The 144,179-nt window shown below is 41.3% G+C and overlaps 1 protein-coding gene across 1 annotated transcript; it reads right to left on the bottom strand.

Moving 5' to 3' along the window:
- Positions 1 to 4,660: 4,660 nt before the first annotated feature.
- tmem132e (transmembrane protein 132E) lies at positions 4,661 to 96,408 on the bottom strand. The gene is made up of 9 exons (XM_041052480.1): positions 96,286 to 96,408; positions 94,675 to 95,641; positions 54,500 to 54,640; positions 47,341 to 47,533; positions 40,087 to 40,230; positions 30,767 to 30,972; positions 23,816 to 24,095; positions 12,874 to 13,068; positions 4,661 to 9,229 (listed from the first exon to the last, which is right to left on the bottom strand). Exons 1-9 carry the CDS (start codon positions 96,362 to 96,364, stop codon positions 8,159 to 8,161), a joined length of 3,276 nt encoding a protein of 1,091 aa, XP_040908414.1. The 5' UTR covers positions 96,365 to 96,408; the 3' UTR covers positions 4,661 to 8,158.
- Between the last annotated feature and the right edge of the window lie 47,771 nt (positions 96,409 to 144,179).

A 144,179-nucleotide genomic window follows, 5' to 3' on the forward strand; every position in this document is an offset into this window, starting at 1 on the left:
AGCCATACCAAGAGCCAAACACACTCCCACACACTGTTGTGAACGTTCTCCGTTCATGTGAGGGATCACATGAGAAACGCCCTCAAACTCAGAGGCTCTGGATGGATGTCGGGAAGCGAAGGCTTGAGCTGTCAACACTATTGTTGTCGTGCATACATTAAGCTCCACTGAATAATAGCTGAGCCGTGTCCTCTAAGTTATGATTTCAGGCCTTATTGGACAGGACAAGATGACAATTTCGTCTTTGGGTAAGAAAAGTTGAATTTTTCATCGGGCACTTGTGCTCATAAAACATGTATGATTATTTGGTGTGTTGTACAGTTGCTGTCTGCAGGTCCACACTGTGGTTCCAGCACAAAAAGATAAAAAAACAAAAGCTGCTAATACAAATGCTTGAAAAACATATATATGATTCCTTTAGTGTCTGTCTTATATTATTTTTATTTATTTTTTTTATCTTTGAGGGCATATATCATCACACCGCAGGAAATCTTGAAAGTGTAATTGTCGAGAAAAAAAAGCCTCCCAAAGGTTAGCTTGCCTTCCCCTCAATTTTCTAGACCTTCAACGGCCAAGGTTGAAGACAGGACATGCTTACAAAGGCACACCTTGAGCCTCAATAAAACTTTAAACTGTTGTCTTGCCTACCATGAAGAATAATGGGTTTCTTGTCCTTGGTTGCAAAACCATGTTCCCTTAGAAAACAAAAGAACCATCCAGATAGATTTATTTGGATTCAAAAAAAACCACCAGGACACTGGAAGCTGCTCTCAGCCCGCACAGCCAGTCCCTCTGATAAAAAAAAAAAAAAAAAAAAAGGAAATACACGCCAGAATGATGCGAGCTGAGCAGTGGGAGGACACATTGCTTTGGCAAACGCTGGCCAAACTCTCCACAGCAGCTACTGATTACACAGCATTTCAAGCAGTGAATAATGTTAGTTTGGATAGAAACGCCGCTGGCACAGCATGTTGACCTGGCTAAGAGTTGCCAACATGTGTCAGTGAAGGCAGCTTGTTTTTGATGCTGCCTCCTTTTTGGCAACCCCTCCCCGTGTTTGAGCATCTCTCCAACCAGCCAAATTGATTTTTACCAAAAGTGCAACATCAGTGTGTCAAAGCAGCAGAAAAGATCTAATTGTATTTCACTGAGGATTCATTCCACGCCATCTATATTTGGTTCTAATTGTCAGCCTCTAGCTTGTAGCCTGCTTCCAGCAAGAGGACAGGACTGTCACTTGAGCTGTAAACAGTTTTCACTGTAACTAGTTTACACTGAGGAAATAGCATCTATGAAAACTGTCCACACTGAGGACACTATTCAGAGTATTGGAGACGCTGTCTTTTGAAAAAAAAATATTGATATTGAATTTTTTAAAGAATAGGTGTGGTGATTTTCTGTGAACACAAAAAAAAAAACTGTGCTCAGCTGTTTTAAGAAATTATTTAATCTTTTTTCTTTTTAAAAAAATGAAAAGTATGTTTTCCGTTTTAAAGAATTATGTCTTCAGTTGATTCTTATTGTACTGAATAACTTACAGCTGTGATCTTCACTGCAGTCAGGAAGTTGAAGAAATGTTGAGATGTACTTTTTTGGCGTACGCTATCAACTTTCCCTCAACCCGACTGCCTCCTTCTATTTCAGCAGTGATTACGTCTCCAGAGAAGGTGCTTTAACTTACAAGTGTGTATATATGGAAAGAGAAATGTGAACAGCACAGCAAGAGCAAGATTTTTCGCAGTCACATAAAGAGTTGTAGCCCTTACCTAAAATCCAACATGTCTCAACATTGCATTCTGGTCCACGGAGGCAGCTGTCAGTGTGAGGCTGTTATCTCTGCCTCTCCTATGATGGATTTCTTCCTGTATGATTGCTGAACGCCCATGAAAATGTTAAGTCTAGAAAGAAGCCTCTTTCTTTGATTCGGAGGGACTGACACTGAAACCTGACATTTACTGTTGATGTTTTATATAGTTAAAGATATTTCTGCTGTCAGGCTTCATTGTAGCTGCTCTGGAAATATCTCGACATGAGATCACAGCCTCCATGACTGGCCCGTTATCCACAAGAATAAAATAAAAACATTACAAAACATAAAAATGGGACCAGAAAAGTGAGCCACATCAACAGCAGATGCTTTGAGGGTTCTTTGCCCTTTAGGTTTTGGCAATTCATGCATGAAATTTATTAAATAGCTGCAATTAAATTTCAGTCCAGGCACTGAAGTACTGTATCTGTACGGGTTTTATCAAGCAGTGTGGCTCCTCCTCAGCGATTTGATGTGAACACTGGTTTGAAGGAGCCCCACTGCAGAAGTGACCCTTTATTACAGGTTAGATAAGGCATAAATGGCTGGTATGCTCACCGAGAGCCCACAGATTGATTCACTCGGAGTCACCCTTGCACTCCACATTGAAACAAATTACCACTGAGCTGAATCTATTCAACTGCTGAAATGCCACTGACATGAGGCATCAGAAAAATAATATGTTAAACCAGAGAGGTCCTGTTATTACCAAGGTGGACTTGTACTGTTTATCTGAGCATCAAATGTGTAATTAATCTGCTAAAGCAGATTACCAGTTCAGTATGAAACGACAAAATAGCATGAATGCGTGGCCAAGTACTGTATATTTTTCCTGGGTCATAGCATCTGAAATTAATTTGCCAGTGGCTTTTTCGAGGACTAGGGAGCTGTATCAGTGCAGACACTATTATATATTATAGATAACATTAATACACGTCTAGTTATGAATCCATAAATATTTCAGTTATCTCTTAAAGCCCAAGACTGGTGATGTTATATATTTTTCTTACGGTCAATAAATCCCATGAACAATGCTTAAGCCCATTGGCTGAAGAGATAGATATTTAAAAACAGATCAAAATAATACAGATTCATTATTTAAAAAAAGGCTAAATAAGAGCTGTAAACGTTACTCAAACAGCAATAAATAATGTATGGACAAAAATGTATGGCAGAGAGAAATAAGACATCAGACTCTGACTACAGAGGCAGCACTTATTCATAGAATTAACTGTCTTTTCATAAGATTTGTGTGAAAATATAGAATATGACCAGACTTACATTTGAGAACATGTTTGCAGTGACTGAGGACTGAGTGCAGCATCAAACCAATATTAGTTTTTGGCTGTCTTAGTGGAAAAACTGCTACTGTATGTTTTGTTTTGTTGAAACAGATTTGCACGAATCTCCGTGGAGATATAAACATATATATTGTTGCACTGTGACCTTTACAGATTGTGGAGGGCGAGTAAATATTTGCTACGATCACAGGATACTAGCAGGAACACGTTTTGGCTTGTATTTTTTTTTTTTTAACATTTTGTGATTAAAACAACAATAGATGCAGGAAGCGGCAGCAGTTTAATACAGCACTATACTGCTCTGTGTTGTCTGGCTGGAGGAGGTTTACAGTAGCTGCTGACAGGAGCTACAGTATTGAGCCCCCCCCCTCGGCCCTCAGTCTCAAACATACAGTAAATACAACCTGCAGGCTGTGTTGTATCTTCTGTATGAAAATGTATTTATTTATTTATATTTATTTATTTGTGAGTGACCTTTTGAAGCCATTATGGGAAATTTTATTACATTTACAAAAGACAAAAGTGTTTTTGTAAACTGAACACGAGTGCCAGTGAAAATAAGAGAACGATAAAGAGAAAAATACTTTTCTGTTTTGCTGATAAAACAATTAAAGCTTAAAAATGTTTTTTTATGTGCACAAGTTAGAATGTGAATTGTAGTGTTTCCCAATTTATTTCCAATTTGTCACTGGCTATCAGACATGAGCATCTGTCCCTTTAGTCCCATACTCTCTCCTAACGAGGTGTGTGCCTTACCTGAGTTCAAAAGTCTTTGATCTCAGCTGTCCAGCTGAAGTGAACTAACAGAGTAAACACTCCAGACTTCAAATAGACAGCTCCAAGTATGGATTTTGTGGACAGGAGCTGCTGGATGAGCAGAGATGTAATACAGTAGGCCTGCATACCCGTGTCTCTGCAGGATGTTTATGCTACTGCAGGAATTGCCAGTGAATATGATGGGAGGGCCCTCAGACTCCACACAGCAAGGGGTGAACAGCGGTGAGCCGTGGACTTCAAACACTGGTAGGACTCAAGCTGTTCTGATCAGCCCTGGCAGGGACACATGCATGGGCGAAGGTGTCAGATGTGAGCTACTTGCTGTAAAGTTAAATAAAAATAAAGTAAAATAAAGTACTCTTACGTAATCAACCCCCTCTGTTCTCTTCGCTTCCTTCTCACTGAATTTGCCAGCGATCCACACAGTAAAATAGGTCCGGTGACTGAATATCTGTGAATGATTGTAAGTTAAAACAATATATAAAAGAGACATAAATTTCAATTACCTTCATAGAGTCTGAGAGTTTCGTACCAATCCTCTTGTGAGATATTGAGTGCCCAGTGAGCCCTGCTCCTTCAGGGTCAGAGTGTTGCTTCACATATGAGGCTCCTGAGGCTGAATCACCGATAAACTCTCTGCTCGCATCGAGTAGTCATCACGCTGAAGTAGTTTGAGAGATGTGTGAAAAACACGGAAAACATTCCCATTCAACAGCGGTAAATGAAGTAAAAGTGACAAATCGTTTGTGTATTGCATTTTCTTTAGTACTTTACATATAACGGGAAAATACAAGGGTTTGCTTTCAAGAGAATACAGGAAATTTAACAGTGCTCTGTACATCAACATATTATAGTCAGTGTGGTGGTTTACTTGGCACAGCCAACTGAGTCGTGCACATCGGGCACAGATTTCCAAGAAGGGGGGGGGGGGGGGGGGGGGGGCAGGAAAATACAATTCAAGATCTTCAATTACATGTTGTAAGAAGACTAAGTTGCTATTAGCAGCTTGAAGAAAATACAAAAATGACAAATATATCCACCGTTACCAAAGCAGCGTTACAAAACAGACGAAATTCACAGAGGAATCGCAAGAAGGATGTAGAAATGACCTAAAAATTAAAAAAAAAAGTGTTTGACATGTATCATGTATCATGTAATGTGCAACATATTTACATAACGTGAAAAAAAATTAGTGGGAAAAAATTGGAAATCGTAACAAAATGATGTGTGAAGCTGCTATTAGATACTTAATCTGTTATAGTAATGTCACCATGTCGGGCTGACAGCATTTACACTAAACAAAAAAACAGCCAGCTTTAGTTAGGAATCCTACATTCATCCTGAGACGCCATCATTTAAAGTTTAAACTGAAACACTTCCAGCTGGCTGCCACTCTTCTCAGTTTCATGGCAGATCATGTTGATGCTGTGGCTGAAGGACGGGCTTGGACTGTCAAAAATAATGTCTCATCTTCTTTTTTGGATGTTAACACAGACTGAATATTATTATACAGTAGAATCAGGTCATTATTCATCTCAACCACATGGAACATAGAGAGGGCATGCAGTAAACCAAATCCTTAAAGTCCCAATCCAGGATTTATCAGTATATCAAATGTAGGTCTATATACACGTAGAATATTGAAAGGTATGGTTTACTGATGGACAATAATCTCATGGCAACTTCCAACTGTCAGTGTGTGTGAAAAAGTAAAGCCTGTTTTGCTCCAGTATTTACAAAGTTGCTGTTAGGAAACCATTTCCATCTTTAGATCACATTAAACGACAGTGTTCAGCTGTCACTTTGAGTCAGTCAATGGATGGGGAGCCCAGGAAACAAATAAAAATGTCTCATATTCAATGTGTTTGTCCCATTTGAAGCTGGTACTTGTTTAACAGCACTTCCACAAGGAGAACAATTCTGGATTGGGTCTTTAATAAGGCGGCAGGGGCTGAAAAGCAGGTAGGATGAAAACAAAATGTACATTTTGAGTGAAACTGAGCTTATGCTCATTTCCACCAGAGAGGGAGCAAGTAACATTAGTTTTCTCATAGGATCACCAAAATCAGTCCGTCAGTTAGCATAAATTAAAAATCCAAGCCCTTAGATGCAGTAGAGAATTAAAGGAAAGTGACACGGAAACTACTTTTTATCTCACAGTCGCTTCGTTAGTCCTGAAAAGAACTTGATTATTGTGAGATCAGAGCTGGAATAACACCGACCTTCTAAAGTCATCTCCAGTCGTCTAGTCTGGTACTAAAAAGCGTACGCTACACTAACAGGGCAACTGCAATTAAAAATAATATTAACTCTGCTTTCATCGTGCTCTCAGTTGTCTGGCTGCTTTGCGATGCTTTGGTTGAAATCTCACTTAAGATATTTTTTATGCTCTTTCTAAATCCGTCAGATCTTTCCTTTTTTTTCCCCCCGCTTCAGTACTAAACCTTTAAAAGCTCAACACAGCAATCAACACATAACAACCTGTACCAACAAACACTGGCTGTGCCGTTTTCAATCACTCTCAATTGGCAACGAAAGCCAATCGGCGTCCTGAGATACTCCTACATGTTCTGTCATCCACACCCATGGCAGCTACACAGCTCCTGTGCTTCTAGCAACACCGCTGTTTTCTTTAGCAGTAAGAGCTATTAGTCTCCGGCCCTGTCCGCAAAGTTCAGACAAAGCAAACCAGCACCCCCGCCGGGGTGAGAGCTCACGAGAATTTATAAAACAAAACAGGGACTACGTACATAAGACAACGTGTTTGAAGAACAGCATGACAGCATGGGATGACCATGATTTATATGATGAAGCAAAATCAATAATTTATTCAGTAATCTTCTTAATGGGTGGATGATATTTCCTGCAGAGTTAAGAGGATCTTGTCTTCAGTGAGAATGTTTCCAACTAGAACATTATAAGCTGTTTTTTTAATTTAGTTTTTTTTTCCAAAGGCTGGAGGCCAGCCAGAACTGGAGGAGGGGAAATAAATCATCAAAAGTTTCGATCTCTTACGATTCTGACGCATAGCAAATCCCTGTGTTCAACAATCAGTTGTGATAGCAGTTTGTTAAAAAGCTACAGTCCTGTCAAGACATTACTGAGGGGAACCTTCTACTCACCACAAGACTATAAAATTTTCAAGACATCGAGCGGCTTCGCACTCCTTTAGCTGGGAGTAAGTAACGCGCTGAACGCTCGTGCCGGAGGTGACTCCGCCTCGATACGATATATATACATACACTAGAGAGGAATGTCTGCATGTAGGCCTTACATGGCATGCGTGTAATGCATGATAACATATTTACTTCTGTAATGTGTATGAATGATTATATAATTACAATACAAACATTTACAAATTCGGAAAAAAAAAAAACAGCTGATTGTGCCTCAAGATCCCCTTCATGCAAAGACTTTCAGAGATCCTCATAATACACAAGCTCTTTTCTATTTATACCTCATGCCCGAGATCAGACGTAGTATTTTACATCATTGCTCTTACTACACTGTCTCTAGCCATAGTGAGAAAACACTGTGTCTGTTGACTGATTTAAGAAGTGAACTGTGACCGCTTTGATAAGGCATAAGATTTGTTCAGGACCAGGAGGACTAGTAAGTAGGGCACTGCTTTCGACTACCTATGAAATGTAGAAAAATGTAAGGAATGAACATGAGTACAAATCATGAGTGTGCTGCACCGAGAACAACAACGAAATAAGTTTTGCCATTAAAAGAACGATTCTCCTACTTTGGCAAAAACAAATGATTTTTTTTTTTTTTTTAAACATAACTTTCATGAGAGTCTTTGACAGTTTTCTGTTCATCAAAGGCCTCTTAGTTTGGAGTAGGTACAGTACTGCAGAGTCCAACCGAGCCAGCAAAAACACAGCCAGAACCATACCTCCTCTACACTCCTGTCCATGTCAGGCTTTCTTTACAATCAGATCCTGAAAATAAAGAGAGCTGGAGCCGCTCTCACATCTGGCCATGGCTCAGCTTCCCAGTGACACATATTTCCTATAGCCATAATTTACAGATTTCTCTAGTGACTGAGATCCTCTGGTCAAGTCTTTGGCTTTCTGGCATTCTCTTCTGTGTGAGCGTGTATGAGATTACAGCACTGTGCAAACTAAATGGAACAAACCCTAACCAAAACAACAGTTGGCCTTTTAGTCTGTGAAAAATGATCTTTCACTTAGGTGAAAAAGAGAAAAATAGAAAGGAACGTTTCTTTAGAAAGCTGAGAGCAGTGCTTCACACTGCACCTCTTATCTCAGGCTATTTCTTTTATTCTGCGCATGTAATCATGCAGTTCCTCTGGGTCTTGAAAGCCCATATCCTGGCAAACCCACTGAATGTCCTCTTCATCTGCAATAGGGATGGAGTTGTAGGGCAGCTCCTCTGTGGGAAGGGTGGTAAAGGTGGTAAACTTGACTCTCTTGCGCTTGGAGGTGGGTGAACTGGCCTCTTCGCCGTTCTCCTTCGTGGAGCCGCCAGAGCTGCCGTCACCCCGCCCGTGTACCTGGCTCTGAACGCTAGTCTGGGAACTGCCACTGCTGTGGTGGTCCCCATGACAGCAAGTCTGTACGCCCTCCAAAGGGTTACTGGGACTTTCTACCTGCTGTGGTGACAGATCACACTGAGCCCTCAGTGGCTGGCCGTTTCCCAGGAACACCCAGTGATGGGAATGGTCCATGTTGGCCTGACCCTCAGGCGGGATCCGCTTATGGCGGTATTTAAGCACAAAGACTATGCAGTTGATGAGAAAGACTAAGATGGCCAGGCAGAAGACTCCCAGCAAAGCATACATGCCAATCTCAAGGTCGGTCATGTTGCGGGGTGAATGCACGAAGTCGTCTTCCTCCTCTTCATCACTCTCAGTCGGTCGCTCCTGGTTGCTAATAGTGGGGAAATTAGTGTAATCAATGGGAACACTAGCAGGCTGCTCATTAGATGTCTCATAAATTCTTCCATTGATGTTCGGATCAATGATTGGACGTCGGGTGGCGGGTGCCAGCTCAATCTCGCCCTCTGTGGTTGCCTCTTCCTCAGAGTCTTCCTCCGGGCCAAAGCGGACTTTGACATAAACGGCAGCAGATGCGATGACGCTTTTGCGTTTGGTCTTCTGGCAGGCCTCACAGATAGTCATTTCTACACGCACCATCTCGCCCGACCCTTCCCCTTCTGCCACCACCACGGGCCAGCGTTGCTGAGGCTCCTGGGATATTGACACGATTTTGTCATCCAGCGTGGAGGCATTGAAGTTATAGTCTTTGGGATCAAAGTACGTCAGAGTGGCGCTAGTGTTGTCATTGAAAAGCATCCAGACAGAAAAACTGGCCTCCTATAAGACAAAATGAGGGAAACACAGTTTAGATGGCTAGCCCACAACTACATACACCCCTCCCCGCCCCCCCCGCCCAAAATAAAAGGCAATGAAAATTTGCAATTATAGTGGGATGATTACTTTACTCTTACGGTTAATTGGACAATTTGTGCTAATTAATTGAACACTTAACAATCCTCAAGATGATGAAGGCTTTTTCGACCGGGGTTGAATTGCTCCCTCAGCTTGACAAGGAACAGAAAATCCAGTTCACGTGTTTGTCAGAAAAAGTCATGGAGAACATTATAGGTCCTGAGGACGACAGGTTCAAGCACACTGTGTGTCCACCAGTCATGGTGCTGCACAGGTCGGCCCTTAGAATTGAAATGCTTATTATGGTGTCTAACCTATCAAGATGAAAGGCGAATGCTGGGTTTGAAAGTGTCATATAAAGCGGAGGAGAGGTATGGAAGGTGATATCAGTACAGCTCTTTCTCCGAGGAGAAAATTTACAAACACTGTTGTAGCTTTAAAACGTCTGCACATGTATTTTTCATAATTTCTACAAGTAAACAACACGTTCCATTAATATCAAAGTAAAAAAAAAAAAAACAGTCTAAAGGATGTGGCTCTGCCTTGTGTTTATATCTCTCCAAAGAATATTTCAGTGGTTCAGATCCCATTCTTTCATGGCATTGACCGTGATTTGAATATCTGTTCCCAACTGAGCCTTTGAAGTTCTGGACTTGCGCCAATCCCTAAATCTCCAGAGCGTTAGTGAACATCCGCAGTACCCTGTGCTCAGTGCAAGCCCCGACACACAGACGGCCTGCCTCTGATGTGCACACCAGCAAAACACTTTCAAGCACGGAGGAGGAAGGGGTGGCAGGAATGACTGCGCTGTCCTGAAGGCTACAACACAGCTCCGCTCTGCAGCACAGACAGATAAGGCACATACAGCAGCAGCAGCAGTGGCGGCGTGTGCTTCGAATGATGAGCTCTAGTCTGTCTCTTCTTGTTTGCTGTGTGTGATCTTCTCATTTCGTATTTTCTATCACTCTTCAGTGTCTACGCTCCCCTATCGAGAAACAGGATAAAATGTCTCCATTCCTGCGTGGTAGCTATCTGACAACATTCATCTGCCACAGAGTAAAACCGCAACACTGGCGTCTGTGTAATGTTCACGCACTGCTTGAGCATCAGCAACCAACCATTAGCAGAGCTGACAAAGTGGGAGAATTTTGTGTCCTAAACAGAGACCAACAGGTTTTTTTTTTTTTTGTTTTCTTACGAACGGAAGTCGTCCGCCTTGTCATTTAAGGGCAAACATCCCTTCAATCCGGTTTGGCAGAAGAGCAGTTTATTGCAACAGTATTCCCCCAGTCATCACAGCTTGACAGAATGAAGACAGCCTTTGATATGGATGATTTGAATAATACATTGAATTTGGAATATCTGTTTTTATGAGCTGACTCTGCTTCGAAAAAAAAGGCTGATATAGGAAAAAACGTGTGGGTGTTTCGACGCTGACAAAACAATTGGCACCTGCCTTTCTGCGCTGATCCAATGCAGGAGAGCTATGCATGGAGAGGAGGTGATTCTGTTTCGTCTTGGGTAAATTATTGCTAAAAAGAGAAGCTTTTTTTTTGTTGAAAAGGCAACGGTTGCATCAAAGACCCGATGAGACCCAGGGCGATTTCTGCACTATGTCGATATTATTTTATCCATCTAACCTACTATACCTTTGGCACACAATTTCTACAAATAATTTAATCTGTGTATTTCCATAAACCGATGTGTATTTGGATGAAGTTTCCTATCTTTACTTTCCTCACCCTCTCTGATATTGTGCTTTACGCTACATAAACAGCTTGGATGATAAAATATGCACAGGCACGAAAAAAACACTCCCCTTGAAATATTGTTCTGAAACTTCTGCATCAAATTGAAAAGTAATATTACAATTCAGTTTCAAAAATACCTTATTAAGATGCTCATTTAAGTAGTAACAGTAAGTAAGTTGCAGCAGAAAAGGTTTATGATGAACCTTCAAATAGTGAAACTCTCGGTTCTGAAAGGTTTGAACTTTGTCAAGTGGAAAAGAGAATAATGCAAAGAGACCTTGATTTTCCAACTCTCCCCATCCATAGTTTATGTGTTTCATTCATTTTCAGAGTAATAGAGGACATTTAGAAAGTTTTCTTGTGAAACAGAATCAAATGGCTTGAAATAGCTCCAGTACTCCTCTGAGAGCTCTGCCGGCAGAGGAATTGGCTGCCTTTTATGGCCCGGCCTTGGAGAGCACTTAGGACAATACATTACAATAATTAAATTTCAAGGTGGCCAAGAAGCGGAAAGCAAGAAAAATTGGAATTTAATGCTCGCTTCTCTCTCACTGATGCCTGATGTGGTTGTCGATGCATTTTTAGCAACTTGCAGGCCAATGAAAGGGCAAAGCGGGAACTCAGACACACACATACATGCTCTCCTCCCTAGGTGAAGCAAGGCTGCCAATTAATTCTTTGCAGAGAATTGCAGAGATACTTATTCCTGTATGAACAGACAGGGGTAAAGAATAATCACAGTTTCCTGATTTTCTGATTTTTATTCACCCAGACGTGTTCTCACTTCTCACTTGAGCAATAAAATCCATTTTGGGAAATGCATTTGGACGTTCCGGAAGGGTTTTGCCAGGCTTAGCTAATATGGAGGCTGTAATAAAACAGCACCAATGATACTCATCGGTTCACTGCAGCCGCCTTGATCTCGTGTCCTTGCTAACAATACTGGCTGGGGCTTAAAAGATTGCTCAGAAGTCAGAAGCTCAGAAATAATTTTAGAAGTGAGAAGTGAAAGTGGTGCCTGCTTGTTGATAGAGCCACTGAAGGGATTTGCAAATAAACCTTGTTTTACCACTCTGGAGAGAGAAACCAGGAAACACAGCACTAAGTGTTAATGAGGCATAAGGAGTGTCTTTGCTATGATGCTACAGAATCGCTGCACATACTGTAGTATTTAGATATTGTATACACATATCTAAATACTTAGTCTGTGATCTGATATAAAAATGGTGCAGAATTTATGTATTAGTTAAGTCGCAAATACTGAACTTATCAGTAAAATGTTCACAGACAAACACCTGACGTTGCATTACAACATCCACTTACAGTGACAGCAGCATTATTAAACTTCTTCTGTGGCACTGTTCAGACTCTCACAGCACTTGGTTAAGGTTAGGGAAACATCCTGGTCTGGTTTAATACAGCAGAAGTTCACAGTGAATTTAGACACAACATGTTGATTTACATTTAATCAAAACCGCAATGTTTCCTTCACCTTAATCAAAGTGCTTTTTGTTGCTTTAAAATAACCGCAGACAGCGCTGTGGATGTGAAGCGCGGTCTCAAGTGTAACTGCTGTGGCCTCTGTACATCCACCGCCTGCCCAAACTGCCTCCTGGTGACTCTGCTGCTGTTTATAAAGGCAGAGCTTCATCCATTCAATAAAAAAACGTTTCCTCTGAACACGATACAGACGTTTACATACATTACATTTTCTACTAAACACATTTGCTGGTGCATTTTAGCTGAAAACAAACAAAGAAAACATCAAAAAATTAAAATACTCTGTATAAGATAAGATAATTTCTCGTCCTGTTGTACCTGTTTGGGAGCAGTGAGGGTCTGGAGGCCGGTTGCCTTGGCCACCATGGTGTGGCTGTTGCCGGGGCTGGGCTGCAGTGACAGGGTCAGGCCTGAAATGGCGTGAACCCGCAGCTCTGTGATGGAGACCTTGTCGTCTGTGACCGAGAATGCAGACTCTCCCAGCACTGCGTCCACGGCCAGCGGAGACTCCACCTGCAGAGAAAAAGATGCTCTTTTATTGTTTCACCACATGACAGAGGGACATCGTTTAAGTCCAGAATAGACATCAGCTTTATTGTCTATCTGAAGCTCATAAAGTCCATGACAAGGCAATTTTGGATTAAAGTGCTTTGTGCTGTTGTTTGTTCCAGTGCATCTTGAATCCATGTGTCAGTGCCTCTCTGTCTATCACAGTGAAAAACAAACAACAAAAACCCCACTCCATCAGCAACCAGACAACAAGGTACAATCCAGAGCAGCCACCTCAAGCTTTCAGAGTGACGGTCAGCAGAAAGGGCAGCTGGACAGTGTCTGGACCTGATTCTCAAGTTAATATGAGAAAATGGCCCGAGCGTCGCCGCATGCAACACCAAAACCATTTGAAGCCGGTCTCACCTCGACGAGTAATCCCAAGGTTTGTTGGCAGGCCTCTACACGCTGTACTTAGAGCACTTTTAAAATATCATCATTTCGCTTTAGAATTGCAACCAGAGGTCATGAGGGACTTGAACAAAGCGAAGAGCCATTCAGCCAAAGCAGCAGCCTTGTCCTTAGAGTCAGACGGGGAAATCTTTTCCACCTTCATGTGGAGCATTTTCAAACTGTAGCTGGCATCAAAACGTGTGCAGTGCCAGAGCAGTGAAGGGTCTGGTGAAGCTTCTTCCAGTCATCATCTGGAACCAGCTACATCATTTATACTCAAGTTCTGCGTCCGGACAACATTGTCACAGCCTTAAATTTGCCTGACGTGTATTTTGATGTAATGTGATGTTCAGGTTTTGAAAATTTGTACTAAAACATAAAAATGAAAATTCTTCAGTTAAGGGATGCATAGGAAGAAGCTGACCTTTTTATTGCATGTTTTCTACATTATTCTTTTTTTGTTGTTTTTTTTTTTAATGCTGCCTTTGGCTCAGATCTACACACCACATCATTTGGTGCAGTCATTTGTCATGTGCAGGCTTGAGCCAAAATCATCTGCAGAAACAGATGCATCTGCTTCGGCGTCTGCTTTTATTAACTTGGTCTCAATACGTTATGATTTCTGTTGTGCTCAAACTCATAAACCTCCTCTCGTGAACACACACACACGCACAGGCACATACACAATCTGCACACACACCCACACACACATATATACACACACCCACACACATTGAGATCTCTTTTTCTCACAGTCCCTGTAGCTTCTACTCTGTTTAATAACAGCAGTCGCCAAGACAGACAATGTTTTTTGTATTATTTCCTTTATGTAATAATCTGCATGGAGGGCTGGGGATATACATAACATATCAGATGATGGCATAGATATGGGAACAGAAGAAATTAAATACAATTGGCCTGTGTGTACAACTTTGTCAGTGTGTACAACTCTTTGGAAACAGAAAACGATCAATCAAATATTATAAACTCAGGAGCTTTTGATCAAATCTCACAGTGTTTGTTACTGATGTGGAACTTGCTGAGGTGCTATGATGTTTGTGTTTTGGGCCTTGTCCTATCCTGGGAACTCCATTTGAAACATTTCTACATTTATTTATTTCTGATGGAGAAACACACCCATAGAAATAGCTTCTTTCTGGTGGAGTTCTTGGACCAGAGGACAAAACTCATATCTCTGTTTTCCACTTCAGAATTAATTATCTTCATTTACATTGTCATTTTTTTATTTTTAGTATCTTGCATTTGTTGCAGCTTTACACTAATTAGTGTAGAAATCAAGAAACTTTGTGCTGCACAGCTACAAGAATGGTGCAATGCTCCTTTATAATGTCCTCCTAGCCTACAGAGGTTAATGGTTGGAAACAATTAAGCATTGCCAAAAGCATGCCCAAAGCCAAAAGCAGAAGGGAGAAGGAAATCCTTCAGCTTGTGAAAGAGCGACAAGCACAACACAAGGCTTGGAAAAAGGCAAAGGGACATGAGAGGAAAGGACTGAAAGCCTTATGGAATCACGTCAAGAGCCGCCTAACATCAGTCCGGAGGGCTGAGAAGGAGGAAGGAGGAGAGAGAAGCACGTTGGCATTCAGACATCAGTCCTGGACCCTGGAAACGACTGGTCGATGAGAGCAGACCTCGACAAGCAGCTAAGATTCCCCACTGACATCCCCACCACCACCACACTGAGACCAGACATCGTCCTGTGGTCGGCAACCAAGAAGCGTGTCTTTATAGTCGAGCTGACAGTTCCATGGGAAGAGGGCATCCAGACAGCATGTGAAAGAAAAACATTGTGGTATGCTGAACTAGTGGCAGAATGCCAAGAGAAAGGCTGGAGAGCAACAACCTATCCACGGCTTTGTGAGCCTCTCAGCCGAGAACTTCCTAAGAGACGGTGGATTCAAAAAAAGTCCTGAAAGTTCTCTCCCCGAAGAAGCAGAGAAGGGAAGTTTTTGGCTCTGCCTGCGAAGAAGAGACGAGAGCCGGGGGAACCGAGAAGCCACGTAGTGGAACCACCTGACTCCCCCTGACTGCTTCACCATCCTGAGATGTTCTGGGATTAAAGGGCTGAAACATCAGTGAAGGACGGCTCCCTGCTGCAGGCCCTGGAGCTGGTGCTCAGGCACCGATGGACGAGCAACAGGTAGAAATACCTCGCAGGTATTTCAACATCAACCTGTCACCTAACTAATCATCAGCTGTGTGAATGTGTCTCCCCTGCAGCACCTCGACTGCTCTGTCCTTGATATTTTGCTTTACGCATCTCTGCACAGCACATGGTGTGTACTGTATCGCAGTCTGTTTACTGTATTCACAAGAATAAAATGTCCCAAAGTTACAAAAGTATTGTTGAACATTTTATAAAGGAAAATGAAGAAATCCTCTGGACTGGTAAATGCTTAATGTCTAAAAATAGGGGGAAAAAAAAAAAGGAAAACTTTTATGCAGCTTCAACATTCTGCAGTCAGGTTCCACTAAGATATGCATATTGTTTGGATGTGATGAATGAATATGCCAGAAAGGAGAGTAATGGTTCGCTGGCCAACACACAGACATGTGCACATGCAACCACACACAAACACACACACACACACACACGTGGTGTGCTTACAGAGCCCTAAGGCACAATAGTAGATGAATGCTTAAAAATAAAAAGTACTTTATAAGTTTTCATGAAGACAACTCAGATGCCTGATAAATCAGTCTCACTACAGCAGCTGTTTCTGCTACAACTAAAATATTTGCATTAAGCTTGACTACGATTTTTTTTTAAATTTATTTCAAGACGAGTTTAATGGTGGAGTTAGTTAAACAGAGGTGAAGATCACGTTATTCTATGGATAGTGGCAGAGAGGTGAAGGATGTGTCCTGAGCAAAGTCAGTTTCTGTGTAAAAACATGTCTTCAGGTAAATCCGACTGAGGTCAGGCCGAGTGCACCTCCGCCAGCGAAAAACTGTTTGCTTACAATTGATTTTCTGCTGTTTCGCGTTGCATTAAGCTGTGGCTGATATTTTCGCAGGGCAATTAAAGTGACTTAAAAAGAAAATCTAGCACAATTAAAATCAATATTGGCGACTGTGTACAAATGTCAAAACACGATTCACCACATCGTACATTGATTGTGTAAAATAAAAAAAAAGGGTAATCACAGAAACTAATCTCATTCAGGGTTCTAATCCGAGCTGGAAACATGCAGGCGTTTATTCCTGAGCTGTCATGTATTCAATTTCAGGGCTATTTAAGAAACATCACTTTATCACTACAAATCTGGTGCTGCAGTAAAAGTTTGGGATCAGTGCTTGAACCTTCCCCAGTTTTTTTTTTTTTTAACTTACTTATTTATTTATTTAGTTTGAGTTGGATTATGTGGTCCCTCAAAAATCACATACACCCATTTGCTGCATGTTATATATTTATCTATAGCTTCTTTACTCCAAATCTACCGGAACGCAACCTTTTCAGATCAAACAGAAGTTTCATAACAGAAACATGAAATAATAAAGAAATATGTACTTTAAATCACTAATAAGCTAAGTGCAAATTTTGGGACAAGAGTGGTACCCAGTGATATTTATAGAGAGCTCACGGCTGTTCCCACCTACAGTTGTCAAAATATAAAAAGAGGCTTGAACGTGGAGGAACAAGACTTTGAAAGCAATTATTAAGAGGTGAACATAAGATGATTCGTGATTCATTCCTTCAAATTATGTGCAAGTTCAAAGGATGCGTATCTCCTTATGAGACAGTAGACTGCTCTAAGTTTCCTTACACTCACCTGCCTGAGATCACAGAGTGATCAGTCAGTCTATAAAACCCTGGATGAACAGAATCCTAACAGGGACAAACAATGGTCAGCGTTTCATTTATTCTGCCGGCACTGATGCAGTCTTCTGTTTTTAAAATGATACAGGGGAGGGAGGTGCTGGCAGGAAGGAAATTAAACTTCAAACAAGCTTTTGTCACATTAAAAATGAAAATCCAGAGAAAAGATTTTCTCCCCGACTGTTATCAGTTTGCGATGTTTGTGATGTGTTCCAGGGTGTATCTGCTGATGAAGTGCAGCGATTTAGTTTTCCTCAGATTGCCTCAATTACTTTTACTACAGTTACTGATTTCCCGAGTTTGCCGCAGTGTCTGTGGAAATCCCCCGCAGAATGTTCTGGGATGTGTTGAATCCAGTATGAGTGGGTGGATTTAATGATAGTGATAACATCAGCGTAGTAACTAGATGAAAAAGCAAGAGATCTAGATTCCTTATTCAGCCTACGGGATACTGTGGTTCAATTGTCTTCTAGTCTATTGGTGAAGAAATTATTTGTGATTGTTAAACACGGTATCTTCAGAAGAAGGATCCAATCATTTGATTTTACGGGGTTGACACCAGATGTACTGATGAGAACGTCATTAGTTCTTGAGACATTTGCTCATAATCGAAAGTAGTGTATAAATACACCATTTACCTAATGGAAAAAGCATTAAAGAAATCATCAAATCATCCTGAGGGAAACATTAATTTCAGAACCAATCCAAACCATCCATACAGTTCGACAGTTGCTGAGACATTTCACTCAAACCCACGAATGTGAGCCTCATGGTGGTGCTAAAGGAAAAGCCGGGATTCACCAAAGCAATTAATGCTTGTACAAAATGTCACGGCAAACCAAGAGCTGGACCAACAGACCCACATTTCTACCCCTTGAGCCACGCTGCTAGCACGGCTGAAAATATGTCCAATGTTGCAGTGATTTGTCAGGACAAATGTGGCTGGACAGGAGCAGGATTCACCATGGCAACAACCTGTCACGGATGCTATACTTTTTCAGGCTGTACTTTGGGGATTTCAGGATGTTCATTTACTGTCTTTTATTATTTATTTTATTTTAGTTGGTCATTGTTTTTCCCCCATTTTGAAACACAGGCCCTTCTCACTGCCACCTGTATCTCTGGCCCTAAAAAACTCGCCAGCACTTGTTTACATTTAAGATACAACCCTTTCAATGCGACCACTGCTTCACCGTGATTTTAAGAAACAAAGCTGTTCCACGTGACAGTCGGCGGGCCAGTTTGGTTTTCAGTTTGAATCTTGTGGCAGGTTTTATTTACGGTAAAGTCCTAATTGGGCAGGATCAAAGATGGTGGAAGAAAAGAAAAACTAATCTTGAACCGAGTCTGGTTCTTTTTCTTTTAAAATGCTTCCTCCACTCCTGACGCTGGGCGGTGATTAACATATGAAAAGCCAGCACCTCTTTGCCTGAAAATAAACAGAGCTATTTTGACCAAATTTAAGCGTCTGGGATGAATATTGATTCATAGCTACTCCGAGTAATGAATGATGAATGTGTTCCCTGTCTGTCATCTGCATTTCTCTCTGCCAGCGAGCAGAGGTCAGCTGTAGCTGTGTGGCTCCTTCGAGCGCAGCTCCCAGTTGAATTTGTCATCAGCGCTGCAGGCAGAGGAAGTGAAGCGAAGCACGAAAGTAGTTACACTTTACATGTTCTTCAAAGGGGAGATCCTCCGCCTCTCACCGTGGAACGTACGGCTGCGTGTAGCCGTGCATGTCGTCGTGTCGGCGGCCTTCGCAGCCCCCGTTTCTCTGACATTTAAAGCAAACAGAGGATCGATGATGAGTCCGAGCAGCAGACTGACACTGACCAGCAGAGTTTCCTCTCTAAACACGGCTGAGCGCCCACTCGTGCTGGTGCATATTACCTGCATCACACTACATTATCTTCTCCCTACTACGCTCCGCGCTTCTCTTTCTCTCCTCAAACCTTGGGTTCGATAAATCACACGCTTGCATAGTGCAACAGAATATCAGTGGAAGATTTATTCATGCAAGCTGTAGACTTCATGGGCACCTCAGACTGTTTACTGTAGCAGAGACACACCTGAGGAAAACGAGTCACCTTTCAGGCAACGAGGCGTCCTCACACATCTCCAGATAATCACACGTGAACTCCACTCCAAAGACACCTTGACCTCTCTAAAGAGGTCCTTTCTCTGTGCTGAACAGTTTTTGTATTGAAAACTATGAGCTGCTTTGCCACGGGTGATAATGCGGGGATCTGCCGAGGGCAAATTAAACCTTCAGTTAGACTTCATTATACTTTACTACACTAAAAGAAGCTCTTGCTGGTTAAAAGTTAAGGTTGCACTCAGCAAGATTTTACGTAAAAGTACATGTAAATCACAAAGTTGAGCAGCAGTAAGAGCATGTCGTTACTACTAATTGAGACACTGTGGATTCACACTCACTGTACGCCCAAAAATAAAGTCTGTGCCTGACTGGAGACGGGTGGGAAATCTTACCAAACAGAATGTGACATTAGGTGAACTCAGCACAGTGAAAGTACTTTTTCTCTTCTGAAATTCAAGCTGTTTTTTTTTTCTTGCGGTCCCTTGGGACCGGCAAAGTGAGAAGACACATAGTGTGGTTTTATCTTTGTTTTTAAGAAATGTACACACAGCTTCATCCAGCTGGAAAATCTCTTGGTGTGTAAATAAAAAAAAAAAAAAAGAAAAGATGAAAATAAATAAATAGGAATAAAAAACAGAAAAGTCAAATGAGTTCCCTGTGCTTCCTGTAAAAGAAATATTTTTTCTACATTTTGGAAGTACAGATTAAGGTATACAGTAAATTTACAGCAGTAAGTCATATGTATTCATTTTATATACTATAGTAAACTTCATACACAGGTCAAAACTATAAAAAGATTTGTTTCTGGTTGTTGTCTAACTTTTTGTTGTTTTCTAAAATAGATTAACCAGCACACCTATGCAACATGTAACAGACAGATTCAGTTAGAATCAGTCAGACAGCACCTGTGTACGACGTTAGTAAAAAATACTCCCAACAAAATATAATTCACTCTTCGGGGGAAGAGCTTTAGCAAATTGAACCCTGATGCATTTTTGTGGACTTAAGTGACAGACCAATTTAGTCTGGTTACACTTCGAGTTGTACAAGCTCTCGCCTTCATTTTGTCGAAATGATTGGCATTTTTCATCATGCTTTCCATCAGTGTAATTAACGCTGACGAGCACCGAGATGTATCCTGCCTCTTTATGCTTGTTTGCACAAAATACAAAGTGCCTCCTTTCCGAGAGGATGAACTGATGAAATACAAATGTAATACCTCTTGAAACGTGGTGAAAAATGAAAACATGACCCTCGCTTTCAACTTTTACCGTCCTGTAAACTTTCAGGCAATTACACAGCTTCCCACATTGCAGAGTAAGTGGGTGCAGCAGCCGCAAAATAAACCTCTGCACCCCCCTGCAAGGCAAGGGTTCCCTCGACACTTGCAACAGAGCAGTCTGCCTAGGGCTCCTGATAGTCGCTCTAATAAAACTACTTTCTTGGGGGACATTGTTAACTTAATTGGACAGATTAAACTATAGAGAGCTGGAGAGAGGGGAAATGAATTGTGACAAATGTCCTACGTCATGAGACACTGCTCTCGAATATAAGACCAGCGCCTGAATATTTCAATACATGGAAGATGTTGATTTGTTATCTTCTCACCTATAGAGTTGTATAGATCATATAAGTCTGTGTTAAAAAAATATATATAAAGATTGTTGTTGTTGTTTGTGTATAACACAAAAAGTTATACACAAAACAGATGAATAAATGAAATGACTGAGAAGAACTGAGCACATTTGCTAAACAAACCTCCAGTGACACACTTTCTCCATGAAATCCATTTAAATCAACCAGGGAAATTAACATTTAACCAAGGAAAACACTGTTGAGGTACATGCTATACTCTTTACACAGTATATAGTAAATACTGAACTATAATTTTCCCTGTGAGATTGAAAGAGTCTATACTGTAGATTAGACTTGATTGTGTTTCTATTCAGCTGTATGCCTTTGGAAGACGATGTTATGTTTGCAGATATTAATTAAATAATTTCTGATCCGAGGACTAACAGTGAATTTTGTCCAACTCTGACTTTTCACTCTGAGAAGCAGCTATTGTTCAGTAATCCTCTGGATTAAACACCCAGCTCCCACCAGGTTTGGTCAGTTCTTAGAAAGTCATGACTGTGCCCAGTAATCACAGCGTATAAACACAGGTATCTAAAGCTCAGATATTTTCTCCTTTGTGTCTTCCCATTAAACAGACCTGTCTAATTTAACATTAAAATCCCTAATTCATGCAACAAATCCTTCCAAAAACAAAGAAATCAAATGACTGGGTTTTTGCACCAAGTGGACAAAAGCTGCTCCTTTTCTTTATTCATATTCATGAACTGGTGGACAATTTGAATCAGTCTCCAAAGACTAAAAGACTAATTCAAATCCTCTGACAGACAGAAAATCTCAGTAAGAGGACCATTGTTGAGGAATGTGCTGTTCATTTTCAGAAAATCAGCATAACAATTTCACTGTTCATTGTTAAATATGCTCTGAACTGGATCTTTAAACTTCTTTGTAATTTGAGTTTCGTAAGCCATCAATCACTCACGGCGGATGAAAAGTGAGTCCGCAGAGATCTCATTTCTGTTTCCTTCACAGTGTTTTCAAATGAGACGTTTAGGGATTTTCTAAGTTGCCTCGCACCTTTCATCAGTCATTCACACCTACAGGGACTGAGCTGCAGGTGCAGGAGTTTCTCTTTGGTCTCAGTGACCGCTGATCATCTGAGTTAAATATCATGAGGTGATGTCCTGCAGGGGACTTTGACACATGACTGAGTGAATGAGGACTGACATCCACCTGTAAAGACACATAAACTGCCGGCATGGCTCTATGGATGGATGACGGAGGGATAAAATATAGAATGAAATCATAAAATAATAAATAAACGTAAGGCCCATTCATCTATATGTACATCACTGCAATGCAACTACATTAGTTTAGAATAATCTAACATCTCCAGAACATTTCTATCATGCTGCTCCAGATCGATCCATCTTTTAAAGTCGTTTGAGGGATGAAATCATATCTGAACACCTCACTTATTAATTAATTCATTAATTTAATCATTTATTTATTAATTAACAATTGCAATGAGTCAACGAGGCAAGTTCCGTGTGCTGGTAAATTGATGTATAATTATTCATACCTTCAGCAGATTACAAATGATCCATTGCTCATTTAAAATGATGGATTGGCGACTTATATCTTTCCTCCCTGTTTCTCCATCACCAGACACATCCATCAGGCAACTATTCTTTCTCCTGACAGGCTGAAACTGTGATCCTTCATGGTGATCAAAACTTTCACCAAGCGTTAGTTCCCTCACTCCTCATAAATGACCGGTGAAGCATCGGTAAATCACCGCGCCGGAGTCATAACTTTTGCCGCTTCCTTTATAAGGATTTCTGAACCTGTCTCGGCTGATGCACTTTATATGCACTTTATGTCAGGGAGCGCTTTTACTTGAGAGAAGTGGACATTAATAGCAGCATACACTTATGATGAGACCAGGAGGTTTTTTTTTGCTTTACCATAGATGAAGACAAAAGGTGAAAAAGAAAGAGAAAGAAGATAAACAGTGACATGGATTTTAAAAATACTGTATAAACCTTAAGGGATAAATCATTTATTACAATTCCACTATAATGTCAGATAATATTAGACCATGATTCCTGATGTTGATTATAACATTTTACTGACCAAGTTTATGGCTGAATAATTCAAACGGGGGAACGAACACAAGCAATCAAACCAACAGACGGGTTTTAAAGAAACCACCAGTTAGCCGAACTTATTTGGAAAAGAAAATAGAGATGTGAGGTGAAATTACCACTCAAACTCTCTGCTCCAACCATCCATCACAGCTTATCGACCGTCTTCAGGGTTCAACTTTGATCTACCCTGTTTGCTGCAGCTGAGTATGCACAGAGTTTTCCAGAGTAATGAGGGATGATTGTGGACATTTCAGGTGTGATCTCTTTGGATAATCTGCACAACCAGCCTGACTGCCTGTGTTCTTGGCCTGCTGGACTTTGCTGTGGTTGTGTCACAGTGTTCTTAAATATACGCAGTGTTTTTAGGAGTAAAACGACAAGTTTCCAAAGAGCCTAGTCTCCTTAGTCCCCAACAGCTGCCGTAAAGTCAGAAAGAATAATGAGCTTTTTAAAATCGTCCTTCCTCATCTCTTCTTCCTCATCCCAAACCCAGCCTTCACTTTGAGTGTGGTGGCTGTGAGGTGCATGTTTAAGGAGCACCATACCTGCTTTCATGATTCTCACAGATGCATCATTTATCATCTTCAAGACACTTCATTTTTCACTCCTCATTTACGTGACTTTTCAGCACTGACATGTGAAAGCTGATCCACTCACCTTCAGTACGGTGGATCCCAGCTCCAGGCCCACCAGGACAGTCCTGTCCACCAGCTCGGCTATCCTGGGGTCAGCCACCTTCAGGGAGTCCTGGACCATTTCAGTCACGTCCACCTGCCAGTCGGGCCCCAGCATGGTGATGACCTGGTCGGTTCCCTCTGTGGAGGTGGTGTGGAACTGGGTCAGCACCTTGACCAGGGCTCGCTGGTACTGCAGCGTGCAGCCGCGGCTCACTCGGCGCTCGTCGTCGTCGTCATCTGCATCGCTGTCTCTGGTGGTTCTTGGGTGGAGACAAAGGGGGAAATATAATTGGAGTGGAGACTATAAATGCATTAATCATTCATCTGTCTGGTGTCAAGGAGTTGTAAGAAGGCAACTGGGGTGAAAAACCTGAGAAGCTGAATTTGGTACCCAAGACTTGGCCAAGCGTGTACAGCAGCGGACCCGTAAAAGACTGAGAAGCACTGATAAAAACATTAAGAACTGAAAACCATCGGCAATCATAACTTATCACTTCTTTAAACCTGAGCAGCTGCTGCGAATTTATGCTCAACACAGTGGCCTGACTCTACGTCTCAGTTTGAGCCTTCTGTTCTTAAGGGTCCCTGCTCTTTTCACAATTTGACATCATAACACTGATGAGAAACTTGGCGCCGCTCCACAAAAAAAATCCATCACGTTATCTGTTCTGATGTAGTGGCGATGGAGGAAAATGTCCTCCACGCCAGCAGGGAATGAGATAAGCACCAAAAAGCAGAGTTTTGGACTGGTGCCCTTCTTATTTCACAGGAGCCCTGGGCAGCGGGGTTAAACATGCCAGGTGCATCTCCCGCCGAGTGCAATCTGCTCTACAACAAGATGTATGAGTTGCCCGACTTCCCTCGGCAGGATCGACAGTTTGCCAGTTTCTCCTTAAAAAGCACTCCTCTGCTTAATCTTCGCTTCGACTTAACTATTTGAACAACTTGAGATTCAGGAGAGGCGGCGGGGCTGTCAGCCGCCGGCAAAGTATACATCCCACCCATTGATTCAAGGAATAGGTCTGATTATCAGGCCGAGCACTTCCGTCCTGAGGTCTCATAAATGCTTAGAATACACTCTCTTAACAGCAAAAGCCCGTGTACCTTTCCACCTGTCCCACCTAATGGGTTTGATTATTAATTCATCTGAGCTCGCTACTTCTCCACACCTCATCACTCCCACCAATACTTCAGCACTCTGCTCTGCCTATAACTTTGCACTGGCAGGTTATAGGATGTTGAAGAATAAAAAAAAAAAAAAACGGCCTCCCGTAAGGCTCTCATGGGTCACTGGAGGTACCTGCATGCAGCTGTTCACTCAGGCAACTTTAACATAACCCCGTGAACCTCCTTCGCTCTGATTAAGCTCGGGTCATGGACGTATCACTTCTGTGTCTATGGTTGGATGCACTTGTTACTTTGAAATGAATAAAAAATGTAAAGCACTTTCACAATCACTCTGTGATTTTCCAACAATGTGGCCAAGCCATTAGGATTTCAACTCAATGCAATGAAATTTACTGACTACACGCAGTCAGGAAAACAATAACAATACAATAACAATACAAAGAAGACAGCGTGTAGCTGCCAGAAGAAACTGAACCTGGTTTAACTGTAGTAATTAAGCCATTTGAGGGTCACAATAATCTTGCATTATGGATTCTGTGTCAAATATTAATTCACAAATTGGGGAGTTTTTGCACATCTTAACAAGCACGTTCTTTAATTGTGTTTTTACATTCAGACAGAGGCTTTAGAAAAATCATTTGAAAACTGTTCACACAATTTAGTATGCATCATTCTGGTGGAGACTGGACCATTTGGTGCACTTTCATTCGTAGGAAGAATCAAAAGAAATAAACAGGAAAAAAAAAAGAAAAAAATGATTCTAAAAAAGAAAACTGATCAGAAAATCAGAGCCTCAGGAGCAAATCTGAAAATGTACTCTTGAACTAAACAGTGCTGAAAATATGAGCAACTCCAACGAGCAGCCGTCAGCAGTGGCACTTAACAACAACAAGGTTGGGGTATTTCTGTGTGGGGTTTGTACTTTTTCTCCATCTGTTTGTGTTTTTTTTCTGGGCTCTCTGGTTTCCTCCCACACTCCAAAGACAAGTTTGGGGTATTGGTGTGAGTGTGAGTTGAAATGGCTTCCTTGTATCTACATGTGTGTGAGTCCTATAATAGACTGACAACCTGTCAAACATGTACCCCACCTCTTGCCTGAACTGAGGCAGGATCCTGCCCCTGAGCAACCCTCACCCTGCACAGGGTAAGTGTGTATATAGATATTGGATGGGTGGATAATTTTGAGATTAAAGAATTTTTGTACAGTAGCAGACAAACATTATTTACCTACTGAGTCAATAAAAGTTTCTTGTTATGTGAGTTTATATGTTTAAATTTCAGACGGTGGCTTTACTACCAAACTCATCATTCATTAACAGCTTTGGGGTCAGGGAAACATATCTGAAAAATAGACTTAAACTACATTGTTGGGAGGAGAAGCTTTGTAAAATATGCGAGTATAACCCCTGATGACAACAGGGTCACCTCAGGTTGGACCTCCAGACTTTAAATCTATAACTGAAAGTCTGTGTTACACAGTAGAGGTGTGGAGCTTGGAAAGATGTGGTTGTTTAGCAGCAGGGTGGATCTAACAACAAGATGCTTCTTGGTGAGAAATGTAGGATCCGGTGTTTTTGGAGCTTTATGCATATTAACTATTTATAAGGGAATAGTCGTGATATGTTGGCCTCTGCTGCTCCAATGCTTTTTCTTTTTTAATCTCCTGTGAGTCCACCAACTTTTCCGAAGTGAAAGCTAAATCACTGGAGTGTCCCTTAAAGGTGCAATAACCCTAAAACAGTAAACCTAATCAAGAGCAACTGGCTGATGTTTTCTGTTGGGAACTGAGAAACTAGAACCTAAACCTGATGTCAGTAATGATGCACTTTCCTACCAGTTCCCATTAGATCTCTGGCACTGGATATCATGTGGACTTTTTTTTTCTGTGTGTCGCTGCGTGTTGGAGACTGACAGCATAGCTTCAGGACATGTAGTTGCTATAGTACTTAGAAGGTAAGCGAGTTAACCCCACAGCAGACGCTGAGACTGCACCCTCAGCTACTCATTCAGTTAAAGGTGGAAGAAAAACCCAATGAGACAGTAAGACTTTTTCTGTCTCTGTCAAGGAGTTTCACAACTCTTGGCTTAGGTCAGTGAAAGTTTACCTTCCTGAGTCTGTACCTGAAAATAAGGTTGATATATTTTCTCCCCCAGAAGAATATTGTCTGTTCTTATTAGAGTCTCTGATACAACCGTACAAGCGGAAGCTTCAGTGCACACGAGCTGCCCGCCCGATTACACTTTCTTTCCTTTTTTAGAGCATGTTACGGGATAATGCAGCCAGTGAGCAATTCAGCTGCACTGTAGCAAAGGCCCACTGCAGGCCAAGAGACCCTGCTGCACATGAAGGTTCAGAACGTGTCACTTTGCTGTAGCGAGGGAATGTAGGATGGAAAGACTGCAACAGAAAGGAAAATAAAAGACTTAAGGAGGCGAGGGAGAGAGTGTGGGAGGTTAGAGGTTGTGTAAAGGAGAGTCAGAGCAGTCGTGAGCGGAGGAAAATAAGCAAGAGACAGTGAGTGCTGTGAGGATTGAGGGGAGTTAGAGAAAAGACAGCAATTCAGTCTAATAATCACAAAATAAAGCAGCTTTAGCGGATTCTGATGCAGATAATCATCATGATTCGGTGTTACTGGAGTGTGTTTCAGATGACTGATGAGCTTCATTGCAGAGTTCTTATTTTCAATCCTAGCATGAGGTATTATTTACAGTGCTTTGTGAGGCCTTTGGAAACATCATCTAATTCATTATCACAGCACTTTATAACGACTCTAAACAAATAAGACCAAGGTCGGGACAAATAGAACCTGCTTTCTCATGCCAGCGATATTGTTACTGCTGACGTTTCTCAAAATTAAGATGATTTCTCGTAAATCCACTTGCTGTCTGTCTAATCTCTCCCTCCCTGGCATCTTGGCACAATAGTTTTGCCAGTCATGCAGCTAGTTGCTGGCAATGGTCTTGTTTTGTTAGTGGCACATGTCCAGGTTGCTGTTTTGCAAGTCACAAAGAAGTTTTGAAACTCAAGTTTAAGTCAAGTTTTAACTCCCAAACTTTGGGTTTGATTCTTAAACAAAGCAAAATGTGCGAGGGCGAGAGATGAGGGATGCTGTTCGACACGGGTTCAGTAGGTTCAACAGGTACAGTTACCCATGAAATGAGGTGCAAACTATTTTCAAATCAATCAGTTAAGTACATAAGCAGGGACTGCTTTTGTTAGATAGAGATAGATAGATACTTTATTCATCCCCTAGGGGAAATTCACAATTGTTTGCACTTCTTGAACATATTTCATGTTTAAATAGTACCAGGCCCTCGCCAGTCTACGGCAGGTACAGCTGTGGATCAGGCAACAGGAAAACAAAACTTGCTAGATCGCATGCATCAAACGACGTGTCCAAACTCATCTCCAGAAATATCACTGAAAACACAAAGACTACTCTCGGAAGGCCGTACCAGTCAGTATCAACAGCGTCAACAGTCTGCATGTGGCACCATGTAGAATGACAAGAATGACAAAAAAAAAAAAAGAAAATTACATACTTTCAGGAAATCCAAATAACAGTATGCAAGAAAAGAAATGTTTCACCTGCAGTGAAATTAACTCCTCTGGCCTGGCTGTGTGGGAATCACAGCAACCTAAAGTATCTCACGAGGGGTCTTTGATTACTGTTTCCAAGAAGGCACAGAGGGAGGCATATGCATGGAAAATGGGATGGAAGAATTGTAGAGATATGTAGTTTAGAAAAACAAACTTTAAAACCACACCAATTTGTTTGAAGCAACTGGTCCGACTATTGATATTCAGGGACCAGTTGAACAACAATATAATATGGTAGAGAATTATACCTTATGAGACTGCCGGCAAACCCTGGGGCCTGGTAAACACTGGACAAATGGTAAACACTATTCAAAAAATAACGAGGCCTGAAAATCCCACAAATCTGAAAAGAGCACATATGTGATTCCTCATCTGCAGGGTTCCACCTTGATTGGCTGGGCCTTTCACAAAAAAACAAACGAGTGGCACTAAAGTGGGGATTTAAGACACAGTTTGCATGTCAAAATAATATACCATCTATAGCCCATTATAACCCACTGGGGATCTTTGAAAAATGAGGCTCTGAGAGATGTTTTCCAAGCACTCTGGGTCATTTGATATACCTTCATCCTTCAAACAACTCCTTAAACATGCCATTTGTATTCAGGTTGGGTAGAAATGGATTTGGTCTATGGTGATGTACTCCAGCGGCGACGACAGCAGCCACCCGCGCGAGTGTTAATGCTCCCATTAAACACTTCCTAAATGAAGGGTTGTGGGCCTGTTTGTTACTGTTCTATGCATGACAAGAATGTTGGAATATTTTAATGAGCCTAGGTTCCTTAACCTAAGACTACATTTTTCACTGGGGTCCTGGTGCAAACAACCTTAATCTCCCACTGGTGCCGTTTTTTTTCCCCCACATCTAAAGGTGTTATATATTTAAGGCTTGTAGCCAACACCACATTTGGGTTTTTATTACCTGCTGGATTCCTTCTGTGATATTGACATGACGACCACACAATTGGCCTTGATTCCTTATAATGGCAAGAATATAAACAGAATACAAGAATAAGAGCAGATAACCTTATCACAGTCTAACAGTCACAGTGTTATGGGATACACGGCTGTACTACTGCATATCCAGTTATATGGAAAACACAGCAGCCTCCTGGAAATACACCTACAACAGCTGTTTAGGTCTGACCATCATTTTCAATCCCGAGTAACACTCCAGATCACCCGCTTCTTAGTCCAAAAACATCATTACCTGTCTGAAAGTACAGCCAGTATTAATTCTGAAAAGCTTTCTGTGTACTTACTTACTCAAAGTCAAATTAAGCCAGCGTCTAAGACTTGTTGTATAAAATGGGATCAGATGTGTATGACGCATACATGACAACATCGTAGCTCAATTTGCACTCGAGAGCTTTGCACTCGCGGGGTACATTTTCGCCGTGTGCTTGAGCCGGAGCATCTAATTGGAGCAAAACAAGCAACTACACATAAAATCCTGGAAAACAGACAGGAGGCAGGTTTCTCGTGTTTAAGACTGTGGTGTTCCATGTACTCTCGCACTTTGAATAACGATTCCTCGGGTAATCATGTACAAACAAGACGTCCAAAATACTGTGCATTCTGCTGCAGCAAATGCATACTGGCTTTGTACCTTTTACCACAAGATACAGAAGAAAACAACTTGGAGGTAAGAGCTTTAAGAGTCCTCCTTTAAAAGACACTATTATATGCACTGTATAGTTCTTCAGAGTTTGTTTCCATGACCTCGGGTCGTATTTTCGCAGTTCATACGTCACAATCTCATAGTGTTCATTTGTCCTATTGATTGGTTGAGAAATGTGTTGTTACGTCTACTACCATGCCATCATTTATATCAGTTCTGGGAGCGCTGCAACATTGCTACAATGAGAAATGGCAAAAACACTAGACGTCAGACTATGGGACAGACCATAAACAAGCCAACAGTTTAGCCAGATTATTCAAACCACTTTACTTTGACATAAAATCGAGAGTGAGGATAATAATAATCGCTCATTGCAGTGGAAAACTGTTTCTTGCCCTCTTGATGTCTTTTGGTGATGTTGCCATGTTCCCAAATCTCAGAGTGGTTAACTTAGTGATATTATTCCAGATGGGAATGATTGATGGCTAAAGATATCAAAACAGGACACAGGCTGCATGAAACTGTGATTTCCCTATAACATGAAATCAATCGTAGCTCTGTCCTGTGCACCACAGTCTTACCTTCGGTCGGGGAGAATGGGAACCCTCCAGCCTTTGATGAAGCTGAGATTGTTATCAGAAAGTTCCACCTGCAGGGGAAGTTTGGGCACCCACACCGTCAGCTCCAGCGGCGCGCTCAGGTGCTCGTAGCTGAAGATAACCCTGGCATTCATGGAGCCCCGCGTCTCCTTCCCGTTGACGAACACATAGTCGCAATTCAAGGACACCTAGGACAGATCAGGGTCAGAAGTCAGAGACCATCTATATGGTAATGGTCACGGCAGTGGCAGAGGATCTAGATGATATGTGATGATATACAGCACAGTATGAATGCAGCTGTCACTGCCACAATTCATCACAGAGCATTTCAAGGTTGATAATTTCAGCAAAGCAAATATACAGTGAGGAATAAGATCTTTTGGAATGTTTTGTGAAATCTGAATGTGATGTGAAAGTTCAGGGCACATTAATTATCTGTGCCAACACTTTCATTTTGTCTTAAAGGTTTGGTTCACTGACTGGTTCTAATAAAACAGAACAAAACCCTCCCTGAGGCCTCACAATAGGTGTCCAGTTCTGCAGATTTTGGTTTAATTTTGTTATTTGTTTTTTTAAAATATCTGTCTCTGCAGTTTCCCTCCTTAATTTGATACAATGGCGAAGCATGAAGTTTTGTTTGTGGCATTTAAATCATTGAAAAATTACATTAAAAAAAAACCCAACAGGAACTTCTGTCCACAAACAATGTGTTGGTTACTCTGGATACCCCAGAAAACACTGGAGCAAAGAAAACTCTTCTCAGTGAGGTCTTGTTGATTATCCGCAGTAGCAGGGACACTGTTTCTGGAAAGATGTGTTGCTGTTGAATTTTTTAAACCTAATTTTTCAATGCTGTGAAACTCAATTCACCTGCACTGAAATGTGGCAGAAACCTCAGAGACAGACATACACCAAAATCAATCTATCTGCGCTGACTAGTGTTAGAAAATGACGAGACGCTGTGTGTTTTGTTTGTAATTTGAGTGAAACCGCTTTTTAAAAGAGGCTGTATGTTGATACTTAGCAAACTGTAGACCGCTGCCTCTCAGCTGTGTGCCACTGAGGCAGAAGGTTTTCATTTTGGCCTCATCCGGAGACGTGGAACGAATCAGTAAAAATCATCTACTGCTTCTGTTTGGTCAGAATGAAAACCTGCAGACTCTCCGGCCTTGAAGGCACAGTGCTGTAAACAACGCTTACTGGCTGCAGGCTATTCTCTAATCTAATTTGCATCTTTTATGCAGTCAAATTAGTGCTTCTAAGTAACCCAGCGTTTGTTAAGCATGTACAGTGCAAATCAGACATTCAAACCACGTCCTAACCCCTCCACCTCTCTTGCCCATTCTCAGCATAATGATCTATGAACAATTATACGAGCACATAATATGCCAACAAAAGCTTTTAGGCAGAAAGACACAATTCATTTCATACGAAGGCTGACAGCGCTGTGACATTTCACATGAACTTTAGTTCATGATACCTACATGGCACATTAATAAACATTTCCACACGTCACCTTTTGTGTGACATTCGTGTAATGTGATATCATTTGTGACACAGCGATGAAACAGAGTATGAATTCAATACACAGAAATTTCTAAATTTAAGTCTCAGCAAATGCCATTTTTAACTTAAAACCATCCGTTAGCCTTCCCATCTACTCAAAAATCTCCAGCTCGGTTTTAATTATCATAAATACTTGTCCCCCTCAAACACTAAATTATTAACTGCAATGGATCTGGAGGGCTTTGCTTTTGGGCTCCCGTTGAAGATTTATCTAGTGGTGGGAGGTAGCTGGCATTGTAATCAGAGGATCTAATCTCCTGCAAATGGAGGTCGGGCTGGCCAGTCTTCTCAGGGCTGGGGATTCATCATAACTGGGAGGAGGTCGGTAATATAATTCCCCCCTCCATGCAGACAGGCCAGAGTAAGGAGAGGGGGTGGGTGGTGGAAGGACTTCTTAAGATGACAGTCTTTCCCTCTGGTTCAGTTAATGCAATTTTGCAGGGTCTGACCTTACGGGCTACCACGGTATCCAGTCTTTGTGCGTTATTGTTCTGTCTGCTGATGTGTAGTCTTCCCTGCATGAACCGAGTTACAAAAGAGAGAAAAAGAAGCAACTGAACACAATGACCCCGGCCACCTTGATTAATCACAGCATGGTTTGCCGTACGTAGACTTGAGAACATCTGTCTGACACGCACTCCCTTCTACCTTAAAGACAAACTCACATGTACATGCACACACAGACTGGAAACGTGCTCTAGCTGCAGCCTCAGCTCCTGCGGCTATTGCTGCTGATAAACTTGGCTGGCTAATTGCAAGTCAAAAGCTGTTAGCAACTCTGGGTATCAGTGGCCCTGTGGGGGCCTGGTGAGGAGGGCTTTCACACACTGAGCCGCCACATGCCGTCACACTGCTGCTAATGCGCTGTGGCATCCTCCATGGTGCCAGCAGATTGCCTGGGCGGAGACAGATCATCAGGACAAGTGCAAGTGCCGCCTTCATTTGGTCGTGCACCGGTCACATGATGCAGAGTGAAAGACTGGCTGGGTTAATTAAGGTGAGGACACCTAGGGGCCTTTCACACATTTATTCCATAACATTAACTGAATTAATTTCCCAAACGGTTCTAGTAAAGGCAGCAGCTTCTGTCCTTCAAGCAGGCGTTTCAGCGTGTTCGTGCCATTTTATTATAATGTGAGCCTTCATACAGCACCACAGATTCAGAACAGAACGGTCTTCTGTTCATCCACATTCTGGGCAGAGAGCAGTTGTGGAACTTGAGCCATAATTTTATTACAAATTCACTGCCATCACATCATCGGCTTCTTATTTACACGCGACCTCTCAGAGGAGAATATCAGCAATTCCGTATTTAACTTCTGCAAAACTGGGGGATCTGCAAGAGAAAGATTTAAAAAAAAAAAAATCACATAGCCTACGTAATCTACTGCATCCTACACTTCCCATAATGCAATTCAATATTGTGTTTTGACCAAACAACAACAGTGTTTGCGCCTGCGACAAGAACAGGACCGAAGATGTGGAACACAGTGCATTCATACAGTGCAGAAAATGAGCATCCAGGAGAGTGCGGACAGTCTGTCCCGTCTCAAATTTTGGGCTACACATGGACATCTGCTCAGGGGTCCGCGTGGACCCCGCCGGACTTGGCCAGCTGATGAAATTTATGTCACATGGACCCTCACAGCCATGAGGACATGGAAACCATGAAATGACCCTAGGACCCTCCCTGCCTCATAAAGACCCACATGTTTCCAGCTCCATACCCCAAGTTTGTCACACAGGCTCTGGCTCCCTATGACGAGCTGTTCACCTTTTATGACAAACCACCGATGAGAGGACGAACCTGTATCGATCAGGGTGAACACAAAACGACGACTGACGGCTGGAGACGCAAATACACCGATCAAAACTGACTTTAGTCTCTTGAAGACATGTTCACCGGATTGTGTGGGTGGAAATCAAAAAATGATAGAGATGACAAGAAAAGACATTAAAGAGTAATGCTAAAATTCATAATTCACAACAGTTTCATTAATAAACTAGTGATCTGTCTGAATAAAACAGGCAGTAAATCAACAAGGAATCACTGATATGAGTAGGAACTTGTAATAACAATCTACTGTTCCATTTTGATGCTTTCTCTGACTTTAGTCCAGGGTGATGTACTATAGGTGTATGGGGATTGTGTGTGGATAGCGCAGCTTACATATCTGTTTTTAATTTATAGAGTATGTTGTTAATTTATCTTATATTAAACTGTAGGATGGGTCAACAGAGAAACTGGGTGACATGGAAAATACTGGACTGGAAGTTCAATTGCAACGGATCCATGGTCTTCATAAAAACTGGGCAAAGACAAAAATAAACAAAACTGGATGCCGATGGTTTCAAAATGATTTCCTTTGCAGTTGCAATTATCCCTGAGGCGGTCAGGAATAAACACTCTGACGGGCTGCTTAAAATTAAACTACGCCAGGTGAATGCACAAACACAGCTTCTGTTCCTGTGCTGTATCTGCAGGTGCTGCTTGTGCTGCTATGCTCCTGCGCTCTTATTTCCTTTAATTGTATCAAATAGACTCCGGGAAGACAAGTGATTTTCTCTGCCACCTTTCAATGTCAATGACACACACAACAAAGAATACACTGGTGCAGAAGAAAAATGGAGCCATCCCGATGACGTTCCCAGAAAACACAATTATCCATGACTTTATTCTCATATTTAAATATTCACAAAGTGAGCTGCCACAACATTATGCCAAATTGAGTTTCCATTTAGGGATAATATATGTATCAAATGAACACTGAATGAAAGCTGACATATGGCTAGCATTACTGGGACTCTGTCTTGTAGCTGTTATGAAGCTTTTCTGGCTTCAGGAGCACTGAAACCAATGAGTTCATTTAGCCGTGTTAGCTAAATGAGCCAGCCTCCATTTGCCTGTTGTTGTTTGGATTAATGATGTTGAGTATGAAAATGATCTGTTGTTCTTGAAAGCTGGGACTTTGGAGACTTCTGGAAACAGCTTGGGTGTAATTAAAAAAAATAACTGTTCACTTAAACTATAGAAAAAAACAACAACAACAACAACAAACCACTGCTGGTATCTAGCCGTGCGCTTCTGGTGTTATCTGCAGAGGTTTTGAGATATACAGCAAATCTGCCCCGCCCAGTTCATCCCAAATCAAAACCCATCACTGAAACCACTTCTAAGTTGTAAGGACGTTTAAGTAAACGGCGAAACAAAAGTTGCAGCTGATGTTATTAACTTCCTGTTTCTTGGAGCTGCGCTGAAGGTAAATGTGTCACAGTCGTATGGAAGTGAGACATGGAGGAAGGAGCCTTCAACCCGATACGGTATGTGCAGAATGACCACAGGCATGAGATGTGATGTGCAGACACGAGGCCTTATCTCTGCCTTCAGATGGGTTATATGTGTCCCAGCAGCAGGGGAGAGGATGATCAGTGAGGGAATGGGGGTCAGCATGTGTTGCCTGTGATGGCCAGCATGTCCCCTTTTTTCTATCTTTTCCCACCTTTTAAAATTATTCCTGCACACACATACACGCTAACACACACACATACTGTACAGCTACAAACTGTGCACATAGGTTTGGCTTATCTGCAATAGGCTTGTGATGCACGCTGCAGCTTAGTTATTTCCGAAGAAGAAAGAGCGAGAGAAATATTTTAAAAAATGCCAGTAAAGAAAAATGACAGCCTCTCACCTATTTTTACTCTCGAAGTTGGGAAAAAAAAAAAAAACACACACACACACAACAGCCTGTGGGTTGGCAAATATCCAAATGAGAATCCAGGGCCCAAAATAAAGCTTTATTCAGGGAAGAAGTCTTGAAAATAATTTTAGTTTAAATGCCGTAGGAGTTGCAATCTCAAGTCACGAGGCTAGCAGGAGACGTGAGAAGGTACTGGAAAGTTTTGTGGTGCGTGTATTTTGAACCACTCATTTGTAGTGTTCTGAAAAAAACACAGCCAGCATGCCGCAGCTAAAACAAGCAAGTGATAAGAATAAATTGACATGACTCTTGGCATGAGAGGAACGTGTGTGGTATAAAAAAAGAGAATAAAAAACAACAACAACAACAACAACAGCAGCAGCGTAAGGGAGGATTCCACTTTTGTAAGCCTCAATGTGAATCTTTTATTTTTTGTGTTCTGGGGGACGTTTTATTGAACTGTCATGACTCGTGTATTTCCTGGGCCTGAAGGGCTCATTTTAAATTAGCCTTGAATGTTCAATGGCAAGCGCACTGAAGCAAGCCCACTCAATATCACATGCGCCTTGTCTTTAATGGATAATGAAAAATGATAAATGGCGTGCTGAGGCAAGCCTTCCCAATGCACGACTTGTTCTTTTCCTATTGACAGTACAATACAATACACCACAACTGGAGCCCCTCCCACCTCAAAGAAACACATCTATACAGGAAACTCATTGATCTGAACTCTACCATGAGTTTAATTCACAGCTTGATTTGTTTTCCCTCTGGTGTCCAAGTCTATTCATTTGGGCCAATTTGTATACAAGATAACACGCGCAGCGTGTGGAAAGAAACATTAGGATTGGTTCAGTATATCAGAGGGAAAATATATGTGACATATACAGGTCTTTTAATGGAACAGATACTAGCCAGTCATAACCACTACGATAGAAGCCAGTGTGTGATTCGGCCTGATGGCTTCATGGCCTCAGTCTGTAAAATCTCCAATCAGACCTGTCTGACCTGAGGAGCTGCTAAACCACCGAACAGCATTTCATTAGCCCAGCTTTATATGATAGTTTAAAAAAAAAAAAAAGTCGACACAAACTGGATTCAGATTCTTCAAATACAACAAATGAATGTGGTCGAATTGAAAGATTTCTGTTACTGGGAGAAAATTCGTACGTCTGTCACATCAAAGTTGATCTTACTGCAAGTCACGTCCGACCTCCCTCTCCCTTGAGGCTATCTCCCTCCGAGTGCAGCATATTCACATGCAGCTGTTACTGTATTCAGAGTTTTTCAATAGCTGCACAACCTTTAAATAAGAAGGAGCTAGAGTTGGAGAAATGCAATAAAATTTAAGGAAAAGCGCTGCTATCATTTGCCAGATTCCCTGGTTAACTCCATCTTTATCCAGGGAAGCAAGATAAAACACCCTGTAGGTGTTCTGACAGACAGGGTGCACGGCCTTACAGTTCATCTCAATATCACCCACAGAGACAGAATATCACCAGAGGCAGGCTGCACTAAAGCGTGGATTTACGCACAGGCTGGCCTAGGCTTCAGCCTTGGGGCCCCAATTGTGCAAGGGCCCTGAACTGGCCAGACTGTTTTTAATAATCCAAATGTACTTCAGAGAAAAAAAAAAAACATTTCACACCTACCGCCCCTCAAGAAACATTTAAAAAATTAAGCATCATATGGCCAGTCACTGCTACTGGACAGCATAGCACTGATGCACAAAAATGAAAGAAAGAACAGTGTGACCAAGATCTGTTGCAGAAAATCCCTAAAGTGACTGGATTTGGTTTAAATGGGACCTGAAACTTGTCAAAACAAAGGCGCAGATGTCGCTGCCTCAGAAAGGCAACACAAACACCTGAGAGAGCTGCTTTTCCAAAACCCTGTTTAAAAAGAAACTGGCAAATAGTGAAACTGTGCCAAGAGAAAAGTTGCTTTACTCCCCTTCAAAAGGCACTGTGTGTGTTTTTTTTCCCCCATATAAATAATTTGGGGACAGCGATCTTCAGTCTGCGCTCATAGCAGACTTATAGTGACTGGAAAAAATGCAGCCGGGCGCCTGGCTGAGAAAGCCATAGAAAGGCTATGGTTGCTTATGTTATGCACTGTGCTGATGCTGGGCATATAGATTCAGATCTACGATAAAAATAAAAAATAAAAATAAAAACACTTTGACAGTGAATGGGAATATTGAACTGAGGTTTTAAAGAGGGGCCTTTCAGGGGACACAATGAAATTTTTGGGCAGCCTGATAATGGAAACTTTATGGGTGCGCTAGAAGTTATCAGCGAGTTCGATCCATTCTTGAAAGCGCATATAGAAAAATACGGCAATGCTGGCAAGAGAACATCATTACACCCCTCATCAATAATATATTTATAATCTACTGACCTGATGGGAGAGCTGGTCCTCACACTGATAATCAGTCAGATGAAAGGAGACAGAGGCAGAGGCCAGAGTGTGTTTGGTATATCGTCACCTGCACACAGTGGAGCGGGTGCGTACTGTGTGCTGCACACAGACACTTTTTCATTTTTTTCCAAACCCACATCAAGTCGGCAGATAGCTACAGCAGGTTAACAGCCCAATGACAACCACAGGACAGAAATGTAGGACAGAAAAGTCCGATTTGAGATGGTCAGCACAAGCGCTCGCAACAAAAGCTCTGCCCCAGAATTACGCCAGAAATAGATGGACTTGTCACAGGAATGGATCAGAGGCATCACTCCTACAAATGTATTCAGCATTTGGGTTTTTGAACAGTATTCCATCGAAGATCTTTGTACAGTAGCGGTTCACCTCCAGAACAGATTGCATGCAGAGAATTTATTAAAGAAAATCGAGGACACCTCAGCGAGGTCAGTGGCACAACTTATAAGAGGAAGAAAGTGATAGTCAGTGTTTCCAAAGGTTAAAAAAGCACTCTGGTTATTTATGACCTTCTTTTTCAAAACTGGGGCTACTTAAAAACAGACGGAGATCCACAATGAGCCAACGCAGACTGAATCACCTGTCCCTGCTGTCAACTGAGACTGAGACTCTGCACTAATTCAATTTTACCAGCCTCATTAAGACACTCCTCTGTCAAAAAAAAAAACAAAGAAAAACTTCTAAAGGCAGGAATATGTATTTCTGATAGTGCTGCTGATGCATTATTGCTGTTATTATGTACTGTTGCTGTGTTTATTATTTGAGTATTGAGCTTCGATTTGTGTCTCTGTAAGGATGTTGTGTAATAAAACCTAAAAGCCTGGGGGAACCATGACTGCTTTAATATTCTGGCTGCACCGTCCACAGTGTTGCACATTTGAATATAATGACACACATTACACATTGTCGTCTTCTTCTAATGTCACACCTTCCTTTCCTCCATCGTGTTTAATATGATCAACAGTTTTAAATGGCAACACTTTGCTGTACTGCTCATACAATCTGCCTATAGTGCAATCTATTATGACTGTAATCGACTGGAGAAAATAATAAGTGCGTAATCGCAGTCTCTAATGGGCTCTGCAAGTTGTTGTGATCCCACTTTAATTTGCTTAATCAACAAACCAGACTTGAAATTGTCCGCTTAGCTCGGATTCCCTGTGAGTCTGAGCAGTGATTGTTCCGGATCCGGGGGGGTGTTATATCTGCCTGCAGGCATCACGCTTAAAGTGAGCAACAAGAGGTGGTGGGTTTTTCCACTACAGTACATCAGGCAAGCAGAAAACTGTGGACAAGGTGTCTCCTTGCAGTAGATTCGCTGCCTCAGAAAACAAGCCATGGAGCTCTTTACTGCCACCATATTTATTATATATACAGAGTTTTATGAACATCCATTGATTTTATCTGAGGCATAAGGCAGGAATCAAATCCAGGGTACATATGGAGCATCCCAAAATGAAGTTTTTATGCTTTCCTGATGTTGTTACCGCGGTGCTGAGCTACCCTCCAGTATTCGTGGACGGGTAAAGGGATTACATTTTCTAAATTGACATCTTCCCCCAGATCCAGAGATCGAGGAAATCAGGTTTACTGTACCTTAACAATGTCTTCATTTGAGGACTTGCACTGCACAGAGGCTGAGACATCAGTGACTGCTCCATTCATCTCTATTGAGACCATTTTGACAGGAATGGCCACAGTGCGTCCAGTCAGAATGGCTGTGTTGATAATCTCGGTGTCCTAAAGAGAGAAAAGAAATAGACATCATATCCATGAAACAGTGAGAGGCAGAGAGTGATTTTTTTCTTGATATTTCATCAGTGTTACTGATGTCCACATTTAAAACCATTACCATCAGGGCTCCTGTGTCTCCCAGGTGACACTCTCAGTGGCAGACCAGAACTCATTTTACTCAGGCGTCTTTCATTGCATTTCATCAGGTGACATTTTCATTTCCAGTGCACTTTTCTTCCAGTGAGCAACTGGAAGTAACTGAAACTCGGATGGGAAGGGGGAGAATTCAAAGAAAAAAAAGCGATAATCCCAACCTTAATCATTCTGCCAAACACTTTTTTTAAGGTGGTCCTACTAGGCAAATCACAGCGCCAGGCTTAAATTTCAGGCTACATAAAAGCCACGACATTTACTGTACCAGTGCACAGGCTCTGATGCAACTATCCATTACACAGTTTTAGGTTGAGCCCATGAGTGGAAATCATACGTGGATGTTAGAAGAGATGGGTTTGGCCACAGCAGGAATCTCGTTAAGGGATGGATGCCTCTTATCAAACGTGTTTCACTGAAGTCCACAACAACTCTGAATGTGAACAAGCTGTCGTGTTAATGCGGGTTTTCGGTTCTAATTCCACTCAGGAAACTGTATTATTATTGTAATTTGAATATTTTAGCCATGAGCGCTTTTGGGAGTAAAATATGGTATAAGTATAGTTTTAATTGGGTCAAAAAAGCACAGAGAGCATAGATAAACGCATAGAGAATTTCTCAATTGTTCATATTCATAAATCGGGCTATAATAGCCTGACCGCTGCTCAAAAGCTTTGTGTTTGATAATCCATTTACTCACGGACAACCAATACATGAAGATAATCTTGAATGAGGAAAACTATGCATGACAGAAACACTTGTAGTTTCCCCTCTGATCATGTGTCGGGTACCTACGCTGAAATATTAATCCAATTAAGGTTTAATTCACTGAGCGAATGCCCGTTTCATCGTTGCCCTCATTTTTCTATATAGTTAAAACTTCTCAATATCAAAGGGTTCAAACTGTGGTAAATACAACAAGTTGTAGGCAATGATAAAAATAATCCTTGAATTCTGATAAACTAACCATAAACAAGGCCAACATTGTCATTCTATCTGCATTTTTGTTATGAATGCACTGGAATGCAAACAGCCAATTAAAATACACACCAGGCCTCCAGTTGAAGTTCAGATCAATTCATTATTTTCTTTTTTTATTTATATATATATATATTTTTGCAGATCATGTAAGCTGCAAGGGGGTAACAAGTTTTCTCATTTGTGGTGCACAAGTAGCCCAGGAGAGAGACTATGAGAGAGACCATGTAAATTTTCCTGAAATCAAATACAGTATATTTAAATTTCTGCTCTGCACTCATCTTAAAGTCTTAATAAGGGTGTGGAGCATGAAGCGACTTTCTCCCCGCTCTAGTTTTCATGGGTTTCTACTCAGCTGCAAGATTTAGAATTGTTTATTCATAGAGGGAATATTAGACACACACTCAGCACTGAGTGTTGTCAAAGCATCTACTCTAAGAAAATAACAAAGGCAGTCGGCTCTTAGGCATGACACTGAACTTAAGGTCTAAGAGTTCCATAACACACTCAAACAGGTGAAAAGATGTAAAGAGGATCAAAAAGATACAGTCTGAAATATTTTAATTTTACAGTCAATTTGAGGTCAAACACCTCTTCTGCATGAGAGACCTGGTCGATACCATAAATGCAAAAAAAGAGAAAGAGCGAGCAAAGAAAAAATACATAAACCAACAAAAAACCTACTTGTGAAGCAAAATCTATATCAATAAAATTGGTAATAACAAGAGGCAATTACCAGTAGAGTGATATACCACGGACAAGGTAATGGCTTTTAATTCCACCGGAGTTGCAAACGTCTTTAATTTCATTTTATTCTACAGACTTTTCCAAACAGCTGGAGCAGAGAACAGTGAAGCCCTCTGTCCGATCCGAGCAAAACAACATGCAAAATGAGATAGAGGCTGAAAATTACTCGGTATGATACTGACAAATCCATCAAGCCAAATACCAAGATAATTTATAACAGGAAATAACTTCTGGCTCCCGCAGGTTTTTCCACCTGTTTTTATGCAACTTTGTAAAAAACAACAAAAAAATAAAATACTGAGTAGAAATGGAAATGTACAATAATTTGCATTTTCTTATGCAGATTTTCAGGAAATTAATTTAAAAATTGATTTATATTAGGATGGAAACCTGGCTGGTGTCTTCTTATCTCGAACATCTGTGTTCTACACAAGTCAAGAAAGAGCAGAGACAATAAAATAGCAAAGGTGGACCGTTGTGGACATAGTGTCTCTGTGAGGTACAGTATATATTGCAGTATCATTTCCTTATCAATGAGCTTTTCCGTGTTGGTTCAGTTTCAAATCACTTCTGTAAACAGAACACCAAGTATATAACCTCGGAGAATTCCATTAACTACAGTAAAAAAAAAAAAAAGCAGGAGCTTGACTCCATTAACTTTCACACATTGAGTCCTACTTGAAAACAATGTGAACAAATGCTTTGCCAGACATTCCTATGTTAATCAACCTCTGCTTAGGCTTTAGACGGATCAATAAATAAGGCTGCACAGTTCTGCTTCTTGTCTGAGGAATCGATAATATTCAGCCTTCACTGTGGCAGTAACTGTGCACATTCCAAAGTGACGCTTTAGCATGAGAACGTAAACTCTCTCTGAACCAGTCACAGAAAACGGGGCTGTAATTATTGAGAAAGGTGGCATCTCTTAAACAGATAAAAGACGTTCTGAGAGAATCTCATTAGTGAGTAGGCTAATGTTGAAAATCTATGTGGTGAGGCAGCGAAAATGCATCTGCTGCTTCCAGAAAAAAAAAAAAAAAAGTGATCCGAACTGTCTGAACTGTCGGAGCCAGCGGGTTGAAAAGGTCTCAGAACTGCGGCAGAACTGTTTTTTCTTACTAAAGCTAAGGTGGTTGAGAGGCTTTCTTTTTTTTAGGTTGCTTCTTAATTTATTCATTTATTTAGTTTTTGAATTTCCAAAATATGGCCAATATTTATGGGAAGCAGAGCACAGCAGACCTCTGTGGACTCTGGGGTGTAATCCTAATTGAAAGACATCATCCCTGAGCTCTCCTTGCTGTTTTGGCATCTGGTAAGTATTACACTACACAAGACACTTTACAATTAAATGTGTGCTGCTATGGGAGCACTCATTATGCTTACCTGAACTTAGCTTGTAACAAAAATCAGTCATGACTGCACACAGCTATCATTTCACTTAATTAGTATGTTCTGTATGAAGCAGCAAAGCAAGTTATTAGATATGCTGTTTAATGGTAATACAAAAATGTTTTAATTCCAACTTCACTAAATTGGTTTATTTCAGCCACATTACACTGGAGTATAAACTACAACACTTGACAGTAATTTTAAAAATTGGGTTCTCAATTTTTTTTTCTTTTTAATTTCTTTAACAACAGAGATAATGTCTAAGATACACAATCAACTAAACTGTTGGGTCAGTCTAAGATTCACATCCAGATCTTGTTAATTGGGTATTCGATCACTTTTAATCAGTTCAGAGTTGAGTCTATATAATATAGACTAACATTTTATTTTGAATTTATTTGAAAAAAAAAAACAAAAACAAAAAACAATTCTTTAATTTCCTGAAGCGACACTATTGTCATACTCACCAGATCGCCCGTTTGTATTTGTTTAACATCAGTGTGTATAATCTCAGTTTGAATGTCTTACTCGTTTACATGGTTTATTAGGCCAACAAATGATTTCCTTTTTGACTACACACTGTTTACAGATAACAGAGTAATTTGCTCGTGGTTATTGTCATCCCATTAAATGTAATCCATTACTGTGGGGCCTTGTTGGAATTGCCCACAGCGTCTTGGTTTCACAGGCACTGAGGCGAGGTCACTTAGCATGTGGGACTTTAATGCTCAGCTCAGCTACTAGCGTTTCCACCTGCTTTTGAATAATGTAAACAACACATTTTGCCAGACGTGTCTCTTTACGAATGCACAAAGATATACATGTACGAATATGATGCGTGACTTCAAGCTGTGAGATTTGTGCAACACAAAACATCATTTTTAATTTGCCATCTGGTAGCTGCTGTGGCACAGAGCGGCTAATGGAGCTGGGAATCTGGCGTAACTGCTAACTCCGGCTCTGCATCACCCCGCCTGTTCTTTTTCAGCTCCTTTCCCCAAAGTAATAAGAAGGTCCAGTGAAAGAGTCCTCGAGTGGCTTGGTGTCAAAAAAGCCCTAGGGTGGATTTAGCATTACCATCCTGAAACTGTTCGTCCTCTTCCTTCCTTCTGTCTCCCTCTTTGTTCAGACGTTTCTCAGTGAAACGTTACTGCAGGGGTCCCTGTCCTAGACCTTCATCTCTGTTGCTTTATAACACAAAACGCATCAATGTTTGTATTTTGGATACAGAGCCACCTCCCACCTCTCTATGTCAGCAGTTTCCGAAAGTGCTGAGCTTTTCTACAAGCTGTCAGTGGGTTTTTGCCACCAGCTGCAAAGTGCTGGTTGATTTGCATCTGCCGCTAAACTTAAAATGACAGTTATTCTACATCAAAAGGAGCCGAAGGATGTGCAACTTCAGAGCCAACCTTTTTGTTGCACTGTTAGACTTTTTCTCCTTGAGTATTACATCCTCTGACCTGATTCATTTCTCTTTTAAATGCTTTAGTTCCTTGACCTGGTTGCTTTGGTGAACACGCAGCGGTCGTGTTCCCCGTGCTGATTAAAATACATTCTGATGTTGTACATGAAAAAAAAAAATCGCTTTTAAACCTCAGTGTTGTATTGTGCGTGTTCACCTGCTGTAAGGTCACATCCAGACTGGAAGCTCAACTTTTAGAGCCACCGCAACAGTTATTACCGTTCTTACATTTAACAGTCAACCAAAATCAATAGCTTATCCTGGCCACACTAAAATAACCTTGAGGGTCGTTCAAAACACACTATGAAGGAGAGGATTCGGTTTTTTCCTCACGGATATCGGTAGACCGTTTCTGTTGGAATCTCATTTTGAGGATTAGTCATCAACACCACTATGAAAAAAAATCTATTATATATTCAGAGGGAATTCGTTCATTCTATTTTCAACATTCTATTTCCAACCTGATCTTTACGTAACTTACAATTTGATGCAAATATTAAACTATTATGGTAATTTTTAGTTTTATTTGGGTCAGTGAAGACAGCTTGTGACGGTGTCATTGCACCACAGGGAGCCTCACCGTTTAAAACCGTCTCATTAAGCCACTCAACAAACTGCCATAATGATAAAGTTGCTCCGTTCTGTTGGCTTTGATAAGACCACCTGTTTTCAGTTCATCAGTCATATTTCATGGGTGTTAACTTTTGTTTAACTGTGGTATATCTCCCCGTGCTTTGATATAATTCACAATCCAATTAGTCACCGCACAAGAAATGATGGATTAAACCTCATCTTTCAAGGAGACCACGGTGCCGACCTGCTGGACTCCCTCACATTTGGAAATCAATAAATGTTGTCTGATGATGAAAGTTTTTAGTCTTAGCCTGACTCAAGAATTTCCCTCTTTTTCACCAGATTCCAGCACCCCCCTTCACTGTGCCTTCCAACAACGGGAGTTGATCTGAAATGGTCTCAAATTTCGTTTTGAAGTGAATTGTGACTATTTATATCGTTGAACAACGTCAGTGATGCTTGATAGACTAATTGGAAGTGCTCAGAGATTTCCCGGGCTGAATGGGCTTTGTCTGCAGTGTGTTACAGATATGCTTCAAAACAAATGCAGCCAAGTCCTCTTTTTCCAGTGACAAGGAAGAAAACTGATGTCAAGTCAAGTCAATTTCCTTGAAATGATGCCCTTGAAATTCCCTGTCAACTAAAAACACTGAAGATGATGACAGCACCAGTCCCCCTTTTACTGTTCCGTCTAGTATTAACATGAGTCCTCTGCTTAGAGACGAGCGTGTCGAGTGCAGAGGTTGTAGGCAGCTGAGAAAAAAAGGCAGCAATCGTTTCTGCCATCTTGCTTCAGAATGTAAATTTTACAAGGGGAAATAACACAGGCAGAAATCTAATTCTGCAGTGCAGCTAAACACATCTGGGTACAAGATGCATGATAATCCCAAATGTCAAGGGGACCAGAGATATGAAGTGAACCTTATGTTACAACAGATGTGCGGTACACAAAGTCATAACTGCAGCTCAAGTATATTTAATGGAGCTTTGGGTGCAGAACAGTTGTAATTATGCAAATATATCGCAGACAAACAAGACTCATTCTGATAAAGTATCCAGCTTTTTACCTTGAGATAGATATTGATTTTTTTTTTTTTACATTGTCAGTGCTGCAATGATGACCTTTGTCCCCACACATCTACTTCCACACACTACCTGCATCCAGTCTGCAGTATTATATACCATGCACAGTAAACTTTAATGCGCAGTTATAATGTGGGGTTGGACTTTTTTCACTGGGTTTCAAGTGAGTGAAGCAAGAGCACAAGAGAGGAAGTAAGAAGGCAAGGCATAGCCAGAGGTACTTAGCACCTCTTGCTTGATTAATTTCCCTTTGTTCCCATAATCTGTTTACTGCCCTCACTAATTGCCACCTTTCACGAGGCAAGGAGAGAAGCCCCGATTAAATGAGTAATAGACAGTCAAGTGTTCTGGGATTGGTTGACTTTCTTAACAATCAGGAAATCGCTGCACGGAGAGTAGCTGTTGATTAGATTTATCTGTAATGACAGTACATCTGTCTGTATCATGAAAGTTCAGGTTGCCATAATTAAAGGTATTTAAAGCTACAGTTGTAGTGTAGATAGAAACGTGACTCTCACAGGATCCCTGACATTTCCTGCCTACTTTTAGGTCGACACATGTGGCTGCCAGTGTCCTTGCACTTTGTAGCCACACGATGGGTAATGTAAGATTTCACAATGCTCATATGTTCAGCAAAATATATGCCTTCTAACAGTTTACTGATAATCTATTTTACATTTTGAAAGGCAAAAATATAAAGGGAAAATTTTCCTTTAAAACAAGACTTCACTCACCATGGCCAGAGGGATGATGGCCTGAATGTCCCGCTGCACTACCGTCAGCTCCGTCACCACCTTCTCTGAATCAGGAGGCGGGTTCTGGCCCTTGTAGTCGATGTTCCAGTTGATCCGTCTGGTCACCGAGAGGCTGGTGAAGTTCTCCATCTCAAAATCCAACTGCATCACCTCGACGTTGCCCAGCACATCCCTGCGAGACCATGAAGACAAAAACAAAGACACACACACACAAAAAAAGAGTCAAACTGTCAGTTACAGTAATATACACATGAAAAACACTGCTGAATATAACAAGAAATTCTGGCAATGCATTCATTTCTGGTAATGAAATAGTTTGACTGGATAGTTTTTAATTATTAAACATGCCATTTAGCGAGCTGCCGACACACGGCTGTGTAGTTATTTTTAAAGTTTTCCTTAAGTTACCCTTGAGTTGAAAAAAGAAATAGTGCATTCATTAAGGCTTCCACATGTGAAGCACTGAAGCCAGATGCTTTAGAGCAGAGCTGATACTTGTCATATGGTTCTACATCTACATTTCTGAAGGCATGTTTTTCTGTGAAAAACAAGTGAGTAAGCTGATGAATGTACCTCGAACATAGATTTAAGATTGATTACGGTATTCTGGTTGTATCAATAAATCATGATTCAATAAGCTATCCAAACAACATTTCAGAATAAAAGCCAGAGTATGGAGTATGATCCATGTTATGCATTCAGAGGCAGAGCAGAACACATTCACTGATGAAAAGGCCCCATCATAACATTTCAAGCAGCAGCTCCTTCAGTCTGATTGGTGGATCTCAGATTTCCTGACAGATACAAGGCAGTTAACATGGCTGCGGGATCGTAAAGGTCACAGGATCCTGTTTACGACGCCATGCTTCACCAGTGGAGCACTGACTTAACTTCTAAAACCTTCCCTCACTTTACTCACATAAATCTGAAAAATAAGGAGCCGTGGTTTTGGTTAATATAATTTTATTGTTCGACCATTATGATAAGTGTTTTTGGTCCACACCTTTCTCAATTAAATAAAGTCAAGGTGAAGAAGCTGAAACTCTGCTAAAGCATATTACAACATGATTCATTTTCCCATGCTGCAATTTAATCCTTTAGTGTCATAATCCTTTTAAAAACATTTTTTTTTATTGGTCTGGTCACAAACCCTAAATACAAGTAAGTGTTTCATCTGTAGAACTGAAAGGACTTATAGGGGAACCTGGATCGAGCCCTACGTGAACAAATGATGTATCAGTGCATTATGCTAATGTCTCTTCATCTCACATTGCACATTTGAGAACAAAGTTATGCCCATTTCACCCTGTTTTATAAACCTAAAGGTAAAGACAGATTCAAAGTTCTGCGTCTCCTCTGTACGGTATAAGAATGTCACATTTCCTGCTTTGGAAAATGTTTTTCAGTGAGTGCGATGCAGGTAGCAATCACATTTCCCCCCCAAAAAAGTATTTGGCGAAGCTAATTAGATGCAGACGCAGTGTATTCTGCAGGAGACCAGATTGGATTCTGAAGCTGATACAACAGAGAAACCTTCATGTCAGACATCTCTCCTAATAATTTGCTTGTACATCAGTGAAAAAAGCAGATTTGCCTTTAGAGTTGTTTATTTTCTTGTATGTTTCCACTTATGCATGGAACTCTTACTGAGAGAGACACTAGAAGTGATGAGAAGTGACAGCTTTCTAATGGCATTCCTGCTTACTCTGATGGAGTTATCATATGCCATGGATTAATCACTGATGGTCTCTGAATGAAAACCTGTGCAGGTCTCGTCAATAAACAATCACTGCTCCCTAATCTTCTTGGCCGGCTTTCTTCTTCTGTCTTAAGACCTGAAAGTAGAGCTTGTGCAAGGAGATTGCAGATTTTATTCAACCTCTCACTTTCAAATAGCCGTAATTGCAATGGCTGCAGTTCTGGTTCTGACCAATCAATAACTTTTTGGTAGGTAGCCTGATTGTTTGGATGGCTGCGCACATGAAATATTTGAGCATTCGCTCTCTTTTGCTTCTCTCTTTTGGCGTGAAGAAGACTTTAGCTGGATCTCTGTTTTACTCTCACAAACATGCCGGTGATGCAGAAGCGATAACAGCCTCCCTGTTATGAAAATCCTGCTTGTTGGGCTTGTAATCCTCAGGTTCAACAAGCCTATCACCAAACTGTCTCACTGGTGGCGAAGGGGCAAATTAAATCTCTCTCCACGCGTGACGGGAATCGTCCCGCCTGAACCTCACCTTCCAGTTGAAAGTGAAGTGCTCGCCATCTGTCCTTCACAAAAGCAGAGACCCAGCCCACCATGCAGTCTGAGAGCCCTTTAATGAAACCCGGATCAAACTATCTGCAAGATCCTCCGTCCACAAAAGGTTCCTCTCAGGAACATCGTGATGAGATCTCAGCCTATTTGTCTCGACATCACTCACTGAAAACAAACACCCCCGTGTGCCCGTGACACACTAAAGCTGTCATCAATATGGCCCAGTGGAGTGAGTACATGTACAGCCGCTCGATACAGCGTCGACTGCCACCGCGCCGGAGGGAAGGAAAAATGATGTTCACAATGCACTGATTTGGGTTAGAGAGTATGAAGAGGGAAGAGTAATTCATGAAACTGAAAATGAAAAATGACATTTCTCCTTCACATTTCATGCAATGAGCTACAGTTAGACTTTGACATTATTTTTGAGATCCGAATCAAAAGATCGGGTTTTAGGAAATATTACGTTGCTGGCTGCCGGCACATGACCTTATCAGAACCCTTATTGATTCTCTCGCTTTAGGTTTTTATCTCCTTACATTGCCTGTGTGCATTCTGTGACTGCACAGAATTACAGTGCAACCTTCACATTTCCCTTTAGGTAGGGAAGCTGCTGTAGCTGCTGTGTTACAGTATGTCTTATTACATTTCCTTAGGATATCTCAGTGGTATGAAAGGATGACCTTTTCATCAAAATACTAAATTATGTATGTGTTGGCTAATTAATGTCACTTGAGTCCAGTTCCTAAGGTTTCAGAGGAAGAAAAAAAAAATCACAGTCATTATTCAAGGAAGTGTTTTGGTGAGTTTTGCTCTCTTATCCATTTTCTTCCCTTATTCAAATGAACGGTTAAAATCTTTCATGTCATTAATCTCTTCAGTTTTGATAGAAACTAATACATAAAAGAGAACTGATGTGACTGACAAACAACATTTAACATAAAGGCTTTTTTTTTTTTTTTAAGTAGTGGGTGGTGAAAACTTAAATGAGTGATTTCATACAGCAGAGGAAGGAAGAAGACGTGGCTCAAGAAAGTCCAGCCTTGTTTCCATTAAGTTAATGATGTACTATCTGTATAGCACAAAGTATATATTATAAAAGCTGTAGCTTGGGGCTTTTTCAGAACTCAGGGGACTTTCATTCTTTGATCAGAGGACTGTTTGAACTGATTAACAGGGAGAGTTCATTGGATCAAAGCACTGCAAGGCAGCGCTACGACAGCAGGAGAACAGAGACGGTGAACAGAGGTTTCAGAAGAGTCCATGTTTAAGTTTATAGCTCTGTAACATCTAGAGCACTCGAGTCTGTTTTTTTTTTTTTTTTAAAGCATTCAAAGCAAAAGACAAGGACTTTTAAAAAGAAATAATATAATATTTTAGCACATATATTCTATGAGCTTTTTTCTGCTGGGAGTAAGTTCAACATCAATTCTCTGTATTAGCTCAGCATAAAGCCTCTGGAGGCAGGAGGAAACATGCGGCTTGACTCCATCCAAAGTGAACTGAGTCTTGTCACCACAGTGACATTGTCATGTTTGGGACCATTGTGCCTTTGCAATGACCTATACCAAAAACCTATGCCCACCAACAGTATCTGGATACAACTGGGTAAACTGGTTGTTTGTCAGTAAACAGACTGTGTATGTATTGTAAAATATTTCAAATGGCGTCTCCATTTTTTTGGCCTACAAAACTGGCCCACAAAATAAAGTGTACATTGAAAACGATAAAAGATATTCCCTTGCATGTGGAAATAATTTATGTAAACAGACCCTGGAGAACATTTATTGTGCTAAAAAACATTTTCTTTTTCACAGAGCAGCTTTGAAAACAGAGCATTTGTCAGTCTGTCTCTGTCCTGGTTAAGAGCAAATACTGGCACTTACAAATGTGCTCTGAGTCTTTTTCTTGTTTCATCCCTTGTTTAACGCTGAATTATTCAGAGCACAAAAAAAAAAGAGTCTTATTAAATGATCGAGTCTTTCTGTTGTTCTGACTGCAACAGTGGTAATGCCACAGCATTTTCAAGAACATTATTCATTTGAAACCCATTGACCACGATCAATAATGCATTGGTTCATGTGGTGTTATCAGCAAGCTGCTGTTCGAATGGGACTGTTCCAGATGGAGGTTTACAGAAAAAAAAAAAAAAAAAGTTGAATAATTCCAGCTCTGGCTGAAGTGTGATCTGATGAAGAGAAAATCCAGGATAAGTAAAGAATAATAAAGAGAGGAGTGTGATGAAGAGATCAGCACTACACCCCAACGGAAAACGCCGTCACCTCATTTCCTCAGTCTCAGGTAATTTTGAGTAAACAAAACCAGATGTTCACACAGAATGGGTACTCAGATGAAGTCACCACTAAGATGCAAAATGATGCCGGAGTGTGAGTGTTTGTGGTTTTCAGGGGAGAGGGAAGTGTGTGTGAGTGTGTGTGTGTGTGTGTGAGGAGGGTGCTGCTTAAATCAAGCACAAAAAGACATATGAATGAGAACAATTATTGAACTTAGAAAACATATTAGAATTCGGCTTATTACTGCATTTAATTGGGTGATTAGGGAAAGAATTGTCTTGAGAATTCATGTATTTTTGGGCTCATTACTGTAAAGTATCTGAGTCTCTGCTGCACATAGTTTCTGCCTTAAAAGATATGTGAGAAGAAAATTTCCAGTCATCCCGCTCATCCACTCAAACATCAAACAAGAAAGAAAATAGGATTGTGTGTACTTTCCTAATAAAGCAAATACGAATATAATCAAAAAGAAAGCTACAGGGAATGAAAGTGCTGAAAGTGTGATAACAGAAGCTATTCCCAAAACACACTGGAATCATTGTGAACCATTAAAATACATGTAACATGAGCTGAAGGCCTGTATTTGTCATTTTCCTACTGAAGAACTGATGAAGCAGTAGCAAGTATTTGAATGCTGTCAGACTAATTCAACTAAAGTCTGAAATGTGTATGTGAAATATATCCTGTATCACTGACTTATCTGCATCACAATCTATCAGACATTTTCAACACCTTGACTCGTTCGGGCCTCGGGCTCACGGCCAAACAAATGGAAGAGAATTGGAAAAAAAAAATCAATTTGTTCCATCACTGCTCACAGACACCAAGTCCTCATACTTCAACAACAAAACAGCGTCACTGTTGTCAAAAAAAGAACTCCTCTGACTTTTCCAAAAACAACTTGTACGAGTGTTAAAATGTGGTTAAAATCTGGCTAAAACCACTTTGTGTAGAATTTTTTAAATTTCTGACTTTGGTGCTTCAAGGTGGAAGAATCAGGAGAAAACACTGTTCAGAAATGGATGAACAGTAACATCTGGTCTGTCCTGCTTTTACTAAATATATGTAAATAGTAGCTTTAACTTTAGGCAGCTAATATTATAATATCATTATCAGTAATCAGTATCAGTAATATTAATATTAATATTAGTTTACACAACAACAAATAGCTGGAAATATTTTAGACAGTGACACAAAATAAAGTACATCCCAAATCAAAACTTACTGGGGAGATGTTCTTTTGGAACTTAAATCTTCTCGAAACTTTGCACCACTCGGACACAAATAAAGACTTTGTGCAGACTTCCAAACAGCAACCCAGAGTGCAACCACTGTGAACCAATTTCACAACAATATATTTCCACAAGAAAATCCAAAGAGGCGTGAGGGTTTTTTTTTTTTTTATATAAAAAGATTTCATGCTCATGTTCAATCAATTTGATGGGAGTGAAGCATCAAAACACGAATTCTTCCATGGCTCCACTCTTTATAACTTTGGATGCCTATTGTTTGGCTGTTTGGCTTTAGGTGGTCACAGAATTGACTGGGCTTTTGACAAAATGCGGCATGACACGCTGTTTCTCTGCACATGCTTGACCCCCTACTGGACATTTCCCACATGGTGACAGGGTGGCAAAGATTACATGACATGGGTCACTAAATATAGCAAGAAAGGCTGCCACTAAGGCGCTAAGAAGTAAACAAGAGAGGAATGGTGGACTCCTTTATCAGGTAAGGTCACTCTCTGTCTTCTTCCTCCTTTCTCCTCAACCATAAACGTGTCCATAGGGATGCAAATACTTAGACCAGCAGCTGCTAATGTCTGATACCCAGCCCAACTCCCAGTGCTTCGGTTCTTAATGAATTGAACGCATCACATGTTGTGATTTATGGCTGCTAATTTTTTTTTTTGCTTTCCCTCACTGGATCTAGCTCAGAGGCAGGACAAACTGCACTCGTGTAAGACCCGGTGAACAAAATGTGACTGATGTTCACTGTGTTCAACGAGCAAGAAGCTGTTCAAAGGGTCAGTTCACCGCCCCCTTTGTACTGGGGTGGAGGTAGAACTCTCAGAGGCAGACATCTGAAAATAAAACCGCTTAATTTTGGGTTGTGTTTACAGAGTCGATTGCTGTCCCATCAGACACAACAGGACGGTGTCTGGGTGCTTTTACACTTTTGAGGAACTTTGCACCATTGCTGTGAAAATCTTCTACCTCGTCTGTCCATGTAGACCAAATTAACAGCAGATGTAGTGAGACTAAGTAGATAACATCTCCTTTCATTTTACTTTGTGCTTTAAAGCAGACGGTGCTTTAGTCGCTGCTGTGGGCCAAAGCTGCATTTTATCTTCCGTAGCTCCCGGGGCATTTACAAAGAATGGTGTGTGCTTTTAAAAGCTGCCTTTAATCAGAGTGTGAACTGTGACTGTTATGCTCAGGGAAACCTTTTTAGAGACATTTTGTCCACAGTTATGAAAGACAAATATTGCTGTCTTTGTGTGGCACAAGGGCAAGGACAAGAATCGGCAGGTGCGGAAGTCGGTCCTACAGACGCAGTGTGTTTGCAGTTGGTGCTGTTGACTTACCCCTGTTTGACTGCTTTGTTCTTGTTCACGTCGATGGTGGTAATAGAGTGCTTGGCGCCGGACTGCACCTCCCAGTCCACTTTCCACTGGGCATTCTTCGACTTGGTCTGCAGCAGGTTCACCCCTTTCTTTGCTTTGACCCTGCAGGAAACGGCGAGAGGGGAAAAGAATGGGAAGAGTCAATTTTATTAGAGGCTATGATTTATGTGCGAGGTCAGAGGTGAACGCCCTCTGTGTGCAGCAGACCTCCTCCTTGTATTGCGTCATGGCAAAAGCAATTCCACAGATGAATCAATAACAGAGATGAATGAAGACGACAGTGCAATGATACATGAGTCCAGAAAGCTGGGACTGCCTCAGGTCACAGCGTGCACCCGCGGGGCATTTACACGGTCTTATTAACCACTGACATCTGAGAGTCTCCAAAATCAGTTCGCGTGCTTTGTGAAAACTTTTACACTCACAACTCATGATGCATCTGATCTCATATTAACCACAGATTAAATAATGCTGGATTTTCAAAAGAAGCAATATTATGATATTTTACTGATTCTGGGGTGAAATCCTCCTTCCCTAACCTCCAGCTCCACAGGGACAACAAACTGTGCAGGTAAGGCAGGGAACAGAAGCCATGGGGGTTGTAGGGATTCACGTGTTTTGCTCAAGGACACTTCAGCGGGGAGGATGTTTAAACCTGGGGACTCATACTGCCTGCTGCTTTTTAATATTTCAGGTGTTCACATTAAATTGTCCAGAGCTGAAATTATATTGCTAAAATTACGACTTTAACATTTAATTTTTAACTTTTCTTTTCACTGTTTTTTTTCCACTGACTTAACAAATAATCAATAAATTGTCAAGATGACCAACAGATTTACTGATAATGAAAATGGTCCATCTCCAAAAGCCTCCAACCAAAGGGGAAGAAATAATAACAGTATAAGGCAACATACTTATGTATCTTCCAAAACATCTACATGTAGTTTTACTCACAAACCTAAACACATATATGGTTATGGTAGAGATTGGTTGCTACGTCTGTGCAGCAAAAACCTTTCCCGTCTCTTAAAGAATGTTCAGGATGTGGTTTGTGTTTTTTACCTCTAAAATTTTTATCACCATGAGCTATTTACTGTGGCTACTGCATCCAGATAGAACTGGATTTAGACTTGAACCTGAATCATAATGAGTTAAACTTTGCAGTCGCTCCCAGACAATCAATAATGAAAAGATGTTAAAGGTGACTGTGAAAGTTAGCGGGAGGACTCTCTGGTGAGAAATGGACATTTCTGGTCCGTAATGTGATGGAAATCTTGCGAGCTGCCGGAGGAAGTGTCAGGAGATTACAGATGTCTTAAGCAGAAGCATTTACTGATGCTTGGTGCATCGAGAAGAGAGATGAGCAGTACGAGCTGATGCTGTGTATCGCCACCCAAACCTGAAGCTGTCCCTCCCGGTGACCTGCGTCTAACCTCATAACTACCTCATATGTATTACATGTCTGAATAAGGTTATTATTCATGGGACTACCTCACATTCATACATGTGTGACTGAACATGAGACACAGAGACACTGACTGGTTGTTATGGCTATGACCTCCTCCACCAGAGGCTCTGGCTTGCCAAGCTCTACTACTACAAGTGTAGGGTCTGTGTTTTTAAAGACTACTTTTAAGACTTGAAAGCCGAATACTGACTAAAGACCTAAAGAACTAAAAATTCCCTCGTATGTAACTTCTAAAACTAACAGAGTCAAAATCTTATGTGAGAAAACATCTGAGTCTGTATAAAAATGACACCGAGCGGCCGTAACAAATCATTTGAAATTTTCAATCAGCTGGATAACAATCCAGATTTGACAGCTGTCCTCTGTGACTTTACATAGACATGCTATTTGGGTGTCCACTGGCCGAAGACAAAATAAGCAGAAAGGAAAAATAAAAGCACTTTCGTCCCATTTGTTGTGATTATGGATATCTGACCGCAGAGCCACGCCCGACTCCCGCACTGATGCATGATGGAGGCAGCTGTCTCATCCATACACATGCAGAGCCAATGGAGATTATTGATCTGATGGTCTCACTTTCATGAAATACAAGACAGAGATGAATTATTAACATATTTGGCTTTTGTTTGTCTGCTCTGTGCCTTCAGGATAATTCATTAATACCCAGACTGGAAGGTAGAAGTTCATGTTCCCATAAAATTGTCCTCACAGACACTGAGAAAATATCTGTATGAAAATCTAAGTGCTAATTATTTGGAGAGTATCTGGCATTATTGTGAAGGAGGTTGTCAGTTTGGTTATAAAATATGAGTGCTGCGGATCACTCTGGGGATCTTAATGATTTCGCCGTGTTTACAGGAAGACGCTGTTGTTTTTCTCTTCCCGCCATGAGATCGCTGCACTTCCACTCTGACAAACAGCAGATCTTTCAGGACAAACTCATTGAACGCATTACCTAAATCATATTGTCCTCTCAAGTGTCTCATTTACATTCGGTTGAACGTTCGAGGCCCCTGCAACATCTTCCCCATCGTTCCATTTATTTCTGTGACAGATAAAAAATTCTGAAGTCCCGCTGAGCTGTTTCCATTTGCTACGCTAACCTGCGCTCGATGCATTGACCACTCATCCATGATTTGTGAAAGCAATTGACTTTCAGCTGAAGCTGCCCCCCACCCCACCCTCCCACCTTCAGCCAGAATAGGCGCATAGCTCAAACTGTATCTGGATCTGTATTTTAAAGTTATCACCGCCATTCTCGGTTTGCCGCTGATACTATTTAAGTATTTAACTATTTAAGTTATTTAAGGAAACTAGCTCATCATAAACATTAACTTATCTTTAGCCACAAAAGTCTTTCGCAATTTCAAAGTTTAAATTTTGTTGTTTACCCGGTTCATGGGTTTGCAGTTTCAACAGGTCCTTGATACAGCAAACCAAACGCAGGCCGTTGTTAATACCTTAACAATTGATGGATATAAGCAGAGCTCAGATACTGTAAATACAGTAAGGGCTGCAGCTACCACTGAGGAGACACTGAGACACTGACATCGTGTCCTCAGAATTGTTTATGGGAGTTTTAACAACTTGTGGAAGAGTTTAAAAAAATATTTTCATATGTTGCTGTTTTTTAGAGCAAATATTCTTAGATTTAACTGTTTGAAAGGGATTTTGTATATCTCCAACAGAAGTTAATATTTTTACTGTTAAACAGTTTTTCTCAGGGAATCATGAGCTCCTGAGGGAATCGTGTCTCGTGACCATGTGATACCAACAATAATACTGACTAAACGTTTAACTACTGAAGACAGCTTTTCCTTTAGCGATGCTATTTCTGGTACAAATCCTCCCATCAAAATTGATGTATTTTACACTTCCATTTTGTTTGAAATAACAGAAAGAAAAAAAAAATTCTCACAGGTTGCAGCTTTTAAAACATTGTTTCTTGTTATTGCAGCTCTTATTGTCTTCTTTCGTCAAATCCTCCACATTAGAGAAAACACAGTAATTATCTGATACAGCGCCGTCAAGGGGAGATGAAACAGAAATATGTAACGTTTAAGAAATCATCCTGATCAAGCATGTTTCCTTTGATGTGAGTTGAAAAGGGGAAGCATAATACCCTCAGACTCGGAGTAAATGAGGTGACCCAGTTGCTACTTGGTTATTGGAGCCTGTAACAATACTTATCATAAGAGATGATAATTACACATTATTGTAGGACATAACCACTTCCAGTGCATTTCCTGGTAAGGATGCAACCCCGATGACTAATACTTGTACTTATATTCATTACCTACACTCACCAGCAGCTTATACCAGCCACTACATATTCGTCATCATCTTCTGAGAGAGCCTGCATATTGTACAGAAACCATGTTTTTAATCAGACGGCCCTTTTCACAGACTCTGGTTCATTTTTGCGCCGCAAATGAGAGGGGATGAAGCATTACCCATGGGAGCGCCACATGAATCGGGCTCCCCATTGAACAGCGTTAATGCTGATTAATGAAAGAGCATTTTAAATGGAAAGGCTGTACAGCGGTAACCAGCAATAATACACACTCAAGTTCTCAGAATCTCCGCGAGCCCTGCTGCTGCTGCTGCTGCTGCTGCACAGGGAAACTGGAGCGGCAGTGGGAGCCACTTCAGCTAAGACAGAGCCATTTCTTACTCAGTCTGCACAGATGCCTTGTGCCATGGCAACACATATTAAGACTGTGAGTTGGCTGAGGGACTACTAAACAGAAGCGCTTTTGGTCAACACATTCCAGGCCAGATTTCTGAGCTGCCTGTTAGCTTTCCCTGGGGTTATCAGACTCAGTCTCGTATTCATTGGTAAAATAAGTATCGTTCCACACCACGAAATGACAACAACTTAATGATCAATACCAAAATTACTTCATCAGCTGCAGTGATTTTGTGGCCAACTATCAATACTTAACTTTTCAGCCAGAGTTTAGAAGTAAAACTCACATACTGGTGTAATAAGACCCTTTAAAACACGGCCCATCTGTCCCAGACTGACATTTTTAACTGCCCAGCAAACGAGCGATGGACATAAAACTGGTGTGACGCACATAGTGTATAAATTCACCAAACAAAACAAAACTTAAAATCCTTCTCTTCTTTATTTTGTATGACCTTCGCTTCAATTACAGCTTCCTCGTCCGAGTGGACAGTTTGGATCGCTCTCCGCCGGGCACAGGGACCCATGTCCTCATGACCCATTTATGACACGCCAGAAATCATGTCAACTGCCATGCCACACACTGTAATTTAATCTAACTGCCTGCTGTTAATAAATAAAATATGCAAACCAGGATTAAATCACATCTTAGCCCCCAAGTTCTTAATTTTTCCTTGATGGTCCTCTTAAAGAATATTTATTGAATAGATTTGAAAAGGCCGTCTTCACTGGCAGAGCTGTCGTGAAACTTGAATTTTTCCACAGCATAATGAGACTGATGAGACTGTAAAAATGCATTTTTAGACTGTAATCATTTTAAATATCGCCAGTGAAGTGAAATTTTAATAGTCTGTACTAGATATGCATACTGTATGTGATGAATCTGAATGGCCATTTCACAAGCATGGCACACATCAGACGCTGCACAGACAGAAGAAAAAAAAGTCAGGGTATAACAGCCGGGATGTGTCAATTCAAGGATTAAATATGATAAAAGACATGTTTCTTAAGAGACAGATCTAAAGAGCTAAGGTGTGTGGATGCTGAGAAATAGGACGGGAGCGAATCCTGACACATGGTGATGTATGTCATCGAGAGCTTTAAAGACTTGGTTGACATGTAGGCTTACATGCCAACAACAGTGATGCGCACTCTGTTGCACGCATGCTCGAGCAGTGTGGCATATGCCTTAATGATGGCACATGACTGACTTGTCGGAGTCGAGAAAGATGCTCACTTTTGAGGGCTTTGGAAAATCCGGTTAAGCCTAACTATATAAATGCTGGGTGTTATTTGGAGAAGAGCATATTGACAAAAACACATTTTTGAACTGGGATATTCAGTAATAGTCTGGGACCATGTTATCCGAAGGCTCTAAAAATGGGCAGTGACTGGACACCATAAATTAAAGTTTTGCTTTCCTCATTATTCAAGTCCAGCAGAATTGGTTTAATGGGGCTTATTGATCAACATCAGTGTGTGACTGCTGAGGATGAGCATCACTTAAGCATCACTCCAGATATACTCTAATGTGTTGAAATGTGAAAATATGGATAACTTTAAATTGGCCAGTTAAGAGCCCAAAAAACAGGCCTGGCCAGTTTGGCTCAAATGTTCAGCACAGCACAGTTTGCAGTGAGTATGCAGGTCACTTGCCAGCCGTTTGAGAACACGCTAAATACCAATTCATTATGAGCATACTTCCAGGCCTTTAGCTACGTGGCTAGCTGGAACCACCAATCTTGCGATTAGCGGATGACACTTAAACCTGCTGAGCCACAGACTCCCTAAATTGGACACTAACCTTTTAAGTGTAAGTACGTTTTGTAAGATGCTCGTCTGCAGGGGACTTTAACTTGTTTTTCCTAAAAACGTTAATAACCACATACAAATTTCCCTGGCACTTGTAATGATTTCCTTGCAATAGGCAGCAACTCTTGAGTGACAAACATGGCTTCACCCTCGGATCACAAGCAGCAATCGTATCAATCATCTCAAACACTTTGATATCTATGGTGTTTATCTTCACTAGTAAACAGCTTTGAGGTTTTCTCGACAGCAGCACAGAGGCGTACAGCTGGAAAGCCAGAAGGGAGGCTGAGCCTGCCAGGGACAGACTTTTTAATGGGAGGCTCTGAAAATTATCATATGAGAAGCTGGGGAAATATCACAGAGCAGATTACAAATTTGAAACTGCAGCTGCTGGTTTGCACATGCTGAGCTGATTTATTTCCTGTAGGTGAAAATGAGCAACGCAGTGCAGTGATAAATATGGCTTCTAAGAAGTATTCCATAGTTAGCAACAGCACATTCCCCGTTATTAACACCCAAAATTTCCAGACAAAACGGCCAGACTGGAGTTCCAACCATATCTGCTTGATTTTCAAATAATGTCAGCGCCGCCTTTGTTCCAGCTTACAGTGCTCTGTAATTAATACAAACAATAAAGTCACATTCTACCAGAAGAGATGAGTAAGCTAGATAATTATAGCAGAGATCCAACAAAAAAAAAAACATCTAATGCTGAGGTAAGATATTATCCTGCTAAACACTGCAATTACAAAACTGCTTTGTCATTTTCTTTTTGTCTGGAGACTAATGCTTTCTACCCTCAAAGTTGGAACATTTTTATGACGCCAGTCTCTGCAGGCAGCTCTGTCCTCCATTTTTGAGCGCCTGGTAATTCGTGTATTGTTGTATGCTCGCTCTCTTTGTCCAAAACAAGACAATGGACCATAATTTTGAAGGTGAAGGCTGAGATTATTCTACATATTTCCTACTGGTTCCCACCAAAATATAAAATCTTTAAAAAAGATTCAGCAAAAGTTACTCAAATGAGGAAAAAAGAGCATTTGCTGGGGACTACATTCAGCTGCGGATTAATACACAATTTGGGGCTTGATTGAGTTTTACTTTCAGCAACAGGCTGGTGTACAGTATGTGGCACTGACTACTGTGTATGCCGGTATTGTCTTTTCTTTTTAAAAGCCACAGAACTCTGAGCCCTCTGCTGAAGCCATCACCGAATCACCGCCATTGACCAACAAAGCTATGAAACCCTGCAGATACAGTATAATCATGACAAGGTGGTAAAAATCTTCCTCCTGCCCTGCCCCTTCAAAGAAGCTTGTAATCACTGATGTTATAGTTTGTGGTTTGCTTCAAGTGAAGATCTTCACGAGACCTTAGGGAGCGAAGAAGCAGAAAATTAAGTATATTGTGATGCTACATGCCTGAGCACAGGCATTATTTTTCTCTTTATTCATCACATTCAAAGGCTGCCTCAGCATGTGTGACAGAGATGCATTGTTGGGGGGGGGCACTTTTGTTCTGATGGCTTAACCGCTGGCTGGTTTTCAAACATTTTTCTCTCTCCACCTTTGAACTGCAGAGATACTCCCACAGCACTCACCTTTTATAAAGCTCAAGCCTTCTTACTCTGAGGACCAAGCTGCGAGGACTAGCTGCAGTTCATCTTAATCTAGGATTTAATCTAATTCACATCCTCCCCATCTCTCTCTCTATATATATATAAAAAAAGAATACATCAACAAAAATAAATCATCAGTGTGACAGTTCTCAAATATCAGACATGACTTCAAGCTTTTAAATGTCAGATTTTTTTTTACAATAAGAGAAAGTTATTTTTTGTCATTGTTGCCAATTAAAGCACCATATAATTCACATTTTGTACGAAGCTTATAGAACAGAAAATAGACCAAAAAGGACCAGAATCATCACAAATGTCCCTCCCCGTGGGGTGAATATCACTTACTAATCACAACCCCGCTCTCCATTCACCAACTCCATCTAGGGCTTTGCCAGCTCACCAACAAACAACGCAGGTTTTGATGAGACTTGATTTTTACACGACCACACCTCAATTTTCTTCTCCTCGTTTCTGAGCTTCACCAAATATTTCATCGGGGCCCGACTACAATTCTCCTGTGAAATTATCAAATGAAACGACCAAGACCTTCCTCTCTGTCTGCCAGCCCTGGACAGATTGGACTCCGGTATTTGGCATTCACTAGTGGCATGTTATGCTGCCGAGTGGGGCGTCGTAAACAAACATTTGATCGCGGATGATGGTGACAACAGCCCACAGAACACTTGTAGTGCCGCCATTGGGGAGCGAAACCCTGATGGATGGAGTCAGGCTTCACGGTTGTCCCTTTAGCGATGCACAGATGAAGGCAGAAAAGTAAATAAACAACTAAAATGTCAGCGCTTGAACGTCTCAGAGGCATTAGCTGCACTCCCTTTTGCATTACAGCAGAAACAGGCCTCTCCCCAACAGCTAAATTTGGCCAGCAAAGCCTTTTTCACCACTCATGTGCAGGCAGAAGCTCCATTAGCTCGTCTGAGGGGGCACTTTACAGAAAACTTTGCCACTTGTGCTACAGCAGACAACAAATTCCATTTCATGAAGATATGTATAATTCAAAATAAGTGCAGATTTTTATTTGTCCTCAGCCAGTTGTGGATGTGGTGGTGCTTTTATGTGTCCAGTGACATGCAGTTCATTTACACACTCCACTGTGCATGGTGTTTCAGCTTCGGCGTGTTATGTTTATAGGGGTTAGTTTAAAAGCAGAAAAAGTTTGTTGCTGGTTTTCAGAGCATCACTGACCCGTTCAGTTGACCTCAAAACAAATACTAAATCATTTCTCAACTGGCATCAAAACAGAGCATAATGTAAACAGAGACCTGTAAACAAAATGATCATCCATCATGTAACTGCCCTCAGTTACTTGGTCAGGACGTTTTACTTGCCTGAAGAACAGGTACAATGGCTGCACATGCGAAAAAAAACAGCCTCTACAGTATATATACATGGCAACTGCAGGAGTAGTTCATGTTTGGTAGCAGTGCAAAGACAAAATCGACAGTGTTATATGACATATGACTATTATTTGATGTTATATGATTCAGTCATGCACAAACAAACAAATGTGGCACTGTTGTGTTTGACTTACACACCTAAATGAGCCTGCCCCTCCGTTCCCAGCATCACTACTCTCAATAGTGGAGAAAAGCCAGAGCTGGCCACCATCTGATTTCCTGATCAGCCAATCGGAAAGCACGGAAAGATCTCTGAGTTTCCTGTTACCTGGCCTGCCAGTGAAACACAGAACAAAAACACTTCTCTGTTGTGTGAGCATGTATGGCTGTGGGGGGTGGGGGGGGCTTGTCAAAACTTGTGGGGTCCGTTTTGGTCCACATAAAAAAAAAGTCTCTTTGGGATGAAGAGAAGACTCCAAAGTACGGTATAGAAACCAAAGATGATCAATTGAAAACAGAAAAATAAAGATGTCATAGTGATTCGTACAGTCCTATGACAGTTGACAGTGTCTCAGAAATGCAGAGATGCAGCTGTAATGGGAGCTAAGCACAAATGACAGACAAAACTTAAAGAGCCTGATGTCTACCACTGAAAAAGGTGCTTTTTTCCTCTGTAAAGCTCCACAATTCCATCTTTACTGTGTGTCTGATGACAATTTTAGCACATCATGGGTTCCTAAGACACCATAACATCTCCGCTGACTCCAACATGAGCACACGGCTCAGTAATTCTTGTCCTCAGCAAAAAAAAAAATCTCATGCAATGCGCTCATCATTATTGCCCTGAGACAAGAGAGGTGTCAATGTCAATATGGGGGCTGCACAACATTGTCAGTCATGAAGGCTGGAGCAGCCACTGCCACAGATGTTCACTTGGCAGAGTGATGCACGATGCTGCAGAAAAAAAACCTAATGCTCATTATGAGAGTCAGACAAAAGAATGCCCCTCTAACAGTAAACAGAGCAGAGCCAGGCCATGCGAGAGGGTTCGGCCAACGGGGACATTATCAGCAGACTCAGTAATTCAGTCATTTCTGACTGAAAAAAAAAAAAAAAAAAAAAAAAGGCTACGATGTGCAGAACACTACGGCCCAGAAGTCAGGATTCGGTCTAATCTGACAAGTCACTGGAGGAGAAAAAAAGAGTGGAAAGCAGGAAAATTATTTAGTTGCTTTGATGGGAGGCTTTTCTGGAGCTGCATGGATAGATACTTATAACTGCTGATCTAATAAGGCTCCATTTAGACATATGCACTGTTTTGTATTTATGCAATGAAAGAAACAGAGAAGCCAAAAGGCAGAAAAATGCAATGTTTTGAAAGTGAAAAAGGCTAAACACACATTGGCGGCAATGGAGAAGATGTAGCTCTCTGTAGCTAGTCTAGTGATGTCTGTTGCTATGGAAAAGATCTAGACAATATAATTACAGTGTACAGGAGTGGGTTTTAAGAGGTTCAGCTTTTTTCCTCTTAAGTTTAGGTATCTTAGAAGTTTAAATCTCAGCCGTGTTCCTACTTGCTTTGACTGGATTCTGGATTCTTACTGCAAAACTCAATTACAGGCCTTAAAACAGAGGCTGTTTGTTGTTGCAGGAGATGAAAAGGGTGTTGTGGGTCTTGTGGTGGGTTTTCCCTGAAAAGGATTGAGGAGTTTACAAAGTCTCCCTCTGGCAATTCCGAGTTTCTGTGTGCAATCTGTGCATATGGACTGCAGGTAGTGTGGACAATCATTTGCAGCATTTGTCACTGCTAACCTCTAATTTGGGAGAAGATGTGTATTTTGGCACACTCTATAGACGAATGCAAACGGGGAAAGACTGGGAGAGAGGAGGCAAAACAACTTGTCGCAACCTGTGTGACTGTCAATCATATTCAGATTCAGTCATACTGCCAAATGCAAAAGCTGCCGTGGCAATCCAGAGGCTCTCTTTATCCAGCAGTAATTATGTAATGCACAGTCAAGTCTAGTCAGAAGCAAAGTGCTGTTCAACCCAGAACAATGACGAAAACAAACAACCAGAGTGTTTAATCATTGCCAAAGCAGATGTGAACATGTGAAGCTTTAATGATTCGGGGATTTTTGCTTCACTGTTCAAGTAACATTTACTTTTATACATGTGGACACACGGTTTGTCGTATGATGGAGCAGGAAAGATGAGATTGCAAGGCCCGATATCACAGAATGACTGTACTGCTTCCCCCGTCGCCGTTCCATCCAGCTGATAGTCGCCAAATTGTTGCTTCAAGCTCTGTGTGTGATAACACTGATGTTCATGTTGTGACTGAATGTGACCTTGGCAGACACATTGTCTATAGTGCTCAGGCTGTCGGGAAGTAAAACACATTAGACTTAAACCGTGTTTAATTTAACCCCGGAGGAATGTGTCTGAAGTGAGAATGCAGTTGGCCCAAACACAGGAGAAAAGCCTTGAGACTGCACATTTAATTAAGCTGACTGACCAGCTTCGATTGATGTCCCCCTGTGTTTTTAAATACCCTGAAAAGTAGAAGACCTTTGGTATTTGCTTCCAGCTACTTCAAAATGGTGGCTAGAAAAACAGTACAGGGGCTGTTTCGACCTATTGTTTTCAGTACTGGTGAATGTGTGAAATTGTTTTTTGATAAACTGATTCTTTGTATGGTTTATATAATCTAATTTAAAAAAAATTTCTGATCAATTTTTCTGATCAAGAGTCCAAAACCCAAAGATATTCTATACACAAATATACAAAGCAGAGAGAAGCAGAGGAATCCTACGGATCCACTGAAAACTGTGTACATTTCGCTCATAAACGCCTTTTACATTTAATCAACTGCCAAAACTGTTAGCGAATAACTTTCTGCGGTCTGATTCATCAGTTAACCTCAAGTTTGTAACACAGGTTTTCAAAGACTCAAGCTCAAGCAAAAATAACACTGACGAAATCATGAGGGTTGCTTTGTCAGACTTTGGAAAGCCTCCTCCGGAGCCAGAGAAGACATAATACAAGTGTTTTCACAGTGTGAACAGCACTCCCCATGAAGCGTGAACTGATGTTCACCGTGTAAATGTGGTAGACTGCCCTTTAAACACAGTGCTTTGCACTGTGGGGCAGTGGATAAAGTCCGAGCAGATCTTCGGATTTACTTGCATCACTGGAGCAGTTATATTTAAAATATAAAGCTATAAACAGACACGCTGAGGGCTAATGAACTGATCAACAGGCACCAACTTACTGCAGTTGACATCAGTGGATTGCGAGGCTTCACTCACACAGCTTGTCTGAACCTCTCCACATTCCCGGGATTTACATCTTCTAATGTATAGATCAAAGTAAAGACAATAACATTTAGTTTCTGCTGTCAAGGCAAAAAAAAAAAAAAAAAAGTTCCACTTGCTACACTACAAATAAATCTGCTCTGGTCCTTCAGTGTTCCAATAACAAGGCGGTGCCAGAAGTGAACACATGCTGAACACAAATCCTGACACATAAGCTACGGAATGGTATCCCATTTTTTTTCCCCTTTTGTGTGTCTCCCCCACACATGCACAGGATGCACATGCAACAACATGGAGGAGACAGCACTGGCTGGGAAGGCGTCCTCTTGGAGGACAATTATTCTAAGTAGTCTTCCCATCAGCCAGAGCCGTGAGCAGAAGACCCTCGGGTGAGCCAGAACCTTTCTGTGGAGGCAATCGGGGAAATAGCCACTGTCCAATTTATTTGATAAGGCGAGTGGAGCTCAGACCTGCCAACAGATGCAGAGGGGAAGAAAATTGGGGCCGTGCCGCAACCAAGTTGCTGACATTTTCAGAGTTCAAATCACTATGCATACATAGTGATTATAATAATATTTCTGCCAGGGTTCAGGGTAGATATTCAAAGTTCAGGGTGCAATGGACAACTGTTAGCTTTCAGTATAAGCTAACAGTTAACATACTGCAATGACTAGGACATCAAGCAAAATGTATGGGTTACTACTACTCGCTGGAGCATGAGATAGCAGTGATTACAATACAGTGAAAGTGGGCAACTGAGCATCCCTTCAAGGTACCGACAACAGGAGATTAAATTCAAAGATCTTTTCGAGCAGGGTGGGGTGGGGTGGGGGGGGGGGCGGTGGTGTCAGCGCTCCTGATGTTCTCAACTTTTCCCCTGAGGAACTTCTATTTCACATTGGACAGCTCTGAGTAAAACTAGCTCTCTCTGGAGATTCTCACCCACACACAGAAGCCAGTGTAAAAGAAATGCCATCTCTCTGTGGGGACACACAGACGCACGCAGGCACACGCACGCACACACAGACACACAGACACACACACACACACACACACACAGTAACAGAAATGGTGCCTTCACAAAAAATAAATAAATAAAAAATCACAAAGGCATGGCCTACAGCATCCTGTCATATAAAGCTTTGAAATGATCGTACCATACATGGGTTTAACCTGTGCTAAGTGTGTGTTAAAGGTTCGCCACATTAGCTTTGAGAAATACTTTAAAATACTCATAATTATTCTAAAACTAATGAGACAGCAGTGCTGAAATTATTAATATATATATATATATTTTTTTTTTTTAATCAAAAGAAATTTTTCAGGATTCAGTTATTGGATTCTAAGAAATTTTTAACAACAATACAAGCAAGTACAAGTTCAGCTTCTATTATAGCTCTAGAATAAACTGAATTATGGCACAGTCTCAGAAGAGAAACATATCCAGTCATCCTGGGAAAAGCCAAAGAGAAAATCAGCCCATGTCAGGAGGAATGTGGTCAAGAATCCTCAGGGTTAAAACATCAGTTAAGAGATAAAGGTTACAGACTCGATTATTATCATTTGTTTAGTGTACACTGATTGTGCCAGGAATCAGTGTAAGGGAATACACTTATTAGCCTTTAAATAGCCACACTATCTCTTGAAAATGAAATGAGGCATTCCAGGGACCGATCCTGATGAGTAATAAACTGGTTCATATAAGGATTCTTCCATTTGCCTTTTTGACGCTGCATGATTAAACCGTGAAAAGAATACACATTAAAAGTTTACAGTCCCTCACACTAATGGCTCATAATTAAGGACATCCAGCACCATGAGTTAACTACCTGTAACTCAGGCCAACTCAGGCCATTCAGAATGTAAAGTGGCTCTTGAACTGAAGGCGTTCTCAATGAGTATAATATCTCACATCTAAGGTGTCCTCAGCTGTTCTGGACTGAAAAGGTCAGGCATTATCAGAATTGTCTGTCTGTTCCCGAACACTGTTAGAAACAGTCCATGCCACCTCTGTAGTACAGGTTGATAGCGTGTAAAGTAAAGATGAGCACCCGAGACGCAGAAGCTGATGACACAAATAAACCAAGAAACCAAAGGTACGTGATGAGACTGCTGGAGCTGAGGAGGTGCTGTAAACCAACTGTGGACTGGGCCTTTCAAGTTACCTCACACTTTATGGCACCGATCCAAGCGCTGCATCTCAAAGAAAGGTAACTCTGTTGGATGATCAGTGTTCCAGACAGGTCATGTTGCAGACAGGATAAAAGGCAGACAGAGCACCGAGAACCATGTCAGATCCTCATTGGACCCGCAGCTCAACCTACACCCAAAGGAAACCGTCCATCTCGTATTCACACAGCTTTCTTGTGCTTCTCCTACATTGCTCATCGATTTTCAAAACATCTTTGGTAATCTGAGGCAAACAGAACTCCTCTGGCAGAGCGCTGGCAGCAGCTCTCTGAATGATGTCAATTATCCTGCAACACATGACAGCAACACACCTGAGAACAGCTCTGCGCTATCTGACATACCCTTACCTTGCAAATCTAGCTCTTTCAAATGCAAATCTGCCTTTATTTCCCCGAGGCACAGGAATTCCTCCGTGAACACCTACTGTATCTCAAATTGGTTGAGAGAAAGGGAGAGAGACGCCCCCCCCGAGAAAGAAGCATGAATATACAGTCTAAAGTGGCCAATAATCTACCCAAGATGGAGAAACGCTCCACCCGAGCGCTGCTGAGACTGAGGGGAATGCTCACGGAGATGAGTGACACCTTCTAAACGTCTCTCCACATCAGATTTAAAGTGAAAACGGGAGACACCTTGAAGTGTTATTTCAAAGTAAGATGACATTACAACAAATTCACATGCCCAAATAGCTGTCGTTATCTGCCAGAAAGTATATACGCTGGCCTGTCTCCAGGAAGACCGGAAGTCTGTGGAAGTACTTTCCTGGCAGAGGAAACATCTTCGTCTGTTTATCTCTTTTAAAGCCTTGTAAATTTCTTCCATAGCATCTCACAGACTACATGGACTGCAGAAACGTCTTCCACTATCTCAGAAGCGAAGTTCTGTGTCCCCTATGTCCTTCACCACAGCTTCACTAAATATTTATCCAATCCCAAGAACAGACCTTATGTTATCCCTTACTGAATGAACAAGGAACTTAGTATTGTCATGGGACCAAGATGTCATTCAGTTTGTCCAGTGCTCTAAATACATCTCTAATCCTGAATATAACTCCTTCCATTTTTTTTTTAATCAAAAGGTGATGTTTTGTGAGACTTTTTTTTTCTACATCCGTAGTCAAAACCAGAGCTCCAGAAAAGTTCGTGAACCGTAAATATAATCCGTGGCTTTGCAATATGTAGTCAGCCATGTGAAAAGATTCCAGGGCATATTTGTTATTCAAGATCACAACAAAATGGTACCTGACCTTGTCAGAAAATCTGCAGGTTTTTGCTGCCTTTCTCATGGTCAAAGCAACCAGTCACTGCCCCCCCCCACAAAATGCACTCCCGATCAGGCAGCTTAATCAGGAATGCCATTTGCCCGGTTGAAATGCATGTCTAAAAGAACACAAAGATTTAAAAGACTGATTGAGGCAAATGCAAGGTGAGGAGCGGAATGGATGAAAGCTACCCTGCGGCATTTTAGAGAGATGATTCAGAATACCAGAAAAAAAAATCAAAAGACAGAAAAATGAACCAAACAACCGACGATACCGCAGAACAGCGTTTCATCCCCATACTGCCCTCTTGACATGCAGTTCCAGTACATCATTAGTAAACAGGCAGCACATCCTCTTTACAGACTGGTGTCTGAACTCTCTTTGCTCTGTTTCATCAAGTAATGTGCAAATTTTAAATGTGGTCAGGGCTCACCTGCCTTTACTCAGGCTTCACTTGTCCTCTGTGGAAAGTATCCATGTGACCCTTGCTTTCTTGCAACACAAGTTAGAAATGGCTGCCAAACTATTTTCTAAATATTCTGCGGCACCTCTGGAGGGCAGTGGTAGGTAGATGAGAAGATAAACATACAGATATATTATAGGACTGGAAAAGACGGAGGTGATTAACTTTTCAAATTGTCCTGCACATACAACAGCAGCACCCAACTATACAACCAACCTGGAACTGAATACCTGTTTGCTATAAGCCCATGACAAGCAATGTGATCGCTCTAATTGTAGCTCATACGGCACCCACAGCCAACAAGACATAGCTGTTAGACTTTGAGGACATTTTCCTGAGTGCATTCGAAAAAATATCCTTTGAAAAATCACATTTTAAACCACTATGTCAATTTATATTTAAAAGTAAACAAAGAGGTATATCAAGATGTTATTTTCCCGTCATTCATGTGCGCAGGAACTCGGCCAGGCGCAGTCAGAGAAGGACTGTAATTCTCATGCATTATCGACGCCCACAGCAGGAAGTGACACTAGAAATGTTTTTTTTTTCAGTCACCACGCTCGGTTTAATCCTTCATTTTTTTTCATACAAGCGCAGTCATACAAAAAGAGGCATCGTAACCTAATATTGTCCTTTACCATTTTTACCATTAAAAATACAACCATGATTCAGCTCAGGACACTTTAATTTGGCAGAAAAAAAAAAATCTCATCAACCCCTCCTGTTGTGCCAGCCACCAACTCTGTTTACTCTAAGGCCAATGACTCAGTAAAATGAGCTGATATTCAAAGTGTGTTGTATTTAAATGCACCCAAACTGTTTTCTAATCAGCTGAATGAAAATTACCTTCCTTAATTACTTAGCCTGAAAGGACATAATGATACAGACTTCTACAAATTGGATCATAAAGTTGGATGAGCACAATCTGCACTTGCTGCATATCCAAAGTAAATATATAAATACTCCAGTCATAACTAAGTACCTGGAGAAACAGGGACTCTGTTAGACCACCTCTTCTGCAGCTCCTGGGAAATTAGAGTCTCGGACTGTTGAAAGGTTACCAGCAATCCATAACTTCTAACTTCTAAAGTCAATTAAGGACAAAACAGTTCCCACATTATAGTATACAGCTGGCTTTGGATGACTCCTTGTGGGGCATCTTATTAAAATGCAAACACTGTGATTGTGTGCAGCTATCTCTATAGAAGGGGCCACACTCTCCCTCTCCCATTCGCTGTATCATCGTGAATCATGGATAATCATCAAACTATCTAGATGCTTTTTAGTCCTTTTACAGTAAAATTAAGTTTGAGCTCATGCCTTTGCAGAATCAGTTGCTCAGTACAAACAGTCCTGCACTGTCAGACACTAGTTCACTTCAGCATCTTCCTAATGTAACCGCACACAGCTCAGTTGAAGTAGGTCCAACCTTCCTACGCTTTATGTTATCTTGGATCCACTATTCTGGAATTTATTAACAGCAATGCATTATTGAATGCCCTAAATTTAAGAGCACCTGGTAATACATTAAAAAGCTGCTGTAAGAACATGAACTATATTTATCTCAAAGGAAACATCTGTGACCAAGAGGCTCTGTATACATGGAAAATAAATACATAAATAGTGAAAGTACAGAAAAAAGAGAAAGACATCTAAATATCTTTGTTACTGTTGCAATATGTTGAAAAAAGACCAGCATTCCTTAAAACGAAATCTCCTTCCTACTTTCCGTACACCGAATTGCTTCCTTTCACAGATACATCACTTTCCCTCTTTGCCTTCATTACTCAGTTTTTACTGAAGCGTCTAAATGCTGGAAGTGGTTTCTCCATTGGCCTCTTGCTCTTTCCACCTTCTGGCGTTGTAAAAAAACGGATAAATCTGGCTCAGTTTGCAGTGAAAGAGCAGAACGGTTTTCCCTATTTCCACAAATCATTCTCTCTTTCTGTCTCTGACTAAAAAGCAATCCGGCCGACTTCCCACCGAACCTGACCTGGTGGCACAGAAGCATGGAATTCAGAGTGGAGGATGGCAATCTGCAAGGGAATGGTCATGTGCGTTTGCAATAATTACACAAATGCCTCAACCTAGATGTTACTATTGATTTATTGATTTTAAAATCCTTTATGCGGTATAAGTACCAGCATTTCTTCCTAAAGCAATCTGCGCCTCAAATTTCTTCCATATGGATGCCGCTCTGAGAAGTCTGCTCAATCTCACTATCTCATATAGCTATCTTAACTGTGTGAAATAATCCTGTAGCTGCTGTTGACAGTTGAGGGGGCTGCTTCCCTGTGGCAGTTAGTGCGGATGGAAATGGTATTATTCTGTGCAGTTTATATAACTTATCCATCCATCTTTGTGTGCACTCTCGTTTCTCTGCCCTTTCACCAAAGAGCAGAAACAATGACGCCAGATTAATTTCAAGACGATATAAATGTCAGGTTGAGCACTTTTGAAAATCAATGAAATATCAGCCAATCCCCTCTGCATACTGAATATTGCAAAGTACGAAGAACAGCAAAGGAACGATCACAAGAAAACCACTGACGAACAAATACTTTCGTTGGTTTCAGTCGTGTTTTTCATCATCACCATTCATCTGAATGAATCGAACAACTGACACGGTATCTACACGCACAAATAAAGAGGAGGAAAGAGTTTGGCGGAAAAAAAATATTTAGTTTTGCATTAATAACTTTAAAAATAAAACATTGTGATTCAGGGATATGAAGGCTCCATCTGTAAATTCCATCCCATGAAAGCTTTTCAGTCAAAACCATGTTCACTCTTTCTCTGCATTTACCTTCACTGTCTCACTTCAGCACACATTCAATTCCAACATGAAACAGTGTTTAATTAAACCTTCACTATATACAGCTGAAGGCTTCTCCATATAATCAGCACGTGGTTCGAACAGTTAGTAGAGCACAGCAGGCATTAAAACACAGCCTTTGAATTAGCTGTGGTTTGAAATGGCACTGCTATTTGTCCACAGCTTAAACTGGAAGACTCCTACGACATGAATGTTTCATACAAACCCCACGAAACGTGAGGCCATCTTTCTAAAAGAGACAAAACACAGCAAGAGATGCAGTGCCTCCTTAAATGTGCTTTAGGCTATTTTCAGCTGCATAACATGGAAGCCACTTGTAGATGAGGGAGATATGTAGTAAAATAATTCATCCAGTCTTTGTAGAATAAAGTGTAAACCACCTAATTATTAAACAGTTCACACAAACAAAGTTTCAGGACATCAAAATCTAACTGAGAAAGATTTACAACAACTATATTACTTCCCTTTGTGGCATTTGAAAATAGCAAGTTTGGCCCAAAACCAGTATTTTGTAGCAGATTGTGTGTCTGACCGGAGTGACTGATAAGAAAATGAAAAAGAACAGCAACGTGACAACTTACAGATGGACTGAGAATAGTGGGGGTGGCTTTGGAGAGGACACTGACCTGAGCAGAAATGGTGGTCCTGCCAACACAACGACAACACAACAGAAACTGGAATCGATTTCTACAGTGTTCTTAGTTTAAAAGCACAGGACAGAGCAGAGAATTTAATGTGAGAAAAAAAAAAAACTTTTACCGTCAAGATGACCTTCGCTGTCGTTAATCCAAGTCTATCTTTTTGATCATTATTAGTAATTTTTCAACGTGGCTTGACAACACACGTCGAATGGCCTCCTAATAAAGCCCACTAAAGTGAACCGAACAGAAAAGGCAGGAAGTGAAGTGACTCAACTCGCGTCACACTGAGTATGTAATCATTACAGCCCTACTGCTTTCACCTCTTCACGCCTGGCTCTAATACTCACCGACCTGTCCTCATGTCAACCCCACCTTAATGTACTTCCCCAGGCTCCATTTAAATCACTCCGCTCCAGTTCCCTCCATCCTCCAGCCTCTTCCCTCCGCGGTTTATCTTCTTCTTGTTCGCCCGCTCTCCCTTTTTCTGTCTCCTCACCCGACCACTCTAATTGCCTTGCTTTGCCAAATGAGCCAACCAATTGTGCCTCCAGTTAAAAGCTGATGAGGAGTCTGCCCTATCCGGCCCTCCAACTCGTTGGCTTGGGAAGCTACATAAAGAGGGGAGAGATGAATGAAGCTTGCTGCTGAATGCAGATGCCATCTCCTCTGCGCTGACAACCATAGCCTGTGACATGCAGCATGCAATCAAATTTCAGCGTCCCGCGAGAGTCAGGTTTCTGGCACTCACATCTCTGCTTTTCCAAACCTCGTGTCAGCGTCGTTTTCATGGATCAGCTGATGTGTATACTGGGTTACTGATACCCAGGGGAAAAGAAACTCTTTCTCTATGTGCTTTGTACACAAGTCAGAGATTTACAATAACTGTATCTGTCAGTATTGAAAACTTTGCAGAAGGGTAAACAGTAAAGAAGGGAAGGAAAAGCGAAGGACAAGAAAAAGTGAAGTGATAAACAACCCCGCTTCCTTATCACTTTTCAGGGTCAAAAGTTATTCCACAAAGACACATGTTTCTGAGCTAAATCAGGGATCATCGTACAACTGACAATCACCATCAGGAAAGCATTAATTCATCAAGTCACTACAGTGGTGAGTGCTTTGCGACTAATCACTCCCTCTCTCTTTGGGTCTTTAAAAAAAAGTTAGTTTAGTATTTCACTTCCATAAAGTTTGGGGACAGATTAATAGTAAAATCTGAAACAGCAGACGCCAAAATATTCTGACTTTCAGTTCCTAAAAAGGATCAAGAAAACAAATATTATTGTAGGTTCAAGCAGCAGTTTGCAGAGGCCAAACTGATACACACACACCCACACACACACACACACACACACACACACACACACACACACACCCACACACACACACACACACACACACACACACACACACACACACACACACACACACACACACACACACACACCCACGCTGCAGCTGCAGCTGTAGCTGTGTTGTTTACCCACTTCACCCTGCAGAGGTGTCCTCCTTTATGGAGTCATGCTGGTGACAGCCCTAAAGCTCCTGTGTAGCTGCTGCGCAGGTGGCTACTGAGCACAGATTTTTAAGATGAGACTCATAAAAAAAAAAAAAAAAAAAAAGCACTGGATACCTCAAGAGCACGTTTGACCAACTTACTCAGAGAGAACGCTTCAACAAATATTTTCCACTTGCCTCTGAGTTCAGATCAGTCATAGACAAACACTGGCTTATTGTTGATACTTATCCAACTCTCAAGTGAAGGTTTAACCATCCTCCTACATTGATCTTCAAATGCTGCACTAATATAAGAGATGTTTTGTGGAGATCTGTCTTATACTGTAGCCTGTGCGTACACCCACTCCAAACATATTGCTGCCTCTGTAGCCAGTGTGAATTTACACAAAAAAAAAAAACTGCTGGTATGAGTCGAAGTGTTAATACATGGTTTGTTTTCCTGCAGCACCATGTATGTTATCCATCTCATCCAAAGACCCTGCGGTCTGTGTTAGGTGGTAAAAACGTGCATACAGCACCGGAGCAATAACAGAACGAGAGAGTACGCACAACACCAGCAGCCGCCCACTTTAAACCGGATGAGCTCAGTGTCAATGTGCTCGCACTGAAATGGTTGGGAAACCACCTGGGGGAGGCGAGGACAACAGGAAGCTTTTACAGGAGAAAACCTATTGGACGCGCCGGCTCCAGTCATGGTTAAAAGAAGAGTAGCTATCCTGTATCTGTGCTAGAGACACACAGCTGAAATTGATATTGATCTTTCCTTCTGACTCTGGGTAAGACAACGAGCTGCTTGCGTTTCAAAAATAGTTGAGCTGTTCCTTTAAAACTAAGAAAGACAAAACAGCTTTTACTTGCTTTTCCAGTAACGTTGTGTCTTCGTTTTACATTATAGTTGCATCAGTAACATGTGCATGTAAATGTGTGTACGTCAGGGCGACGCGGTGCTGAAACCACAATGCAAACTCTGCATTCATAATGGTGGTGCAATTATAGCTGGACACAGGTTGCACGCTATATTCTTGTTTGTACTGTGCTGTAGAATATATCAATACCGCCGTGGGTAATGCGTGCATCCTCAAGCTGTGTGTGAGTGTGTGTGCGGCTGTATGTATGAGGCTTATAAAGTAAATTATACAAAGTAAAGTGTTTCTACAACCCCATGCTTGGCTTTCACAGCAGGACAACAGGGCCAACGCGGACTTACTCATTATTCATGTCCCCACCGTTTCTTCACTAACAAAATTAATGTGAATGTGTGAGTGTTGCTGCTGCAGGATGTGATTCGTCAGTTCCGCTCTGCTGTCAAAATAACTGTTGTGAGTTTTTTCCCCATGTGAGAGAGGAGAGGAGGCGATTATGGGATAGTTTAGAGGAGAGGAAGAGAGAGATCAGGGGAAAATGCTTGATAGAGGTGAGGAACAGTGGAAAACAGATGTTGTAAAGGTGAGACAGGTGAGGAGTGATGAGCGGCACGATGATATATCAAAAAAAACCTTTTTGGTTTCGGAGAGTCTTTTCTATTGGAAGAGTGTAAGCAGTTTGTGCTGATAGATGAGTGTGTAGTCTGAGAGTGATAGAGGACCATGTTTTCCAGAGAAATATTTTCCAGAACTTTTTTTTTTTCTAATTCTGTGCTGACTTTAGGCTAAGTACAGAAGTTTTAAGTACTGACACACACACACTCATGGTCGCAGCAGATAAACTCAAACACAAAATAAAAGTCAGGCAGTTGAGCGAAAGAAGAGTGTTGACTTACATGCATTGTTTTATTCATAAGGGATGGTGAAACGGGACCTTTTGATATTTTGCAGCTGATGATGTTGTTCTGTTCCAGCTGTTCACATCATTCAGGGGTGAATTTGAGCACCTCATTTGCAGATTCAAGGCCAAATCCAGAGGGCTCATAATCAGGTACAGTAGCTGGATAAAATATCCAGGGGACTCAGATATCTGGATTTTAATCTTTCTTTATAATTTCTCATCTGTAGTCATAGCAAATTTGGTGAGCTCTGGAATTCTAAACGAAGAAGAATCCCAGAGGCGGCAAACTAAGTTGCGTTTGCTTGAGCGGAGGCAAAGTGGATGTAATTGTAACTGACCCTGATGATGGGAGCGATTGCTGGTCATTAAACCGTAAAATACCAGCCAGGGTGGGAGATAATAAATCTCAGACAGGAACGTGAAACTCAGCAGAATCAACCAAGGCCAGGACTGTAACGGCTGGGGGGACGGGGGGTGAAGGACCGGGCCTGAATTTCAATTGTGTCTGTCCCCAAACATCCAGCTGACGCTCATGTACACACTCTAACACGCTTGCATAAGAACACATGGGCACGCGTGCAGGGATGTAGAGTGGATCTATTCCTTGTTCGATTATGTGTGCATAAAGCATGTCGACATTAGCAGGGACAGGGACAGTAACAGCGAGCCTCCTCACCCCTTCAGAACATGAAAACCTGAGAGCAGTGAACTGGAAGAACATCACAGCACCATCACCCATCATTGGAGTCACGGCCAGGACAATCTGAGGTCCACGTTCCATCGAGCACTCACCTCCAGCTTGTGAGGCTTTGCAGCTGGTGGCTCAATATTTACTTCTCGCAGTACAAACCTGAATTTTTTGGTATTCAGCGGCAGCGTGCAAAAATAGAGCATCATATTCTTTTGTGTACCCAGACCTCTATCAAAGTCGAGTTCACATTTCCTTTTCCTCTCACTCCTACAAAGCGCAGCTGAGGTGAAGGAAGCTAAAGATAAAACTGGATGCCTAGTTTCCTGGCAGGGAGCCACACTCCACATATGGCACCAATACGAGTGCACTCATTGTTCACCTGGACACTTATGTCTGAGGTGCTCTGTGCCGTGAATGATAGTACAGTAATGCAACACACGGCTACCAGCATTTTAACGCATGAAAGGGCTGTGACGGTATGCTGCTCTCCTGACTACATGAAAAGGTTATGTAGCGCTGTGGTTTACTGAAAAGGTAAGGCTATTTTTAGCTGAGACTTCAGTAGTGATAAAATGACAAAATGACATTTTGTGCTCTACCGTTGTCTGCAGCAGTGCACCAGTGTTAAAGAACTGTTGTTGAATGCTTAATTAAATAGATGATACGTTTGGGAACGTGCTCTGCTGTGCAAAACTTTACATTTGCTGCCTAAATAAAGAGTTGTAGACCTGCTTAAAATATATCAACAGGAAATCGATATACCACAAAACAACACAGGGGTCAGTGTAATGCAATGCTTCAGCTCCATATATGATCCAGTGTAGAGTTTTAAACTCACACGTGGCCCCTGCAGCAGCAGCAGTCAGCTACACGGCTCTGCAGAGCGAGGGATAGGTACTGTTTGAAAGAGCTCAATACCAGTGTCAATACAATACCTAAGTTAAAAAAAAGATTTTAACAAAGGGGAGTCCAAACACATGCAGTCGTACTTCACCTGCATAAAACACAATCTGAAATTGACAAAAGGGTCGTTTAAATGAGTAAATATCTGATTAAAGAATGAGTAAAGACGTCAGCGCTACAGACAGTTTTAGATTTTGGTTAGTATCCAAAGCAAAGCAATGATAGACAGTGTTTACGCGCAGCGGTTTGTGACTAATGACTTGCTTCTAAACACGAGTGTGTACATTAGTCCATGAAATCAGATGCGCTTAAAAGAAGTCAGTGATAGTTAGCTGATACTACAGCAGGCAAACTAACAAGCTGATTTTAACTGGACACAAAGTCAATGTGATGGATCAATTCAAAGTGAAATAATAAAACGTTTGGTAAACCTACACTTTCTTAATGAGCAGAGAAGTGATGCTGCTGCTGCTGTGTTTCATCTGTCCGACTGCGTGTCCCACTTTGGCTGACGAGTGTGTTTCCACATAAAAATGTTGCCCGGTGTAAAAATGATCGGCGGCAGACACACTGGGCCCAGGTGTTTGAGCTCTGTAAACACAAACTATTCCCCTCGCCTTCCTCCACACCAGATTATGCCGGGCCCCCGAGGGACGGAGCACACAACAGCCACGACACCAAGAGGTGGGGAGAGAGGGTGTTAGGGACCTGTTGTCACTTCCAATTGGCTCGCTCTCCCACACCGAGCTCTCCGACGTGGACTAAGATAGCAGAGCGAAGCGCCTGCTTGGTTGGGGACAGATAGGGAGGGACATTGAAAGTGAGAGACAGAAAAAAAAAAAGGGTGTTTGAGGGCCAAGCTGCCTCTGCATCGTCCCTGCTGCCACTTTGGTCTGCTGGTTTCATTAGGCTTCAATTAACTGCAGCAAATGATAAGGGGTGCATTGATGCTGCTTAACAAGTTAATGCACATGCTGTGTACTTAAGAGTGCTTCAGTCAGAGTAACAGATGATGCAGCCTTTGCACTTTGTCTTTAGACAGACGAAGCGCTGAGTCGTTCCTCAGGCTATTTCACATCAGAGGACACTTTGGTGGCACGGATCATGTTTCTAAATACTCAGTTGTGACAGCAGATGAGCACCAAAATGGCATTTCGTGCACAAAGGGGCTCTGTGATGATCTGGGCAGTGGGAGCTGAACTACTACATGAGCCATTCACTGTGGCTGTGAAAGAGCACATGAGCTGGAGCCAAACAATTCTCCATCACTCGCTATGAATTCAATTTCAATGCCTCTGTCTATCTCAGGTTTCAGCGGGAGAGAATAATTAACCCCCCTTCTGGTGACATGTAGCAATTTCCTTAAGTAAATGAAGTGCTAATATTGTGAACAAACGCTTTCAGACACCTTGCTGAGTTAGGCTTGTTGCCTGGTAACAGTGTTTTATAAAAGAATGGTAAATCCTGATTTGATTTGAAGGCAATGTGTTTTCTGGATTTACAATCCCACATCTAACAACAGAAACGCAAAGTGTCCCGCTCTTTGTGTGATCATATGATAAATTATCTGTATGGAATTACTGTGGTATTTTACACATTCACACTGGAAAACATTAGAAACAGTACGGTTTCTAAATATAGGCTGTATGTTTAAGCAGATAAATATTGTAAGCAAATGAAATGAAATTAAATCTATTTCCAGGCACGGAAAATAACTCTAAAACATTAGGATGACTCAGGCTGAGAGGCGTTAACACTGCGCATAACATAACATAACACACAACACAACACAACATACAGCAGAGAGTTACAGCTGTTGAAATATTAACGCTGACGGCCTGTGCTTGATATAATATGGGGTTTCACTTTCACTTGGAGCTTTTACAGCTGTGAACAAGATGTTTTTGGTTGATACACTTTATTTTGATTTTCTTTCTTTCCTGTATTCCAACAGGCCGCCGCCGTGCATTTACTTCTTTCCAGTCTACAGCTACTGTATGGTAAAACATATAGCATAGTAAAAAATTGCTGATCTGATTCCACCCGCTGTGTGCTGTAATACTCTTTTTTTTTTTTTTTGACTCTATCATGCTGTCGCACTTACACAGCAAACCTCGCTAAAAATACCTTTACTGAAGCAGGAGTATCAGTCGCCCTTTCACCACATGGATGATTTTCATGTCAAAAGGATTTTGCACTGCAATAAATACGACTTTGTCTGATTTCCAAACCTGGATGTCAAAGGATTAAAGGGTTGATGCAAATAGGGTTAAGCTATCAGCCTTCCAAGGCAGTGGCAGCTACTGTATGAGTGAATGACAAATCACATGTCAAGATGGACGTGTGAGGGGGCTGGAGCGGAGTCGATGGAGGTGGCAGGGGATCGTGACAGAGGGGTGTTTCCCCAGAGGGATTTATATATCATATATATCATAGTTACTGTCATTACAAAGATTTTCCATCAATAACGAAATGTTGAAAATCAATATATGTGTCCAGAGTCAGAGTACAGGTGCTGTTAACATACAGTGGGGTCCAGAAGAGACAACTTTCCCATTTCACTATCTCTTTGTTTTTAAGTGTGTTTGCAGTCAGTTTAACCATTAGATCGGTTTTATTCACCAGTAAGAGTTAACTGGCAACATAAACTGCTGTGTATCAGCTCAAACAATTACTCAGAACAGCATTTACAGCATTCACTCATGAGAACCATACCTGAGGTGTCCACATATATTATTTTAACACTATTCTGATGCCAGACAGCCTACCAGAGACTGGTATTTTCCATGGCCATGGTATAATAATCATCTTAAAATACAGATACTCAGAAGACACTTGGGACATTAGACCCTATTAGCAAAGGATACACATAAATGGTCAAACATCTCACCCACTCTGGCTTAATTTATACGGTGCATTCATGATAACAAGCAGAGTGCGTATTCAAGTGGTTCACTGAGTATGCCCTTATTTGTTTTAAAACATCCAGGGGGAAAAAAAATGTATGTCACTGACTAAATTGCCTTATATATGCAATAACCTTTCAAGTTCCTTGGGTGGGTGTGAAATTCATTTCAAATAGCCTCCACCCTGTGGGCTGTAATGCTCAGTGATTATTGTTGTCCTTAACTGTTTCTTTGTGTGTGGGTAGAGAGCTAATGGAGGAAATCTTGATGGAGAGGTAATTAACTGGAGTCAATACAAATACTAAGTAGCTGAAACTTCATATAGCAACTTTATTCCACACCACTCGTGGCTAATGAAGGACAGAAAATTAAGGTCTATGTAAGTAATGTACTGTATGTGATCTGTAGGGCGACAGGCCACCATAAAAAGAAACCGCGATGCTCATGCAAGACCCAGTGGAATGAACGGATTTATTCAGAGAAGCGATTTAGTTTGAATTCGTCGTATTCACTGATTTACCTGTCCTTAGAACTCGAAGCTCCGCATGTTTATGAAGGAAACTTTCCACACAACCGAAGCAGAACATGCAGCCGTATGCGGTAATTTCAGTGGTGGTGATTATGACTTTAGCCATATTATCTTAAACAGGGTTTCAGCCTGAGACTGTGGGAAAAGACGAACCAGGGAGTCAATGTGCAAAATAATCTTCTGACCACCGATCTGACCTTGTTCTTTGCCCGCTGGCCTCTGTTGTTGCTCTGTTTTTAAGCATCTAGCAGTGAATCAGTTAAGTGAACTATGAAAACAAGATTGTGAATTTCCCGTTAAGAACCACAAAAAATTAGAGAAGAGGCAGCCTTCAAGTCTGATCCTGAAATAACAACACTTCTCAGTCTCTTGTGGTCCCTTTGCTGCACGATGCTTTCTAGTGCCACAACATGAAGAATTGCTTTCTTAAACAAAACACTTCCCGCAGAGGAATAAACAAACCTCACCACCAAGGAGAATTATACGTCTCGCATATGTTACCAATCCACTTCCTACAGACTTCCTCACAAAGGAAAGTTTCATATGTGCCCATTTCAGTTGGGCTGTTCCATTCATGCTACCAAATCTACCAAATGATTGCACCAAATGATGCACTGCCCACTTTATTTAAGACGTAAAAGAAAGAAAAAATAAACGCGAGGGTTCATGACTCAGTGCAGAGCTGTGAGGCTGGAGTGCTAAACAGCCATTAAAGAGCATGGGAGGGCATAGCAAATGGCCATAACAAATCTGTCCTAGTTTGCTGGGAGGCATCAGTATTTGAGATGTGTGCTCAGAACGATTCTAATTTAAATCAGCCCAACGTAACAACCTTCCAGCAGTGGGAACCTCCACTCTGGGTCCCACTACTCCCCTGAGAAGAATAAAGAAATTAGATGAAAGAAAAAAAGGTTTCACACGTGGAATGAAGAGCTGGGGGGGAGGGGGGGGACACAGTCACTCCTCCTGCATGCAGCCTTAGAAAGCTATAAAACTGCTCTTGCAAATAATTCTGACCACATATAAATGCAATTTTCAGTTGTTAGACATCACCCCAACATTGTTAAAGAGATAAAGTAGCAACAGCCAGGAGCCAAAAGCACCACACGGTGTGACTCCCTCTGGGCTCCCTTCAACACTCTCTGCTGCAGTATACAGTTTTCTTGTCTGACTTAACAGTTCACTGTCAAAAAAAAAGCAACTAAAAACAAGCAGTAAATCTTTGGAAAAATGCATATTGTGAAATTTTCATTACCGTTTATGACCCTATAATCCAACTTTCAAACTGCAGAGGTCATGAATATTTAGAGACCAAAAAAAAAACCTTGATTTGCAGAATTACTTGGTGTTTGCTTCTACTGATATATTCTGGTGGAAGTTACAAGTAAAACTTTTAACATAGTTTGAATTGTGCAAATTTAATTGGGGTTTCCAGGTTGTCAAGTGAACGACGTGATAAAAGGGTCAATGCCCAGCAGATCAATGCATCATTTGAAATCTAAAGTAATGAGCACACGGGGGGGAACAGCTAATTTTGGAGCTAATGGTACCACTCCACAACCTTCACTATGAAACTGTCTGTGCAGGTCTGTCCACTTGTAACTATGAGAGTGAAAAAACAACAGCTATGTATGTGCATGCCAATGTGTGCACATGACCATCAGATAAGATATATGGTAATATCAGTGCAGCACTACAGCCCACAGCTCCTGCAGCGAAGGTTAGTTCATCCTCATTGCAGCAGGTTAGCTCCGCGGGGAAATGTTGTAGATGTGATGGGTGAAGTCCAGCAGCGTGCCGGCCAGCCGAAGGTTGCCGTGTCACCGTCAGATTCGAGATAATTACTGTAGAACTTCATTTAAAATTCTCCTTAAAAAGACCCAGTGTGGGTCCAAGTGTCTACGTGCCAACTGGACTTTGAGGTTTCTGGGCCGAAACACAACTTGACGCCAAATTCCACCGGGCAAAAAGTTGTGTTGCTGCTTCAGTTCTAAGAAATGGAAGCAAAAAACAAGCTACTGTCCTTCAGCAAGATGGGAAATTATAATTTAATTTCAGGCAGCATGACCACTTGTGTGATTGTATGCCAAAACACTTTAACAATACATTATATAGGCAAGCAAGGAGCAGCATACATTGGGCTAAAAGCTCTCTGCCACTGGAGTGCATCAGTGCAGATGCTAGAATGGATACTGCTCTGTTTCAAAATGGAAACGTGGTAAGAGTAAAAACGTGATGAGGCACGTCGTGCAGACTGAGCCACCCGAAGGAAGAAAATCAGCTCATGCATTCACAATTATTAGATAAGCTGTCCTGGATGGCTGCCATGTTTTATGAATATGCATTAACCCAATCATGTCTTTATCTGAGTTTCTTCCATTGACATTAGCTACTTTTCCATGTGCTCTCAATGCATTATCTCGCCCATTATTCATTTACCATTACTCTCATTATGCTGTGTAAAAGGCAGAGAAATGCTGCCAAGGTGCATTTATATCAGTACGGAACAGCACTGCTCTGTCCTCAATGGGCCATCATGAATACACCCTTATGACTGACGTCTGTTTCCCTCCTCCCTCTAAACTGTGTTGTGACTTCCAACTGTCCAGTGTTTACAGTGAGTACAAGGCAGTGACAACGAATGGCACCGCAAATGGTCAATGTTAACATCTTAACAGCCTAAAACGTACAAAAAACACCCAGGGAACTTTTGTTCTTTCTAGATCAATAGAAAGCAAAACCTTTTTTTCTGAAAGGTGCTGAACCTTCGTTCTCCTTGTCAAAGAACCCACAATTACTATATGTCCCAAGACTTCAATCCAACCGTATACGACCTAAAGAGTCCTGCTCTGAGGACAGCAGTAAACGGTGCATCTCTTGATCTTTGTGAAAAGGATTTGATGTTCAGCTTTGCAAATAACAACTGCAAAGAACACTCACTCAAGGCAGAGAGTGCATCATTAAAATCAAAATCAGTTGTGGTGGAAAGATGCAACTTCTTCACACCACTGCCTCCTTTGAAACTGCAGCCTACTGGGCAGTACAATCCTTCACGCTGGGTAGAGCCGTGTCTATTACTACGGATTGGCTCGGCAAATCTCTTGGCAGGCATCATAAAAAAAAAAAAAGAAAGAAAGAAAGAAAGAAAGGGCGAGGGAGGAAAAGATAGTAATAAAACCTGACCAATTTCTGTCTGTGACAACATGAAAGAGGGAGGGACAGGTAAATGGAGGCTGCCTGCAGTGGAAAATATGGCTTATCTTAGTTCTGTCCCCTAAACCGCCCCCCCCCCCCCCCCCCAAAGGTTTTGAGGATAACCACATGAGGTTATGTGTGTTGGAGGAGGGAGGAGGACAGAAATGTGATGCTGACAGAGAAATGTGATAACCTCTTGGGGCAGATGCCTATCAACCTACACATATTCCCCTCGTCTGAATTTTCCACATTATTGTATCTCCCTCAGTGAATGTCATCCAATCACGAGCTGAAATCTGCTTTTCGATGAAAAGCAACACAGCGAACACACTCTGTCACTCATTTATATCCTGAATAAAGTTATGCAACACCCATTTTAGCCGTGTAAAAAAAGCAACACTTCATTCCTATAACTGATTACAGCACAGTCAGAAGAAGCGTCTGCAGCCAAACAGTTCTTGATGAATTAATCAGTCTCTCACAGATGTGTGAGGTAATTTGGTCCACTCTTCACGCAGACCCGCGGTTAATCAGGGACATTTGTATTAAGTGCTCATTTTGCTGTTTTAAAAAGTTAATCATTTGACTCATCTGCCCACAGAGAGTTGCTCCAGATGCGTTTTCTGGTGAACTTGACACGAGCATTCATATTGCGGTATCTGCCCTGCTACTCTGCCATGAATCCTATTTTTCATTTGCTGTTTCTAATAATGGCGTCACGACCACAGAACGAAGCCAAGTAAACAAAAATCTGCTGATACTGGAATGTTTTTCTAAATTTTCCTCTGACTTTCTGGTTGAGTTGCTCTGGAGGGGGGGGCGTTGGCACGAGTGACAACCCGGAGAAGATTCAGCGCTGCCCCAAATGTATTTATATCAGCTGTTTCTTCAGATCATATCACAGCAATGCACACATTTTATTTAACTGTTAGTAAACAACATTTTGATCCCAGCTGAATCTTAATCTGCTTAGAATGTCAGTTTAAATGAACCCTCTGATCAGATAAAGACTTTAATTTGTCAAAATGTCAAACAAATTATTTAGATGTGGTGCGATAGACCTTTAGAACAAATATCCTCTCTGAGGTTATCAGGATTAATGTACATTAGACACATTAATAGCAGACACAATGTATATTAGTTTTTCATCTCATTTGTACTGACCCAGCCTTGGAAACATAACTATGCAGCCGTGACCATTAGTAAGTAACAGCATACCATATGTTCTTATGGTGCATTACAGCTAAGATGCTCTCATAGGAGCATGACTTTCCCTTTATTGTCATCTACTGTCTGTCACTATCATCAGGACTTTTTAATAATATACAAACAAGTCTCACAGACAAAAATGTTAAATGCGACATAAGCTAAACTACAGGCATAAATACAGTCTGCTGTGAAACTGCAGTAAAGACCAGCAAATAAAACACATCTCCATTCCTAGAGAGACATCACAGTATTTCACAACTCGAGCTGCAACACAACCAAACACATTTTTCTGGGAGCCTGAGACTGAACATAAACCTGTCCAGACGAAAAACAAAGAAATGTGTTCGGAAAGAGAACAAACGCGTTTGGCGATCGAAAGATTTAAAACCAGTTTCATTCGGAGCACAAGAAATTCATTTACAAAGATAAAACATTTTTTAACGTGAGCCTGTGCATTCAAATGAAAAACACACATTTTATACCTGAGGACTGCTTGTTTGATTACCTTGCAGACCAAGGAAATGAACAGCTCTGAGCTTTTGTCAATTTGTCTCTCAGGCTGCCTCTATAAACTGACACTCTGCAGGAGGAACAGGCAATATTCAGATCTGCACCAGAAGAAGTGGAAAAGAACAGAAAATCCTCTGGTCTGGCTGTGTTTGTCCATTTGAGACAAACATACTTTTGAATATGAGCCTGTCAACAAGCTACTACTTCACTAATAAAAAAAACCTTATCAGGAAACAAAATGTTAAAGAAGTTGATGGTGAAATGAGTTTGAAGTGAAGATTTGTGCGCCACAACAATCACTGACACGAACACACAGCAGCTCTGAGATTACAGCTTTCATTAGACCAATGTAGTCTAATGGACAAAATAATGATATCCATTTCTGCAGAGTTTTTATCGCTAATCTCTTGACTAGCTCTGATGAAAGTGTTTAAAACTGATGCAAAAGAACTGAGCACAGAGCCTGAATGACCAGCACTCAGTAGTATTTTACATTATATTAGTTAAAATGGATTAATGAAAGCAATTTAGACTACAAACATGCCTGCATGCTGAGACTTAGCAGTGGGAAAAGATGATAGGAATAAAATTGTGCAGTTTCCCTGGTTTTAAAATCACATGATCCATGATGCAAAAAAAAAAAAAAAAACAGAGCATCATGCTGTCAGAGAGAGTTTAAACATTCTAGATGTTGTTATTACACATTATTGTAGTATTCAGCTTTGGTTTCTTTGGTCTGGAATCTTTACGAGCATTAAAATGCTTCGGCGGCTTTGAACAATGCTTGTCTTCACAACATGTTTGTTTAATGAGCCTACTCGTTCAGGTGTAGGTGTAGCAGGGTTGGAGAGGTTAATAAATAAGAGCTTAAGTATAAGCCACTGGTCACGATAAGGGTGTATACGTTTGTGTCCCCTGGTGTGAATGTGATCCATCTGTTGATTAAACTCTCCTGACTCTCCTGGCGTACCACGTTAATAAAAGTGAATAAAACTGACAGTCTGTACTGATATTGCAGAAAAAAAAGGATGAATATGTGGATATAGTGTGTGTAAATGCCTAATGAGTTTAGAGCTGAATGCTTGACTCAGATGAACTCTGTGAGTCTGGGCTGAACTAGAATTTCTAACGTAATTGGTTGTGCTCGGGTCACTGTTTGTGTCAAAACCCACCAAACACTGTGCGACACGCTGCGCATACCAAAAAAGCCCTCAAGAGATATGGGTCTAAAATAAGAATCTCTCAAGCATATACGTAAACTAGAATAACCTAAACAAAGTTACGCAGCTTGCCTATTCAAGGTTGGAAAAGGGCTGAATTAATTTAGCAGTAGCCAAGCACTGGAATAAACCTGCATAAATATCTGCACCTCGCCCGGTGTAGAGAGCTGACACATGCAACTTTCGTTAAGCATTAAAAAAACTAACTTGAGCTCAAAACAGCCAATTTCATTAAAATCTTGGCACATACGGCTCACATCCTCTTTTAGTGGTGTGCCAAAGGCCTTTAAGAGGAGATCCGCACACATTAAAGTTCACAAAGGTAAATACTCCCCTCACCCCCCGCTGTTTGACTTCAAATAACTTGATCACCGTTGAGAAAGAAAGGAAGGAATTAAGGAAGCAGTAGAGGAAGCAATAGTGGTATTGCAGTCCAGTATGGCCCAATAGAGAGGATCCATTTTATTTTGTCATTGTGAAAGTGGAAGCACTTTGAGGCAAGCCAGACTCTGCTGACCTCTTCCTCTTTTATCAGAGATGAGTGCGGATAAACAGCGTTTCTCCGTGTCACCCGATGTGTCCTGACAAGACGGCCCGTGGCAGAGGCATCACTTCCCAAGTCATATGATCTGAACGTACGCGCGCGCCACGCGAGAGGTGCTGACATTTCCCATCAAAGCATCAGGAGTAGAAGAGCGGACGCTGACAGTGACAATGAGACGTGGTACACGGAGCGGAGAGAGAGAGAGAGCGCAGAGCTGGCAGGAAGCAGAGGCTGAGGTCAGGAAGTTGCTGCGTTCCCTGCGAGGCGCAAGCAACCATCTCGCTGCCGGGGATGAAGCCACTACTGCTGAATGTGGGTCACTCTCCCTGGCTTCCACCGCGCTTTCTCTCCTCCAGCCTTTATTTGGAGCCAGAGCATTTGAATACTGCATGTCATACCCAGGGCTCTGGAGCACTGCACTGTTTCCAAGAGCCTTGTACCGTGCACACAGCTGAGCATAATATGAATACGGTTCATGTATGTGTTTCCGAAACAAGGCTGCGTTTACTTGATGTCAGTGAGTCACCAACATCTAAATTGGCAGCTCATCGTTGACATGCGTGCAGTGACCTCGCTGCTGTTTCGAGTCTTATTCAGGTTAAGCTACTTACGCGAGCCTTTGATATTCTGCAACTAAGTCTCCATATGAATAAACCAGTGAACACGGTTTTTCTGGCTGTCTACCAGCTCCGGCTCTTTGGCAAATCAAGGTGAATTCTAGAGAAAATAATGATCATTTCATTAGCAACAGCAACAGCTAAGGCTTGCCTCTGGGCTTGTGCTGATATAAAGATTCACCTATAACGTGAGCACGAGTGCTCACAGATGGCAAACTGATCCAAATACTAGATACAGAGGTAAAAGCCCACGTTGTGCCACATGGTATGATAACACACGTGCTTTACCCAGTAAATTTTTAATGGTCTGTCACATTGTAAAGCAGCAGGCACTGCAGTTTTAGCTCATTAAAATGACCTATTGCGTCATTTGAGCCATTACAGTCACTATCAACCTGCACTGTATGTGTGTAGGCTCCTCAGAAAGCCTCACGTTGGACTTCCTGTGACCAGTTACCCTTGTGGATTTTATCCGGCTGACCCAGCTGGGCTTCCAGCCAATCAGAAATCTTCTGACAGTGCACGGGCAGGCACTGACTAATCACACAGTGTAAAGTACATCTGGAGACAGATTTTAATTAATACATCCAGACAACTGAGGCCCAGTGATGAGAAATTACTGTGTAGACATCACAAGCACGGTAGGATAACTTACTGGCCAAAGCTTTGCATTTAGTGGAGAATTTGTTTAGTTTGAGCTGAAACAGATCGGAGTGACGACGGAACATGAAACGTATGTTTTGGATATGTAGTGATTTCTCTTTGTAGCAGCTCCAGTGTTTCTATCTGAGACCATAGTATGGAATTGTAGAGGTACTGACGCCTTCTAACCAATTCAACACTCTTCACCAAGTGCTGGTAAAATGATCTGGTTCTTTAGCTACTAAATGCTCCAGCGTGTTCACTAGCTAGACACTAATTTTGTCTGTCAACTGTTTGGTACTGAGATCACTTCTCGTTCAATTAGTGTGCTGTGTTGGACACTGAATTCTCTGCTGAAATTGTAATTCTTCTCTATCTGTTTCAAACAAACCAAAAATGCGCCCTGTAAAATACCACTTCCTATGCAACACAGTATTTTTTTCCCCTCTTTTCTGAAAATCAAGCACGGGATAATGAGTAGAACTGGGGACTGATGGAGTCACAGTTGTGGTTGTATATCAATCTGTGATGCTGAGCAGAAAATACTGCAGATGATTAAAAAAAAAAAAAGATTTTTAAATGACATTTAAAGTGCAAAGGAAACTCATCCAGAAAACCAATATCAGCGTGCACCAGGACGAGCAAAGAATGCCAGATAAGATTAAACACAGCTGTGCATATTATTATTATTGTATGGCCGTGGTAACTAAATTCGACACACCACTACTCCCCATCCTACTGCATGACATACAGTCACACGGGCACGCAGTGCACATTTCTGATAGTGCCACTCTGGCCGTGGGAAAGCCAGGGCAGATTCCACAAGTGGCCGGGCTCTGGCCTCTATCTTTCTGGCACGCCATCATCAGCAATAACAAGTCAAAGATCTTCAAAGCTGGATGAGTGAGAGGATGAAAACTGGAGGGAACGATAGAGGCAAAGGGAGAGCCAGAGGAGAAAGAGGAGGCCTTCTGATTCATCTTTAAAGACGCTTCTTATTGCATCTTTAATCGCCTTCCTCAATGTGCAGGGACGAGTCGACAGTCGGCTTCCAGAACTATTGAATTCACACCCTACTGAGTCAAGTCACTCAGGAGGCCCAGGCTGGGCTTTCTTCTCCCTGCCCCGTCTCTTTTTTAACCCTTCTGTTTTATCGCTCCTCATTTCCATCCCTGTGAGGGGTTCAGAGAGGAAGGCTGCCTAAGAATGGCAGTGTTGCATGGATGCTAACATGGTTGGCTAAATGTTTCAAGAGGCAGGGGACATGACAAAGACTTCCCCCTGTTCTACAAAGCCTCGCTGGAACTTTGCCACACCACATTTTGACACTCTTTTCTCTGATTTAACAAAACTATTTTGTGGTCTAGATTTTAGATGAAAGTGGAGAACACGGTCATATAGGACGTAACGTTATGACTGACATTAGAGCATACATTCTACTGGGGCGGGAGGGGGGGGTCTTAAAGAGTGCTCTGACAGTGTGAAGACAAATGCTTGGGATTCCTGAGGGTTGGGACTTTGATAAGGAACAGTTAGCGCTCTGGGCCGGCAACAGGAAGGAGAACTGAGAGAATATCTTTAAATACAGACAAACAGCAACTCCAAAGCATTAAATCATATATTCATTTCAGATTAAAGCTATCCTAAGGATCTGGCTGATTACAACAAAACACGCCACCACTGGGCTGAACACACACTTTCTATTTTGGACCAAATGTAGGGTTAAAAAATGACATCAGCTAATCAGAAATGGGCCGATCTGGTGTTAACACAGCGCAGGTTCCGTCACAGTGTGATCAAATGTCACGACAATCACCTGAGGAACTTATTCAGTTATATGTTTTTGAACATTTTGGTTTAAAAGTGTAAAAAGGTGCCACCATGTTTGATCTGTTTGTGTCTAAACCTGTCAAAGAGTTTACAGTAAACAGGAGGGATCACTGCGAATGAAACCATTTCTTCAGGGACAAATCGGGCCAATTTTCAGTTGGAGCTTAATGAGTTACTGAGGCTTAATTAATACTCTACAAACCTCAGCATTAAAGTCTGTTAGAGATTCTGTTAAGATTACAACAATCATATTTACAGTGCGTTTCATCATCATTCCTGAGTTCGCTGATAATGGGTTTCTCTTGTTTCCATTCTTCCTTCTGCCTTCACGCCTACGAGCAGAGAAAAGCTTACTTTCCTCAAGCTTGCAAATAATCATTTATTCTCTAACCCTGAATATTGTGTTGACAACCAAGGAGAGGAAAGAAGTGCAGAGAGCTGAGCTGAGTCTCGGCTCCACTTCCACAGACAGAGGGTCAAACTCAGAAATTTAACAGTGGCAAATATTATTTACCGCAACAGCCATAATGGTGCTTCTGAGACACAGTTCTAATGTCAGAGAACACAAAACGGAGTATTAATGCTCTGAAACAATAGAGAAAAGTGTAAAGCTGAAATTAAGAAGTGGCAAAGATGGATGAGGTAGGGAGGGTTGTGAGGAAACATAGAAAAATGACACCTAACACAACGCAAACCAGAGCCAAGTGATGTGAAAGGGGTCAGCCGTAGAGATGAACCTCGCACACATGGCAGCAAATCAAAGCTCCTGTACTCAGCTCCACCTGGTTCAGTATCAACAAGGCTGAAGGACTTAAACCTGACTAAAACCCTTTGGAAGGTTCTGATCGCTCCTCGATGGACAGTATGTACCCAGATATAGTTTTATTATCTTAGCGTGACGGGCTTTTGCTATTTATATGCTAATAACATGAAAACATTGAGAATGCATTGGCATCATGGGAACAAATTACATGTATTCAGATTCAATCGTTCCTTCTATCCCAGCTCTATAGGAGTCAGTTTAAAACAGTAAGTGCTCATTAAATGCTACTTCATAGTTAATAACTGTTAATGTAAGATATCATAACAGAAATAAGTATCATGAAAAAAAGATTTAAATTGATTTCAGTGACATGATGCACAATATGTGATGGAAATATCACTACACGTGGAGTTTTTGTAAACATTTATATGTTTTTAGATAATGAGCACCAGCTATTATTGGTTTGGGATGGAAACATGCAGTATGTTGCATAGACACTGGCAACATGTGTAGAAAAAGATGCTAAAAAATAATCAGTTGTAATATTGTTTCCCACATTGTGGATTCAGTTTGTTCTCTGCTGCAGTAAAAGTGCAAGAGCATGAAATACCATAGTGTGCTGCAGCAGAGCATTTCAATATGTGATCCACAGCCATTACCCCGTCAAACACAGGCCTCGTGCTTTACAACGCAAACCGCTCTGAGCAACAGTTCACTGGAAATTATTCATAAAATCCTGTCCGGAGAGAAAAAAATAAATCTCTCAATGTTATGCCACCACTTCAAAAGGTGAACCGCACAGCGCTGCTACACTTTAACCCTGTCTTCTCCTCCTCTGCTACCTGACTTTAATTACTGGTGGCACACCATTTGGCTCAGTGAAGGAGAAATGAATGAGAAGGATGAAATATGTGATTACATGCTCATTTGGCTCTCTAGACCTAAAATGAACATAAATGGCGTTGGAACTCATGTGCTTGAAAGCCCAAAATATAGATTATTGCATGAATTGGAATTACATAACATTGGCCACAATTACATGCACACCATGATCGTACGCTATCATAAAATGCTACAGTTAATTCTGATGTTATGTAAAAAGCCTTTATCTAATTATGCTGCTTTGGAAGAGGCTTATTTTTAAGACTGTAATGAAGACAAGCAGTGCTGTGATAATTGTCCCATTAATGGTGGGCTATTTGGACATGTAAATCCTATATTTCTTACATGTCTGTCCACTGAGGACAGGATGCAGCATTCACGCTGCATAGCTTTGTTTACATTAAGTCTTACTAGCTTAAGCTTAAACCTTGGACAAATTACAGATGATTATGTGTGAGCATAATTATAAAGACAGATATAAGACTGTAGTTTATGACAGGATGGCAAATGACTAATGTTGGCTGAGGTCTACCAGGAGGCAGGCAAATTATCTCTTCATCAATAATTCTTGTAGACATAAAAAAGAAAAATTCACAGAACGAGCTTCTGCTGTGCATGTAAACAGTTTGATCATATTTTTTTTCCCAGGGTAAATGTGTGACTATAAACACATTAAATGTGACATACCGGAGGGAAACAGCATGAATCTGGCAGCGACACACACACACAGAGTATATCTTCAGTATGCATTTTAAAGGAGACTTACTTGAGGCTGAACTGTTCGACAGTGGAGTTGGGCATCAAGTAGAGGAAGATTTTGAGGGTCTCTCCGGGCTTCAGGGGCTTCTCAGGCAGCCTGAGGAACATGTTTTTGTCTAACTGCTTGTCCACCAGCAGCTGCTCTTGACTGGCCTGGTACAGGCTGATGCTCCCGATGCGCAGCAGGGGGTGCTGTGACAGAGGTTCTCCCCTGGAAACACCACCACCCCTATGCCCTGAACCCTCACTGCACTCCCCCTCCAGATTAGGCTCATGGAGTGTGTAGTAGAGCTCAGCCTGGAGGGTCTCACTGGTGAGCCCGTCCAAGAGCCCATCACCGGAGCCTTTCCTCCGGCCCAGTGGGGCCACGTTGGTGTTAAACCAGGACGGAGGTAGATCCAGCTGGGCCAAGCACTGCGCCAGGTTGCCTTTCATGCGGCAGGAGGTTTTGATTTCACGGACATCCCGGAAGGCATGCAGACGGACGCAGGGCAGCTTGTCCTGAGCCTTGAAGTCATCCCAGTCGCGGCCAGCGATGTAGAAAAACACCTGGACTGTGGGGTTGTTTGAGAAGACCCGGGCCTGGACAATGAAGGCCCGCACCTTCCAGTTGACTGTCAGCTGGCCGGGGATATCCAGTGGACTAGTTGGCTGGAGCAACTCCTTGGACAGAGCCTGGTCTCGGGCAAAAGGCCCAAAGCTTATGTTGATGGCAGGGAGGTCTTTTGTCTGGAAAACAACAAAACTCTCAGATCGCTGCAGTGGGTGTCCGGTGCTGGGGCTACTGCTGCCCTTACTGCTGCCGCCAACGGTTTGTCCTGTGATCTGAGCCTCTCGCAGAAAGAAAGCCAGTTGTGCATTGGACATTTTAAAGTTGGCGGGAAGGTACACATTGGGTGGTGAAGGACTGGCTGTCATTGCTGAGGAACTGAGGAGGGCATCTGAGCTGGTTGGGAAGATTTTACCTGCAAGAGCTGTGAAGAGAGAAAGGAGAAGAGAAAAGTTTTTTTTTGTTTTTTTTTTAAAATACAATTTCTTCTTTGACTTTTATCACTGATTTCAACTGTAACTGAAAGAAAATAAGTTACAGCTTGTGGGAAACAAAAAGAAATGCAAAGAGGAGGGGGTCAATGAAAACAAACAATGAACGAGGTATAAGCAGGAAGTCACAGAGGTCTGCTCTACCCAGTCAGCCGTAGAGGGGAGAGGGGAAAAGGTCAACACACACTAATCAGATGATAACTGGCCAATACATGTCAAGCATCCAGAGCAGAGGCTATCCAGTGAAACATGCTGTTCACATTAACAAGGTACACGGTCAGTGATCTTGCTCCGGGAGGCAACAAGACATTCAATCAGAGCTTTTCAACCAACTTGAACTGAAACACACAAGACTCCTCAAAAAAACTGACAGAGACAAACTCACAAAGTGGAATAAGGGTAACTTTAAGTCGCAGAATAAAATAAGGAGCTTGTCTTTGTATTTTTTGAACAGTGTATGCAACATACTACACTTGTTGAGGAAAACAAGTCACCATAGCTCAACACCTACAGCTACTACAGTGAAATCAAAGCAGGGCAGAATCATCAGAGAACAAACAGAATAAATGTGACATACTTATCAAAATTACCCAGAGCTGAGCACAAAAACATAGTTGCCTGTCCCCATGGTCCAAATCATATATTAAAACTCCCATATTCCAAATGGTTTTGTCATTGAAATTTCATCCTTTAAATGTGAAAAAAAAAAAAAAAAAATCAAGAGGATCTTTTTTGAATTCCCCCAAAGCAAAGCCTCTTCAATAGGTTGTGTTACTCAGCAGGCGCTTCACAGAAGTTTGTCTTCTTTCTGGGTTTCTCTGTAGAAAATCTTTGTCATGTGTTGCAAAAGAAGAATAAATGAGGGTGAAAAAAAGAAAACAACAATATGCTCCGGCAGTTCTTCACTTGGTCATGTTCTTGCTGCTGGCTACAAAGGTTCCACCGGGTTTCTTGAACTTGTGCTTGTCTAATTCCCTGTGGTTTAGGTCCTGGTTTGAGAGTGGTTCAGCCCCACGCAGCGGCTCTTTCAATCCCAGACTGTGCATGGCTCCAGGACAGACTCTGATAGACAGGCAGAGCCTCCTCCCGGTTGGTGGGCTGTACGGGAACTACAGACAAAGCCTTTGACGCCGCCCCATCTTGCCACACCTAGTCTCTAGTCTATAATCACCATTTTAGCTCCCGGTCAGAGCAAAGACACACAACCCTCAGAGGACTCGACTTACACCACACACACCAACACACATATGGAGGTGAAAGAAATAACACTCTCCAGCTCGATTCATCCTCTCCCTCTGGACGTGTTCAGGCAGACTCTTATGTGTGTGCGCATGCAAGTGTGAGTATAAGAGCTGAGTGTGTGTGTCTGTCTGTGTGTGAGGTGGGGCGGGGGATGGATGTATTGCTTGAATGCCTACGGGCAGAGAGAGTACGAGTAAGAGTAAGTGAGAGGGAGAAGGGGAGAGGGAGGGATTAGGTAAAGATTATTGATGAATTAGCCTAGCTCTTTTTCCCTTCTCCTCCTCCTCCTCCTTCTTTCCCACCTCTTCCTCCTCCTCCTCCTCCTCTTTCTCCCCCCCTTTCGTCTGCTTTAGCCTCATGAGAAATCCATGAGAATGAGGGGATACCGGCTGGAGGGGGAGGGGTATCTGGACTGCCTCCCTGCTTCACTCACATGTGCCTGGAATTTCCATAATAAAAGAGAGAGGGATCCATGGATGTGTGTGTGTGAGTGTGTGTGTGTGTGGGCCCCATAAACTGAATGGCAAACAGTAGTGGCAACAAAAGATGAAGCCACAGCCGGAGAAACATCCCGCACTTACAAATGAGCAGTCGTAGCCATAGAGAAGACCTGAGGAACTATAATGATGAGAGAAGCTACTTAGAGGCTGTCTGGTCTTTATCGACCAAAAGCTCTACCTCACAGGAATGTGTGCATGTTGTTGTGTGTGTGTGTGTGTGTGTGTGTGTGTGTGTGTGTGTGTGTGTGTGTGTGTGTGTGTGTGTGTGTGTGTGTGTGTGTGTGTGTGTGTGTGTGTGTGTGTGTGTTTGGAAACAAGAGCTACTCTTGCCTTGATCAAAATTACAAGCGACAATTACGTGCTGCAGTCCATAAACTTCCCTGAGGGCTTCTCTGCCACACAATGCCATATGCTTCATTCGCCTGGGTTCAAACGCTGAGCCACCGTTCGAATCTCCCACCATTACCCAATATTTTACCTGTCACATGACACTGTGAGACTCGACCACCAATTCTAGCCTCAAGAAAGAAGCCTCGAGAATGTGCCTCACATATTAGGATATACACCCAGTACGCCTGCCAATGTTAATATCAAAGAGGCGTGTTTTTATCCCCCTCCACTGTTTAAAGCTCTATATGATTTTATTGCCGTGCTTAAAAAGTAAGTAGATATTGGAAGAGAATTACCCGCCGCTTTGCTCTATCTATCTCGCTGTGTCTTGAGGCAGCAGTAGCCTAGAGTTCTGTTGAAACCTTTAATCCCCAGACCTGCAGGGACTTTTAAAAGTGAATGTGTGATGTTCTCTCCCCCGTCCCCAAAACTACTCTCCATGTGGCCTTGAGCAAGGCACTTAAAGGAATGTGTCTCCATGTGTTCCACAAGCACCTGCTGCTGGCCAAACAGCCCAAAACAAAATGGTTTCCAGCTTGCTACTGTTTTTTAATGGTCATTTAGTTTTCAAAGCAGTTTGCTTCTGCCTTGGCACTGTTGACTGTGTCTCTCTGCTGCATCTGTTCACTTCAGCACAGGGAGGCTATGGGGACACATCAGGAAACTTAAGGTAAAATGGTGACTCCAAACAACACAATATTCCAGTTTGTATCATCAGTGATGTGCGATATAATCTAGCTGTGGGATCAACTCAAACGGAGTGTAGCAGAAACAGGATTCACATTTTGGTAATGTGAACCAATGACCCTAAGAAGGTGGCAAAATACAGAAAAATTAAACAAGTACTTAATGAAAGAAGATAAAAGTCTTCTTAGAGATGTCGGTCATAGAGATGTGTCTGTGACTTTTTTTTATTTAGAACAGTTTCAAATGTTTAAAGAGAGTAAATATTGCTCTCAACAAATTCTGGCATTATACTTTGGACCACCAACTCTCAAGAGAAAAATACTGATTTCCCCACCTTCTACCATGACTGATGTGCATGATCCTGTAGTTCAGAAATGGACTGTCCTTTGCTTGTAACAATAATAATGATAATAACTACATTTTGTCTAAGAAGTATGATTCGTCACGTATTGTGTTATTGTAGATTTGATTACTTCCACTGTGTCACTGGTTACATCAAGCAGTCTATCAGAAACGTGTCCTGAGAGTAAATCATTTCATTGCATGTTGCATAAAATGAGAACATTTGCATAAACACAAAGTACTCCCTCATCCCGTGGTGTAACAGATCAGCGGCTGATAGTAGACCGAGGATGTTGCTGGAAGAAAGAACGTTGCTCAAGTGTATTAAGTATATTGTGCCAAAAGCAAAATGGCTCGCTGCCTCTGGCAAACCGCTACGGACTGTGAAGCCACAATGACACCGACACTTTCATGTCAGGCCTGAAGGTCACCTGACTACTACCCAGGAGTCTCTTAATCCCTTTTAAATGCAATGAAACTGTAACATGGCAATACATGCATTGAATGCCATCAAACAAAACAAATCCTTGCCCCTTTGCCCTCAACCCCCGGGGCCTCACGGTGTCATGTGAGAAGGTGATTATAGCCTACGATGCATCAGGGTGCTCTTGTCTCCTTTCACACTAACAGCATCAGTGGGTAGGTGGGTTTGAAGGGGAGCATGGACACAGATGGGCTTCCAGTGTGAAACCCTATCGCCTTCCTCTTCCACTTGATGTCCTATTAGACCTCAGGCCAAATAGAATTGAATTCTCTTCCTGTTGTGCTCCCATTACGTGAAACATCTGCTCTATGTGTATACGTGTGTGTGGTGGGGGAATGAGTGGGGGAATAGTCTAAGGGCACTTTCTATTCATTATATTACTTTATCTGATGTCAATTAATGAAAGTATCGGGCCACTTTGAGGCCGAGGCGGTGCAGTTCCACGTCTACTGTTATGCAAATAACAGCCCCGCAAAGACAGACACTTTAGATAAGTGAAGAGCTAATGATTCCAACCACAATACCGCTGATTCATCCCAGCGGAGAATTTGATCATCAATCCATATACTGGAGTTTTAGAAGTAGATTAACCTTGAAATACATCAGAAACAAGCCTGTCAACACTCTCATAAAAAGTAGGACATTAAAACTCTGAACTCAAACTATAATCACTGGGTCTGAACACAGCTTTGGGTCCTTCTACTGGCAGGGCAAAAGTCTTTGGAGCAAAATATGTGGAAAAAGAGCCTGGCGATCAAATATTCCTGGGATAATGTGAGCTATAGTGGTGCGACAGACACACTTTCCACACAAATAATCCACTTAAACACAACCATCTTCTTCGTTTCAACCAGATATGCCGCATATTCCAGGCATTCAAATTTAGAAGGATCTGGAAGTATCTGTTGTGCTCCTCAAAATCTCACAAGCATTCAGCAGACTAAAGCTAAAAAGCCTTGTTAAGACACTTAACCGTACGTATCGCTACCCATACAAAAGCTGTCAAATATAAATGCTGGCTGCCAAGTCAAGGGGAAATATATAGAGAGGATGTTATGAGGAGGGCAGACATTTGATCTTGAGAAAGAGAAGTGCATAAACGTCTCTTCAAGTAAAAGGTCAGGAAAAATTGCTGAGAGGGTTTAGAGAGAGAGACGGAGCATCTTTGCAGCATTACTAATGTTCCAGCGCCAAGGGTTTCCCTATCGATCTTTATCCTACCCTTCATTCCCTCCCTTCTCTTACTCAGCTTTGAGGATACTGCTATTACATTTGAAATGGTGAAATAATACCTCAGTTCTATTCACTCAACATAATACATAGCGAAGCTCTGCAGTCTATAATACTGTTTGAGAACACACTTAGCAAACACTGTTATTTCACTTTTCTGTTGTCAACTTTTAACTTTGGAATTCGACTTTTGCTGAGACGTGTGTGCAAGCAAAGACCCAGAATCCAAAATGGTTTGCATTATCATTCAATTAGCTATGAATGCAACACAAAGTGCAGATGAAAAGATATGTTAGCCCGAGGATGAAGGATGTATTAGCACATGAAACACTGGTGGAGTTAGTCCTATTTTTGCCCCTCTCTGAGGAATGTCTATTTCCATCCCAGTCAAACCTGGATTACCTTCACCACTGAACCGCAGCTGAATTATCTCAAACATGGTCACTGTGTGCGCCTTTACATTTCATCCTACACGGGGTAATTACATTCAAGTTTCAGTCTCACTGGGGAAGGTTTGCCCAGTCCATGTGTTTGCATGATATCAAATCACTTTGGTGATTTAGAGTAAAGTGGAGTAAATCAGTCGTTCTACAGGCTAGTTTCTATACATTCTACTACATTATGTGTCCCCTGAGGCGCACAGACACGTTCAACACACTTCAGTCAGATTTAACCCATCTAAGACGTGAATGAGCATGTCAGTAATCACATCATGTGAAAATGACATCTCAATGAAGCAGAGGCACAGACACGAAGGATAGCTGAGTCTGAGGTCCACGGCTGCCTTTAAACGACGCAACAGACTCTGCAGGTTGGTGAACTTTTCAACAGCTGCTAAATAACTGTTCCAATTCATGAGAGGATTAATATCCTGTCCTCCTTTAAAGAAACAGTGGGATTAGTCAGTTAATTATTCAGCCTCTGTGCTGAAAAGTGATGGTTATCAGAAAATTTTCAGTAAGAAAGTACGGATATTTTTGATAACTCATTTTGAACTTGTGGGCTCACACATAAATGTGTCCAGTCAAATGTGATTTGGGGCAACAAGCTTTTTTTTTCAGTTCAGTTTGTATAACGTTTGTATAAATTTACATACACATATCAATTGAAACTGTGTTTACTTTCTTCACTGACACAGACGAAAATGAGACGACTGCATCAATCAAAGCTCAGCTTTGAGAAGAGGAGAGATACGAGATAAGATGAGGAGACAGAGAAAGAGAGACGGTGATGGAGATGAGAGAGGAAGAGCAGGGACTGCCCACTGAGCCCAGGACAGGATGAGCATTACGTCCCTTTGCTGCTCAGCACAAACTAAAACTGACTGATCACATTCAAACAATGTAGGCCTAATCACCCCAGAGGTATATGTTTTTTGGTAATTACAGCAGAGCCAACAGTACTGGCTCAATTTAACAACAACACAAACAAGGTATAATTATAGTATCATATGAATATATTACTGCATAAAGACATTTTGCATCCATTTATATACTGTTTGAGCCACATTTCTATAATTTAAATACACAAAGATGAAAGAAGAAGGTGTATATGAGGTGTACTAAATTATTTTTATACACTTTGGCAGGAGAGACAAGAGAGGAGTCACAGAGAAAAGGACAGGCAGTGAATACAGAGGAAGAGAGAGAACAACGAGCAGGGGACAGAGAGAAACGAACAGAAAAATGGAATGTTGAAGACAGAGAGACAAGAGGACACGAGAGAGGGAGCAGGTTATGGAAAGCAGAGAGACACAGAAAAGAAGCTGAGAGAAAGCACAAGAGACAGAACGGGAAAAGACCCAGAGAGACCGTTTGACAGATAATCCCTGCTACTGGCCACAAACCGTTTTAAAGCTAATGTTTTCCTATTTTCTCCCTACAAACATCTTCAAATGCACATATGTAGATCAGGGAAATCGTGTCAGGATGTCAGTTGGCAAAAATGTACAGTTTACTGTTCCAACAGCATAATTACGCGCTAATTAATTAATTTCAATTTATTCTCTTTGTACTGATCTAACAACGCAACTGAGGGAGGTGTGGGCGTAGGCCAATCCTCCACAATCCTGTAAGTCAAACTGTGAATCTGTCACTGAGCATTTCAGGGATTTATCAACATTGTTTGAAAAAACTGAATGTTTTTTTTCTTTTGTTTTTTTTTTAATGTGTGACGCAGAGTGTTGCAGAGGACAAGTGCAGGGCCCATGACCCAATCTATCTATCTATCCTTGAAACAACCTGTATTTGATCTTATGGAAATTGTGTATTAATATTCTATCCCTATCGACTCCTATCAGATATTGCTTGACCTTTCCAACTTACTGGCTTTTAATCTTTTGCTTTCTAATGGCTGCTGTTCACACAGGTGACCTTATGTATGTATATGTACAGTCTGTTGATATAATGTGATGTATGCATTTCTACCAATAATCCCAGGATGTCACAGGAAACCCGGCTTTGGAAAATACTCATGAAATTAACAGCAATTTAGAAGAGACCTATGACTGACCACTGTTATTAATCCATGTATATTTCAACCCTTTCTAATTTTTGCATTTTAATTGTTTGATTGTTTAAATTAATTGTCTATGTGTATTTTTGTTTGCAAACTTGTTCCTTGAGGGATTTTACACTGAACTGGACAAAAAGAAGTGAAGGGCGAATTATCTGAAACTGGAGTCTAACTTCCCTCGGATGAAACGCTCTCTGTGTGGGGTTTAGTTTGAAATTCGCTCTCAATTTTCAATCAATCCCTTCCTGTGGACAAGAAATGTCTGGAACAAGGATGTAATTTGGTGAATCTACAGGGTCCCAGTTAATGGAGATGGAGTGTTTTCTCTGTTAAAGTCTCACTTTGTAATTTTAGCCTGATAAGAGTGGAGTATTTCCACATTAAATTCATAGCACAGCTTTAATGAGGCATAATTTGCAGATTAAAAAGGAAGAATATATAACTGGTGTGACACCATCAGTGGGAAATAGAACATTTCATCATTGATCCTTTATATGCACCCATAAAATCATCCATAATTTATATTATCAGTCGCCTGGTCCAGTGGAGGCTGTTTGGAGGCAACAGCTCAGCCAAGATATAATGCCGTGATCCTCTGATTAAAGACCTGCTGTGAATCAGTCACTTAGTTATGTCACTCTTCCTCATGAGCTGACTAGACACCAGATACCAACACTACTGTCCGACATTAAATACTTGCCAACCAGTTAATCAAACAGTGAGCTTTGAAAGGGAGTACTGCACGGTACAAGACGATACATCTGAAGAGGTAAAAAACATCCCCACCCACACGTTTTCTTTCTTTCTTTCTTTTTCTTCCTGCGTCCTTGTTTTGATCATGAGAGCTAACATGTATGGAGCAAGGCTAAAGCCATTGTCAGCTGATGACGTGCATACAAGCACTGTTAGGTTTAAAAACTAATAATACAAGGCACTTTGGTATAAATAAATGCCAATTTCCTCCCTCTCAATCTACGCTCCAGCTTCTCGTAAAACTTTTTTACAATCCTTTTTGCATGAGCACATCACTTTCAGATTTAAATCTTGTTATACTGTTCATACTGCCATTTTAAGACCAAACAAATGCTGTTGCAGGTTTTAGCTCCTTAACCACAAACCATGTGTACCTCAGCTTACCATTTTCAAACACATGCTTTACAGTTTAGAATTTGCGGATGTAAACTTCCTTCTGTTCCAGGAGCCGTTGGTTTCCATTCATTTCATTTTCATTTTATGACAATCTCTTAGCAGATTCCTGAGGTTGCATAATCCATCACAGTGAGCATCATATTTGTCATTGTCAAATTATGGTTGTGTGTTAAGTTGTGTATTGAGAGCAGAGTGGAGAAATCCGGACTGTGACCTCATCTCAGTAATTTAATTTTCATAAAAATTAATGCAGAATTTACTACGGTTGATTAGCTGTTTGAACACTGATTTTCACATTGTACAAAAATGAGCAGAGGAATACGCTGAGAAAAATGCTTTCAGATTTCTAATGCGAATCCTTTTGTTTTTAGTATCAGGTTACAATCACGGTGTAGTTTAAAGCCTTGTTTCATGATTTGCTTGTTTTCTTGTTTTGCTTTTCTGTGATTTCAGTTTCTCTTCATCGCTGGTGGTAGTCTCCGCTGAAAGCCTGCTTATCTTGACACTTGCACCATTTTCTGAATACATCTGGAGGCTGAACGGGTCAACAGAGAAGCTTTTAAATTCAGATTTATCTGCCACGAGATTCACCAGCAACCTCAACAGGCATCAGGAAGCTGAACCTCTGTGTGTAAAGCTGAGAGGAACATAAGAGGCCAGGAGAGAGGGGGGTTGTCCTGTAACTATAATCACACACTCCAGCTGACCTATGAAGTTGCACATGTTTAGTATGTGTAGTTGGTGTGGACTCAGCTCGCCGTGGCTTTCAACATGGCCCCTGCCTTATGTTTCTCTGCAGCCAAATGGAGCCTTGTAGGCGCAGCCACTGCTTGCATTTGTAGGGTATTGATGAAAGGATGCAAATGCCTCGTGGCAGCATGATCTGTGCCTCAATACGATCTGAGGCTGACGCAATCTATAGGGCTCTAGACAACAGGGTTTCCCATAGGGGATACTCTGTGTGAGGTAAACTGAGCCTCGTAGTATTATACAGCAGCTGTTACAAAATGATTTCCTATACAGAAGGATTGCATAAAGGGATTTACTGTATGAACTAATGAATTAATCTGTTCTCATTAGCTTTTCAGATTTGATTTCTATCATTTGGCTGTTTTATTAATCCGATTTTTTTTTGTAAATGAGTAAATGAATCTGTATAGGGTTTTTGTAGACTGTGTATTGCCTTCAAGTTCTCCCCTTTACATGTATGTTATCTGTATAATTAAACCATTATAGTAAATTAATTTGTTTTACTGTTTTGTTCCTTGTTTCAAATTCTTATTTTTATCCTTGAATTCCACTTTATTCCACTGCTAAAGCCCTTTACGTTTGCTGATGCAACGATCTAATTTCCCCATGGCGATCAATAAAGCTTCATCTTATCTTTTTTATGGAGCATTATAGACATTTTAATCTAACATGATGACATCTCCTTAAATGAACAGGCCACACTTCTGGAATAAGTCACACATTCATGGACCAAAAAAAAAAAAGAGGAAACGACTGTAACTGATCTGAATGAAAGAAAATATATGTTACAGCCATAAAAATGAGAATGTCTTGCATTACACTCAATTTACCTCCATTTTATACCATCATTTTGACAGATCTGCCAATGGCTTTGCCCCACGGAGTACAAGGACAACGCTGATGCATGCAATTCACCGAGACAAGATAGCTCTAACATTATTTGGCACATCATTCACAGACTGAAGCTAACTTAATGCGGACAGATCCCTATTCAAAAAGTCTCAGGTCTGTGACTCTAATTTCACTGTACTCCCTGGCAACGCCTGCTTTCTTGACTTTTATTGTAATCACAGTGAGTCTAATTAATGTTACATTATGCTGATTTGTAGGTTATACATTGGCAGTCTCTCATTGTATTTGACCAGATTCAGCAGCACAGCTCTAATTACAGCCCTCTGGGGATAATACAGCTCTGATGAACACAGTAACAGGATACAACACTGGACAAAGCTACTTTTTTATTACCATATATGTTTTCAGCCTTCTGGTGTTCGCCATTAATGTGTCTTGGCAAGATTAAATGCAAGGTCCATTACTGAAAAAAAAGAGTGTGGGCAAGAAAATATAAAAAGTGAACTCGGATATTTTAACCCTAGAGAGACTGACGCAGAACAAAACCAACTACAGGCTCATTGTTAAATGATAAAGTTGGTAATATTCTGTGTGTTTTTGTTGCTTTTTGTTCAAGACAAAAACCTAAAGTGCCCACTGGCCCCTACTCAAGACGTAAATCTTTAAGTCATAAATATATACCGCCATGTTTGGCTGGACCGCAACAGCAGGACCAGCCCTGTAAATGTCAGTGAACGTCTGTTGAGCTTAAAGCCTTTGTCGTTATATATTTACAGACTTTACCTTTAGTCAGTTTTCTCTCTCTTTCCTCTACCTTTTTCTACGGACATAAAACCCAAGCTGAAGTAAGACAGAATTTCCCTTTAACATTTTTAAAAGACACGTCTAACATCTACAGCAAGTCTCACAATGCAGAAAGCACCTTGTTTGTGATTATCACATTCTCCCACAACGTGGCAACAGTATCAGTGATCAGCTGGAATTGTTTTCCCGGCTGTTAAACTGATTTGCTATGAAGGCCGACTCAGTGGCCCCTCCTCCGTCACACACAGCCACCTACAAACAGGTTGTTCTCCAAACACAAAAGACTCTTTCAAGGCTGTTTAATCATAAGTATAAATAAGTCCATGAGATGACTGCTCTACGTGTGGCCTCCATTCTTTCAAATTGTTCCTCAGGAAAGGCTTTGTTTAATTTCTTTGTTACTCACACCATGCTGATAAAGCTGCTAATCTTGTTTCTTAGCCGATTCAGATGAGCTGCAAATTAAGACAATTTAGTTTTCATAACTATGTAATGAAAAGTAAAACAAGAAACTTCATCACGAGCTGAACAAACAGGCCCGCTGGATCATGGAGGTTCCACTTGGAGCTTTCACAAATTCACACCTTTACGGAGTAATTATGTTGTTAGTGTTTTTCATGTTTTTATTTTGGGATTCACAGCTGAGAAGTACCCCTGCAAACGATGAGCTCACACAGCTGTTAATGCACTTAATTTTCAATATAAATGAACTATAATTTATGGGTGATCAGCTAAACCTTCCAAAGCTTTTGTCTATGAATATTATCTCGTGATTTTTTTTTTTTTTTCCCCCCAGTGCTGAAATGAAAATGAGACCTTATTTTGGCTCCTGGGGAAAAGCTGCAATGAGGAAATACGATTGGTTTGTAGACATATGTGTTATTTGCCGAGGGGCCGTAGGCAGCGCAGGGGCGAATATTTCCTCTCTGCTTTTGATTTCCCTGCCTCTGATCATTAAATTTCATTGCCGGGGGGGGGGGGGGGTTACTCTTCATCCCCTCACTGGTATGCATTTCATTTAGCCATGGTATTAACATTTTTGTAACCTTTGTTTGTTCAAGAAAGCTATTAGTGAACCGGAATACTTTCAGCTACATCCCGCTGTAAACCCGAAAGCCACCCAGTGTGACCACAATCATCTTTTTCTTGTTGACCACTGAGCAGTCGGTGGGGGGATTGGCTTTCTGCTCGAGGCACCCTGACAGTGGTTACTTTGAGAAGACGAGTGAGAGTCATTCACCCTTCCACACACACGGGACTTGACACGAGAGCTTCCAGCTTTGCTTTACCTTTACCTGGTGAGTCTTTTTTTTATTGCCTACGCCGTGCAGTGTTTCTTTTGAAGCAGACTTGTAAAGGTATGTAGATTGATCCAACAATCAATTTACCAATGGCTTTAGGCTGAAAGCATTAATGGACCTTTTGCTTTTGGTAAAATGCTTTGAATAAATATATTACATCGTATTTTAAGATCAAGATTAGAGAAAGGTTTAAAATTAAAGTCAGAAGTGACTTGAAGCACAGGACACAATATATTTATTTATTTATTTATTTATCCAAAACCATTATCTTTCCCTAAGCTTAGTTAAAGTGTTTTGCTGCATATACCGGAGATTGAACCCCAGTTTCCCATGATGGGGGTAATGGTTGATATTACTAGCAGACAAATATTGTAAATTTATTCAGTTTTGCCCTTTAATTCAAACAAGTGTCACCACTACAGTACAGGTGACATAACTGAAGGGTTTTCTTTGGGCTCTCACTGTGCACAAACCCCTCCAGTGTTCGCTTAAAATCTCTTTTTCAGGTACTCGCTCACTTGAATGACAGCGTTTACACTATACATGCTAGGCGCGACCACAGCCTTGTCTCCCTTGCCAACCATTTTCGATTCACTGATGCAGCTACTTTTTGTTCTCTGAAATCTCTTTTTATTTTCCTTCCAAGGAAGGAAAAAAAAAAAAAAGAAAAGCACCTTTGGACAGTAAATGTGGGGAGACAGGGGCATTTCAATAGCCAATGAGATATTAAACCAGAAATATCCCAAAGATCAGTGGTCGCAATTTCTCGTTGACCAACAATTCCAACTATTATACAAATACACGGTATTAGAGACAATTCAATAGCACCACTCATAACACTCGACTAAAATATTCTGGCATGACATCCTACATCCTTGATGTTCATGGCAAGAGGCCAAGGCTAAATCACCATTCCCACTTTCCCCTCACGTTACCCCGCGTGACATTTTGGTTTCACAGCTTATCCACTGCTTGTGACGCTATTCAAATAAAACACAGCAACAGCAGCCTTTGGTCTATTGTGATGGAGGCCTATTGTACAGCAGCCCTTCATAGTGCCGTGGCCACCTCACAGCCGGAGCGGTGCCTTCTGTGTGGAATGCCTCTGCGCTCTTGGGAGGGAGAGGGAGATATCTTTGTTTCAGATTTCCTTCATATCGCTGTCACACAAACACACAGCTTTTAGTTGTTTTGTTCCCATGGTGACGGGTTACACAACTCACTGCCAAATCACCATAACAACAAGCTAAAAAATGGGTGTCGGGAGAAGCACTTGCTCGTGGACAAGTAGGGGCTTAGAGAGCAAGATCTTGATTCCTGAATAGTAGCACTGTTTTTTGTTTTTTTTTAATCCAGTGGCAGATTAAAGAGACAGAAACTGTTTTAACTCAAATGTTTAGTCATTGAGTGGAGGAACCAGAAGCAGCAGAGACCAAGAAAACTCTGTCATGTTTCCAACCTCAATAAAACACTGAGAAACAGTGGGAAAGTGCAGCATCGCTTAAAGAATCCTTAACAAGTGGTAATGAGAAAGAATCAAGAATGAGAGGACATGAAACTGTTCTCACAACTCCACTATACAATATACATGGTTTTAATGAGTGAATTCTGACGTGACACCAGAAGGCCAGTCTTCATTCAGCATGTTTTCCATCACTAGCACACCGTATCTGTATCTGTGCCGGATCGCTGCTGTGAAATGTTGAGTGGCAGCTTGTGAGAGTGACCAGATTTGATGAAAATGTTACGCTCTGCTTTTTGGGACTTAAATCCCCTGCATGGCCCAACTCTCTAAACATCCACATTACTCTGGAAACTGCTGCAAGTGTCGAATTTCTTCCACTGAACTTGCCCATTAAGCTGTCAGACAACTTGGCATTACTGGCCATCATAATGTCCAAACCATAGAATCACTCCCTGGGGATATTTTTTTTTTCCTACAAGATATTTCTCCATAATACCGTATAAACCAGTATCTCTCTATTACAATATTGTCAACCTTTCTACAAATTGACACTTTAACATAACAACCCACTGGTATAGCTCTGCGTGATTAATTCCTATCAAGGTATTACTTCTCAGAGAACTGCCCACGTGGTGATGATTGACTCTGGGAGTTTCTGCTTTTCACAGGATGACTGTATGGAGCTACAGTACAAACAGCAGGTGAAACAAAAGACCAGTTTGTTTGTTTGTTTGTTTAACCTGCAACCACTTCACAAACTTTTTGTTACCATGACAATTAAGATTCTCTAACCTTAAGGAAGTTCTTATTTTAACGCAAACCACCACCTTTTCCTAAACCTCACACAGTAGTTTTTGTGCCTAAACGTAACCAAACTGTGACCGTTCCTCAACCTTAACCGCACGTTTATTATTATATAATAACAATGACAAAAGTCCGGTACACTGGTGCACTCCTACGGTTTGTATCTGAGGGTAGTGACCTATATGGAGGACTTGCTGCATTATTATTATTATTTTTTTACAACACTTTGACTTCATCTAAATAGAGCTGCATGCTGCAATTTCTCATTTCTTTTTAAAGGCTTGAAGGGGCATTCAGTGAAGACAGAACTGATTTATTATGTGCATAATGTCACACACACTCCAAATCTGTAAACAGTTTTGAGTTCATCTGTTGTGACATTGTAAATAAGCCCAACAAATGTGTAATCTGGAGGCCATTTATTCCTTGTAGCATTAAATATACCTCAGTAAAAATGATGAAAACAAAAAGCTCCACAGTGGAAATACCAGTTTGGGAGTTTTAGGCTGGTATCAAAAAACAGCAGTTTTCATATACTGTATTCTACAATTTGCCCTTTACAAGAGTATACTGTGAAATGGACCATAAATATTGTTGTTTACAGAATAAAGGTATAATAGATTAATTTATACTCTGCAGTTCAGAAAACCGAAAACTGCAGACAAGTAGCTTTTGCACAGTTAGACACAAGTCTAACAGGAAATACTTTTTCAGGAGTTGTATGTGTAGATGCAGGTTTCCTAAACTGACACTGAAACTCTGTGCCCTAACACTAATCTAATATTTACAATTTTATGAGTTCTGATGCAAAACCAAGGCAATAATATAATGGATAACTGAAAATATGGCCAGGAAGGAAAGCCAGCTTCAGAACAGGTGGAATTTAAAAAATTAAATCTATGTAGCAGTGGTGCCTCCACAATAATTTATATTGCTTAGAAGTGGTTTATTTCTCCTCTCCTTAGATTAAAAATGGAAAATAACTTGCCGGTGGCCCAACTGGGGTTAGATAATACACTTTAAAATATGCATCCTTCATTTGTTTCTCTGATCCTCAGTCCCTTTACACTTTTGAAGAATGCAGCACTGTGGGCTGGTGGCTGGCAACCAGTCTAAAACTGGGAATTTCTGCAACGTCTGAAATTCATCCATCACTCAGTGACATCCAAACTGTCAGCAGGACTAATACCTTCACCAACAGAACATTAAATATACATAATGGACTGTTTCCCTTGCATTGCATCTTTAAAAGAACCAGGCGCTCCCATTTTTGTGCACAACTCCAAAAATAATGAAGCCAAAATAAAAAGGCTGTCCAAGGTTACAAGAAGTCGGAATGAGTATACAACACTGAACCAAAGTCACAGAGGCAAGTAACTTGTTTTTGTTTCACTGTTTGTTTGTTTGTTTTTGGCATAAAAAGGGAATGTAAGGCCTTTTGTGTGGAGAACACTTTGAAGCCATAGCCACAAGTCTGAGCCAATTCTGTCTCAATGGCTGTTTCAGTGATATGTGGATCCTAAAATGCTTTGCATAGATAAAATCAGGAGACTAATCGCTTTCAAACAATGAATAATTTGTCAAGGTTGTGTGAAGATTGAATCCGGTACAGAGCTAAACACATCAGAAGTAGTCCTGCCAAGGCCAAAGTGTCCCACGGGTTTAAATGAATCTAATCTTTATCTGACCACATATCCTCTGCAACTACATCTGTTGTATTTCTTACTCCTTTGAAAGTCGAAATTAAAATCTTTGGCTTCCTTTATGCTGCATTATTCTTTTTAGGAATACATGTCCATCACACGCATCCTGCTGTGTACATGGCCAAAATGTGCACCTCTGACTTGCACGCTGATGTCTTTATTTGTAAAGGCTGACATAATAGAACGAATAAAACTGGGAAGAATGGGGGGAAAAAAGACATTTAAATACTGAATATGACCTTAATTCTGTGTTGTGCAGATGTTTCAGAGATAGCATAACTAAATACATTTACATCTCATTAACACAATTCTCTAATAATGAAATGAAAAACAAAGCATACAGTAGGTATGAATTTACATCTCGTCAGTGATGGAAACAGGGTGGTATGAGAGGATGGAGGCAACTGACACAAAAGAATCGCACAATGTGATTCGGAGTTTATTGTTCCCTTGCTTCAAATGGGGCGTGTAAAAGGAAACAATTCAAAGTCACCCACTAGGAAAGATTTCCTGATCTTTCTTTAGTGATTTGGCAGATAAAGAGAAACAAGTGCCGAGATTAAATATTCACGAAACGCCGACATGTGGCGGCATATGTTTTATTGATTGAGAGCAAAGAACAATAGAGTCTCAGCTTTTTGACTTTAAAAGCACTCGAAAAGTGAATGGAAAATTTCTTACGCACTGAAGAACCACAACCAATACAGCGAAAGTGACGGAGTCCTCCCTCCAGAGCCATTTTTCTGCTACGCTACAAAGGCTAAGGTTAACACTCTGTTTGAGAGGCTAATGGAATGCACTGGAGCTCTCCACTTAGAAGCATGTATGGGGTAGCGCGCACTGTCTGGGGAGATATTATGGCTTTGGGTTTGAAAAATGAATAGGAGGGTAAGGAGGTTGTTTGTTTAGGGATCAAACAGCTGAAACAAAGGAACAGTCGGACGACAAAGAGCTTTGCCGACGTGGACGCCGGTTAAGTGGATGTCATGAATGTCAGATTGAGCATTGTTCTCTAATGGAGCTTGCGAGGGAAGAAACCCACGCTTTTGTTTTCAGACCATTAAACGGGGCAGAGGCCTACCTGACTGGCTTCACAGGAGACTGTAAAGATACTAATGGCAACTTTGCAGAAGCAAAATCCACGAGGGGAAATCGCAGCATGGAGACTGAAGGAGTCGGAGCGGCTTGTTTTCTGTGGTGCTAAGACTAGGCCTCTAATCCAAGCACTGTGATAACTTCATCAAAAATATTTTCACAGGACTGGGTATCACAGACAGTACTGACCAACACAGACAGAAAGAGAGATGAGTTCGCACTGAACACTCAGCCTGATTCTCAGTCCTATTTACTCTCAAATTCCCGGAAGCCAAACGGAAAACAAGCTTGATTTAGGTACAAAAACAAAATTACATAACAGTCTGAACCTCAGTATGTGACAGCAGATCAAGATATCTCAGACCAAGTCGACAGAGCTCTGCCAAACAGCAATGCATCACCGTACTAGTTGGACTAATAAAAAAAAAAACAAAAAGTCAAGTCTGCAGTTCACAGAAATGTGTTCAGGTTGCCAGTGTACGCTTTCTACTCCAGATATGGAGCCTTTCCTCTGTGCTGCAGTCGAAGGCGTTGAATAAACAGTGCTTGCAATTTTGTCAAAAGGATTACTCAGCCTGCAGAGTGCTCTATCACTACTCCCTCTCTGTCATGGTGATAAAACATGGGAACCGGAGATTAGTGGTGGCACCGTTACTTTCCTTGGCCATCTGAGAGAGGTGGTGAAGGGACGGGAGAGGAACAGAATGGCCAGACGCAGTAAACACATCAAAGACTTGTTAAAGTGAGAACCGAGAGGGTCAGAGCGCGTCGCAGGGCTGCAGCCCCCTTCTTTCATTTCACAGTAACCTAAGACCTCTGTCCATTTTACAGCTTGCACTGAAATGCCAAAATGCAAATGTAGACAATAGAGATGCAGGAACGCGAGTCCCATATGAACTGGTGGCAGTGACAGTCTGCCTGTAAATATCTCAACAGCTGTAAGATGAAGTGCAGGTGGAGTTTGTACATTTACTCACAGTCTCCAGAGAATAAATCAAAGTGACTTTTGTGATCCCCTGACAAGTCAAGATGATTACTTGTCCAACACTTCACTTCCTTCAAAACTAACAAACAAATTCCTGTCAGCCTCAAGTCTGTGTTGAGGCTGAAGCTAAATCCTTGGAGAAAAGAAGTCTCTGCACACTTAGGGCTTAAGTATTTAATATTCTAAGTATATATTATGAATGTATATATTTTTTTGTTTGGTCTACCTGCACCTAAGTATTGTGTCGTTAGTGTTGTGATCCATGCTCACATATTAAAATACTGAAGATGAAACCAAGTCTGACGCAGCCCAAACTGGCTGTAGAGGATAAACCTTTTGATTTAGGCAACGGCATGACCACTCCTCTGACACCACCCTCAGGTTGAGCTTTACAGTTTTGTCCCACCAGTGCTGAAATAGCAAAGTTGTCTCTGCATCTTCTCAGACAAATGGAGCCTCACAGCCTTGCGGGGAAGTTAATGTGGCTTGCATCTTTTCAGGATGAAAGACAGAAACTTTGTTTCTTGCAGCAATGAACCAAGATAATTTGTGATGATCTCAAGTTATATCTGCCAGTTCACTGTATCAGCTGGTGTTTGATTGGTTTAGTTTAGTTTAGAAGTTTGTCAACAGATTACAGTGTATGTTGTCAACTAACAGTTAAGTGAGGGTGCTGTATGATCAGTCCGTGTACTGTATAAACATGGTCATGATAATTGATCTCTCATATATGTTGTTGATATATCTTGATAAACTATCACATCCATATTTAATTCATCGTGTTTTTAAACATTCAATTGATTGTATTTCTGCTGTCAGTTCATATAACATACAGTGTCATCGCACTGAAGGAAATAATAGATTTCACCTCAACATAATTTTCTCTCACAGATCAATTATCCCCATCCCAGCTACACACACACACACACACACACACACTCTATCTGAGACTGCACCGCGGGGCGTGTGAGTAATGCTCAGCACAAGGTCAGGGTGCTGTTGCCTTAGCACTTTGCAAACAATAATTCAGCCCCTGTTATGCAAAAAAATGCTTTGCTAGCTTAATCTACTCGGTCATGGAAAGATTAGCCTCTGCTGTTTCCCCCTGCCCATGATAATGAAAACCGTAACACCAGGCAAGAAAGTGGCACTGAATACAAGATGAGAAAGCACTGTTAGACTGACTGGCCCAAATTTGTCCCCCTTATGAATCAATCTTGTGCCCAGTAAATAACATCTATTTGTGCACTGTTATCTTTTGTTGCAGTTAATTACAGTCCATTTTCCCGTTTTCATTATGGCAGTTTTACGTCACTTCGTCCACATACACACATCTTCATTTTCTTGCAACAGTGAAACAGCCACCAGGAAACTCACAGTAAGCACCTTTACACCAACGCTAATATGACTATGATGGTTTTCATACAGTCAGGATATAACTTTTACATGAAACACGCAGAAACCTAATGCTTCTTCTCTCTCTTTACCTGATACCTGAACAGAATCCAGGTATGTGATTCTCTGAGCGGATGCAGGTAAACATCCAGAATTTTACGACCAACTGAGTTAAGATGAGCCCACTGTGGTTTTTGGTCAGACTCCGTGGGATTCGGCTTCTTATCTTATCAACAGTGATGGAAGATACGGGTGACAAAACAGTTTCATCTCAACAGTATGATGTAAGAGACAGACTTTCATTTCTTTGTCATCATATTTCCTTTTTTTTTTTTAATTAGTAAATAACTAAAGTTTAGGACGCACCTCCAAACAGGGCAGATGGTAATCAGATACCTGGATTCGGTGCGCTCCTAGAGCTTATCCAGGTTTAGTAATGTCAAAAAAAAAAAAATTACGTATTGATAGTGCAAAATGAAGAGCAGTAATAGACATGGATTCTGCCAGTGCTATTGATTTTCTTTTTCTTCCCTCTGCTTGGGATAATCACTGAGTTTAAGAGCTAGAGTTCCCATAATGCTTTGGATGATGCAAGCAGGAAGGATGCTTTGTCCTGTTTTATTAGCTACAAGCGGTTCCTTGCATAGATGTACAGAAAACACTCACTGGATTACTTTTAGTAATGTTAAGTTATAAAAAGCCTCTTTTCTCTATGATTTTCCAAACACACTGATGAGCACTAATACACATTCCTGGAAAGTCCCACTGATTTTAATAAAACTGCAAATAATGATTATTTTCGTTATTTATTAATTTCACATTGACAACCTGGAACCACCAAATGTTTGGTCTTTTTTTCTTGAAAAATTATTAATTTAATGATTGATCAATTAACAAAATACTTGCAGATTAGTGTTGATTGACTAACTGGTTAATTGTGTGCGATCATGTCTGAGTCCTGAGGACAAATCTGACTGGTAGCAAGAAGTAAACTTTGGCTACAGACGGATTCATGAGGCCCAGTAATGTTCTGATCCCACTGGGTCTCCATGATGGTGCCGTCTGTGGCTGCTGTGTGATCCGTTACATAACTATAGTCTCCATCGCCATTAACTCAAGAGGCAATGTACATAAGCTTCTACTGCTTCATCCATTGTCGTGCTAATTGCTGTTTTCCTGGTACTCACATTTATACCTCAGCTAAATCATAAATGTACCTCTTTCCATAAAGCTATCTGCAACTGACACGGCAATTACAGTTCTTCACCTTCCACGGTTAAACAGCTGCTGGACTGTGTCGAGAGAAAAAAACGCTCAATTTGTCCCTGTCTTTATCTCCATATTGATCCTTCTGTGGGACAGAAAACTAGTCTCAGCTGTGACAAGCCGAGAAAGGCAGTATAAAGGCATCAGCTGTCTGACATTAACACTACCATAAGGAAACAGTATTGATGGTGCTCCAGGTGGGACAGGTACAGACGGTACAGCTGGAAGTGTCTGCTCCAGTCTGTCCTCACGTCAGCGTGACAGAGGCCCTCACTGCTCCAGCCTCTACACCGAGCAGATGGGAACAAAAGAGGTAGCTGTTTGTTGGAATTACAGAGGAGCTCTCATTGATAATCTCCCAGGATGAAAAAGTTGGAGGCAGGGCTGAAGGAGGACGGGAGCATCAATAATTTATGAAAACAGCATCAAATGGGCACAGAAGTGAATTCATTTTTTTTTTTTTTTTTTTTTTTGGAGCATCTGTGAGCATTTGCAGGCGGTGCTCGACTGCGACTTTAGATCTGAAACCGTCACCAGAATTCTAAATTTAATCAGTGGAAGAAGTCTGTAATCATGCTACAGTTGCGTTCTCATAGATAATTACCATGAGGTATGTCAGGATCAGTCGACATTATGCTGCTGGTTCAGCAAATGCAAATGACGGCTACTCTGATCACTTGTACAAAGAAGTCTGTTGCTCATTTATGGAGCACAAGCAGTAATATCAGTTTTGATAACAGTCTTACCCCTAAATTGAGTCTAGTGGGTCTTGCATGCAACACAGCAGATGCTAATCGCTTTGCGATTACAGTAAAATGGCTTGTACCATTCGCTTTTCAGGCAGACGGTGCTGAGAGAGTGTCACACGGCACTGAACCAAGTCAATACTAAACACAAAACCTATTTTTGTCAGACTGGGTGCAAACACAAGTACACATTTAACTCGTAAGCCCTTGTAGGTACGACCGACTAATTTTTATGGCTGCAGCTACAAGCATAATGCTGATGCAGGCACAGCACAGTATGGAAAAGTGTCTGGAACAGGATGAACACAAATTAGAAGGAGGAATATGTTATTTGCAGGTGGACTTGGGGCGAGCCTTAATATGGCCAATCACATCAGCTCCTCTCGTCCCCTTTGAAGGCAGCAGACAGTTGCCAAACAGACCAAGAGAGACCAAAGGCAGCTTCTCTGAAAGAAGAACTAGTTGTCATGAATCATGTCCTAAGTTGGACGAGTGCGTCCTCATCGGAAAAATGACAGAATTTTTGGCTGCATTCACATTAATTAACCTACACGACTGTATGTTGCCATTTTACTGACAAGTCACCCGCTGTTGCTGTGGAAATAAGGACTGAATTGTCGGTAACCAAGCAGAAGCACAGGAGGCTATATCTCTGCTGAACACCTTTGGACGGAGGTCAGAGTATATGACTGTGCCTGCTTCAGCAGTGAAGACTGCAGTTTGCGTCCTGTCTCCTACCAGCAGCCAGCTTCAGTTTCCCATGACCGCTCCCTAACCTTAACTAAGTACTTTTAATTGCCTAAAATCGAACCCAGCCTGTACAATGGAGGTGGCAGAGTCATACGGGCCATTCAGGAAGGCACTGACTAATAACCAATGCTACCATTCAGGTATGAAGACTTGCTTCTTTAAATGGAACAATGTGCAGTTATTTTAGGAGACAATGATCATTTTGTTTGACAAACAAAAAACTTCACTTAAGGTCTAATTCCAGTCTTTTTGAATCTTGCCTTTGATGAGGACGACAATGAGATGTAGACGAAAGCTCTGAAAGAAACTCCAGTAATAAGTCGACCTTGAATTAAGATTCCTTTTGTCAAACTATCATATTTTGACATTTGCAGCGATTGACTATCTAAGCTGTTAGAGGACAAATGCTGCGGTGGTCGTGCAGCTTAGGAAAATATATCCAAATAGATAAAACAGAAGAAAACTAAAAAAAAAACATCCTCACTAATTTGACAACAAATGCCAGAAATACAGGAAACGCAAGCAAACCCAGAAACACTGCAGCACAGACTACAATGGAAATGTTTGTCCATTATTTTTATCTTTGATTTTTGTTCATTTAAATTATTGAATTATCAATAATAATCCTTTTCAACAGAAAGACTATATTGTTTTGATTATCCAGAGGAAAAGCAAGCAAACAAACAAAATAAGTTTGAAGATTGGCATTAAGAAAATAAGTTACTAACTCTTTAATGAACTGCATAACAAATCCTATCCTCCAAAATAGATGCTAATGGCACTGCAGCACCTGTTCCATGTCAGTGATACTGCAACAACACCGTGCTGCCCACCTGGACACAGGTGGGTCTGTTTGATGCTTTATAACTGAATAAATAGCTGAATAAGTGCCCACATTAAAAACAAAAGATCCAACGGTAGAAAAACTGTCAAAGTACAAGGACATTTTTCCAACTCGTTGAGACACACAACTCAAACTTTTCAGCTCATGTGTTACATCAACCTGCTCCCGCTGCTTGGAGCCAGCTCTGGCCCCTCAAACTAAAGTGTAGCTCATTTGGTTTGGCCATGTAATGTTGAGTTCCTCTGTGAACAGAAAAAGTCATTTTTTGAGACTCCAATATTTTCAGAACCACCAACTGCCTCCTCCATCTAGGCCAGTGCTGTTCTGTGAAGCAGAGGAGGACATCCAAGGACCAGATCAAAACCTCTCTGCAAAGATCTGCCACTCCATCTGTCAGAGCAGAAGACGTGGTCACAGATTATTCTGGCTGGCAGCATGTCTGTCAAGACGCAGTCTAACAGCTGAGGAAAGGCAGAGAAGCAGGAGGAGGAAGTGAACTCTGGCTACTCTCGCACCAACAAAGAAGTTGTGTAATGAATTTAAAAACTGTTATGGACTTTTTCCTACCGGTGGTGTGTGCCTGCTTTAACAGAATCCAAATTTTAATCAGCTACAAGTTTTACAAACCTTTTAAAATCATTATTCAGTTTTTCTAAATGTGCTTGTTTGTAAATATGCCTCTTTCTTATAGATTTAATTAGAGAAATCAAAATTAGCTTTCACCTAAGCTGTTTTCACACATGAACTGCAGCCCTGAACGTTTCTACACATCACCCGGAGAAGCTGTGTACTGGACATTAAATGGACTTTACTCTGCCAGCTCCCTCTTACAAAATCTGTGTAATGTCCGACTGAGCCGATGTGTGAATGAAGCAGGTCACTGTCAGGAGAATTCACAGCGAGCGAATGGATGTGTTGATGATGTTTCTATCCTGCCTCCTGCACGCTCTGCCCAGGCACCACCTCACACCTAAACCGAACCGAGTTTTTCCAGTAGGTGAGAAAGTGTCTAACATGGACAATCGGCAGTTGTATGCTGCAAGTGTGAAAGGGCAACTCCGGACAATGTCGCCACCTGAATCTCTGGACATTGTCCAGTGTTCATATGAGAAAACGGCTCTAGATTCACCTCACCAGTGAGTTTTATTAACTGCCCACCTTGCGGTCTACTTTCAGTGCATCCCCATCAACAAAATCCTTTAAGACAACTCAAAACTCAGTGTTTGGAAGGAGAGGAAATTAACACCAGATAAGAGCGACTGCAATCAGTTAGAGACTGGTGAGTGTGGAGGAGGACGATGGTTCATAGATGCTTCATATCAATATTAAAAAAAGTTTAAAAAGGCTTGAGAATATGAGCATCTGTGGGGGTATAAGAGTGCAACATAAATTTGATACCACATGCACATTTAAGCCTTGTAAAGAGATACAGATACAGTATGTGTGACTTGTTGATTCATTCAGTGTGAAAACGTTGTGGTCCAGATGTGTAGTGTTAGCAGAAAGGTACACCACAGCAGCAATGAGACAGATTTTTATCTAAAATGTATTTGAAAACATGTCAAGGTGTATCCTGTTCTATCTGACGCACGTATTGTGTGTGCATATATTATCACATATTCACACCAATGCTGTCTTTTTTGGGAAATGACACAGATGCAGCCAATGGCAGCCCACTGCTCGCGCCGATCATTCGCGTGCCCGTGTCTCATTAAAATTACTGACAGATGCATATATCCATCCATCACTCTCCACCTCCCTCGCCTGTAGGCCGTGTGTTTGTTACTATGCCAACACGCTGAGACTCCTGTTAATGAATTGTAGGAGAGTTGCCTCTTCTTGCTGATTTTTACACGTTTCCAAACAGTTTGTTGGTGTGAGTGCTGCCGTAAGGGCTGACGATGAAGGACACGCTCGCGGGTACGCCTGCCCAGTGTAACTGTACTTACACAAAAGACTACTGTCATTAGACTTCATTCTAAATTTACTCATATACTGAGGTTTAGGGAAGGTATGAATGTAAAATGTGGAATTAGTGTTAATACTTGTAGAACCATCAGTGATTCGAGTATTACTGACTCTAATCTTTATTCTCATTACAGCCATTTTAACGCTGTCACTGTAGAATTACAAATGATTAAGGTGTTAATATTAATGTCCACATTAATCAGAGCCAGAATCAAGTTTCATTTAAACTGAAGGAATGTGGTCTTCATGCAGAACAATACCAGTCACAATGGTGTTAGTATTCGGCTGCTGGTGCATCATGAAAGACACATGAAAGATTTTCATAAGGAGTTTGGTGCTACTCCGTCTGTGAAAACCGTTGTACAACGTCTGCCGCTGCTCTGGAGTTTGAGAAAATAACCCTGATGATGAGTTTCAAAGTTCACTCTAGACCCTGGAAATTGTAGATCGACAAAATAATCTTGACACCACATTGTGAGGTGTCATCAAGGTCCATTATGTGAACTATCATCAATGGCAACTGAGCTATCTCCATGACAACTAAGGAACATCCATCGGCTCATTAAGATGATGCGACCTGATTAAACGTCTCAGCCTTGGATTAGTTTGTCAAACCCTGATAATGTTGTAAGACGACAAATATTTAACAGAAAACATGTTAGGAAAGTGAGGTAATGGACATTTACCAATCAGAGAATACTTTACAAAGTGCTGTTGTTCAGTTGCACTCAATACTCAGCTGATATAGTGGGTGCTCAGCTGTTTTGGTAAAAAAAAAAAAAAAAAAAAATTTTTAAAAAGGGACGTGTCTAAACTTTGCAACCAATGCACACTTTATTCCAGCTGAACTACCTGCTAATTTTCAACTTGACATTAGCTTACTTGTCCAACATGTATTATTATTTTTCAAGGGCTGTTAGTGCCTCTTATGCTTCATGCTCTTCAAAACAAATATGATGCCAGCGAGAGAGACAAGAGATGATATCCTTTTGGGAAGAGCAGCAGGGGCTCATGGGATATATTATCCTATTTTTGGAAAAAAAAAACGTATTGCAGCACGTAATTTTCCACACTCTACTGCAGCTGATATATCGCACTTACAAGTTTGTGTCTCTAAGTAATTGGGTTCATTGAAAAAACTGTAAGCGTTTGATGTTGACATGATGCAAGTCAAGTTTATAGGAGTTAGTAAAAGGAAGTAACAGATGGTGAAAACTGAAAAAAAAAAAATTAATTGCTCCACATATATCATTGCTATTTCCTTCATAATGTTTTTTTAAATACTCTGTAGAGAGCAAAGAGCTCCACTTTTGTGCAAATTAGATGTATTTTTCTTTTAAGTTGATTGCGAAAGAGGAGGTTTTCTACTCTGAAAGGCTCGTACAACACTTTTTCTGTCTATCAGGCGCAACTAGGAAACAAATCTACTGCCAAGAGCAACATATAAACTAATTACTTTATATGATCTGTATCTATACACAGTAAACAACAGTAATGTCATGTGTATATATAGGTCCTGATGACAGTGCAAGAACTACATTATCCACAGTCACAGTGAAGAATGCCCTGTTGGATATTAATGCTAAAATATGAAAATTGAGTGTACTGCCCTCTGGACAACCAACATGCACCTAAAAAATTGAAACATGACTGTGTTTGGCTTTCACACTTAAAAGGCTTTGCATACATATGCAACTCTCTTTGTAAGTACCTCGCGGCATTCCACCGCTTCAATTTGGGATTCTGGAGAGCTCAGCTGGAGAAAGATAACACTTAGGAGGGGCTCTGAAAAAACACTCCTCTATTAATAAAGATCTTACATGATTCCTTAGTTTTACCTCATTGATCAAATTAGGCAGCAGGAATCCCCCCAAAATTATGAGCAATAGAAAAAGGCAAAACAGACTTAAGAGGACGACAGCTATGTGAATTTTTTTTTTATAAAAAAAGGACTTTTTTGAATTATTTTCCAACAGTTTATATACAGCTTTGAATTGGCAGTAAAATACTTGAGTCTCAAATGGGGCCAAAACTATTTTCTTTCCACTACAGTGCTCTTACTAAAAAACTATAACACCTGATGGCAATCTCCGATATAACCAGCCATAACATGTTATGGCTTGTGAATATGATCATAGCAGTGATTCGGATGATAAAGCAGCGCCATAGCACCACAATAGTCATGTCAAACAAAGATCTTACTCCCTTTATGCAACACTCACCAACGCAGGGAAGGTTCATAATCATAAAATGCACCGCTGCCAGGGTGTACCATGTCTAAACTTAAAAAATTCAAAAGTGATGAGTCCAAGCTCTTAAATATAAAAAAAAAAGTGCACAAACTCTGACCTAAAGAGGCTTGTAAATGTTAGTGCTTGGTAAATTAGTTCATCATAAGGGTCTGGCAATCCATGTGCAGCCTGTTTACATGCTCGAATGCACCGCATTGCCGAAAGCAGCGAAGAAGCCAATGCTCTGCTCCCACAGACATGGTGGACTCAGATGTGTTACTGTGTGTTGCCAAGGGCAACGACAACCTGGGAAAAGCTGTCAGAGAAGTGCCAAAAAAATCACTGGCAGCCACCAAACATATGTATCTGTGCTGTGCACTGATGAGGAGGACAACAAGGCAGATCATGGCTGATGGGGTCCTCTCCATGGAAATGTCTGCATATACAATGGAAGATGAACTGACTGTTCACTCAGACAAGCTGTATAAAGGAACTCCCATTTCCCAGCAGCCACAACACTGTATGACAGCTTGAACCCACTTTTGACATTCAAACATTTTACATCTACTTGTGTGTGTAACAGGACAAACTCAAAACTCTTCATATTTAACTCTATAATATGCACTGACTTTCTATCTTGCAAATTAACCAGGGTAAATATCAGGCTGGTTTCATGTGAATGAAAGCAATGAATAATAAAGTATCTGTAGCTGTCAAGATATTTCATTCACCAGAGTCGTTAGGATTCAGCATCTGGGCACCGTGAATATCGGATGGCTGGACACGCAAAGAGTCTGACCACCAAACACTGCTGCATCCTGCAACAGCAAAGACTTCAACAGGTAACTCTACCTTATTCCCATCAAAGGCGCCGCTCTGTGCACGTGTATAAGCTCGGCTGGGAGGAAAAGTGCTATCTTTCACCCCGACACACATTTCACTTCAACTCCAAGGCAAAAAATACCAAGTAAATCCTGTAAAGTGTCTTTTGTGCTAATGCATAAAGACCGCTGATCTCTTCTGTGCACTTGTAGGAAAAAAAAAAAATGTTGTTGCAGGTGCTGAGGTTTCAGCAGAAAACCAAGCTCTCATCTGAGCTGACAGCTGAACACCTGACAGACTGTCTGGAGGAGGAGGAGGAGAGGAAATCTTTCAGGGAACAATGAGAGGCACGAGACACTCAGTGGGTCTACCCACAACATCTTACAACAACTCTGGTCATGTCACACCAGTCTGTTTCTAACGAGTTTGGAACAGGGCAATGGCAAAGGCAACCTTTGCCTTTTCTTCTTTTTTTTTTTGTGAAGGTTTTCACTAGAGAGTCATGATGGAACTACCACCCTGCCTCTCCTCATGCTATAAATATAATGAACAGAGAAAAACATACGCTGGTATTTCACTATTGTTATCCCATAAATAAGATAAAATGAACATTGTGTCCTATTTGTTATTTCATTCTTGGGAGTAATAAAAATAAGGGAGATACTGTCTAATGGTGCTTAACTCGCCATAGCTCACCTTAATAAAGTCACATTTGTCACACACTTGCCATCAGTCAACTCTACAATGATTGCTTGTTACTTTCTGTGACAAACAATTGACAGAACAGAAGTTTATTACAACTGGGGCGTTATTTTTGTAGTTCTGGCCATCGTGTCTATGGCTTATGAAAGCTTTGTACTCCATGTAGCTGCTGAGCTCTGGGAACAAAGCAACAACAAAGTTCAACAGGGCAAGAACCCCAATCAGGCAGCATCAACGGGACAGTACAGATCATCTAAGCTACTTTATTTTGAGGTAAAACTGAGAGCGAACACGCCTACAGAGCACCTCGGATCATCAGGCTGGCTGATGAGGCCTGATAAGGAAGCATCAGGAGGATCAGGCTGCTCCCAAGGTGTTGCACGGCTCCCTTGAGCTTTTGCCTCTCCACACCCTCACTGCAGCTCAGTGTGATGGCTTATTGACTGAAAAAAGAAGCCCAGCTCTGGACAGCTGCTCTGGCAGCCATGGACCATTAGGCCACTCTCTCCTGCTTCACCTGGAATGGGATGGTGCTTTCATTGAGGCGAAGGTCAGAGAAAAGTACACGTCAGACGTCATGCTGGAGGAGTTTTATTGTTTCCACCAAAGTCATCGCAGAGTAAATATGTGTGAAGCCTGAGCCCCAAAAATACACAGGAATACATGTGAAGGCCTGAACGCCATGGATCAGGGTGGCATGTGGACAGACAGGAAATAATTGGAAAAATAAAAGCGAAATTTCTGATTAAAATACTGTGGAAAAGTTGCATCTGCTTCACAGTTTTCCTTATTAGCACAAAACCTTTGTTTTTCATCATGACTATTTTTGCCTATTTACTTTCTGGTTGTCATTTTTTATGCATTTTGTTTTGGGGAGCCCATTTTTGTGTATTTGTTTCTTTGATCCAGTTCTGACTGTCATCTTGGTTGTTTTTTTTTTTTTTTGTTTATTCATTTCATTTGAGATTTGAATCTTTAATAAGCTTCTCGTTTTTTTTCTCCTACACAATCCATATTTCTCTGTCTTGCTTGCTTTTAATCATCTTTTTCTGTATATATAAATAAATGCATATTATACAGTCACTCAACAACAAGTAAAACATTTCCCAGTTTTAAAGTGTTTGATCTTCCATTAGTTACAGACATAAATCCCACCCAGAATCCTACTAGTCCTGCCAGTTCATTTTGCATTTTTAAGGGGGAAAAAAAACAGCTTCCTCTAAAACTCTCTTTGAAAACTCTTTGCATTTTTGATAGAAATGTGTACTTTGGATGTTGGATTTCTTAGATGTGGGAGTTACCCGCCCTGGTCTGGTCTTGGGTAATATGTTGTTTCCTGACTCTCCCTTTGTGCCGGCTGCCAAACTGCACTGTAGCATCTTTTAAGGCAGCAAAGTATTTGGAGAACAGCCAATCTGACACTGGCATCACTGTTTCAACAGAGAAAAAGATGTTAAAGAAGCCCCAAGGGCACATTAAGCATTTAAGGGGACTTTTTATGCTTTTCCTTATTTTCTGTTACATATATACATAATGTTAAAGTGTTGGATGTTCACATTAAACGGGGTCAAAGTTTCAAACAATGGTGTAAACATAAGTAAAAGTAGTCCCATTTCCTACACATACAGCAATTAACAAAGGAAATGCTTATATTTGGACTGGGCATAATATCTATAATCTTTGTTGCTGCGGCATAACAGGACTTGTTTAGTTTCATTCCAGACAAAATCCATCAAGAGTAGGAGCAGGTTGTGTGTAATTCTATATTTACACACCTGTGTGTGTGCAGGTTTGTCTGATTAGTCGCTACCTGCAGGGATCGCCTAACAGGTTTTGAGAGCACCAGAGCTCTCCTGGTTCTTGAACGTGACAGCAAATTAAAATAGTTGCTAAACTAATTTTTCCTTCTTAGGCTCAGTGTTCCACACTTAGAGTAGTACTGAATTTCTAATCTGAGATGGACTAATTCGATTAATCTGGGTTATCAGCGATATGATTTTGTTGACATACAGTAATCAGTTCTTGTACTCGGTGAATCCTCTGTGGGCACACGTACACATTGACTGGGAGGATCAGGACGTGACAGTAACATAGTTTGAGATACTTAATCTGACTTCACATCCTCCACTATGGGCTCTCTTTTTTTTTTTAAGGTTTTAGGGTGGGATTTCTTTACTTTACTAGACAGGTTTACAGTAGGGACAGAAGAGAGACTGTGTTTTTGATGTGTAACAACAAAAGCATCAGGATATCCTGAGTAGGCTTCAGAGGCCTTTACTGTCATCTCTCAGACTGTTGAATGTTCATTCACCTTTTTCCAGCTTAAGTATATTAACAGTGCCAAACATCCACTCTTGCTCATTCAGTGCATCTTTCTTTACTTTGGCTACAACACTGCGAACAGCTCTACCTGTATGCAGAATGTGTGCAATGATTTATCAGATGCTGAACGCTGAAGCACAGAGTTTGTGCCTGTGCCTGCTCATCCCAAAGCAACTCGTCAGGCTTTATTAACGAGACTGAACTCCCCTAAAATAACAACACTATGGTTCCTCTCTGCAAGCAGGTTCTTACCAACCATAGTTACGTTTTATTGTTGGGCCACCTCTTCGCCATGTGTTCGTTGTTGTAACCATGACTACGAAAGTACTCTAACCTTTATGAAGTAGTTATTGTAACACGCATCTGGATCTTTTCCTAAACCTTACCAAACTGACAATAAGCTACATCACGTGTTCATTATTGTTACCATGACGATGAAGGTCTGGTATGCCTGCTACCGTAGATGATTGCGGTTTGCTGCCTATTTTGTTCTTGTACAGAATATTTCTTGATGAAGCCCAAGTAAAAAAAAATAACCCTAATTAAATTAATATCAACATATTATATTACAATATATATTCATCAATAATATATATTATACAAATATATATTATATTATATTACAATATAATATATCGACTGGATTTTATTTGTATTCTCTCGATTGCAGCTGTTCTCCAAACAAACTTATTATTTGCAACACACAAAATTCCTCTTAGAAGAAAAAACATAAAAGACATAAAAAATAATTGGTCTTCTGGGAATCTCATGACAAGAGTCTACATGAGGCCACAGACGCCGTCCAGAGAGAGATTGCTGTGAGATGCTTGGTTGAGACTGGCCGTATTATTGTGTTAGTTCATTAGATAGTAAGCCATTTTTAAGCTCCGGGTCCCTGTTCTTTCATTTTGCAAGATAGAGGGGGTGTGGTCAGATTACCATGCTCAGGGGGCCACAGGGAAAAAAAAAACACACCCTGCTCAGCTTCTCCCCTACTTTGTGCAGCGTGTGCAGTGTTATTCTGCTGGAGTGTCACATGGCCCCAGGTTTGTCGTGAATTAATATGATTAAACATCATTAACTTAGGAATGCCCGTCAAGATATCAGGTGACATAATGAGGATCCTACAGCTAGATTTTGATATAGGGCCCATCTTCAAGACATGGGTCTTGATATTATGTAATAGAGTAGAACCCACCTTAAGACCGTTATCAAATCGGTAATGTGCTTTAGTGCTGCATATTCCCAAGCAAAGTGCGGGTTAATTGAATTACCATAAACTAATTGTCACACAGTGAACCTGGGCTTTTGGGGGTACAAGAGGCCATGGTACAGTTTCCTGCTTTACACAGTCGGTAATCCAGCTTTGGTGCCGCGTCAGTATGATAACACATGTAACTTACACTTTACATTTCAGGCTTGCCAAATCTCTTTGAGAGAATCTTTTGATAAATACGTTAATCAAAAATGAGCAGACGGATTAATGAATACGTTCTCTGATGCGATCACAGCGGACATTGTTTTCCTGCAACGCTTCACATTTTCAGAATCTAGACTGGATGTACCCTTTTTTTTTTTTTTTTTTTAATCTGACGTTCCCCCTCAACCCTGTCAGATGAGCTCTAGTGCCCCTTTATTGCCACCACCCGTTCCTCACAGAAGTTTGTGCACAGGTGTTACAGTGGACTCAGGTTGGTGGGAGGTCTGTCCTGTGCATTCAGTCTGTTGTAGCTGGTAGTTATTTGAGCACTGAGATGCCAATTTGAAATCCTACTTGTCAGATTACTGATGTCGACCAAATCCGCACATTTGTTATCTACATACATAAAACCTATTATATATACAGTGCTCCCCTTCAGCAATTTAACAATGTAAAAAAAAAAAGGGGGGGGGGGGGGGGGGGGGAAGCCTCATTTTGAATTGTGCACGCAACATTAGACTTGTTTTAATATTGTTCGTGGCACCATCTGGAATACTGATGAAGCAGCATTCTCTATATAGGTCATCTTAAAAGTCACACTAACATACAGTATACTTTTGTCAGCAAAACCATACAGCATCTACATGTTAGCCCTGAAAACATGTTTTAAAATAGAACTGATGAGGCTAAGCTTTGTATGAATCCCATGGATTCAACTCCTGCCACGCAGGATGTGTCTAAAAAGTCATGACTGACTCCGAATCGGGACAAATGTTTTGTCTCTCTGATTCAGGATCAGGATATGTTTACTTTTGTATGTCATGCACCAAAGGTACAACATAACTACCCTGTGGGACATTACCAATGGTTAGTTAGTAAAACTATTGTTTTTTTGATTGTGAAGTCCAACCGGGCCTGTGGGAAGCCATTTTTATCACATTCTTTGTATTAAAAAGTGGGATAACCTTTTCGTTTTACATTTTTCATTTCTTTGCATGCATTTCTTTATACTGACTGCAATATACGTTCATTCTTTTCCTGCTTGGATCAATATTTACTTTCAGATCATTGCACCAGAAAAGTGGCATCGAACTGTGATGAACATGGAGCGAATGTCTCCTCATACCTGCAGACTTTCGTTTGCTGATTCAATCTTGCAGATGAATCAAGGGGAAATAGACGTATGGGCTTCTATAATGTCCACAGTATGTCCCTCAAGATGTACCATGTCCCTCCAGCTGCAGCTGAAATGTTGAAATGAAACCTCCTTGATTAGAAAACCATTTGTAATGTCGGCTGTTCTCAGCTTGACTTTGGGACGCCTGTTGCGATGCTGAATTTAACTCAGTGAACTATGTCAGGCGATAATGCCTCCCATGTTAGCTACCTGCTACTGTTCCACTCATGAACATAAGTGGGGAAAAATGTACTGACTGCTGTCAAACTGTGCTAAAAAAACACAGAAAAGAAAGAAGAAAGAAAAACACTTGGCCTTTACAAACTAACTGGAGGGTTGACGGAGCTGCAGTGAACGAGAGTGCTGCTGCCTTTGAGGACCCTAATACAAAGGAGCTTGAAAGAAGGTGATTTGACTATTTTTCAATGCAGACAACTTCACCTTGCATGCGCGCCCCCCCCCCCCCCCCCCTTCCCAAAATGAGACTTGGTATTACATGTTACATCACTGACACTGAGAATATTTTCATATAAATTAGATTTCCTCCCCAGTTCGTGATGTTACAGGACTAAAAGTCACAAGCCGTGGTAGCAGCTCCGCAGGGATGGACTGACAGACAAACCAACAATTCAAATCCGTGTCATCACCATACGTAACCCCTGCGGCCCGGACTGCACTCTGTCAGAACTCATGAGAAGCGGATTCACTGAAGCATTTTCTTTGTCATAAATCATTAATGCAACTTTACATTAAATCATTACACTTCTTTGTCCCTCAAGACTGATTCAGTTTGGTTGTCAGATTTGGCAAAGGACTGAAACACCCATCTCAACCCATCACAGAGATACAGTAAAAAAAAAAAAAGCAACAGGAAATGGTATCTGTGAGTTTCATGCTTGCCCTAGTGGGTATATTTTACCACGTCTACACCACGCAGCTGCAGCATGACAGTGATAGACAGTACTGAGAGCATCAGCTCTGAAAGCAACAACCAACAGTCAGGAATCCAGGCGCTCTTTTTATTGAGGGCTGAAGGTTTAGCTGAGCGGTCTTATTCTCTGCCATCACACTTCATTCACAATCATATGCTATCACTCTTAAGTAATACTCTGTGACATTTTCAGACTCTGTAAAAATAAGGCTCGTAAACAGATTTCTTAGGAGCTGTGGCCCAGGAAAACGTGTCAATATATTTGACTCTAAATGCCAGCAGGTTCTAATTGCTCCAAAATCTCCCTAACTCCTTTTCTCCACGTGTGACGTTATTGATCGTGTCTGGAAATGCTGTCTGTCACTGGATCCCATTAACCCCTGTGCACACATTGCCTTCTTGGCCTTTGGTTAATATGCTCGATGAAAACTTGGGATAATTTCACAGGAAATTTTCGTTCGCGTCATTAGTGGTTATTTGTAAAAAGAGAAAACAGCCAAGAGAATAGAGGCGATCCATTTATCAGGCAACCACAGCATCATAGTGTCAGACTTGTACAGTACATTGGTTATAGAAAACCTACTGATAATATTAATATTAAGAAGTGAGGAAAAAAAAATGACACCTGAGATGTGGATATTATATCCAGCTCTGCTGACACTCGTGCACGGTTATAAGCCCACAGACACACTGGCTATTTGTCTTCAGTCTACTGCAGGTGGGAGACATTTAGGGCTGCTGATGGAGGACTGACAAAATGTTTGCTTCTCATTCTTGTCAATTCAGTATGTCCAAGTATGATCAATGAGCTCTGAAACAACCACAGCGTTAACTCCAGCCTTCTTTCATCCTCGAGAAAACTTCCTTCCCTTTATTAGTGAAACCATAAGTAATTCCGACATGACTGAATTTTCACGACTTTCAAATTTGAGTTTGTGATGTTCTACCGTTATTTAGAAAAGGCCAAGATAATGATGAATAGCATTATGGGTCCTATGTTACCTGAGGTACGTTGACAGACATGACTAGGTTAACCTGCTAGGGGGCCTGGGGGCAAAAATGAGCTGCTGTTCCCTCCTAACCTCCACTCTCATTGCATTTTTTTATCTGATGGCATTCTACCTGGCCTCTGGTTAAATGTGTGCTTAATGTAGCACAGTCATGTAGAAATATGCAGCATGTAAGCACAAAAACAAAACAACAAAAGTCTTTAAGTTTAGTCACAGGGCTCCTCTTCAGGACCTCAAGATCAGGCAATAAAGCAGGACCCACTTTGAGGCCCATTATCAGGGCAGCTGATGTTGTGCTTTAGTGGTGCATATTTCAAAAACAAATTTTCAATTAAATTAGCGAGAACAGTTGACACACAGAAAACCTGGAGCTTTTCAGAGCCCTGGAGCTTAGAACTGTACTGAAGATAATACGCTGTAAATATAAAACGTATTCAAATTCCAATGGAAATGAAGTTAATTTACCATTTAATTAACCATCCAATGCTGCTTTGTTCTGTGCCTCATGTGAGGTAATAGGTAACACTATAATCAGTGCCGGGTGCCGAAATGAGGCCTAATAAACTCATCTATTATGTGAAATATCTCTATTTCACATGCAACTTGAACATCTCAGTGGTGTCTATTCAAACAAAGTTTGCGTCTCACAAACTAAAAAACGATCATACATTAACACTTCTGCTGTGTGGCAGAAGCAGACAGCCCGATAAGGCACTGTCAATAATAATAAGCAAAATAGAGGTATATTTGTATGACTAAGCATGTTACAGGGTCTCCAGATGTAAGCTGAGTACAGGATTTTCCATGACTCAATGGCAAGAAAATTTAAAGATCAAACAGTTTAATAAACCTAGTTATGTTTTTTTTTTTTTCAAACTAAATAATTGTGTCTCGACTGCACCTGTAAAGCCTTGTTGCCGCCCCATGGACACCACTGAAAAGAACTGGACATTTTGACATGTCACAGCAGGAAAAACAGGTGTAATTACTAACATTACATTTTGGTGAGCCAGTTCCAAAGCCACAGAATTGTACGTGCTGACTCACCGGCATGTCTTCGCCGGGACTTTAAAAGGCACAGGGCCTTTATTAAGGTTATTAGTTAAACCTGTGCTTTTCCTGCTATCTGGCAAGTCAAAGGGTCTACCATTATACTGTTGAAGCATCTATTGTGTATGTGCAAGCATATGTCTCATGGATATGTTTAGAGCAATCACCTGTGGACTCTAAAGCAAAAAACAAACCAGAAAAAAGAAGAAGCAAAACAACCCGCCTGCCTCCTCACTGCAGTCCTTCTCTCTCCTTGTGCCTCTTCCTCCACTTTCATCCTCCCCTCGCTGTCAGGATGAGTGTCAGGCTCTTTGCTTTCCCAGATGTTAGCTGGCAGGAAGAGGCTGCATGTCTGTCATCAGTCAGGACAAGTGACAGCCACGTCGGTGGCGTGTCACAGCTGCCGATCCTCAGGTCACTGAAGGTGTTGCCGTCAAGACTCCACACCCAGAAGACCGCCACAGTCCCGTGGACTGAATGGACACTCAAGGACCTTTTACTGAAAACAAGGACCTAACCGGAAACTATTTTTAGCCGTATTTATGATTTTTTTTTTTGGGTAATTTCGCAGAGTTGTAGCCAGACTTAATATGATTGTCCACACATTATCTGCTCAGTTTGTCTCAGTAAGTTAAAGCCACAGAATTTAAAACTCTTCTAAGGCTCACACATATGCAAAACAGATTATGTGCAATCCTCAAAAGCCATGCTATGACAACAGGATAGGATGAGGCCATTGTATATAGGCCGTGTATACAGAAACGCTACTCAGACATGATAAGCGTCTTTTTCTAGCTTTCAAACTACGTACCTATGTACAAATTCATGTGGACAAGGACTTAGGGATGCTGCACACCCACACACTGACGTCAGCGCAGACTGAATAAATATACCATACAGTAAGCCACCAAATGTTACAGTACGATCCAGCAGGGCTTTGATGAAACCATTATTCCAAACAGGGTTATATCATCAGTCAGAAAATGTTGTGACCCATTTTGACTGCAAATGAATCATGAACCATCTTTAAGAGTCTTATGAAAAGAGATTTCAGTGTCTGGTACCTTTCAAACTGTTCCCGACTCATTTCAGCTGACCTAGCCGGCTGAAATAAACCACAGTATAGATTCCTCTTCCTTGGACTGGACTGATTTTCTGATTTAATGCAGTATGGGCAGAGAACACATCAGGGGAGGGTCACTGTATAAACCATGCCTTCATGACCTCTGATTTCTTTTCTTCTTTCTACATGACTAAAATAAAAACGAAACCATATGGAGACAACCTGTCAAACAAAAGAGAATAAGTGGGTTGGTCAGAAGGAAACCTGTGTAGTATTCACTATTAATAAGGCCTCAAGATTTTGCTCAGGTTGAGACTTTATTACTCACACAGAGAAGTCTGTCTGAATTTGCACCTGGACCGAATACGCCCGATTGCTTCTTCCTGTCGACTGCAGTTGCACCAAGTCTGGAAACACCAACCAGCACTGGGCAATGACCAGATATGCAGCAGGCCATTCCAGAAATGCTCAGATGGACATGGGTCACAGAGTCTCCCAAGCCTCAAGCAATATCTTACTGTGAGCTACGTTACTTGGCTATAAATGACATATGTTTTCAGTCCAGTGGTGCTTGTTGTGTAGGCCCTTGTTCTCTGTGGAGAAGAACAAACATGTCCAAACGTATGTCTGTCTCTAAAGACAATGAAAGGTGCTATAAATGGATCTGAGGTCAGAAGTCAGATGCAGCTGAACAACAGCGTCAGCTCTGACCTTCTTTAACTCCTCACTTCTGTCTCAGTATTTCTTTCCTAGAATAACAGGCAGAAAATGCCAAAAAAAAAAAAAGTATAAAAACATTTGGTTGACAGTATGTGTGGTAGTTGTATAACATGTATTCTGTGTCATGCTAACACACCTGACCCACCCCCCTTGGGATTACATTAACATACATCAGTTTTACATTACACCTACAAAAAAAAAACTTTAATGTTGAATTTACTGTAACTGTAAACTGCCTGAGGCGGGAAAAGCCAAACAGAGACTGTGTGAGCGTGCACAATGACCAGGAGTCAACCAAAAGCCAACATGGATGAACAGAAAACAGAATTTTGATTTCTGTGCTTTCTTGAAATTTCACAATGGTTTTCATTGGTGCTCAAGGGTTGGCGGCTCACGAAGCTTCCTAATCACACAAAAGACCATAGAACTGTAGACCATAGAGGAAGAAAAAAAAAAATCTGAAACTAGCCCTGAAATGTTTTCCCAAGACAGCAGGAAAAGGCAAATGAGAGATCTGAAAGCTCAGCCAGCGGTGTCAACACTAAAACTGTCCATACTAATTACTTCCCAGAGGGAGTTTCCACTTTATTCCCTCTCTGTTGTCAGTACAGTCACAGTTTCAACTGCAGGAGAGCCTTCTCACTTCCACTCCCAGGGAATGCTCAGAATCCCATTTCCATTTTGATTTGTAGTCAAAGTATAATACGCCCTTGTCTTCTATTCAAATGCAAAACATTACACTATTCAAAGAGTGTGTCCTGTATGTACAGAGCCGCTACACAATTCCAGTCCATAGACACTAATCAGGAGCTGTGTAACTGCGGGGGTATGTTGACACCCTGCTTAAAACAATCCACATAAATTGATGTGTTTATTTATTGAATGTGCTCAGGGTTATCATAACTCATCGTTGTCATGCCCACACCCCTATCATACTTTATCTTCACTCCCACTATTTCCCTTTTTTTTTGACCCCACCTTCTATCCTGTCCTCTCTTTTACATCTCTTTTTTTTCCTTCTCTGTTCATTCCAGCCTTCATCAGTCATGCACTCGTTGTTGTTCCCTCCGTCTTTCCTCTCTCTCCTCACACTCCTGCCTCCCTCTCTTCACCTCCCTTCCTTTCTATTCAGATCACTCTCCCTCATTTCAGCACCCCTCCTCCCTCTGGATCTCTTCATGTCTTCTCTTCCTCCCTCTATCCTTTCCTCCCTGTCCTTCCACCCTTCCATCCCTCCCCACTCCAAAGCAATGGACCAAGGACGTGACGGGCTGATAGCGGTGTGATGTGCATTTGCTGGGCTTCATGCCACCCAACCCTCTCCTGTCAGACTTGTAATAAATGACCTCTGCTTCTACTGATACATGGCTAATACCTCCAAAAAGTCAAATACATCACATTAACTATCAAGGCACAGTACGAGGGTACAGCCGTGGTGTGTATGTCGGTGTGTGTGGTGAGACTACCGATGTTAGGTACTGGCTGCTGTCTCAGCAGAGTGGCATCTGGGTAATGAAGTCCTGATGATCATTCTGCAGTGAAAGTGGCCCACATCATGTGGCTCTGCTTAATATAGATCCATACGGCCATAACTCGACACAGCTCTTCCAACGAACGACTCGCTCATGATCGCTGCTCATTTGCCTACAGGCTTGTTAAAACTGTTACTGTCACTTTCAGGGAAAAGAAGCATCTGCTACATGTGTGTATGCAACGCAGAGAGGACCCACAGAGGCTCTTTAACCCACTTGCGCCCTGGCATCAAACCAACCACCTCGGTGATCACACTGCGTTTGCATAGTGTGTAAAAGCAGCCGGCAAGCACTGAGAGTCTGACCAGACAAGACATGGGACATTATTAGTCTTATTAACAACAAAGCAGAATTCACCTGTGAATGAAAACAACGATAAACTCCCAGATTGAACCAGGAAATCAGTGGTGATCAATGTGATTTCTGCCAGACTAATAAAGATAGCTCACTGCCAGTCTGGCAATCGTACATCACATTTAGCCACCACGGTTTTCTGCTACAATATCAGCACATGGCATCTGCAGCACAGCTAACTTTAGAGAAATTTTGTGATCAGGGCAAATAAACTAAAGTTATAAACCAATTGAACCTCTTGGTTGAATTTAGGGAAAGGCCTGGCAGGTTAGACCCACACTTAAGGACCCATCCACCGCCCAACCTCCACACCCTTACCTCACGCCACGCTCACACAGCACTTCCTCTAAATGTTGCACTAAATGTTGGCACTGAACGTGACGCAGAATTGTCGACCGTGGTGGTGGTAACCCAGCATCTGTTCCACAGCAGACATGTTGCTGTGGTGGCTGCTGTGAGCTGAAAGATATAAGTCTGTTGAACCTTTGACTAAATCCATGATCACAGCTGTCACTCCGCTGCGTTGTAACCACACCCTGCTGAGTGTGGAAAGAGCAACTACTCACCAATGAAGCACAAGAAAGATTATTTGCTTCGGTGAAGTCATATTTTAACATGACACAGTTTTTTAAAAATGGTATTTGATTTGCAAACCAAAGCAAAGGTACACAGACTACGAGAATAGCTGGCTCAGCTATGCTAATAATGGAAAATAAAGTGAACAGTGACAGATTAACATTGCCACATTCAGACTGTGCACCTGCAAAGTAATGTATTCAGTGGGGTACATTACAATAAGCAGAATAATTAATTTCTGCAGCACCGATCAGATGTGCAGTTTGTCAGATTTGTCAGATCAGAGCTGGTTTTCAACCAAGCAGCAAATGAGACAAGGCTGAAAAGGTCCTTTGTTTCTGAGAATGTAATAAACAGTGCTGATATGTTTTGCCAGCACGGACTGATTTGCTGTGTCCATAATCACATGCACGGTGTCCATCAGCCCTCGTATGGGTCCACCTGCTCTGCCGTCCTCCCACATCCTCTCCTGTTTGTCAGCCCTGTGGATCTAATTCATGTGCTTCCCCATGAAGCAGCTCACTTGTTTTCATGCTGATGATGTATACAGTATATCATATAGGGTCTGGAGCATAATTTTACTTGTCCCAGCTTTCAGAAGGGTTCTCTTCTGTTTTGCTTGGCCTGTCTCAGTGTATATCAGTGTGTGAGACTATTCTGGGTGTCCGGCTGGTTATTGTTTGACTTTTTTTTTTTCCTCCACACTCAATTTCACTTGTTTTGCCATTTCTGACAGAGTAAATCAATGCGACAGGAGCGCTCTCTCTCGCCTAGGTGGAAGATTTTGCACTGCCAGTGTAGAATTTTTTCTTCTCCTCCCAAACAAAGGAGAAGCGGTTGCCAACAGCAGCAAACCGACCACATGAAACGCTGACAATCGATGACTCAAGGAGACAGAGGATGACAAGCGGGAGATTTCTTTGGCTGAACACAAGCACAGGATAATGCAGGTAAATGGTACGTGCCGCAGTTACATACCATTAAAGCACATGCTTGCACACACGTTTGACTGTTAGATATGATGCCGTAGCAACAGCTGACAGTATGAAAATTGCAAATAAACCCCGAAGCAGATGTGATTCGAAACTGTGAACATTAACATGAGACATTTAATTTATTTACTCCTCCTGCCACAGTGCCGAGGATTACGCCAGCATGTCTTAACACATCCGGCACTAAGCCTGATGTGCACTGGGAGTAGACATCGCAGGAAAACAAAGCTGCTACCCAGCCACCGGGTCAGAAGTCTTTCCTGTGCTGTGAACATGCAGACAGAGCAACAGGAGGAGGCTGTGCCCCCCTATGGAGGCCTCACTCATCCTATTTGTGCTTCCTCTGCCTCTCTGCGCTCGAAACACATCAGCAAAGTATATGTGTTTCCCTGAGCCAGATGAGACGGCGGTCCATCTGGCGACCTTAAGCAAAGAGGTGACTTGGGGGCAACTGCATAGCATGGAATTACTGCTCCCTACCTTATATTCTCCTCCTGCTCTGATGTTCACTCTCTAACTTCCTCCCTGGTCCTCTCAGGATTGTGGTAAATGCTCTGCCAGTCAGCCTCAGAAAACTATTTCCAAGTATTTTGTTGAAGGGGTTTTACCACTGTGACGAAGCAGAGAGGGAAAACATCTGCACAACGGCTGACTTATTCTTCAAATGTCCCATTTGATACTGAACATCCAAATCAGATTTAATAATACTGAGGTAGAACGCACAGAAAAGAAAAAGACACAAACAAAAGTATTTAGCCTTATAAAATGTCCTCAAGCTACCCACACTTCTGGATGAAACCATGGTTGCCTCCAGAACTTTACCAGTCCAAATCCAGCATTTTAGCATTAACGCATCAATGATACGGTCAGAAAACTGTTAGACATTAAAATCAGGGGGCATTTCCCAGCACTGTTCCCTCTAAGCTGCCGCTTATCTCGTGCTTGCTTCTTGTAAATTAGCACTGACCACATTTACAAGTTAATAACATCTTGTCAGTCTTCTGCAACAGCTCGACTTTGTCCCCAGAAAATAAGTGGACATAATTGGGTACGCTAGTTTTGATGGCTGTGAGATGCATCAAATTGTCATTAGTCTGAGGTTTAGCAAATTGACAGTTTAAAGTATTTTACCACGAAGACCTCTGTTTTCATTTTAAAACAGGGTAGTAGGATTCCAAACATGTAACCCACGGGCCGAGAAGACAGGCGACCCTTTAAAAGTACTGATTGTTGAATGAAGTGCCGTGGGGCATCAGTTATGAATGTCGTCTAGACTACCATTACTCACAATTCAATCAAACTGCACTTGATGATTCTCCAACCTCACTCCAATCAATCAGTTTTCCATAAGCGAATTATGCTCCAGTAGGCCCTGAAGATCCTACAAATCACGCCGCTGTCATTAGAAGATACATGGGTTGAGGTTCACACGTGTCCAGACATATAGACGTGTGTGCACATGCTGAAAGTTCATAACGGGAAGCAACAGAGAGCAGCCACTCGAGCTGAGTACTTATCCCAATGAAAATATGTAATCTCCTTAATTTATCACAGAACTGTTACATCTGAAAAAAGCTGAAAAGCTAACACCTGCTTATTTTTAAATTAGATTAATAAAGCAGAAAGATGCTTCCTCCAAACTCCAGACTTCTCTGATCAGTCAGTGAAAAACTAGAGTTAAAGTTAAAACAGTTTGAACTTAACTGAAGTGCTGTGAGGGTTGGCGTCATCACTCTGCACAGAAAAAAAACAATGGCTCAAATCAGTTGAAACTGATTGTGCTTTCTGCCTGCTCCTGTTGGAACAGGAGTGTCAGACAGAAGGTGGTGGTTGTGGACACATGCAGCTTTAGTTCTTAATCAAAATAATGCTGCTTCTTATAGAACAACAACACTTTACCAGTTTTCAAACTCATTTCAGTGTCTGTGTCAAGCACACACAATACCTTCTAATGTTCTCACTGTAGCCAGCTGTGGCAGCTTAGTTTGCCTCCACCATCTGTTGACACACTTTGACGTCAATGCTTTTCTTGTTTTCAGTGATAGGAACCACAGCCACTGATCCACCATCCACCAGAACCCCTGTTACAGTCTGCACTAAAACCCTGTCAGACTACACGTCTACAAAAAGGAGATGCAAAAGTTATTCCAGTGTGTGGTGTCCTAATCTGTTTGTCTGGACGAGTATTAGTAAATACTGAGAGGTCTGGCAGACACTCACTGACTTTATATTGTAATAAAATGGACAACCAATTGCTGAAAATAGGGAAGTCATGCAGTCATTCACCATCTGCTAGCCTTTTTGCTGTACTGCTTAATTCATCTTTTTTTTTTTTTTTTTTTTGAACAGCAAGCATCATTATCTAACAAGAAATATAATTTTATACACTGGCTAGGAAGAACTTGCATAACACCTCTGGATGATGAATACGTCTTATACTGGGATTAAACAAACTATCAGATACGGCATATGCTTCCACTGATGCCTGCTTTCTATGTATATAGCATAAACAGACCAGTATAATGGCAGCTTAACTAATAATTCATATTTTTGATTTGATTTTTTTTCAAATATTTGTTATTCTTGTGTCTGTTATGCAAACATTTCCTATGGTGACATCTGCAAATTGAACTTACTTGGGAACAACAAGAGCATTCCCTAAATATTGTACACTTAATTTATTTCTTGAATTTATATTTAAATGTACAGAATATATGAACTGCATGAATAATTCATAGAGTCTCTGTGTCATTTACTGCTGCATTACAAACATGGGCTCAGGTGCCAGGCGCCATCTCCAATATTAGCCAATGCACTAGCTGACATTCATGTGGGCCACTGCTAAACCAAGGGCACGAGGCTTTAAATCACTGTCGGAGCCTGACACGGACCTGCACTCATAACTTCTGACTCGACTCTCTTGGTGAGGAACACCAACAGATGATCCAGGCTTAAGTTAGACAAATAACTTCCCTTCGCTCTCTCGTGCCCCTCAATCTGCTCCGGGCTGCTTTTGTCAATATCCGGTTCTTCTGTTCCTGCTTCTCAGCCCCTCCCTCCACCCTGCTCTGCTCTTATCTCTCTTTGTCCTTCTCTATTGCCCTCTTCAGTTGAGTGCTGTTGGTTGAATTGAGGAGTGTCACTGTGAATGATGTGATATCGACAAACTATCAGTCTCAGTAGAGTACGTAATGTCCGCCAACGCCGGTGATCAAAATCTAGTTCTTTTTGATTGTGTCATTTGGTGAAAGAGGGGATCATGCTCCCATTTCACTAGAGTGGTCTAGCCCCTGGCACTGCTTTCTGAAAATCCCTTTGACGGTATATTATCAAAAAAGAAAAAGCAGGGCCGTTCAAAGCGATCTAGACAATAAGCTGACCAACCCACCAAAATGACCACTGCTGTCTATCAGCTGCAATCCTTCCAGCCCATATCAGGCCGACACACACAGCCACTGAAGCACTAACATGTCAGCATAATGAAATTAGACAGCGTAGTTAGTGACGCTGCATTGTCCTTGTTCATTTGTGGCACCATTCCCACCCCACACAGCCTGTTCACCCCTTCCAGAGCTGAGCGACCAGGATATTGCTAATCGCTCACAATAGGAGGATTAGCAGGCGAGGACAATGGGGGTCTAAATGTCAGAGCCCAGCACCTGTCTAAAGCCCCCTCTGTCGGACAACAGTCAATGGGCAGGAGGCGGCTGGCAAACTGGAAAACGTTGCTTGTTGATAACTGACAGGGGACAGGGAGGAGCTAGAAGGCCTCCGGAGAGTACTACCATCAGCCCACCTCCACAAAGTCCAGTTTCTGAAGTTTATCTTTTCATGTTTTCTTCACTGCTCATTTGTACTTGTAAAAGTTTATAAGCTATTAGTAGAAATTAGTTAATAGTTAACTAATCATGAACAAAGCACTTACTTCATTTGTAAAAGATTATTAAATCATTTATTACTTAAGTTACATTTATAAGCTATTAGTAGATATTGAACTAATAATGAACCATTTATATACATTTGTAAATGATTATAAAACCATTTATAACTAAAGTTGTACAACATTTATATATGATTTAGACATTATTAAAAATACTGGGTCTACATTGTTTGTACATGATTTATTCATCATCAACTAATTTTCAATATGATCAATCTTATTAGTAAATTATTGGTGAAACAGTGCAGATGTGTTAAAAAACCCACTGTACCACCATTTGGTTATTCATGTTTAACAGATGATTTGTTAGGTATTCATAAAAAAATCTATAAATGATTTGCAGATGTTATGATGTCCCTTAATCTAAAGTAAAGAGTATTTATTATTTACACGTCTGTTAATGTGCCACCATTTCTTTATTCATGTTTAACAGATGATTTGTTAGGTATTAAAAAAAAAAAAAAAAATCTTAATCAAATCAGTCCACACAATCTCTCTGTAGCTACAGCTTCCTTTTATGCCAACATTTAATCTTCCTTTGTAGTATAATTTTCTTTTGCAGCCATTTAATCAGTTTGTGGTGTTTTTTGAAAGTTTTTTCGCTTCTATCAGCTCTCTCAACAGCTGGGTTTCAGTCACGTGACCATGATGACGCACGTAGGCGGAGCGATTTCACATGGAGGGGCAGGAAGTAAGTTACATGTCAAAGCCAATGGAGAAAATATTAGCAGAGAGTCCGTATTGTACGGGTTTAGATCCCGTGTCGAGACGGAGATACACACAATTAATCAAACAATATGTTGGACGTGACCCGTGCCTCATGAAGATGAGCGAGTTTTCAACGGACGTTAAAGATTTGCCGACAATCGCGGCTGTTGAGATCACCAATTATCTCCTACTTCAGACCTCTTATTATACGAAACAGCAAATGAAAGCCTACAAAAGCCTGGAGGCATATAACTTTTTTGTGGGCGGATGGGTCCACAACCTTGTTACCAAACGGCTCCAAGACGATTATCGTTTGGTCTTCGCCAAGGTGAGTGTTTATTCTGGGTATGTATAGCTAGCAGCTAGCAATAGCGGCTAGAATGTCAACAAACACATCTTACAGCGATACACGGGGGGTTTGTATTTCAGTTACATAGAAATACCAATGTATGACATGACAGCGAAATAGCATTTGGACTACTGAGTCAACGTCCCCTAAAAAGCCAGGGCAGCCTAAAAAGCCCCAATGAAGTCCATATTAGACTACCGGCAACTTAATAATTATTACTATGTAAACGAGCATGAAGCGACAACCTAATGATATAAACACAGCCACAAAAACCAAGTTAGCTAGCTAACATACCTTTGACAAAGTGATCACTGCAGACACGGGCATTAGCAGACTGCTCCTCCCGATCGCAGACGTAGATTTAGTTACCGGCAACTTAATAATTATTACTATGTAAACGAGCATAAAGCGACAACCTAATGATATAAACAGCCACAAAAACCAAGTTAGCTAGCTAACATACCTTTGACAAAGTGATCACTGCAGACACGGCCATTAGCAGACTGCTCCTCCCGATCGCAGACGTAGATTTAGTTACCGGCAACTTAATAATTATTACTATGTAAACGAGCATAAAGCGACAATCTAATAATATAAACACAGCCACAAAAACCAAGTTAGCTAGGTAACTTACCTTTGACGAAGTGATCACTGCAGACACGGGCATTAGCAGACTGCTCCTCCCGATCGCAGAAGTAGGTTTAAGAGTCACCTGCCCTCCATTTGAATTTGGCGCCCTCGCGCCGCTGTGTCCTGACGTCACATGAAACCCACCAATAGGCGGGTTTCATGTGAAACCCACCCACCAATAGGTGGGTTCCACATGACGTCACGACACAGCGGCGCGAGGGCGCCAAATTCAGATGGAAGGCAGGAAGTGTTTCAGCCGTTAGCTGACTGACACACTGAGAGTCATTGGGACTTTCTAGGCTGCCCTAGCGTTTTAGGGGACGTTGACTCAGTAGTCCAAATGCTATTTCGCTGTCATCTCATACATTGGTATTTCTATGTAATTGAAATATAAACCCCTTTGTATCCCTGTAAGATGTGTTTGTTGACATTCTAGCCGCTATTGCTAGCTATACATACCCAGTATAGGAATAAACACTCACCCTGGCGAAGACCAAACGATAATCGTCTTGGGGCCGTTCGGTAACCAGGCTGTGGACCCACCCACTCACAAAAAAAGTTATATGCCTCCAGGCTTTTGTAGGCTTTCATTTGCTGTTATGTATGATAAGAGGTCTGAAGTATGAGATAATTGGTTTTGTCAGCAGCCACGATTGTCGGAAAATCTTTAACGTCC

Source organism: Toxotes jaculatrix, chromosome 12 (assembly GCF_017976425.1).
Source record: "Toxotes jaculatrix isolate fToxJac2 chromosome 12, fToxJac2.pri, whole genome shotgun sequence".
NCBI lineage: Eukaryota > Metazoa > Chordata > Actinopteri > Toxotidae > Toxotes > Toxotes jaculatrix.

Excerpts from the sequence above, each read along its gene's own strand:
- tmem132e (XM_041052480.1), bottom strand. The coding sequence starts at position 96,364 with ATGGGAGTTTTAATATATGATTTGGACCATGGGGACAGGCAACTATGT. Across the intron at positions 54,641-94,674 it reads GTCGAACAGTTCAGCCTCAA|GGTCAAAGCAAAGAAAGGGG; the intron begins GTAAGTCTCCTT and ends CGTTTCCTGCAG. Across the intron at positions 47,534-54,499 it reads AACAAAGCAGTCAAACAGGG|GGATGTGCTGGGCAACGTCG; the intron begins GTAAGTCAACAG and ends ATGGTCTCGCAG.